The following is a 144179-nucleotide window of genomic DNA, read 5'->3' as shown; positions in this document are numbered from 1 at the left end:
TACCGAGAAGGGCTGGTTAATATACAACAGGCGAAAAGCAAATCGAATCATCAGTAATAATCCATTTCTTTGTTAAAACAGACCCTTGAGGGGCACCTGGGGGGCTCAGCAGTTGAGCATCTGCCTTTGGCTCAGGTCATGATCCTGGGGTCCTGGGATCGAGTCCCACATCAGGCTCCCTACATGGAGCCTGCTTCTCCCTCTGCCTGTGTCTCTGCCTCTCTCTCTCTCTCTCTCTCTCTCTCTCTCTCTCTGTCTCATGAATAAATAAGTAAAATCCTTTAAAAAAAAAAAACAGAGCCTTGGAACTTACAAAGAACAGACGCGATTTGGCGCATCTCACCAGTGTTTTGCATAAACTTGAAGGTGGTGCAGTACGACTGTTTAAAGGAGTGCTGTAACTCAGGCTGCAAGAGCCTCTGGCCTTACCCCAATTAGTCTGAATAATGAGTCTCAGCCATATTTTCACATGCATCTACCTAAAAGATGATGTTCCTCCGGGAACTCATAACTTAGCTCAGACACGCATGCACTTAGGAAAAGTCGAGAACAGTTACCAGCCTGTTCCTAGTTTAGGGACCCACAGCGACCCCAGGCAGAGACACAGGCAGAGGGAGAAGCAGGCTCCATGCAGGGAGCCTGATGAGGGACCCTGGGATCACGCCCTGAGCCGAAGGCTGACACCCAACCCCTGAGCCCCGCAGGCGTCCCTCCAGCTGAAATCTTAAGACCACCGGGCCCTGGAAGGCCAGGGCTGCCTCTCGGACACTGCGCTGTCTCCTCCGGCACTGTCGCCCGAATCCTCCACGGCCACTCCACTGCTGGGGTCCTCCCCCACTCCACCCCCGCCTCTGAGTCTTTGGCCCCAGGCAGTAACTCCTCATAAAACGTCCTGTTCCCCTGGAATTGCGTCCATGCCTATATTTTACTTTCATTCATCATCAGTGCACTTGTCTGCTCTGCAGGCACGTTGCATCACGAGCCAGCCTGGCCTCCCCGGGTCACCTCCCCAGAGAGTTTACTACCACCGGCTCCAGCTCCTCAGCACGGCCCTGGGGCAGAACACTTCACGGGGCTTTTTCTGAGGGAGCCAGAAGGCATGGGATCATTCAGGGAAACAGGGGGCATGTACGAGCTTCCCCCTGAGTATGTGGAGCAGGAGGTATGGGGGCCCCAGATTCCAGAGAGGCCAGCCTGCCCTTCCTGTGTCTCCCCCGCTGGCCCTGCCCTCCTCACCCCCATCTTCATCTGTTCCGGCCACTAAAACTAAGCAGCAGGGTCTGGGTGGTTTATAAAGCATGGATATTTATTTCTCTCCTCCCCCGGAAGGCTGGAAGTCTGAGATCAAGGCACTGCCAAGATGCATGGAGCCTTCTGGCTGTGCCCTCTCATGGCAGGAGAAGCAGAGAGCACTCTGGGGTCTCTCCTCCAAAGATGCCCATCCCATGGCAGTGGGGGGGGCTCCACTCCCATGACCTAATCACCCCCCCAAGCCCCACCTCCACACACAATCACTTGGGGAATTAGGTTTCATTTGGGGGGAAGGGACACAAACATTGCCTAGAGCACCCACCTTACTCCTCTGAAGGGTGTTGGGAGCCCTCCGGGGGCCCCCCTCCCCATGTTCCTTCAGCAGAACCTGCTTGCAGGAAGGCACCCGATTCCATCATTTTCTTCTCAGAACTGAAACCACCTGTCCCCTCTCCCTGGGGACACACAATGGCTTCTCAACTCTCCCTGCAGGGAGAGGATCCAGGCGCCCAGCAGGGGTAGGGAGAGCTCTCACATCCCCTCCCCACCCTGACTTCCCACCTGTCCTCCCAAAACAAGACAAGTGGAAAGCAGGGCAGTGGGACGTCTTTAGCCAAACATGTCTGCATACTAGCCAGACAGCGAGGGGACTGGGTGCCACACAACAGAAGCAGCTTATCAGAGCTGGCGTCTACAGCAAGCAAGGTTTTTGAAAATTACCAAAGGCCAAATGACCCTCTAAAACTAGTGAGAATGGCTAAAATTAATAAGACAGGCAGCAACAAATGTTGGAGAGGATGTGGAGAAGGGGGAACCCTCTTGCCCTGTTGGTAGGAATGTGAACTGTGCAGCCACTCTGGAAAACTGTGTGGAGGTTCCTCAAGAAGGTAAATAGAGCTACCCTATGACCCAGCAATTGCACGACTGGGTATTTGCCACAAAGGTACACCTGCACCCCAATGTTCACAGCAGCAACACCCACGATAGCCAAACTATGGAAGGAGCCTCGGTGTCCATCGAAAGATGAATGGATAAAGAAGATGTGGTCTATGTATACAATGGAATATTACTCAGCCACCAGGAAGGATGAATACCTACCATTTACATCGATGTGGATGGAACTGGAGGGGATTATGCTGAGTGAAGTAAGTCAATCAGAGAAAGACAAATATCATATGGTTTCACTCATATGTGGAATATAAGAAATAGTGAAAGGGAAGGAGGGAAACTGAGTGAGGAAAAATTAGAGAGGGAGACAAACCATGAGAGACTTCTAACTCTGGGAAACAAACACAGCGTTGCAGAAGGGGACGGGGGTGGGGAGACGAGGTAACTGGGTGACGGGCACTGAGGAGGGCACCTGATGGCATGAGCACTGGGTGTTATACTATATGTTAGGATTTAAATAAAAAATAAAACAAAATGTTAAAAAATAAATAAAATACAAAATAAACTTAAAAATCCACCTTTAGATAGGAAAAAATAAAAATAAAAATAAAAATAAAAATAAATAAATAAACAAACAAACCGGCTAAGACAGTGGCATATTCAACATCAGTATATGGTCTCTTGCATGAAATGTAACCCAGTCCCCATCCCCACTGGACCAGGACAGAGCAAGCATCTTCCGTGAGAGCCAGCGGTGCACCAGCCGGTGTGTAGGCTCTGGGCTCTTCCCTCCTGGGGCCTCTCATCAGGCACAGAGGCGGTGGGAAGTCAGACAACCAGCCCCAGCCCAACCAGGTGCATCCAGCTACCTGGAGCCCTCCTCCTGCACAGAAGCAAACCCCTCAGTTCTTGGGGCGCTCCCCCTGCCACCACACCCAGCCCCGGGGGCCATGGGACCCTTCTTCTGCTTCACTCTGCTCTGAACAGCCCTCATCTCAGGGTGGGGATCCCAGCCCCCTGCTCTGGAAACTGCTCACCTGGAATTTACTCTCGCTCTAGCCAACTTGGAAATTAAACTTTAGCATTTGACAGGCCCCCACGTGTGGCATGTCTATATGGCCCTCAGCATTTGAGTCTCATACTGTGTGTGTATGTGTGTGCGTGTGCATGTGTGCATGAGCCCCTCACTCTGCCCTCTGGTCCTCTTTCCTCAGGGTTTTCCTTTCATTTGTCAGGTCTGGTAACACCACGTGTGCCCAGATGGGTACTACCATCTCCCAAGTTCCCTATGCCCTGCTCGGGGTTAGATGCAGGTGAGAAGGTCCTGGCTCTTTCCCACAGACAGTCATGGAGCAGAGGAGGGCCCTCATATGGGAAAGGGGCTCACCCATTCCAGGCTGGAAGCCCCCAGGCACGCCAACATCTGAAGATGCTCCCTGGGAAGCAGGTGCTGCCTGCAAGGTGCTGGCTGGGGACACATACCTGGGCCTGGGATGGAGATCACACAGTTACTACTTGGTTGACGCCACAGAAAAACAGCTTATTTGTTACAGGGGTTGTTTGGGAATTGTAGCAATATATAATTTGCTGCTGTTGGTCCTCGAAAACTCATAGGGGCAATTTATCAATCCAAATCACTTGCCTGTGTGTATTGCTTCCATTAGTCATGGTGTGGACAGCTTTTGAGTTTCTGAGATTTCTCCCACTTACACACATTTGTGATTCTGTAAGCACAGTCCTGGGTGTGGAATGCTTTTCCTCTTGACCACCTCTGAATCTTTGGCAGAGCTCTGGGCACAAAGCAGAATGAAACTACGCACGCTTGGGCTTAACCAAACACTGGCTGCTGGTGGAGCCACGTGCCTCCTGAGAAACGGCCACAACACATTGTCTGGACCTGGCCTTCTGTGGACAAGTTGCTGCCATTGATCATGGACTCACATGGCTCCCACTAGGAGCCCCCAGCCATTGATCAAGGGCAGACGACCAGACGACAGGGGGACACGATTCCTCACCCCCAGAATGCCTGCTCCCGGGAACAGCTGAAGATTCAACATAAGCTGGGCACACAGAGAGTGACTGTCGATAGGGAGGCATGGCCCATGGGCACAGGAAGCCAGTCTCCTCACAGATTGGGGAGCTGAGACCCAGAAGGTGGAATCCAGCAAAGTGCAGGAGCCAGCTGCTGGGTATGCTTTCCAGGGTGCTTTGTGCACTCCAGCTGTCAATGTCTGTGAACATAGGCTTTGATTTAAGGCCCCTGGTGGAAGGCAGGTACCCACCCAGGGATGCCAGGAGGGACTCAGTTCTCCTAAAGCCTGCGAGCATAAAGGCCCCTCTGGTAAACCTTTAGCTGCCCCTCTTCTCAATCTGTGTCAGAAACAAGTCTCCCCATTGGCTCCAAAGCACTAAAACAAGAATTGCAGTACTTCCCACAGCAGGGTGGCATTGGGAAAACATCTCAGACACCAGAAAACCACCCTGAAATTTGGGAATCCACTTGGGGTTTCCATAATTTATGAGCCAGCTATTTGAGGCAGGGGAAATGGACAGCTCTTTGCCTTGCAAGACTCAGGTACTGTCTAAGAGGGAACAGCAAGAGGAAGACCGCCTGGTCCCAAATCATCCAGTGATGAACACCAGGGCATGTACAAGGGACTCAGGAACACACAATGGATTCCTTCACGGGGCTAGTTAGTAGTCAGGCTTCTCCAGAAGAACAGAACCAATAGGAGAGAGACAGAGACAGAGGGAGGGAGAGAGACAGAGACAGAGACAGAGAAGAGGGGAGATGCATTCTGGGAATTGGTTCACACATACAGGAAAGCTGAGAAGTCCCACCATCTGCCATCTGCAAGCCAAGAACCAGGAAAGCCAGTGGTGGGTATGAATCAGTCTGAGTCTGAAGACCCAAGATCCAAGAGTTTCCATGTCCAAGGGCAGAAGAAGATGGATACCACAGCTCAAGAACAGAGAGAGAATTTGCTCTTCCTTTGCCACTTTGCTCCATTTGGTCCCTCAGTGGATCACACATCAGTGAGGACAGATCTCTTAACTCAGTCTACTGAACCCAATGCTAATGTCTTCTGGAAACGCCCTCACAGACGCACCCAGAGATTACATTTTATCAGCTATCTGGGCATCCTTTGACCAAGTCAGGTTGGCACATAAAATTCACCTTATTGGCAATGTCATCTCACAACATATACACGTATCAAATCATCACATTGTGCACCATAAATTTGCACAATCTTATAAGTCAATTTCATCTTAATAAAATTGGGGGCAGGGATTAAACATCACAGCTATGATTCCATTTTCACTTTTCGTGGAAGTCAGAAAAACTCGATCCTGGCTCCAGGCATGGTAATGCCTAACGTGTGGCCTTGGGAAAGTCATTTTACCTCTCTGGGAAGTTCAAGTGTTGGGCTCTCTTAGGAGTCACTGGCTGAATGTCTTCAGGGGCTGGAAAGGAGTAAAGAAGTAAAGTATAAAACAAAAGGGAATGGCGGGACCTGGGGTAAACAGGAGAGCCCATACGAGCATCTAAAAATATTCCCCAAAAATGTTAGTGCAACCCACGAGAAACAATCCTGCAGGTAACAAATCAGCAGCCCCAGAATCACATGATCTCTGAAGTTGGCCGTAAGTAAAATTTCTCCGCTCTAAGATCTGTATGAGGGAGGGCAGATTATTCCCCAAAGATGTGTTTTAATCAAGATATGTTTAGTGGTCTGAAATATAAATCCACACAGCTATCTCCAGAAAAGGAGGATTTATTATAGAGTACTAGGCTTCAGGAATCCCAAGAAAAGCTGAAGAAATAGGTCTGGGGTCACCTCCAGAGACCCCTGGGAAAGGGTTCCATGAATTTGCAGCCTCCTGCCTCATCACTGACAGGACGAGCTACCCTGCAAGTGGTGACTTCTTCTCTCTCCCTCTACCCTCCACTCAGGCTCTAAGTGCCCACTTTCAGATTCCAAAGGGAAGATTCTTTGGACCTCTCCTAGACCTGGTGCTCAGCCTTGGCCAAGCAACCATGGCCAAGGAGGACAAGGTCACATGGCTCAATCATGGCTCTGCAAGCATTGCTCTTTATGAGACCATGGGTGGGAGTAAGCAATAGACCGCCCCAATACAAGGTGGAAATGGAAAGTATTGATCTTCCCAATTACGTTTTCTCCTGAAGGGTTCAGATAGATATTCCCTCTCTAATGGCACCATCCTCCTGCTAGTTCATGGATAAAATCTGTCCCGCCGCCCTCTTGGGAGCTTTGCTTCCCACCAGCATATTGAGGACATCCCCACCCCGGGCCCTCCCTTGCTGGGTGGAAAGGGAGCCCCAGAAGGTGAGCGTGTGGATATGACACCCTCCTTTGACCAGAAGGGAAGAGGTGCAGAGCAGCTTCGCCTCCACGTCATTCATCCTCCGCACATATGAGATGTCATGAGGCTTTATGAGTGCTAAATCAGTTTTATTGGCCATATGATTTGATTGATCTTGTTAGTCTTGACAAGAAATCAATTGGAAAAAAATATATGTACCTTCCCGGAATGGGCTCTCCATCTTAAGGTAAAAGAACAATCTAACAAGCAAAGAGGAAGATCCAGCCTTGGTAAAATATGACCAAGCCCAAGGCCCTGGGAAGACGCTGCTTTCTAGTCTGCAGAGCCAGAAGGAAATGAGGATGGAGATGCATGAAAGGGATCCAGTAAATTCAGGGATGTCACCTCCCAGTGAGCCTCAGAGTTTCAGAGAAGACATGCAGCTGTGTGCTGGCACGTGCCCCGGGCTCCCACCGCAACACCAAGGGGGAAGAGCCATGATGGAGACTCCTGACGTGATGAAAAGGGTAAGACTGTCTTGGGTCCGAATCCTCCCAACTCTGCCATTCTCTAGCAGGGCCACTTTTCCTTCTCTGACTCTAAAGTGCTTATATGTTGAACAAAGATAACAGGACTGACTGCACGAGGCCACTGTAAAGAATGGCATGAGATTTGCATGAGCAGAATGTGTGCCAAGCACCCACACAGCCCTTGGCACCCGTGGGCACAGGTGTGTCCCTTACCTGCGTGCTTGCAGGAACCTCTAGTTCTAAAGGCAGATCAGGTGCTGGTTCAACAAAGGGCTGAGTGACTCAGTGGCTTCCGAAGCCAACAGACCCAGGTTGGAATATTGACTGACAACACACCCAGCTCTGAGGTCTCTGTCTCCTTGTCTATGAAGCGACCCTGCATCAGAATCACTTGTAGTGTGGAATCTGCCTCCCATAAAAATGTGGCTGCCACAGAAATAAATAAATAAATAAATAAATAAATAAATAAATAAATAAACAAACAAACAAACATGAACTAGGTGGCTTAAACGTCAGAAACTGGCTGCTTCTCTGAGAAAACAGCAAATGGCAGATGATGCTGGTGCTGCAGGAGGGCCTGGAGGGCCCAGGCCCTGGAATGGAAGGCTTTGGCAGCAGCACACAGGCTCATGGCCATGGTCATGGCCGAAGCCATAGAGCTTGTGAAGGTAAGACTGAGGATAAGGAGGGGCTCCCCTCACCAAGCTGGGCCGCCTGGTCAGGGACATGAAAACCAAGTCCCTGGAGGAGCTCCAGCTCTTCTCCCTGCCCATCAGGGAATCTGAGGTCCTTGATTCTTTCCTGGGGACATCCCTCAAGGGTGAGGTTTTGAAGACTCTGCTGGTGAAAAAGCAGCCCTGTGCCGGCCAGCGGACCAGGTTCAAGGCATTCACTGCTGTCAGAGACAACAATGGACACGTCGGTCTGGGTGTTCAGTGCTCCAAGGAGGTGGCTGCTGCCATCTGTGGGGTCATCCTGGCCACGCTTTGCACCATCCTGCGTGGAGAGGCTACTGGGGGAACAAGACCAGCAAGCCCCACACCATTCTGTGCCAGGTGACCACTGGGGCTCTGAGCTGGTACGTCTCACCCCTGACCCCAAGGCCCTGGCGTTGTCTCAGCCCCTGTACCCAAGAAGCTACTGATGCTGGTGGGTACTGAAGACTGCTGCCCCTCGCCCAGGAACTGTACCGGTGCATTGGGTGACTTAGCCAAGGCCTCCTCAATGCCATTCCCATGACCCACAGCTATCTCACCTCTGGAGACATCTCTGAAAAGAGACTGCCTATGTTCTGCTCCCTATCAGGAACTCACTGACAACTTGTGAAGACCCACGCCAGAATCTCCAGGCAGAGGATCCAGGCTCCATCTGTGGCCACCACATAGTTTTATAAGAGATACATAAGAGAAATATATAAACATGAATTAAAGCCAGCTTTTACAAAATCAGAAATTGGTTTTCCCATTGTTTTGGAGCCTGGAAGTGCAAGATCAAGGTGGTGGCTAATTTGGTTTCTGGGGAGAGCTGTCCACCTCCTGGTTTATAGACAGCTACCTCCTTGCTGTGTCCTCATGTGGTGGATGGAGAGCCGGTGAGCTCCTGTCTCTTCTTAGAAGGCCACCAATCGTATCAGATCAAATCACCACCTTTTTAACCTCCCTCATCCTTAATTGCTTCTGTATATGCCCTATCTCCAAATAGTCACAACACGGGGGGTTCCAAGGGCTCCAACATACGAATTTGGGAGGAACACAGTTCTGTACACAGCAAGTGCCAATTAAAAATACAGATTGCTGGGCCCCATCCCGAGCCTACTGAATCCGAGCCTCTGGAGATGGGACCCAGGAAGGTGAATTCTTAACAAGTTTTCTCTGCCTGCAGCTGCCTGAGGAGTCACACCTATACATGCCTGGAGGCTCAGTTGATACCTGCAGAGATGGGGCCCCTCCCACGGCCTGAGACTCAGGAGAGCCTGGCCTGCCACAAGCGAGTGGGACCCAGGTCATGTCTCCAGAACAGTGTCCTCACCTGAAACACAGAGATGCCTGGCCAGCCGCTCCCAACAGCACCCTCTCCACCTCTGGCCTCGCTGACCTCCAGCTCCTAGCCAGGTGCAGCAGCGTGCACAGACCTGCACCCTGGAGCAGACACACACACACACACACACACACACTCACACATGCACATGCACATCCCTCTGGGAGTTAAACCTGCCACAGGTGAACACCAAGGAGTCCAGAAGAAGCAAGCTCTTTAAAGAGAAACTCAAAGAAAGCGCCTAGGAAGGGTTTTCCGCTCCCCTACACCCACCTCCCACACAAAGAGTTGCTGGGAGATTAAGGACAGGGGGCAACACAAGCTCAGTTTCTACAGAAAATACAGTCAGACCTGCCCTGCAATGGCAGCCAGCCCCCTCCTGCCCCAGCTCTGCAGCCAGCAAGGAAAGTCACCCCACTTGCAGGGAGGGAGGCTGCCTCCCCCATCGTCCCCAGAGACCCCTGGCCAGGGAGGGGCTCTCGGCTTGCCCTGGCCTCCATGGTCAAGCTGCCCCCCACTGGCGTGACCGGTCCCCCCCAACCCCCCCCCCCCCGCCAGGGCCCCAGGGAGCCAGACCCGCACACAGCCTATTCTGAGCGAGTTTACCAGACCATTTGGTGGATGTGATTCTCCATGTGGTCCGTCATAGAGATATTTTTCACTAAGTGACAACATATTTCAGTCAAGGGGCGGTCACCGATTTAGGATATTAGTGCGATGGATCTAAATCAGTGGCTGTGTGTCTGGGTGAGAGGGCGATATTTCAGGCTCGATAGGTCCACCATCCGGCTCAGTGGGTGAAATATTTGAGTCAGCTTGAGGAATCTGGTTTAGCAGGTGATCTACTTCTATTTCCAGCCAGTAATTATGTTTTAATGTGTGATATATCCTTTTCTGGATGAGGTGTATTAAATCCCTGATAACTGTGTATTTATTTCACCGTGTTATGTATGCACACAGCCATTAATACACATTTCAATGTTTAATGCATCCACCCTGCCAGGCCATATATCCCCGACTCTTTCTGAAGTTTAGAACTGAATGGCACCTCATAAAACGCCACTTCATTAAGAATCAACAGGAATAACCCAACCAGAAAAATTTTTTATTGATGAAGATTGGACAGAGAGATATCAAGTTCACTTATCACTTCTCACAGGGGAACGAGACAATGAAATCTTTATTGGAAAATTCTGTGTGTCAGGAATGCACTTCATCTTGTCAGGGGCAGCACGGCCAGGAAAATATACAGCCTGACGTGAGTAATCACCAAGGGAAGAAGCCGTCACCAAATGCCATCTCAGCAGTTTCCAGGGCCTTTGTGTCAAATGGCTTCTCCTCAGGGGAAAGTCTCTGATCCCAGCCCCTGTGGAAGCCCTAGGGCCCTCGGAGCGCTCCCCAGTCACAGGCCAGCTCCCTGGTCACAGAGGCTGCAGGGGTGGCGGAGCCGGTGGGGGGGACCTATGAGGCATGAACACCTGCACAGCTGAGTACTAGAAGGTTCAGCAGAACTTATGACTCTCTGCACAGGCCGCGCCCAACCCACAGGGCCCTGAATGCCCGCCATCCTGCAGGGTTGGCCCACAGTGGACCTAAAGCTCAGCCTCCATGTCCTGGTCATTGGAGATGGGCCATCCGGGAAGAGGGTGAGCCCTTGCAGCTGAGGCTACTCTGCCACAGGACGAGTCCTGACAGGCCTCCCAGCATCTGGGGCAGCCTGTCCCCTCCCTGAAGGGGACCAGGGTGGCCATCTCCACACCCCCTACAAGGTACACAGAACACACACCACCAGTGCCTCCAAGGAGGCTCTCTCTAGAAAGTTCTCCAGCAATCCCACTTCCTTGACCTTCACAATCTACATAGAACGCTGTGAATAGTCTCCTGAGAGGGGGAGCAGATTTAGGTCAAGGTCAAGCAAACTCCTGGTGAGTGAGGCAGGTGTCAGCATCCCTAACCCCCTTCCTGAGCATTTTCCCATGATGCTATGTAGTTTTAGAATTATAATGTAGAATAGCTGAGCCATGGTAAGCCAGATGAGCTAGATTTTGCTGGAATTACAAACAATTCCAAACAATCTCAATGAGGTTTACCTTGTACTCAGTCAAATTCCACTGCAGGTCTGGAGTCTGTGCAGGCAGCTGTCCCCTATGGACAGCTCATTCATGCGCAGTAGGTCCCCCCCACAGCATGTGATGCCAGGGTCACTGCAGAGCAGGAAAAGCACATGGAGAGCCACACAGTGGCTTTTTCCTGCCCCTCCCCCAAGTGACACATGCCCCTTCTGCTCCCAGGCCAGCGGCAGGAGTCGGTTACTGCTGTGGGGCTGATAAACATTCTCCATGTATCCAGGAAGGGAAGAAGTGTAGGAAGCATCATGAGCCCCAACGGTAGGCAAACTACATTGAGTTTACCAAGTGAACTGTTCACTCTCATTGCTGACCTTTATCCTCAAGAGCCAGACTTCCATGAACCAAACCCCCCCAGTCCCTATAGGAGCTCTCAGTGACTTAAATCATTGGTCTCAAACACGGATGATCATCAGAGGCAGTGGGGGTGAAATTCAACAGGTATTGGGTGGAACCTAGGAATCAGCATCTGTGAAAGGTCCAGGTGATTCTGTTAACCAGCCAGGTTGGAATCTGTGACTTAAGTCACAGGTAATTTTCAAGGCAATGGTGGCTGATGGTCCTGAATTCCAATGATCTGTGACGGGTTCCCAGCTCAGGGCTGTGGGGAATAATTACAAGGGGCCCATAAATCTGTACGAACCAAGCACTGGTTAAACACCGAATCAACAGTACTGATGGTGCACCCAGTCTGGGGTAAATGCGATGATGTTGTGATTGATAAAATAGAGATGCGCTAACTACATTCCCAAAGACTGTTTATTTCTGGTTATGAGTTGCCTCAAGATAGACTGTGTCAGTCAGGGTCCCAGAAGGAAATGAACAGCACGCTCAGAGGGCGTGACTGAAGAGTTTCATGAAAAGACCATTCATTCAGGGAAATCAAGAGTGTAGATTGGAGTTATTTCTTCACTAAACATTTCATAGAATTCAATAGTGGTGCCACCTGGGTCTGCGGCTGTGCTGGAAAGTGCTAACATTAACTTTCACTGCTTTAATAGTAGGTGATGCATTGTTTTCTGTGACTCCTTTGGTCAGTTTTGGTGCATTGTCCTTCATTCCAGGAACTCATATGTGTCACACATCTATCCTCAAGCATGTTGGCATGAAGTTTCTTTCGCTGTTAAGTAGGACATTAGCTGCAGATAGTTTGGACATTCTCTTGGTCAGGTTGTAGAAGTACTTCTATTAATACTCACTGAGAGTTCCTGTCAGAAATAGAAGCTGGATTTTGCCAGATGCTCTTTCTGCACCTATTGAGATCATCATATGGTTTTGTTTTTGTAATGTGTCAATATGGTGAATTATGGCAATTTTTGAACATCAGGTCACCTCCCATTCCTGGGATAAATCCCTTTTGATCATTATGCATTATATACTTATACATACATACACATATGTATGTATAAGTATTTTTTTAAGATTTATTTGAGAAAGAGAGAGTGGAGGAAGGGGCAGAGGGAGAAAATCTTCAAGTAGACTCCCTATTGGACACAGAGCCTGACACGGGGCTCAGTTTCAAGACTCATGAAATTATGACCCAAGCAGAAACTGAGAGTTGGACACTCAACCAACTGAGCCACCCAGGCACCCCAATTTGTATGTATTTTTTTAAGTAGGCTCCACACCCAGTGTAGAGTCCAGCTTGGGGCCTAAACTCAAAACCCCGGGATCAAGACCTGAGCTTAGATCAAGAGTTGAACACCTAACCCATTGAGCCACTCAGGCCCTTCTCTATTTATGGATTTCTAGATGCGAATCGCTAAGATTTTGTTAAGAGTATGTGCATCTAGGCTCATGGTGGATATTGGTCTGTAGTTTCATTTTCTTGTATTCTTTTTCTCTGGCCCAGGTATCAATGTAAGGCTGGCTTTAGAGAATGAACTGGAAAGTATTCTCTCCTCTTTAGTTTTCTGGAAGTTTGTGTAGAACTGGTATTATGTCTTTCTTAGATTTTGGTAGAATTCACCAGTAAAGCTCTAGTTTTCCTTATGAGAAGTTTTTTCATTACAAATTCGTGTTTGTCACTTAGGTGGTACACAAAGCCGATCTGCTCCTCCCTGCATGGGTTTGATTGGTTGTCCTTAAGGAATTTGCTCATTTTATCTAAGTTGTAGAATTTCTTGGCATAAGTTGTTCATAATATTCTCTTATCCCTTTAATGTGTGCTGAGCCTGTTGGATATTTCTGACTCATTCCTGATGTTGGTGTTCAGGGCCTCAGCTCCTCAAATCCTACCCAGTCTTTTTTTTTTTTTTTTTTTAATTTTTTATTTTATTTATTTGTGATAGTCATAGAGAGAGAGAGAGAGAATGAGGCAGAGACACAGGCAGAGGGGGAAGCAGGCTCCATGCACCAGGAGCCTGACGTGGGATTCGATCCCGGGTCTCCAGGATCGCGCCCTGGGCCAAAGGCAGGCGCCAAACCGCTGCGCCACCCAGGGATCCCAATCCTACCCAGTCTTAAAGAGATTTATCAGTTTGGTTGATCTCCAAGAACCAACTTTTGGTGTCATTGATTTTTTTTTTTTCCGTTGTTTATCTGCCATCCATTTCATTGATTTCTGTTCTTATTTTTATTGTCCTCTTTCTTCTGTTTAATTTGAGTTTCATTTGCTCCTTGTTTACTAGTTCTCATGCTAGGGAAAATCACTGATGAAAACGTGATTCTGCATTTTGCTGAAAACATTGCCCTGTTTGCCACTTGCACAGGTCTCCTTCATGTCACCCAATGAGCACTGCAGCAGAACAGAATCAACTCCCCCCAAGGGAACAAAGTCTCCTATGATCAAATGGAACATGCTGTGTGTGTCTGGTCACTACTATTGCATATTCTACCCCAAAAAGCCTACATCTTTAGGGAACTAGTCTTCATTACCCACCTGTAACCTTAAATCTAGATTAACTCCAGATTCCCTTAAATGCCTTCTATAAGAAATAATATGTTAGAATATGTTTGTTACAGAAAACCGTGCTTATTCTCTTAAAGTCATGAACAATGTTTGCCATAGATAGTTGAATTCACTTAGCAACTTGTTAGTAACTTTGGCCTGAGCAATCTCCTATGAGTAAAATTGCCTCTATACAAACTGAATAAATTATCTTGCTAGCTTATAAAATATCTCATAGATCTAGATCTTTCTTCTTGCCAACCAAATCTAACTAAAGTTAAAAATGGAAATTTGAGGGGGCACCTGGGTGGCTCAGTCCCACATCAGACTCCACATCACCATGGAGTCTGCTTGATATTTTCTCTCCTTCTCCCTCTGCCCCTCTTCTCATTCTCGAGTGCTCTCTCTCTCTCTCAAATAAATAAATAAATCTTTAAAAAAAAAAAAAAAAGAAGGAGGAGGAGGAGGAGGAGGGATGTCTGGGTGGCTCAGCAGTTGAGTGTCTGCCTTCGGCTCAGGTCGTGATTCCAGGGTCCAAGGATCGAGTCCCACATCAGGCTTCCTGCAAGAAACCTGCTTCCCTCTCTACCTATGTCTCTGCCTCTGTCTCTGTGTCTCTCATGAATAAATAAAATCTTTTTAAATAAATAAATAAACAAAAAAGAAAGAAGAAAAAGAAACTACATAGGGTATCCTCTTTGCCATTAAATCTAATGTTATCAAGAGCTGTGAGCAGGGGAATTCAGGCAGGCTTTGCAAACCCTAAGAGGGCAAGGGAGTCGCAGGAGGGGGAGACATGCCATCATCTTTGCTCTGGGGGCACATTTGAGCTTCAAGAAGGCACAACACCTCCTCCTTCTTCAACACCATTGTCTCGATGATGTCATTTTGATGTGTCCATGATGTCATGGTGGGCTTTCCCTCCTCTCTCTCCTTCCTTTCTCTGGGCCTTTGTCTTCCCACCCACCCACCACCAGTCACCACCCCATCTTCTCTATCAGGGTCACCTATGTCTTTCCAGCAAAGCTGACAGACCTAGAAAACTAAAGGAAGCTGCACATGTATTTCTTAGTGCCTTTCATTTCATAGGGAACATCTTAAACTAAAAGTCATTGGGCATTTACAATGAGCCAGGCATGTACAACAGGCAAACTCATTTAATTCTCAAACAACATTATGAAGTAGATACTATTCTTATCTGACTTGACAAGCAAAGGAAGAAAGGAATAGAGGAGGTGAAGTAAGTTGCCAAAAATCTCTTGACTAGTAAGAAAAGACCTGGAATCAGATCCTAGTCCTGTTCTGGAATCTGAACTCTTGGCCCCTACCCTGTGGATTCAGTCACTTAGTACATGTGATAATTATACATACTTGTGGAAAATACTATATTGAGGACCATCTTCTTTTACCAAACACAAAAATAAATTCAAAATGCATTGAGGACCTAAATGTGAGATCTGAAACCATAAAAATTCTACAAGAGAGCACAGGCAGTAATTTCTGACATTGGCTATAGCAACATTTTTCTAGATATGTCTCGGGAGGCAAAGGGAACAAAAGTGAAAATAAACTTTTGGGATTACATCAAAACAAAAAACTTCTGTATAATGAAGGAAACAATCAACAAAACTAAAAGGCAATCTACAGAATGGGAGAAGATATTTGCAAAAGATATATCTGGTAAAGGGTTAGTATCCAAAATGTATAAAGAACTTACACCACTCAACACCCAAAAATCAAATGATCCAATTAAAAAATGGGCAGAAGGTATGAACAAACACTTCTCCAAATAAGACATCCAGATGGCCAACAGACACATGAAAAGATGCTCAACATCACTCATCAGGGAAATGTGAATTGAAACCACAATGAGATATCCCCTCACACCTGTGAGAATGGCTAAAAGCAACACACAAGAAACAACAGGTGTCAGTGAGGATGTGGAGAAAAAGGACCCCTCGTGCACTATTGTTGGGAATGCAAACTGGTGCAGCCACTGTGGAAAACAGTATGGAGTTTCCTCAAAAAATTAAAATTAGAACCACCCTACAAGCCATCAATCACACTACTGGGTATTTACCCAAAGAATACAAAAATACTAATTCAAAGGGATACTTGCACCCCTATGTTTATAGTAGCCCAAGTCTTCATCAGTTTATGAACAGATAAAGAAGATGTGGAATATTATATATTTTTTATATTTATATATTTCTATAAATATAAATATATTCATATCCTACTATATATATGATGGAATATATCCATATGTATAGTGGAATATTATTTAGCAATAAAAAATGAGACCTTGCCATTAGCAATGATGTGACTGGAGCTGGAGAGTGTAATGCTAAGTGAAATAAGTCAGTCAGAGAAAGGCAAATACCATATGATTTCACCCACACGTGGAATTTAAGAAACAAAACAAATGAACAAAGGGAAAAAGAGAGAAACCAAGAAACAGACTCTTACCTACAGAGAACACCCTGTTGATCACCAGAGGGGAGGAGGGGTGGAGGGATGGAGGAAACAGGTGGTGGGCATTAAGGAGTGCACCTGTCATGTCGAGCACCAAGTGATGAATGGACGTGCTGAATCACTACATGGTGCACCTGAGCTAATATGATAGATACTGTATGTTAACTATCCTGGAATTAAAACAGAAACTTATAAAAAAAGAAAATACTGTAGTAATAAAAAGATATAGGAAGACACAGCCACACAAGCTGCCTCATCCACCTAGACGGTTCAGGGGAACATCGGATGAAATGTGTGGGTCTCCAGGGCCACATCTGTCACATGAAGCAGGAACTGTCTACGCATTTCAATCCTACCGCCAACCTGCAGGACAGGACCAGCCAGAGGTGGCAGCAACCTCTGGTTTCTTGTTACAGGCCAGGTCGCAGCCACACGGGACCCTCAGAGGAGCCACGCGTTGGCTGGCGTAGCCCACGGTAATTGAAATAAAGGCAGGCTCCCACTCACGCTGATTTACAAAGGTCACCTGCCCTGTTTGTCACAATACCAACCTCCTAAGGTCAGCGCTGTTCACAGCTGTCGGACTGGCTAACTACCTACCTTGTGATGTCCTGGGGTGTCAGGTGACAGGCAGGTGTTGAAGAAAGAGCGGTGGAAAGGAACAGGAGACGGGCAGCCCTGGAGGTGGCGAGCCAGCGTGGGGCCTGAGGCGGGGAAGTCAAAGTTGCCAAGAGGCTCCTCAGCACGTTTTATGTCATTAGTGATGAGCCAGAAACTCACTTTTTGGGGTGTGATTGCTCCCCATCAGCATCCATGAGTTATATTATTGGATGGGGGTCCACTACTCACTTGAGCCAGACCCCCTGGATCATCTGAAGGCAGGCCTCGGAGGGAGGCCCCTGAGGAACCAGCCTGGCTGATGCCCTGACCCCTCGGACTATAGCCTGCAGACCGGTGAGACGATAAATCTCTGCTGCCACCCAGTCTGGCAGATTTTTATGGCAACCCTAGCAAACTAACACCCTGGCATATAGTAGGTCCTCGATAATATCTGAAGACTAAATAAATGACAGTAGCCACTTAGAAGTCCCCCTCCACGAGCAGAAGCCCGCAGACGTCTCTGCCATCCTTTGTCCCTCTCCCAGGAACAAGTCAGAGGTGATCAGTGTTCCTAAGCAAGGTGCCCCCAAAGGCCAAGCACAGGCCTGGAAGACGGGCCCTGCATCCCCCAACGAAGAACACATAACACCAGCTCATCTCCTGATTGCGGCACCTTTGGTAGGAAGCCCCATGCATTCTCTGTGATACCCAGAGATTATAGAGAAAGGATTTCTCCAAAATGGACAATTTCTGCCCTGAGAAAAGTAGCAGACAGAGCAGAAAGGCACATCGTGTCCCGAATGAGCAAAGGGGAGTTGGTCATTGGTTTTCACCTCAAGTGTCTGACTGCGTGAAACAACACAGAAACGGAGGGAAGCCCCATTTGCAATTGCTAGAAGGTGGCTGGGCTGTGAGACAGCCCCCCGCTCCTCCCCCTGTGTCTCTGTGTGCACCCCTGGGGCTCAGCACTGCTTCGGGAACTGTGGGGCCCCCTGCCTGGAGGCAGGCCCAAGAAGCAGACTCAGCCAGGGGCATCCAGGGTGGCCCAAACACCTTAACAAGTTTCTCCAGTCTCATCCTCACCACAATGAAAAGAACCAAAGTGTGATCTTGTGCAGAGAGCAGAGGTGTCCCAGTACAGCACACCCTGTGGCCAGGGGCACCCACATAACCAGTGGGTTTACAGGCCTGCACAAGAGTCCACGGGTCCCCGCAGAGTCATATGACACACACCAAGGGGCCCAGGGGCATGAAGGTATATCTCCGAATTGGCAGAGGGGATGATCTGGGATGCCCAGGGGTCAGTGAATACCTCGTTTTCCTGCCCCCCCACCCCACCCCCTGCCGGTTTCATGCACTGTGCTCACGATAATGGTCTTTCTTATATAAAAACACACTCGTGTTCCTCTGCTGCTGCAGATGCTCCCGCAGCCCCTCCACTGGCTACAGAGTAAAATCCCAACACCTGAGCACGGCAGTCAGGGCTGCACATGTCCAGCCCGGGCTCCCCACACCCCCTCGGGCTGAGCCATCCGCGGCTCTGGCTGCAGGCCCACCTCCCTTTGCACAGTCTCTGGGACTTTGCATCTTCACACAAAGCGATTCGGGAAACTGCTGCGTCCTTAGAGGTCCCTAAACTCTCAAGTCGATGTGCGCCACCCCCCCGCAAAAGACCCTTCCATGCCTGAGAAAATCCCCCCACCCCGGTCCTGGGAGCGCACACCACTGCGCCAGAGCCCCGGCCATCACCCCATGGCAGGTCTGACTCCGCTGTTTTGTCAGGACCGCTCCCGGGAAGCCAACTCTGAGATGGTGATTCGCATACACGGGGTTCTTGGGATTCATACGCGGGAAGGAGGGCACCAAGCCAAGGGAGAAGTTGGGCCGGGGTGCAATCTGAACCGAGACCTCAGCCATCGCTGGGGGAGGGTCTGAGGCAGGGACGAGTCATTGGAGGGGGAGCCAAGGGGCTAGGAGATAAGCATGGTCTTGGGGGGCCCTCTGTGGCACAGGCATTCCTGTGGGGGCTTCAGCCCAGAGCTGTCGGGGCAGGGGGGATGCAGGTGGCACAACCCTGCAGGCATGTTCCCTCATCCACTTGACATTCACAGTAGCAGTAAAAATGGCACCTAACACGTACATTCTCATTGCCTTAAATCAAATATCCTACAAGTGAGGATCTCTTCATCTCTCATTATCTTGAGGAAAATAGAGCTTCCCTCGGCCATGCTGGGTGTCCCCTGTGGCTGGCGATGGGCTCTGAGACCTCTTATCTCCAAATATGAGTGGCAAGGAGCAGTGGGGTTTCGTCAGCTGCCTGTAGCCCCTGGTTCTGGACCTGCTGGTGACAGAGAACACCCAGATTTCTCCAAGTCTGCAAGGGTAGGACTGTGCCACCCGCAGGCATAAATCAAGCCATGCTGCATATATTTAAAAGCTATCGCCCTGTGCCTAAGACATGAGCTTGGCATACAGGCCCCAAAAATGTGTCCCACCAACTGTGCTGGGTTTGTACTTAAAACCTGATGCAGGGGCTTAGTCCATTGGGCGTCTACCTTTGGCTTGGGTCATGATCCCAGGGTCCTGGAATCGAGTCCCACATTGGACTCCCTGCAGGGAGCCTGCTTCTCCCTCTGCCTGTGTCTCTGCCTCTCTCTATTTCTCCTGAATAAATAAAATCTTTAAAAAAAAAAAATGAAAACAACCTGATGCAGGCTGCATGTGCTTTGAGACAGCTTCAGTCAGTGCTCCTGGTCACCCTCAGACTCCTGCAAAGGCAACACAACAGAGACATGGGGGGTCAGAGGGCAATCCTTGGTCATCAGACCCTGCAGAGCGTAAATGCGCACACTGTGGATGCAATAATGGCCTCTGTGGGGTGAGGAGCTGAGCGCGGCCGCTGCTGGACAGACAGAACCTGACCACTGTCACTACTGGACACTCTGCTGTTTCATCTGCCACACCTGGTTTCCGGCGCAGGGTGCCTGTCATGTGGCCCGCAAGCGGTCTCCTCAGAGCCCCCAGCTATTGCCTCTCCAACCTCTGTTCTTGTGTGACACAGGTGTGTGTGTGTGCACGGAAACGCACCCAACAGAGCACACATCCATGAAGAGCCATAGTTCAACTCCTGCCAGGCCGTCAGACCCCTCCTCCGCCGTCTGGAACAACCAGGCTGCCACAAGAGGCTCCCAGGTGGCCCGGCTGCCTCTCCTCCCGGGGAATCTCAGCGGAGGGAGGTCCTGGCGGCGGCAGCGAGGGCCTCCATTGCCACGTGCCCAGAAGTGTGAACGGTCACTGCTGTAGCCACACGCGCACACACACGGCAGCCTTCCCCATGGTGTTACCTCTCCATCCCCATCTCAACACTCACCAACAACCAGAAGGCCTTAGGGAAGTATTTTATAAGCATTACAAGCCCTGAAAGCCTACAAACCACAGAGGACCTTCATGCAACGCTTGTCATTACAAACCAACACAGCAAATTCTCAGGCTTCAGGGTGTCATCAATAAGTAAGATAGTGCGTTAAGTAACACTACCAGATGACTCATTTGGTCTTAGGGTAACCTAATTGCCTTCTTAAATTTACAGCCTTCACGCCTTCCTCCACAGTGAGCACCCAGCGCACTTCCTACTCAGCAGGGGACCGGCCCTGCGCACACCAGCTGCAGGGCCCAGCGGGTTTCTTCCTTCTCTACTGTCCAGGGTCCCCCCGCAGCTGAGGGCAGCCTTCGCTTCCCCTCCGAGGTGCTTGCTGGCCAGGGCTGGGCAGACCGTCAGAGGTGTGCATGAGAAATCGGGTCTGAGAGGGAGCTCAGGGACCTCCGGCCGCCTGCCAGTCCTCTTGGGTTAAGGACCCACTTCCTGGGTGGAGCCCACACAGCTGAGGCCTCAGGTACAGCAGCAGAGAGGAGTGGGGCCCTGGACCCTTTGACCTTGCCTCTGGGCTCTTGATTCCACAGAGCTGAGAGGTCTTCCAGGCACATTCGCTCTGAAGGGCGAGTTTCCTCTGCCACCTAAACCCCGTCTGGTTCATTAGCGCTCCAGGGGACCACACACTTCAAAGTGAAGGTAACCAGTTTTCCACTCAGAGCCGACCTCGACTGATAGTAGGTGCAGTGCCTCTGTCCAGCGTCCAGGGGCACCTGCCCCCCCCCCCCGCCCCGCCCCGCCGCCGCCCAGGGGCACCTGCCGCGCACGACCACCAGCCCCGAGCCTGGACGCGGGCGGCGGTGCGGGGCGCCCTCTGGCGTCCTCCTCTGGGATAGGCGGCCTGCAAATCGCTTCCAGAGCCAGACCCACCAGGAGCGCTGACCCGCCAGAAACCCCGCCCCGGGGCAGGGGCCCCCGCCTCCTGGAACCCAAGGAGAGAGAGAACCGAGGGAGGGACGGAGCGAAGGGCCCATACCCAGCGCTGGCCCAGCCCAGCCCTTCGCATCCCTGCCGCCTTTCCTCTCCCTGCTATCCTGACAGCTCAATACGCATCCTCTGACTGGGAGACCAGGTCAGTGAGGGTCAGAGAGGTGAAAAAATACACCGAGGTTCGCACAATTAATAAATAGGACCCAGGATTAAAACCCTGGCCTCCAGATTCTCAGGTCAGGGCTTCTAAACAGGATTATGAACTAACGAATGGAGGAGAGCAGATGGAAGGTGTGAAGCATTGAACCAAAACCACATTGTGCTGGTTTGGCAGAGCACCCACCGGACTTGCAGGGTGCTACTGAGGCACAGCACCCCCCACCCCCACCCCGAGCACTGCCCAAGGTATTAGATGATGCTGCGTGCAAGGCAGGCATTCTGTTCAGGGGAGTGACTGTTCATATGTCTGCCTTCACTCGTAATTAGGTGCTCTTACTGTTAAATTACAAAGATGAACCTACTCAATCAATCAGTAATTCATGCAATTCCACAACCCCTTACACACATACCACACACATTTGATCCAAGAAATGACCCAAAGCACTAATGAGTACGGTTGCCAAATTTAGCAAATAGAAGCACAGGACATCCAGGTACATTTGAATTTCAGATAAACAATGAATCACTTTTGAGACACCTGGGTGGCTCGGCAGCTGAGCAACTACCTTTGGCTCAGGTAGTGATCCTGGGGTCCTGGGATCAAGTCCTGCATCAGGTTCCCCACAAGGGGCCTGCTTCTCCCTCTGCCTGTGTCTCTGCCTCTCTCTGTGTTTCTCATGAATAAATAAAATCTTTTTTTAAAAATGAATCAATTTTTTAGCATAAGTATGTCCCATGTGATGTTTGGAATGTGCCATAAATATTACATGGGACATACATGTGCTAAAAAAAATATATTTACTATTTATCAGAAAGGTCTGCTTAACTGGGCATCCTGTATTTTATCCGGCAGCCCTATCTGAAAGCCAGCTGGGGCCATATGAGCACCTGTAGTGTGTGGGGATGTGAGGAAGAGATGGGTGTGAGGTGTGCAGAAACAGAGGTAGGAGGAAACATCAATGAACACATACCTCGGGGCCAGCACAGTTCACGGGTGAGACAGCTACATGGACAAATGAGGTTATGCCAGGAACATTAGTACTATGGTGCCCCTTCTGAGCAATAGTCTTTCATATCTGACTACTGTCTATTCAGTGGAGGTGGGAAGAAATTACTTTTCTGTTAATAAATATTTCATACCTCTTCATATTCAAAATAAGACGTTCATTAAGTGCCCTGAATGTAATACGATACTTTACCCTATTTGGAATTGATGGTCATGAATCTTGTATGGATCTACTTCTGCATAAATGGCATTAAAAATGTGCACTTTGTTGATTATGTCAGACGTGGGGAAACTGGTCTTGTGTCTCTGGGTTGTTCAAATATTGTCTAAATACATATTACACATCAGAGCCTCAGGCAGCTTCCTGGCAAACCCGTCTCTTAATCCAGACACGAACAGTATCTCATTCCAGAGACTGTTGCTTACGTCTTTGCTGGAGCAAGATGTTGAAGAACAAGAATATGGTGGACAGTTGGCACTGGCTTCCATCGATATGGCGGCTGGCTGGCACTGGCTTCACTGACTTGTCTCCACCCAGTTTCCTTTCTTTCACCATCCCCAACTTAAAAAACAAAGTGAATTTCCAACTTTCATGCATGGAAGAACATAATCATATGTCCCACTCCCCCACAAAATCATCAAAACACCAACGAGATGCCAATCCTCCCACCAATCGTGGAGATGAGGGCCAGAATTATTTTATTTGAATAGTGTAAAAAACACAACAGAAGCAAACGAAATGCTACTCCTTAGGGATTTTTTGGGTACACAATTAAAATCAACATTGTTTAAGTACCTGCCAGCCAGCAAGTACCAATTCTATGCCTCAGTTTCCAAGTCTAAAAACAGGGCATGACAATAGTAACTCACAGGGTTTTGGGGGAGAATCAGAGGAATTGATTCATGGAAAGCATTTAGAACGATGCCTGGCATTGTGTGCACTTAAACCAGCCAGGGACATCACTACCTGTGCACACGTGTCCAAGGGATGATACCTGTTCTAAGGTTAAGCACAGTTCCGGTCTGTCCCTGTCTTCCAGGCTGGCTGGGCAAAGGCCAAGAACCCTCCACTTCTGGCATCACTGGTCAATCCAGGGAGAAGGGTCACAGGAAGCATTCAGGACGTGGCCGAGCATTTGAAACGGCGCAGGTCACAGGCTGCTGTGGCAAAAGTCAGCGTGTTTGGTTTCAGTTTGGTCTGGCAGGTGCGGAGGTTCTTGAAGATTGCAAGCACGAATGGTGTATTAGGCTGCCAGGGCTGGTCGCTGAGCACCCCCAACGGAGCAGCCTCAAGACACAAATTCAGCATCTCGCAGTTCCAGTGGCTGAAAGAGTTCCAGGTGTGGACAAGGCTGGTCCCCCCTGAGGGCTGGGGGCCCTTCCCGCGCATGCCATCTGCCTTCACCCTCACCTGATGCTCCCCCTGTCCTGTGTGTGTCCCACCCCAGCTCCCTTTTCCTTATAGGGACAAATATTTGGAGTGCGGGGGGCCACCTGGCTCCAGCACAACCTCCCCCTAACTCACCATCTGCTGATTACATGTGGACCCTATTTCCAAACAAGGTCACTTCTGAGGTCCTGGTGGTAAGACCCGCACACACGAACTGGGGGGGGACATGATATAGGCCCTGACAAATGCCTCTATGGAGCATGTTTCTCAGCTCCCCACATCCTCTCTGCCCACACCCCACAGGTATTGGTGTTTGCAGCCCCTGCTATGTACACGGTGCAGGGTGTGGGTGGCTGTGCCTCTGCACACAGTGGGCTTGGGGTATTCAAATCCTCCTCCTCCTTGATGATGTGCCTGTTTCCCCATCTATAAAATGAGAAAAAGAATACCAGGCTCTGGGATGCCTGGGTGGCTCAGCAGTTGAGCGTCTGCCTTTGACTCAGGTTGTGATCCTGGGGTCCTGGGATCGAGTCCCACATTGGGCTTCCTGCAAGGAGCCTGCTTCTCCCTCTGCCTATGTCTCTGCTCTGTGTGTCCCTCATGAATAAATCAACACAATCTTTAAAAAAAAAAAAAAAAAAAAAACGACTTGTGGCAGCCCGGGCGCCTCAGCAGTTTAGCACCGCCTCCAGCCCAGGACCTGATCCTAGAGACCTGGGATTGAGTCCCACGTCGGGCTCCCTGCATGGAGCCTGCTTCTCCCTCTGCCTGTGTCTCTGCGCCTCTCTCTCTCTCTCTCTCTCTCTCTCTCTCATGAATAAATAAATAAATAAATAAATAAATAAATAAATAAATAAATAAAACTGTAGACACTAGCAGCCCACAACACAAAACGGTCCTGCTCTGTGAAGTATGTTGTATCCAAGACCCACCGCTACTCCCTCCAGTTCCCGGACCTGTCCCCATGTCCAGGCTCCTGGGCCGTGTCCAGGCTCCTGGGTCCTTTGCTGCTGGTGCAAGCTGGCAGTGGCCCCAGCGGCCACCACCCAGCCTCCAAGAGCCTGGCGCATCCAGGAGCATCAGGTGGGTGCAGAGCCAGCGTGGTGCCCCGTCAGCCGCAGCCACAGGGTGGGGGACGGGGATCCACTCACTGCGACTGCCTTTTTCTGCACGCTAAGATATTTCAGAGACGATCCATTGGGTTCAAAAAGCGGGCCAGCCAATCCCCATCATGCCTCGATGTGTGGGTCCGAGCCTGCTGACGTACATTTGCTTCAGACATACCTTGGATTCCCTTATCTGCCTTTGGCAATAAGCTGTTCTTGTGAAGTCTTCATTACTTTCAAATTGTCGGGATTTATTTGCTTCATTTTTCTTGTTAGGATACATTTTAAAAAATTAATCTCTGATCTTGGGCTGCTGTTAATTTAAAAGCTCCTCCTCGTTTATTAACAGCATCATTTGTAATTGGAGTCATAGCCCACAACTGCCGTAGCCCCCCACACGGCAGCGTGCACAAGTGCACAGCCGTGATTCCAAGTCTTTCTTCCACTGTCTCTCCTTTCTGGTTAAAAACTCAATTTTCCACCCACCCAGTGACCACTATCTCTGTCCTTTCTTGGTGACTGGACAGGGTTGCTCCACGAATGTTGGCATTAGAAACTGGTGGACTGGGGGGTGAACCCAGGCTGCCCTGGCTCCAAGCCCTCGGGGTGCCTATGACCCCCTCCCACTGCCCCATCGGCGATGCCACCCAGCCGCTGTCAACACCATAAGTGGCAGGGGTCACGGGAACTGGTGAAGTCATCGCTGCCCTGGCCCCTTCCCCAGCTCTGCACACAGGGAGCTCCCAGCCAGGTGTGTGCCAGGAAATGCTCCAAACTTTAGCATCAGAAACCCACAAATGTTAGCTGAAAAATTAATTGGGTGTACTTAATACGAGAACAATCACTGGTTTGATTAGCCAACGGCCACAAAGAGTATCCCCTAAAGTGAGAACAGTACACAGACTCCTCTCTAGTGCCAACTCTGAACAACTGCGTTCATGGACTCTTCCAGAAGATTCTGGGGTTGGGAGGAAAGAGCATGGCAGCAGTTACCTAGAACCGCACTGTCTGGAGCAGGAGGGTTGGTAGATGGGGCGTGTCCAGGCTCTGCAGAGAACAGATCGAATAGGACATACACTTGTACGGGAGGCAGGGGCAGGGAGAGATTTATTTTAAGAAATTGGCTCATACAGGGGTTCCTGGGTGGGGTAAGCATCTGCCTTCAGCTCAGGTTATGATAGGGTGCTCAGCGGGGGGGTGTGCTTCTCCCTCTGCCCCCCCTGCTCATGCTCTATCACTTTCTCTCTCCCTCTCTCTCTCTCAAATAAATAAATAGGGGCAGCTCGGGTGGCCCAGTGGTTTAGCGCCGCCTTCAGCCCAGGGCCTGATCCTGGAGACCCGGGATCGTGTCCCATGTTGGGCTCCCTGTGTGGAGCTTGCTTCTCTCTCTGCCTGTGTGTCTGCCTCTCTCTCTGTGTGTGTCTCTCATGAGTAAATAAATAAAATCTTTAAAAAAAATAAAAATAAAAAAATAAATAAAATCTTTTTTTAAAAAGGAAGAAGATGACAAACTGGCTCCCACAGTTGTAGGACTTGAGAATCCTGAAACTTGAAGCATCAGCCAGCAGTCTGAAAACCCAGGTAAAAGCTGGCCTTGCAGGTTTGAGTCTGAAATATACAGGACCAGATGCAGGCTGAAAACTCGGGCAGGAGCTGCCTCTGCAGTTTTGAGGCAGGATTTATTCTTGAGGAAACCTTAGTCTTTGCTCTTAGAGCCAGCAGCTGACTAGATCTCCCCACCCTCCAAGGCAGCTCAGTGGGTGGAGCATCCAGTTGGGATCTTGGGGTCATGATCTCAGGGTCGTGGGAATGAGCCCTGTGTTGGGCCCACGCTGGGTGTGGAGCCTGCAGCCTGCTTGGGATTCTCTCTCTCCCTGTCCCTCCGCCTCTCCCCACACTCACTCTCTAAAAAAAAAAAAAAGAAAAGGCCACCAGCTGATTAGATGAGGCTCACCCAATTATGGAGGGTAATCTCCTTCACTTGGACTGTACAGACCTATGAATACAGAGAACAAACTGCTGGAGGACAGAGGGGGGAATGAGGGAGGGGAGGGGAGGGGAGGGGAAGGGAGGTTCTGGGCTCCCAGTTACAGAATGGATGAGTCATGGCAATGAAAGGCACAGCACAGGGAATGCAGTCGATGGCACTATGATAGCGCCATACGGGGACAGATGGGAGCTACATGCATGGGGAGCCTAGCATGACGTTGAGAGATGCCAAATCACTGTGTTGCACACCTGAAACCGATGTCACGTCATGTGTTAACTATACTCAAATGTTAAAATCTTAGAAATAGATGAGCAAAAAAATATAAAAACCAAAGTCAACTGATGCTGTAAATGTTGATCACACCTACCAAACACCTTCAAGATAGCATCTAGACTTGTCCTTGACCACGCAACTGGGCACCGCAGCCTAGACAAATGGACATGTAAGATCACCCTGACTCTTCCCCATTTTAGGAAGTGCCCCCTTGGGGCGCCTGGGTGGCACTGAAAAAAAGGGTTGAGCATCTACCTTCGGCTCAGGTCATGATCCTGGGGTCCTGGGATGGAGTCCCACGTCAGGCTCCCTGCTCAGCAGGGCGTCTACTTCTCCCTCTCCTCCTGCTCTCTCTCTCTCACTTGCTGTCAAATAAATAAATAAAATCTTAGAAAAATAAAAAGGTGCCCCCCTCCTGTAACCTATACTGATCCAATACCACCTGCACCCTTGAAATGAGGCACCAGCCGTGCATCCCTGGCACCGCTTCCTCACGGGGACATGGAATTTTAAACCTGATGCTCGATATGGAATTTAGAAACCTCGAGAACTTTGCGATCCAACCACAAAGTTTCCTGAGCACCCGAGGAGGCTCTAGAGAGCACCTGGTTTGCTCCTCTGTCTCCTGCAGGATGGCCGCTGCCATTTCTGAAGTCAGAGTCTCCTTCCCGGTGCCCAGGAAAGGGAAGGGAGAGAGCGGTTTAAAGAAAAAGTGGAGTTAATATCCAATATGCACTAATAGTTTAATAAGCTGAAATAAATTGATTTTCCATTAAAAGCCAAGAGCCAACAGTCAGACTAAATAGGTCTCTTGCTTCGGCCTGTGCTCACGGTAACGAATGGATGCGGGAAGACTCAATTGGTTTCGAGACTCCACTGGAGGGAAAAAAAAAAATCACAGAAACCCAATTGCTGCCACTAATTAGTATTTCAGGAAGCGCCATTGTGGAAACAGATGACCTGTGTCCTCAGTCATTTTCCAATCTTGATCGAATTGATGCGCCCAGCCTTCCAGGCAGCAGGTCATCGCCAGGAGGTCACCCAGAGCCCCCAGGGCTCGTGGTGGGGAGCCCCCGTGGGCAGCTCGGCTTGCTTAGCTCTGTGGCTCCAGCTTACCCAGGCTGCCTGGAGTCCCATCCTCCAGGGGCGCCTGGGGGGCAGCCGGTGAAGCATCCACCAGCCTTCAGCTCAGGTCATGATCCCGTCCCGCTTCGGGCTCCCCTGCACGGTGGGGTGTCTGCTTCTCCCTCTGCCTCTGCTGCTCCCACTGCTCATGATCTCTGTCTCTCTCTCCCTGTGTCTGTGTCTCTCTGAGCAGAGACACATGCAGACACACAGAGGGACCGTGTGGCCCTGCCGCCACCGGCTTTCAGGCCTCTGGCCTCCGGAGCCCCGCAGACCCCCGCCGACGCGGCGTCTGTGACAGCGGCCCGGGCACACACAACGGTGCTTTGTTAAACATGGTCTTGCTTGCCTTACACAGCGGGCGGAGGGAAAGGGGTAAGGAAGGAGGTGGGAACTGTGAGACTGAGGGACCAGAAAAGTAAACTAAGATGAAATCAGAGAGGGGCACAAACCATGAGGCTTTAATAACTCTCGGGAACAGACTGAGGGTCCCCAGAGGGGCGGGCAGGGGTGCCCAGGGACGGGGAACAAGGGAGGGAGCACTGGGGTGAGCGCTGGGGTTTATGCAACTAATACGACACCCATGTTAACTAATTGATTTTAAATAAAAAAAAAAAAGTCTTGGGGGCCATCCTAGAACTCTGCCTACTACAGAAAAGATAAAGATCTTTGGCAAATGTTCAAAAAGAAAAAAAAGGGGGGGCAAGAAAGAAAGAAAAGAAGCTCTGAGGCAGAAATGGACCCTTGCTGGTGCTGCCGCTCTCGGTGGGGCCGCATCAGAAGCACTGTGTTCTCAGGCCTTTGGCTTTTCAGTCTTTCCTCAAGGTCGAAGAAAGGAGCCCAGGGACCCATCAGCGCACCTGCGGGCTGGCGTAGGGGCTCCCCGAGAGGGCAGGGGAGTGGGGCTGGGTGATGCCTCAGGCAGCCACTGGGAGGGAGGCTTAGCACCCCTGACCTTGGCATCCTACAAAATCTAGAAAAACTGAGCCTTCAACTCAGCAAAGGCCAGAGACCCCTCACTCCTGCCAACACCCACTCATCTGTTCCTTGGTAATAAATCGCTGACCCTTAGGTAGGCCCCTGGCCACCTCCCTAAATACACTTACCACCACCCCTTGTGGTCAGCTGTAGCCACATGGCCAAGTTCTCAAAAGTGTGGAATGATGTTTCCCTGAGGCATCCCGAAAAGGGAGAAGCCATGCTCCTTTTGTTGCTTCCTTCACCAGCTGGCTGTAACCCAGGCGTGTCAGCTGGAGCCCCAGCCACCACTTTGGGCTAGGAGGATGGGGCCCTCCTTCTAAGGGCTAGAAGGTGGGAACATTGCAAGGAGCAGTAGTCCCTGAGGTCATTACAGAAACTATGATGGTTGAAAACATCTGCAGCTGCATGAAAACAAACAACAACAAAAAAGTATGTATTGAAACTATTATTAATATGGTTTTCTGTCATGTGCAGTCAAAATAAGTCGATTCTTTTATTTGCAAATAAAAATTCCACTCCTATAAAAAAAAAACTTGGGATCCCTAGGTGGCGCAGTGGTTTGGCGCCTGCCTTTGGCCCAGGGCGTGATCCTGGAGACCAGGGATCGAATCCCACAACGGGCTCCCGGTGCATGGAGCCTGCTTCTCCCTCTGCCTGTGTCTCTGCCTCTCTCTCTCTCTCTCTCTCTCTCTCTCTGACTATCATAAATTAAAAATAAAATAAAATAAAATAAAAATTCCACTCCTATATCAGCCCAATAAATATGTGGAGGGGAAAAAATTTAGGCCAATTAACTAACCTCCTCTGTCTCTGGAAAGCTTGTTTGTAAATAATTAGATTCATGAAATGGGAATATTTTCTCACTTGCCTGGCAGGAATCATTACTCACCCTCGAGGAGAGGTCACAGAGCTTCTATAATAAGAACCATTTAAATTATTTCTTTTTGGTTTGTTAGTGCTCTCATCCTTGGATTCCTCTTATGCTTCAATCTAACAGCAAACTTGGGCCTCGGGCTTTGGCTGACCCGGGTACTCTCTGTTTCTCGTTCATCGTCGTTGGGTAATATTTTGATTTCTAAAGTGTCAAGAATTTGATCCTACAAAAAATACAATCTAACTAAAGTTAGAACTAGTGTCTATCTGTGTGTCCTGCCTGACAAAGGGGACGGGAGGGCAGCCACTTCCTCCCCAACAATCTTTCCTTCTCTCAGGCCTCTTGTCCCATCACAAAAGATTCCCAGGGTCCCTGCCTTCAGCCCCTGGCATCCCTGCCACCCCGGGGAGGAGCTCACAGGCTTTCCCTACTGAACAGACAGGGATGTCAGGTCCCACTGCACAGGAACCAGGACTGTCCTCAAGGAGGATCTGAGGAAGCCCAGGGCCACTGGGCACTTCCATGGCCTTCCTCAAAGGCAATGGAATGAGCCACCTACCCAGGGGGGCCAGCTACCCGGGCGGGGCATCACCTACTCAGGAGGGACCACCAACCTAGGAGGGACAACCTACCCCGGGGGGGACCACCTACCCAGGAGGAACTACCTACCCAGGAGGGCATCACCTACCCAGGAGGGACCACCTACTTGGGGGACCACCTATCCAAGAGGAACCACCTACCCAGGAGGGCATCACCTACCCAGAAGGGACCACCTACCCGGGGGGACCACCTACTCAGGAGGAACCACCTACCCAGAAGGAACCACCTACCCAGAAGGACCACCTACTCAGGAGGACCAAAATATTTTTGGCAATAATAGAGATATATACAGGTGGGAATTTTTATTCCCCAGAATTCCAGGAAACTCCCCAGAAGAGAAAGCTCCCATGGGCACAAGACTGCCCCTGCCAGGCACCTGCAGCAGTGAGGGCCTCTGCTGAACACCCATGGGAATGGAGGGAGGGAGGTGAGGCAGCACGGGGGGTATGGAGACACAGAGGGGAGACTGTGGAGCCAAACTTGTGGAAATCCTTGCACAGGACGCACGCAACTCCCCACCAAGCACATCTGCGTGTGTCCTGCCCAATCAGGACAGGAAAGCGAAGGGCTGTTTCCCCGGTGGCCTTGAGCAGTGTCCTGGGTGAGACGAGGCTCTGTCAGGGCAGAAGTCAGCATAGGCAAGGCCCACACCCAAAAACCTGGTCACACGCAGCACTGGGGGCCAGGGGTAGCCCCAGGTTCTGTTCCAACTTCTGCAACAGGTAATCGGAGAGCTATGTGGGGGAGAGGGCTGGGCCCGGGGGTCTACATGTCTGTTTGGATCCCAGACATTTCTCCTGGCAATTGTGCTCCTGGCTCAGACACACATGTGGTGTCTCCGGCCCTCCCCGGGGATTGCAAAGCCCCCTAACACCTTTTCCTTCAGAAAGCTCACTGGAGCCCCTGATGCTTGGGGAACGTGGCCTGCAGGAGGCTGCGTCTTTTAAGCAAAGCCCTGCCCGTTCCTTCAGGAATTCCGGGCCAAACCTTTCTGCAGCCAGATATCACGTATATTTGAGAGTATCGGGACGCCTGGGTGGCTGAGCTGTTGGGCATCTGCCTTGGGCTCAGGGCGTGATCCTGGGGTCCCTGGATCGAGTCCCGCATCCAGCTCCCCGCAGAAGCCTGCTTCTCCCTCTGTGTCTGAGCCTGTGTCTCTGCCTCCCTCTCTCTCTCTGTCTCTCTCATGAATAAATAAATAAAATCTTCAAAAATAAATAAATTTTAAAGCATCAACAGATTCTACTCTTGCAAGATTCAGGGCAGATATTTCTTAAAACCCCCTTCCAACCTAACTCTGCTGAATGGACCCACTGCGTTTTCAGAGTATTCTTTCCGCAGCCAACCAACGTGCTGTGTCGGCGGCCAGTTAGGGTACTCGGCTCTGAAGGACAGCCCCAACGCGGCCCAGCCCCAACACTTACTAACAGATGGCTCTTTGGGGATCAAAAGACAACCCTGTAAAAGTAAAAGAGTACATAGAGGTTGTTTGAATGGATCAATGCTCATATAAACTCTCGCCTGAAATCTGTGGACACCAGGGTTGAAATCCTGTCCTGGCTTCACTTTATGAAGACAAGCCTCCCTGCGTAAATGATTGCTACGCTCCGTGACCACTCGGGATGCTGCCAATAAAATTTGTATATGTTCATCTTCACATATTTTTAAATTCTGCACCTTCCAACTTCTCTGATACAACCACGGAGTTTCAGCCAGATATCCGATTCGTACAAGACCCAAAGGAAAATGAAATCGAGTGGAGAAATGGGAGTAGGTCCACCGCTTGGGAGTGGCCCTGTGACCGACACTGTCTCTGTGCCATGGTTCAAAGCCACCGGCTTGGTCGATAAACTGCATGGCCTGCCCTCCCCTTCAATCTCCACCCTGGCTGAAAATTAGGATTCTAACAGTGAACTCTGAGAACACACTGCTGCTCACCTGCGGGGAGGTAGAGTGGGGGAGGAATAAGCAGGTGATGAGGATGAAGAGTGCACGTGCTGCAAGGAGCCACAGGTGTCTTAGGGAAGGGTTGAATCACCTGAAGCTAGTAACGCTGCTAGCGAGTTAACAGTAATGCTGTTAACTCATTGGAATTAAGATAAAAAGTTTGTTTTTTTTTTAAGATTTTATTTATTCATGAGAGACACAGAGAGAGAGGCAGAGACATAGGCAAAGGGAGAAGCAGGCTCCATGCAGGGAGCCCAGTATGGGACTTGACCCCAGGACCCCGGGATTATGACCTGAGCCAAAGGCAGACACTCAACCACTGAGCCACCCAGGCGCCCCTAAAAAGTTTTTTAAAATGATTGTGAGGGATCCCTGGGTGGCGCAGCGGTTTAGCGCCTGCCTTTGGCCCAGGGCGTTATCCTGGAGACCCGGGATCGAATCCCACGTCGGGCTCCCAGTGCATGGAGCCTGCTTCTCCTCTGCCTATGTCTCTGCCTCTCTCTCTCTCTCTCTCTCTCTCTCTGGGACTATCGTAAATAAATAAATAAAAATTTAAAATGATTGCGATTCTAGGGGCATCTGAGTGGCTCAGTGGGCTAAGCATCTGCCTTGGTCTCAGGTCAGGATCCTGGGATCAAACCCCAAGTCGGGCTCCCTGCTCATCAGGGAATCGGCTTCTCCCTCTCCCTCTGACAAATCTTTAAAAAAAAATTTTTTTTTTATGATTATGGTTCTAGAGAACAGGGACTATGTACTCTACACCTCTCCAGATGCCATGGGAATTTGTACATCATGAACAAACACTAAATATGTTTTAATAAACGAGTGATTCCAGAAAGAGCCCCACAGGTGGTTATAGTTTTCACCTAAGGAAAAAAGAAAGCTGCAACATGCCTGTGGCCCAGTCAGTACCAAAAGCAAATCGTGGCAGAAGCCAAGTCACTGCTCAGGCTGACGATATGTGTACACACCGAGGCTGAAGCCCAGCTGGGGGCAAAACGTACCCCAGGATGTGCATGAAAAGTCAAGAGACAACTTTTTAACTGGTTCTATTTACATGTAGGAGCTGCTCACAGAGGCAGCAGCTTTATTTCCTTTAAAAGTCAAACTAAGGGGGCACCTCGGTGGCTCAGCAGTTGAGCATCTACCTTTGGCTCAGGTCATAATCCCAGGGTCCTGGGATGGAGCCTGCTTCTCCCTCTGCCTATGTCTCTGCCTCCCTCTGTGTCTCTCATGAATAAATAAATCTTTTTAAAAATGATTTTTAAAAAAGTCAAACTAAGCCCCGAGTTTCCAACACGACCAACATCCAGACTGCTTCCTTTCCCTTGGCCGGGCAGCTCAGAAGCCCACCCAACGGAGGGTGCCAGCCAGTGTCTGCCAGCCTGTGCTGCTGGGCTGGCCCTGGACCCCCCCACAGGGGCCTCCCATGCACCTCGCACCACTGCGGAGCTGGAGACCCACTTCCCAGGCCCACCCCACCGCTCCTCTACTTGTGCTCAGGGACTCGCCCACCTCATTCCAGAAATGTGTGAGATCAGACACCCCAAGGGACAAACTTTGCCAGCGGCGGGGGCAGTGGGGGGGCACAGAAGCAGTGGATAAACGCTTCATCCTCACCTGCCGGGGTGCGGGTGATTCTAAGACATGGCCAAATAGATTCCTGGGAACACCTGGAATTCTGACCCAACCATGCAGTCAACAGCGAGTGCTTACAGGGTTTGGGGTCCCCACGAGTACCCTTGGTTTTGACAGTTCACTGGAAGGACTCACTAAAATCTGTTATGTTCCCACCATGGCTTCACTAGAGCGAACAGACACAGCCTGACAGCAGCCACAGGAGGCCCAGGCAGGTGCAGAGCACGCGGGGGGGCGGGGGGGGCATCCTTTCCCCGGGGGCCATCCCCTCTCTCCTGGGGTGGGGGGGGTCCTCTCTTGGGCATGGGGGGTGGGGAGAGGGAGTCCTCTCCCAAGGGAGCCATGATGAGGAAGCACGGCTAGCTGAGGTCAAAGCACAGCTGACATCCCACAAACAACCCCCACCCAGGGTGGGAAATGTGGGACATTCTTCAGGAGGTTCCAGTTGTCTTAATGCCTTGCTAGAGGGAAAAACAATCTAACTTGACGATGGCAAAGCCTCCAGGATCTTGTAGGTCCTCCTTAGCATATGAAAATCATTTTGAAATCTCTATTTATGCTTGCTTCCCCCAACCCTTGGGTATATAATGAGCCACCCTTATGGGGCAGCCACTCTTCGGCCCACGGTCCTGTCCCTCTGCTTTAATAAAACCACTATTTTGCACCAAAGATGACTCAAGAATTCTTTCTTGGTCGCGGGCTCCGGACCTCACCTATATTCCAGAATTCATCAGGTGTGGACGGCGCTCACCCCTCCCGGCACCCACATGTGGCAGTTGCAGGGTACTGCCAACCCCAGCCGCCCCAAATCCTTGCGCTCAGGGATGCATCCTCAGGGTCCAGCCCCTCTGGAGGTCAAGCTCATGCCATGTGACCCAAGGCCCCCACCCCAAATCCCGCTGTCAGCAGAGACCATCTGGTGTGGCCCCAGGCCCCGGGGGCACAAGGACAGTCCACCCGGCGGGACATTCAGGTGGCTCGGAGACCAGGGCAGAGGCGGGACCTCTCTCTGTGGGGTCAATCCTCTGCAGTGCGAAAGCTCCCCAGGAACTGATACAGGCCCCTAGGCGCTTGGGGCGGGAGGTGCAACTGGGCACCAGCCCCGAACCTGGGGACACCTGAGCAGTGCAGGCAGGAAGAGCCCAGGACGGCTGCTCTCATTTATTATTCAGGTATAAAGTGTACTGGCTCCACTTAAGAAAATGTGTCTTCCAGCACATAATTGTTTCTCTTCTCCTCTGTGTTAGCAGCAGACTCGTGGAGCAATCAATCGTGGCCCGCACACCCCGGGGCATCTCCATGCCCAAGTTGCTCGTCCCTCTGGTGCTCCTCTGAGGGGACGCAGCACCGGTAATAACGGGCAGCATTAAGAACCGAAGGAGGAGATCCCCGGGTGGCTCAGCGGTTTAGTGCTGCCTTCAGCTCAGAGCCTGATCCTGGAGACCTGGGATCGGGTCCCACATCCGGCTCCCTGCATGGAGCCTGCTTCTCCCCCTGCCTGTGTCTCTCCCTCTCTCTCCCTCTCTCATGAATAAATAAATGGAATCTTACCAGAGCATTGAAGCAAAGTCACCTCCATCTGGGGAGGGATTCGCTTTCTGTGGCGGCCCCCCCGCCAGGTGACAGGTCAGGACACAGCACCATGCCTGTCCTTCCTGCAAGCTCTGCGTCCTGGGAGGCCACCAGTACTTTGCATTTTGTTTCTGGGGAATTCTGGCCTTAGGTGAGGGCATCCACGGCTGCATCGTGGGCCGTGCAATAATCACACAGGACCCTACACTGAGGCTCAATGATTGGCTTTCACTGTGTTGAAATTCTGGGGCACCTGGGTGGCTCAGCGGTTGAGCATCTGCCTTAGGCTCAAGTAATGATCCTGGGGTCCCGGGATCGAGTCCCACATCGGGCTCCCTACAGGGAGCCTGCTTCTCCCTCTGCCTGTGTCTCTGCCTCTCTCTGTGTGTTTCTCATGAATAAATAAAATCTTTTAAAAAAAGAAATTCTGAATAATTTCCATACAAGGGGCCCGTGACCGGTCACCAGTTGCCCAGGGGCCTGGCCAAAGGCACTGGTGTTGACTGTGTGCAGACAAGGCTGCGCCTGTAGGGGTGGACCCAGGGGATCCCCTGGAGGAGCAGAAGTGTGGAGAGGCAGCCCCAACACTGGTGCCCGGGGGCCGTAGAGAAGGGACAGAGGCTGCGACGCGGCCTGCACGGAGCCTCCCGTCCGCTGGCTTCAGAGAGGCCAGGACCTAAGGTCTGCACCCTCCAGAGACCAGAGGAGGAGGAAGAAGCAAGCGAGTGTGCCCCAAACCTACACACCCGACCCCAGAGTCAGACACGCGCACCTCCTGCGCCTCCCAGCCCTGCAGCCCAGGAGCTCGGGCTGCGTTCCTAACAGCTGTAGCCACAGAGCCTCTGCACCCCAGACACTGCACCAAGGCCCTCCGTGATCCCCACCCCCACGCGGTGTGCCTCTGGGCCCCCCCGCCCCCATTCACAGGACTGGGTAATGTGGCAAGGCTCATCCCGCTGCAGCCTCAGGCCCTCAGGGAATACGTGGTCACCGTCACCCAAGGAACCCAAAGGGCACTTGTGGTGGGTACTCACTACGAGCGTTCATGGATCCTGTGGGTCGAACTGCCTTCCCTAACACTCCTCGGATGAAGCCCAAACCCCCAGCACCTCTGAACGTGACCGTATTTGGAAACGAGGCCACTGCAGATGTGACCAGTTAGGTGAAGATGGAGTTACACTGGAGGAGGTGGCCCTAATCCAGGGTGACTGGTGTCCTCACAGGGGAGTGCAGATGCCGACAGGTGCAGGTGAGTGCCGTCAGGGAACGGGGCTTCTGCAGCCACGAGCCCAGGGACCACTGAGACCACACCATCCTTCCCTGGCGCCCACAGGCCAGCCGGCCCGGTCACATCTGGATCTGGGACTTCTGGCCCCAGACTGAGAGACCAAGCATTTCCCGTGACTCCGCCCCACGTGGCTTGCTTTGTCCCTACAGTCCCAGAAAACCAAGCCCAGGGCTGTGGCGATCTTCCAGGAAGAGTCACAGGGTGGCCCCCATCGTACCCATCTTAACAGGACTCGAGGAAGGGGTTCCCCAGGACCGTGCTGCGCGCCAGGAGCAGAGGGGGGCCAGAGGTCGGCACCCCGTTTTCTCTGAGGCCCTGTCACCGGCTCTTGAGGCCATGGTCAGGAATCCAAATTCTTTCTGGGGAAAGCGTGTTATAGAGTAGAAACGCCTCAACTGTTTGATTTAAACAAAGCAACAGAGGCCTTACAGCAGACTTGGGACTGGCACAGTCAACGTCTGAGTTTTGAGTGATGACGCATAGAGACTGGACCAACCCTCCTCCCCCCCCTTTTTCCAACGTTTCATCTCTCCAGTTCAGAGCACACACGTAGGAGCCGTCAAGAGCCAGACTGGATGTGACAACAGAGCCACCAGCCAGGAAGCCAGGCCACAGTCCGCAGCCCTCGACCCCAAACGGCCGGACTTGGTCAGTAACTGGCGGCTGCCCTGGCTCTTCCCCAACCTGTCCCCTTCCCCCAGAGCCACGCACACTCCCTGGACCCACCCACCCCATAGGGACCTGCTTCCAGTTGGCACCCCGTGTCCCTGTGCCCACAGCCCCCATCAGGGCACACCTGAGCCCTCCTAACCGGGGGGCCGTCCCAGCCCTGGGCCTGCCTCCGCGTCCCCCCCGCCCCGGGCACCTGCGATGACCGCTGACACCCTCTGAATAAAACAGCCGTGACTGTTCTCATACAGTTCTTCCTTGGTTTCCACCCCACAAAGCTCTGCCTTCTTTACCACAAATGATTTCTCCCAGAATTAAAAGGAGAGCAGTTTTCATTTTAAATTTTCCTCCACGTTCTCCAGATGCTGCCATAAATAAATAAATTTTCCTCCTTAAGAATATTCCCCAAATATTCGACAACTTAATGTAGAGAAAACCAGGGTTCTCACTCAGGGACCAAATATGACTCAGCACAGCATCACGTCATCCTTATCCTGCTCATGAAAGGGGGTTGTTTTCAGCAAAAAATAGAAATTAGACGTCACGGCGATTACCACCTGGCTGATACCATAGGAATCGCTGGCACCTCTAAATCCTGTCCCTTTGGGGCATTTTGTGTGTATTTGAAACAGAATTCCAACACTTCTTCTTTCTCACTCAACCATCCGCCAAGGGCAGGAACACAGCCAGCTCCCCCTCTGAAGGCAGCTGTCCCAGGGGGACCCCAGGGAGACAGGTCTCCCAAACGGTGGCCCCTGGAGCGGGGGTCAGCAGCCATCCCTGGCCTGGCGCGAGGTGACAGACACGAAGGACTGGTGCCCCTCTACGGTGCTCCCGTGCAGGAGGACACGGTGCTTCTCAGCCCAAAGCTCTTGAGCACTTGAGTGTAGAGACACAAGGCTCCATAAACCTGTCTGGCCCTGGCACTACCCCTACCCCTACCCCTGCTGTACCCAGCACACTCGGGTCCCACCACAGCTCGCCAGGAGCAGGGCTGGTTCCCGTGCACCCCAGCAAACCTCGCACCCACGCACCCTGGGTCACAGCACAAGTCCTCAAGGGGACACAGTCTTCGGGAGGGCCGGGGGCGGCGAACAAGCTGGTGTAACGCTCTGTATTTTGTCATCCCACAAACCATTTCATCCCTGATACGGGGGTGAGAACACCCGGCCCATTTCCTGACCACATAGGCCGCGAGCATTGTCCCTGGGTAGGGACTGAGCACACAGAATTCCAGTACTCACAGCCCCAGGCTTTCCAGAGCAATCCATCACAAAGGCCGAGTTTAGGATTTAAGAAGAGAACTAGAAGCTCAAAAATGTGTATCTTTTAGTGTGAATGTATCGATGATTTCTATTTACTTTTTATTTATTTTTTATTTTGTTTTTAGGAAAAGCAAAAAATAAAACCCTGAAAAACTGTCCTAGGCTGTGGCAGTTAAGCCTTATCAAGACTGTTATTCCATATCACGTAGCTCACTTCCTCAGGTGTCACTGTGAGATCGGGCTCCTGCTCATACGGCGTCACGGACAGAGAGACTCCTCAGGGCACTGGCGCTGCAAACTCATCCCACACATCCCCGCGCTTGGTTTGGTGGCCGCACCTCAGCGCACACTCCCGCCTGGAAACAACGCTGTTGATAAAGTCTCTGGGCAGGTGCTGTTGGCTCTTTAAAAGCTGCTCAATTGTCGAAATAAGCCAATCGGAGAAAGACAAATACCAGGTGATTTCACGTGTGGAATTAAAGAAACAAATGGGGGGGGGCAAGCCGGGATCCCTGGGTGGCTCAGCGGTTTGGTGCCTGCCTTCGGCCCAGGGCATGGTCCTGCGGTCCTGGGGTCAAGTTCCACATCGGGCTCCCTGCATGGATGGAGCTTGCTTCTCCCTCTGCCTCTCTCTCTCTCTCATGAATAAATAAAAATAAAAATCTTAAAAAAAAAAAAAAGACAAGCCAAGAAATGGGTCGCAAGGTGGGGGGGAGGTGAGAGCAGGGATTACAGAGCACACTCATCACGATAAGCATTGAGTACTGTGCAGAGTTGTTGAATCACTATATTGTACACCTGAAACTAATACAACCCTGTATGTTAACTACACGGGAATTAAAATTAAGACTTAATTAAAAAGGGGCTCCTGACTGGCTCAGTCTGAAGAGTGTGCAATGCCTGTTCTCGTGGTTGTGAGTTCAAGCCCTACTTTGGGTGTAGAAAAAATATAAAAAAATAATAAAACAATTTTTTGAGATTTTATTTATTCATGAGAGACAAAGAGAGGCAGAGACATAGGCAGAGGAAGAAACCGGCTCCCTGCGGGGAGTCCGATGAGGGACTTGATCCCAGGACCCCCGGATCACGACCTGAGCCAAAGGCAGATCCTCAACTGCTGAGCCACAAGCATCCCACAAAATGATAAAATCTTAAAAAAAAAAAAAAAAAAAAAACCTTAATTTAAAAAAGTTACTCAACAGTCAGCCAGGACATGAGCTGCGTTTTTCTAGAAAGTTTATAATGCTGCTCATCTCCACCATTAGGAGCCATTTAAGTCATGTGTCCTACCGCAATACCATCCTCAACTCTCGGAGACCTGCAATTCTATCATGCAATTATGTTTCGATTACCTATAAAGTTTAATTTACTATGGACATAAGACCTAATGCATAAACGTCAAAATGTACTAATTCAGCTCAAGAAGACAACCACACAATCCAAAACCCAAGTTCATAAACTAGCCCAACTGAGACGAGACCCGTCAACGGAATATCACCAGTCACCTGCACCTTTCTAGCTTATTTCTCTAGCTAGCTTATTTCTTTTTTTTTTTAATATTTTATTTATTTATTCATGAGAGACACAGAGAGAGAGGCAGAGACACGGGCAGAAGGAGAAGCAGGTTCCCTGCAGGGAGCCCGATGCAGGACTCGATCCTGGACCCCGGGATCACACCCTGAGCCAAAGGCAGATGCTCCACCACTGAGCCACCCAGGCATCCCACATCTCTTCTTTCCACCAAACTCCTCTTCTGGGAGCAGGAACCAGAGACCCCTCTGGCCAGGTCACCTTCAGCTCACCAGGTAAGGGGGAGGGTAGATGGAGACAGAAGTGACCTGGTGTCAATGGGACCAAGAGCCTGGGGCTGTGAACTCAGGATTTCAGGCGACCTGTTCTCTGCTCCATCCCCCCAGCAACACTGCACTAGTAACACAGAGCACCCCTCCTGAAACACTTCATCATCAGGGCGCAGGCACAGCTGCCAAGCACAAAGCAGAAGCAGGAAAAAAAGATTATATTTGAGACCAAAGTACACCTGGTGGTAAACTATTCAGCATTTATCTGCTGTAAGTGCTAATGTAGCCAAGGGTAAATTAAGTGGAGCTCTGATCAATTATTACAGCTGATCTGACCCCTTAATATTGAAAACATAGCCAGGGCCTATCATTTAGGTTTTTGACATCATAAACCCTTAGGTTTCTAATTATTAACTTTTTAACAATTTAAAATTATATTCCTTTTTATCAATTAAAAATTCTGAAACTTTTGGTAGCAAATCCTACTAAAGTAATATATATTTGTGCCCATGCACACATAATTAGAAGTCTTCCATAGAAGCCCAAGCTAAAAACCAAAAGGTAAACACCTGAGAAATCAACCAGGGGATAAAGAGCTTACTTTTGAGATGTAACACAGGGTAGAAAGAACTGGCATTTCAACATGAGAAAACTCCTTCCATGATACCAATATCAAGCTATAGTTTCTTCTCTCCTTTTTAAAAAGATTTATTTCCCTCTGACCATGTGAAATTGATGTAATTGCCAATTAGAGACCCCCACAATTATTTTGCCAATCAATTTATATTTCTACTTAACAAGCCTGACAGCAACTTTTAAAAGAAACATCATGAAATATTCTTCAATTAAGTTAAGAATTATTTAACAGATAAATATTCTTAATGGGGCTCTCTTGTGGTTTTAAATAAGCTGTGCACTTGATTAACCTCACAAGCTTGTTTGGCACAACCGTAATTTTTACAAATGAGATAGAATGGAGGGATCATAAAGAACGAATTAATCACAGAATGATCGGTACTTCAGTCACATGAGAGCTCTTTGTTCATATTAGTTAAGTTGGAGAATGAACTGGCTATTGCTACCATAAAATACACCCAGACCTTCCAGATTTCTGCAGGGCGGTTTCTTCCACTGGCTTCTTGGTGACGGCGCTGACAATGACTGCCGTGGAGGGGAGCCTGCACCCCGAGACCTGCTACAGCATCACACGTCCACCTTCTTGCTACACAGAACACCTACCAAAGCTACGTTTTAGACTGAGATTTTATTAGAAGTCTTGAGGTAATGATAGTGTCCCAGACACTCAAAAACCAGCTTTCATATAAAGTTACCCAAACACATAATGCTTCTCAGTAGAGAGTACACACAGCCTGGGAAAACCAGGGAGGGAGTGTCTGTGTGAACAGGAATCCAGTTCAGTATTTACTGTGCACTTACCATGTGCTAGGCAGTGGAAGGTTCCGGGGGCACAAAGGTCAGTCCCCCGATTTCAAGAACCTCAGTCTGGGCAGGGAGGTAGGGCATCTCTGGTGCATGGACAAGGAGAAGCTGGCTTGATAGGAGAGGTCAAAGGCAGCTTCGTCCAGAAGGGATGCTAGGGCCCTCCTGAGAAAGGGAACCCTTCTGGGAGCCAGTGGTTCCAGGACGCTGGCACCATCAGTGGCACCGAATCTCAGTGCATTCAACTAAAGCTCATCTGCAGAACATGCATGACCCAAACCAAAGACATCCTCGTGTTGGTTGTAAAAGGATGGCTCGCAGCACAGAGCTGGGTGGGAAGACAGCTGCTGACAGGCGGCACAGGGAGGCTTTTAGGTGGATAATAAAAGTGATTCAATTACATCAACAATGTGATCTTAAAAGGCCAGGTAATGTTTAGATCCTACGACTCCATACAGAGGGCTTTTTAAGAAATATTTTCGTACTGAAAGTTCTAAAGGCCATTTAGCACAGGAACCTAAAATTCTTTTCTCCCGCCAAAACTATTTTTTAATGCAGTTGTGATGAGTAGGGTTCTCAGGACACAATAATTGCTTTATAACAGAGTAACAATGGCTGAAATTTACTGAATACTTACTATGGGCCCATTGTGGCTCTAAGTGCTCCAACAACTCTTTTTATCTTACTTGCCTTGTGAAATACAACAAAGTCAATGCACATGACCAAACATACATTGGCAAAGCATTATGAACAAAAATGAAAATAACTCAACATCAAATGTCCTTTATGATAGCTTCCTAGAACACATTCCTCACCAAGGGGTTTGGATTAGACGGGGAATATTTGATAGCTCCCCGTGGCCATTTCCAATCTCTTTTTATTCCAGTATCTTATGGGAATCATTCGAGAGACCCATGCCACCGGGTCTGACTGCCCCGCCCCCACCTGGCTGGGGTTATCCTTGCACTTCTACTAGGATGGTTATGAAAGCACTTTAGAACAGATGGAGCAATGACTTCTCTGCTTCCTAGCTGGGCTCATGGGCATGTACTGAATTTTTCAGCCATGGTTTTCTACCTAGAAAATGGGGATCATATAATTCTGATGTCCTAGGCTGTTAAAACTGAATTAGGTCATGTGTAGTCTGCACTTAGCAAAGTCCAACCTCGCACAGCGCTCTTGCTACCATGTGTCACATGCACATGCGTGTCTGAAGGCAGAGAGCAGCCCGAACTCGGTGTGATCAAGACACTGAAGAAACCATGAGAAACCAAGACAGTCCGGTGATCCTGAGAAGCAGCAAAGCTCAGGGGGAAACAGAGAAACAGTTCAGACAAAGTAAGAACCAAGGGGTCTGAGACTCTCCAGTGGGAAGACAGAGAGTCTGGGGTCACTGACCATCAATCAAGAATAAGCAGCAGGGACTGCCAACTGCATGGGAAACTCAGATCTCACCAGGCTGGGCAGAGAATTTACATTATTATTCTCACACTTGTTTCTAAACTTAAATAATAGAACTAAATGTTTCTTTATGAGGGCAAATTTTCAGAGAATAAAACCTACTTCATGACTTGGAAGAAATAGCATAAGTCATAGTTTGTAAAGTAACATCAGTATGACATGAAGAATGGAGCAAAACTAACTCTCAATTTAGCAAAGGATCTTTCAAGCCAGCGACCAACTCGGCAAATGTCGGAACAGCTACTAGCAGCTTAGCAATGACTGTGAATTCCCAGGAAGAGGCACTGGAAATCCGCAGGGGCGCCCATCATGTGGGCATCCGCAGTGCTACCGGGGACACGGTGGTGGCTGAGGATGGGCCGTCCTTGTCACTTTGGGAAACTTCCTTCCCCAAACTTGGTACCTATCACGAGATCCTCCTGTGAGGTGAGGTCATTCTTTAAAAGAAGTAAGGACACAAAAGGGAAAACCAAAAGATGGGCACGGCACAACAGGAAATCTTTATAAAGAGTCTAACCGCTTTTATTACAATGGTGCAAGGCAGCATTTCATCCAACAGTCACCAACAGCAAACTGGCATCTTCTATAAAACAGTTCCAGAAAGTTCAAACAGGAAGATGAAAAGATACATTATCTGTAATGATTCTCATACAACAGTGTTTAGTGTTGAAACTTCATGTCACTCCAATAAAGTATAGTCAGTGTCTAGCAAACATGTGGCAAAAAAAGTTCGCTGTTTTATTTTGTTTGCCTACACACATATCAGAACATGCCTCACAATTAAAAACGTTTTTTTTACGGCACTCCATGACACCAATATCTATTCGTGCTTAGGATCAGCCAGTTGTACCAAATACCAGAAAATACAAAATGATAGGAAATATAAACATCAATTTGTATTTCAAGTTTATAACATTTTATTTACAAAAATAGGCCGGGGGGGGAGGGTCTGCAGCCCCATATTCTCTCCTGGGGGGGGGGGGGGGGCTATTTTGCGTCATCTGAGTTTTTTTATTTCCTTACAATTTTGAAAGTTGAAGGTGAATTCCTTCAGAATTCAATTCACCAACTAGAAGCTGGGGAGGCGGGGAGGCGGGGAGGCGGGGAGGTGGGGAGGGGGGCGGGCAGAGGAGTGGCAGGAGGGGACAGCCGTCGGACAGCGGGCACACGGATGGCGTGCACTGAACTGCCTCATGCACTTGGCGACGCAAGCACGCTTCTCGACATCGACACCAGACGCCATTATTTACAGGAGCTGCGGTCTTGTCCGGGCTCTGACAGAACCTGCTCACCAGCACGACGGGACCGGGTGACCCTGTCGAGGTAATGCTAAGACATGACTCCAAAGACAGGATTGTGACGGCAGATGCTGGGGCCATACTCCTCGTAGTCCTTCTTGGTGTGGCACACCTGAAAGAACTCGGGCTGGGGGGGGGGGGGGAGGGCGCAGTGATTAGCAAATACAGAGGCCTTCCAGGAACAGGTAAAGACTCATAAACCATGCCACAAGCGAGGGACTCTCCTGACCTGACACCCCTGCTCCATGGCCAGAGCACTGCGGGAAGGCTTGTGCCCCTCTGAGGGCCTGGGCTACAGTGCTGGAGTTTATTTCATTTCTTTAAAATATATCCAACTTCCACTTGGGATCAACCACGTGCTCACCCTAATGAGCAATTTACTAGTTATTCACAAATTTGAGGAGAAAAAGGAATAATTGCTTTAAAAAGTCACTGGAATTAATGATTAATGCAAGACATCTGAGGTTATTTCTGGAATTCACTTATCCATATTACCTGTAACCCCTAATTAGCAAGGACGAATCCTGCTGTGCAGTGGGAATCACCACTATGTTTTATGTCTCTTAGAACTACAAGTGCCACGTTGAGAGCCATGCACAATTAGAACACACGCTATTTATTTAACCTTCACAGGACAATATTTATTCAAACTCAACAAAGAACGCAGAAATGAAAATACAGAATAATCTAGAAAAGGACTTACAGTTGAGGCCAGCATTGAGCCTCCAAACCACACTGCATAGCGCTGCATATGATGTGTTATCACCTGAACCTCCACAGGCTTGGGCTAGAAAGTAGAGTAACAAACAGTTACCTGCCAAGGCAGATGACAGGTCCCCTAATAGCCTCTCAGCAGAAAGAGGACGCTGTGCTCAAGTGCTGACCAATGTGAGGCCTCTGCCCAACCCATGGCACGAGGCTCATCCCTTATGTTCAGCCACATGTGGCCTCTGAGGAAGGCTCTGAGCAGCTCCTGCTGTGACTCTGCCCAGCCCCCAGGCCCCCAGCCCACCCCCAACCCTGGCCCCAGCTCCCTACAGCTGCCCAACCCCCAGCCCCCAACCCCCAGCCCAGGTGCTGCAGAGAACATAGCACAAAAGTCAAAGAGGGCTTATCTTTCACCATGCTGAAGGCATTTTAAACAGCAAAAAATCCAAGCCATTAACCTGATTTTTTTTTTACTAAACAAACAAGATATGTTAGCATCACAGCAAATCCCAAATACCATCAAGTGTCCCAAAACTATTGTGAGAAATACCCCTTTGTCAAGAGTGTGTATTTGCTCTCCTGACTCCATACCAAAGCCCAATCCAGCTCACTAAGGGTGATTATCTTAGAGGAACACACATGCTATGGCCCTGCTACTGTCAGTTATCTCTGTTTAATGAGAACATTTCTGAAGCACATCAAAGACCCTCCCTGTAAACTGATCCCCTCTCCCTAGATGCCCCTCATCACACAACAGGCCTGATCCCCTGCAATACAAAGAAACTCTGCAGGCAAGACAGTGGCACACGGGGGTCAGCTTGGCCAGGAGGTGGCTGCAGCCAGCCCAGCAGGTCCACCAGCCTTAGCGCTTACACTCCTGGTAGGCTACACTCCTGGTAGCCGTTCAGGTAACAAATCTCTGACTGTAATTCATAGTGCCGCTGAAAGACTGATGAACCTGTGCCTACTTTAGGCCATAGACAGGGGGCCCTGCTGGTACTCTGTGAGAGAGAGAGCTAGTGGCCTGGGGGGGAAGGAAGGAGGGAGGGAAAGCCTGGGAGGAAGAAGGGAGGCAGGGAGGGCCTGGGAGGGAAGGAAGGAAAGCCTGAGAGGGAGAGGAGGAGGGGTGGTGAGGGGAGGCCCAGGAGGGAAGGAAGGAGGGAGAGAGGGAGGGAGAAGAGCCTGGGAGAGAGGGAGAGAGAGGGAGGGAGGGAGGGAGAAGAGCCTGGGAGAGAGGGGGAGGGAGGGAGGGAGGGAGGGAGGGAGGGAGGGAGGGAGGGAAGGAGGAAGAGTCTGGGAGGCAGGGAGGGTGATCAGGCCCAGGAGAAAAGGAGGCAGGGAGGGAGGAGGGAGGGTGAGCAGGCCTAAGAGGAAGAAAGGGAGGGAGGGCCCTGGGAGAGAGGCCAGTCAGGTCTCAGGCCCCGTCCCCCTCCTACCTTGATTCGGCCCCCGCTCAGCTCCTCACTGAGTCTCAGCCTGGCATCCACCACCCGCTTCAGATCTCTCTGCAGCCGCCGACCAAAGTCCCTGAACATCGTGGAACCTCCTGAAAGAACGACATTCTAAAAGACACAAGCAGAAGGGTTTCCTTTGATGACATCACCCCCACTCTGGCCTGGCACCCGCCCCACTGCTCCCACCTCCACACCGCAACCATGCTAAGGTGGCGGTCAGAGCAAAGCCTAGGCAAGCAGGGTGCAGGTACTCTTGGCACCCATCACCCAGCAGTGGCCTAGGGTGGTTCTCCACACACTCCCTGGACAAGAGCGTCACCAGCACTGGGCCAAACTGTGACTAACACACCGACTTGCTATGATGACCTAAGGCCACATTAGCAGTCTCTTTAGTTATTTTGCCTTAATAATTACTGGGGGGGAGGGTGGGCTTTCATTTACTATATGAACTGGCTTAGAGCCGGGGACAAAAGTGCCTTGGGGGCTGCCCACTGGCCTCCCCCCACAGGCTGCTCAGTGGCCAAACAGTAGCCTGGGCAGGAGGAAAAGGGGGGCTTGTGACATCCCCTATCAGATTTCCAGGACATAAACGTCATGTGCTCTTGGGCTACAGGATATTGTTTAGGACACGAAAGCAAAAGTGAGTATATCTGACAACCTTTTTTTTTTTTTTTTAAACAAAAAACATCACTTGAGAAAGCTGTATACATGGAAAATGAAGCGACCCTTCCTGGAGCCAGGAAGCCCTAGCTGAAGATCCTGCATGCCCACTGAACACAGGAGAGCTGCCCGGCTCCCCCCAAGGTCATGCCCTGAGCACTGGGGTGACAGGCAGACCTCCTCAGGGAGCTCGCCTCCCCAGCTGTCATGGAACAGGAAGGGGGAGCCTCCCCTCCCATCCCTGCTGACCCAGTCACAGGTGACAGGACAACACCGAGCTCCTGAGCCAGTGCTGAGGGGACCAAGACTGCCCCGTGTTGCTGACTCACAAGTGGGCCACCCTAGACCCTGCGGAGGCTCAGGGCTGCGTCTCCTGCCTGGGGGTCTGCGCCACAGAGGTGGCACCATCATGACCCCTCAGCGGCCTGCCCGTCCACCAGCACACGCCCGGCAGTCACCAGGCCAAGGCTGCCAGCCGCCTTAGCTGGGGACAGGCCAGGGAAACTCAAGGAGCAGCCACAAAACTGAACCAACATGTTCTCACACCTTCAAAGCCTCAAGTACGCCTACTTTTAAGAGAGGATCCATGGGCGCCTGGGCAGCTCAGGGGGGTGAGGGTCCAACTCTTGATTTCAGCTCAGGTCAGGGTCTCAGGGTCATGAGATCCAGCTCTGCTTCGGGCTCTGCACTGCGCAGTGGAGTCAGCTCAAGAGTCTCTCTCTCTCTGCCCCACCCCCTGTTCACGTGCCCCCGCGCTCGCTCTCTCTCTCTTTTCTCTGTCAAGTAAATAAATCTTAAGAAGAGAAAGAGAACCTGAGCGTGGCCTTTACGGCCAGGAATGAGGGGTGATTCTGAGCTAAGGTGTGCACGGCCCTCCCCAAGAGCAGCCCAATAGGAGCCCAGGCCCTAAGCAACACCAGGGTGTGGCCCTTGCACCCCCTCCTTCCAACCTCCTACTGAAAGGAAAATGACGCTGCCCTCGGCAGACCCCTGAGCTGGGGGGCCCTCCCCAAAGAACACCCAGTAATAAACACACCACATGAAGCACCAGTAAGGGCTCCTTGCCCCCCAGAATTGTGCGCACACAGCCAGCCTTCACCCGTGCACATTAGTGTGCGTAAACTTGTTTGCTCTCAGAAAACCATGGGCTCCACGCCCAGGGAGCCCAGCCTGCTGCCTCTTCCGTATCGTGAGGGGCACTCGTCCACTGACACCACTGCCACCGCCCCCCACAGACACACAGACTCAGGCACCTGTCTGTTCCCCACAAGTTGCAAACCCTGATGTCTCGAGCAACATCCTGCCCCACGATCCACGTCATGAAGAATCACTGTCACACTCCATCTCCTTGGGGAAAACTGTGTCAGGAACAACAGGAGACTGTCTGGTTCCTGTCAGAGTCCAGGGGCAGCCACCACAGCCGCAGCTATGGATACACAGACTTGGGGTCACCCAGGTGCTGACGCTCATGTCCTACACCCCAAGAGGTGAGGTCCGCAGGACCAAGTCCCTGACAGGGCAATCCCAAATAAAGCAGAATGACGGTCTTCTGACCCTATCTCCTGTCAGAGAGGTGTTGTCACCTGGTGACACAAACCACTTATCTGTTTGCCGTAAACAATCACAACTTGAAAGCACTCTTAATATTTTGGTCATCAGACGCCAGAACAAGCCTCAACTGGCAATGGTCCTGCTTTCTGAACACTGGTCAGTCCGGCTGGCCACCTTCTGGAAGGAAAGCCCTCAGCTGACATCAAGGAAGAATTAAGCAAGAACTGGGGGAGGGGCAGGGACAGCATATGCCCGACAAGTGACAATTCTAAGTGTGCCTTTAGCGATTAGTTTTTTGCTATTGTTTTCCAGTTACTTTTATTTTTAAATCCCACCACAGACAACTCCTCTAAAACCTTTCCAGGCTACGACTCCTACAGGCCTGCTCTGCGGCAGAGAGCTCAAAGCAACCACGAGGCATGCGATGGCCCAAGGGTTCCTGAGGTCGCCCAGGCTGTCTGTGAGCACCCCACCGACCCGCCTCGGTGTGGGCAAGAGGCCACAGTGGCCCCTCTGTGAGTTTATCCAGCCCTTGAATGACTATCAAAGATACGGAACTGCTTTTAACCAAACACCCAATAGTATTGGCCAAGAAGGTTGATATGAGTTGATATCAACCCAATCTCTAAATCAGTGGCTGTTCTTCTAGGGGGAACCTGAAGGACATGTAGGGCCTTCCCACTTCTGTCCGCCCAGACGACTGTCAGTCAGGTTCCCCACCTTCAGAATGGGCCAGGGACAGGGCCTCACATGGACACGGCGCATAAGGTAGTCCGTGAAGGCCTAAGGCAGCTTCTCTTGGGTCTCAGGCTCAGGAAAACTTACTGGCTTTGACCACATGCCTCAGAGGCCCTGTGCTCCAGTGACAGGCCTTCCCTGATGTGTGGACAGAAGCATGCAGTGTCCACTCTGTCCTTGTCCCACCCTGCTGTGCTACTCAGTGAGCCCCATCTTCCCTCACCCTACTGCTCTTCCACTGGATACATCTGCCCTCAAACTCTGCTGGCTGAGGGGTGGGCGGGTGGCAAGCTGCTGGGGGGCAGACAAACACAGAGAAGCTGAAGCACAGAGAATGGGGCAAATAGCCAGACAAGATGAGGTTACAAAAGAATGCCTCATCTTACTTTGAATTCCTTCTTTTCCTCCTCCCTTCCTGGCACAACCAACCTCGACAGCCTGGAGTCGGCTGTAAGCATCAGGGGCCTCCTACGCTCTTCCATGCACACCTACCTGTTCTCACAGGGGCCAACAAGAATACCTTGTGGAGCAGAAACTGTAACTGGGTGGAGGTTCATTCACAAGCTGGAAGAAGGTGTCCGAACCTCTGGAATCTAGAGATTCTCAAAGGGGCCTGAGATCTCAAAAAAGCGAGAAGATGTAAAAGATGAAATTTTAAAATGCAACTTCCTATCACTGTGGAGATTTACATTTTAAAAAGTTAATATTTTACATCTCTTGAAAGCATCTTAAAGTTGTTCATTTCAGATTTTTCTCTGAAACGGAACTGTTTGTTTCTTACATAAGAAACTGCTCTGTGACTGAATCTTTGTTATTGCCTGAGGTGCCCAGGAAGGTCCCCGCAAGGTCAAGCTGTGGATGCACTCAACCGGCAGTGATGTGGCCCCAGGAGCAGGGTCCCTGCACCTAGCAGCACTCCCCCCAAGCACCCGCCCACCACCTCTAACGGGAGCTACATATGTGCACCCACCCAACAGGCCCCTGAAAGAGAGATGAGACATTTTGGGAGCAGGCGTCCATCTCAAGAGGATCCGTAAGGCTAGGTCACACCCAATGACAGGTAAAAGACAAACAAGCCCCTTTTCCACAGCTCTGCTTGTTATCTGGAATTATTTCATCCTCATTTCATAATGGGCTGGAGCTCCATCCACACCATTATTATACTCTGTCACAGTTACTATGGTCAAAGTCAGTGAACTCAGACACCACACAACACAGGGAAACCTGAAGAGAATACCAGCGTGAATGCCGACAAGATCAGGATAGCCCTATCCATCAGGAAGATTCGGGAGAAGCCAGAAAATTCAGAAAATAATGTTATAAGCACAGAAAGTACTCAGCAAATGATAGGAATGTGGAATAGGACACATAGCAAAGGAGCAGAACTAAAAAGACTGAATTAGGGGTGGTCTGAACTCAGGTTGTACTGAGATTTACTTACATAGAACGCTCTGTGTCAATGTATATTTAAAGTTCACCGTACGACCAGAGATGAAGAAAAGCAAGTCCCTAAACTAAGTCAGTTAAGACACTCAAAGGGACAAGTGGTAAGACAAAACACCAATAGGTCCCCCTTGTGGACAGGATGACTCTCACTGACCATGGGAAGTGGGCAGGATGGCTCTCGCTGACCATAAGTGGACAGGATATCTCTTGGTTTTTTTGTTTTTTAAGATTTTAGTTATTTATTCATGAGAGACACAGAGAGAGAGAGGCAGAGACACAGGCAGAGGGAGAAGCAGGCTCCATGCAGAGACCCCGATGTGGGACTCGATCCCAAGGACCCCAGGATCATGACCTGAGACAAAGGCAGACACTCAACACTGAGCCACCCACGTGTCCCCCCAGGGTGGCTCTTGTTGATCAATGGACAAGATGAATCCCACAGATCATGGTAAGTGGACAAGATGGCTCTCATTGACCATGGTAAATGGACAGGATAGCTCTCATTGACTATAGTAAATGGACAGGATGACCCTCACTGACCATGGTAAGTGGACAGGGTGGATCCCACTGACTATAGTAAATGGACAACATGGCTCTCATTGACCATGGTAAATGGACAGGATGGCTCTCAGTGACCAGAGTAAACAGACAAGATGGTTTTCATTGACCAGGACAGGTGGACAATATAGTTCTCATCGACCATTGTAAGTGGACAAGCTGGCTTTCACTGACCACAGTAATGACTGAGGATGGCTCTCATTCACCAGGTCAACTAAGTATCACTTTATGAGACCTTACTGGCTATTGTGATTTCACTCTAAATCTTTCCCCATTTCTGCCCTAGAATAGGTCATCTGTATCTAGCAGATTATAAGGCTTCTTCTGTTGATTTTGTTGTGGCAGAAAATAGATTAAATACAAAATACAGTACTTGGTAAAACACAGCTAGGTTGACATTAAGTCTCAGGAGTGATGCCTGAACTTAACAATGATTCTATCTTCTTGACTAAGGTATACACAGGAATCTGTGCACAGGGCTCTTAATAATTTTAAATCATCACATCAATCAAACTTCATCTAGAATGACCATTTATTTTTCAAGTAAATTTCTACTTACATTTCAAACAAGATAAGCACAGTAAACTAGCTTTAAAAAAAATCACTGTTAATGGTTATTTTAATATATTTGATCCTACTTTTTTGGAAAAGACAAACAAGTTGATATAATGGATTTTTTTTTTTTTTGCTTTTTATTTGAAAAGAAAAAACTTCATTTGGAAATAAATAATTTCAAGGTAGCAAAAGTGGTACACACTCTTTATTCAGATTTACCTGCTACTAATAACACTTTACCACATCTGCTCCATCATTTGTACTCTCTTTTTCTACACACACACACACACACCACACACACTCTTTTTTAATCGTTTGAGAGTAAGTTATATGCATTATGGTCCTTTATTCCTGAATACTTCGGTGTGTATCTATTAAAAATAGGGACATTCTCAGGGAGACTGGGTGGCTCAGTTGGTTAAGTGTCTGCCTTTGGCTCAGGTCACAATCCTAGGGTCCTGGGATGGAGTCTCGTATCACGCTACCGGCTCAGCAAGGAATCTGCTTCTCCCTTTCCCTCTGCCCCTCACCTCTGCTTGTGCTTTTTTCTCTCTTTCTCTCAAATAAGTAAATAAAATCTTTAAAAATAAAAATAAAAATATGAGGCCAGCATCACCTTAATTCCAAAACCAACAAAGACCCCACCAAAAAGGAGAATTACAGACCAATATCCCTGATGAACATGGATGCAAAAATTCTCAACAAGATACTAGCCAATAGGATCCAACAGTACATTAAGAAAATTATTCACCATGACCAAGTAGGATTAATCCCCGGGACACAAGGCTGGTTCAACACTCGTAAAACAATCAGTGTGATTCATCATAACAGCAAGAGAAAAACCAAGAACCATATGATCCTCTCATTAGATGCAGAGAATGCATTTGACAAAATACAGCATCCATTCCTGATCAAACTCTTCAGAGTGTAGGGATAGAGGGAACATTCCTCAACATCTTAAAAGCCATCTACGAAAAACCCACAGCAAACATCATTCTCAATGGGGAAGCACTGGGAGCCTTTCCCCTAAGATCAGGAACAAGAAAGGGATGTCCACTCTCACCACTGCTATTCAACATAGTACTGGAAGTCCTAGCCTCAGCAATCAGACAACAAAAAGACATTAAAGGCATTCAAATTGGCAAAGAAGAAGTCAAACTCTCCCTCTTCGCCGATGACATGATACTCTACATAGAAAACCCAAAAGTCTCCACCCCAAGATTGCTAGAACTCATACAGCAATTCGGTAGCGTGGCAGGATACAAAATCAATGCCCAGAAGTCAGTGGCATTTCTATACACTAACAATGAGGCTGAAGAAAGAGAAATTAAGGAGTCAATCCCATTTACAATTGCACCCAAAAGCATAAGATACCTAGGAATAAACCTAACCAAAGAGGTAAAGGATCTATACCCTAAAAACTATAGAACACTTCTGAAAGAAATTGAGGAAGATGCAAAGAGATGGAAAAATATTCCATGCTCATGGGTTGGCAGAATTAATATTGTGAAAATGTCAATGTTACCCAGGGCAATTTACACGTTTAATGCAATCCCTATCAAAATACCATGGACTTTCTTCAGAGAGTTAGAACACATTATTTTAAGATTTGTGTGGAATCAGAAAAGACCCCGAATAGCCAGGGGAATTTTAAAAAAGAAAACCATAGCTGGGGGCATCACAATGCCAGATTTCAGGTTGTACTACAAAGCTGTGGTCATCAAGACAGTGTGGTACTGGCACAAAAACAGACACATAGATCAATGGAACAGAATACAGAACCCAGAAGTGGACCCTCAACTTTATGGTCAACTAATATTCGATAAAGGAGGAAAGACTATCCACTGGAAGAAAGACAGTCTCTTCAATAAATGGTGCTGGGAAAATTGGACATCCACATGCAGAAGAACGAAACTAGACCACTCTCTTTCACCATACACAAAGATAAACTCAAAATGGATGAAAGATCTAAATGTGAGACAAAAGTCCATCAAAATCCTAGAAGAGAACACAGGCAACACCCTTTTTGAACTCAGCCACAGTAACTTCTTGCAAGATACATCCACGAAGGCAAAAGAAACAAAAGCAAAAATGAACTATTGGGACTTCATCAAGATAAGAAGCTTTTGCACAGCAAAGGATACAGTCAACAAAACTCAAAGACAACCTACAGAATGGGAGAAGATATTTGCAAATGACGTATCAGATAAAGGGCTAGTTTCCAAGATCTATAAAGAACTTAATAAACTCAACAGCAAAGAAACAAACAATCCAATCATGAAATGGGCAAAAGACATGAACAGAAATCTCACAGAGGAAGACATAGACACGGCCAACATGCATATGAGAAAATGCTCTGCATCACTTGCCATCAGGGAAATACAAATCAAAACCACAATGAGATACCACCTCACACCAGTGAGAATGGGGAAAATTAACAAGGCAGGAAACCACAAATGTTGGAGAGGATGCGGAGAAAAGGGAACCCTCTTACATTGTTGGTGGGAATGTGAACTGGTGCAGCCACTCTGGAAAACTGTGTGGAGGTTCCTCAAAGAGTTAAAAATAGACCTGCCCTACGACCCAGCAATTGCACTGTTGGGGATTTACCCCAAAGATACAGATGCAATGAAACACCGGGACACCTGCACCCCGATGCTTCTAGCAGCAATGTCCACAATAGCCAAACTGTGGAAGGAGCCTCAGTGTCCATCGAAAGATGATGGATAAAGAAGATGTGGTCTATGTATACAATGGAATGTTACTCAGCCATTAGAAATGACAAATACCCACCATTTGCTTCAACGTGGATGGACCTGGAGGGTATTATGCTGAGTGAAGTAAGTCAATCGGAGAAGGACAAACAGTGTATGTTCTCATTCATTTGGGGAATATAAATAATAGTGAAAGGGAATATAAGGGAAGGGAGAAGAAATGTGTGGGAAATATCAGAAAGGGAGACAGAACATAAAGACTCCTAACTCTGGGAAACGAACTAGGGGTGGTGGAAGGGGAGGAAGGCAGGGGGTGGGGGTGAGTGGGTGACGGGCACTGAGGGGGACACTTGACGGGATGAGCACTGCGTGTTATTCTGTATGTTGGCAAATTGAACACCAATAAAAAATAAATTTATAAAAAAAAAATAAAAAATAAAGTAAAATAAAATAAAAATAGAGGGACACCTGGGTGGCGCAGCGATTGAACATCTACCTTCAGCTCAGGGTGTGATCCCGGGTCCAGGGATCGAGTCCCACATCGAGCTCCCTGTGAGAAATTTGCTTCTGCCTCTGCCTATGTCTCTGCCTCTATGTGTCTCTCATGAACAAATAAATAAAATCTTAAAAATAAAAACTAAATAAAATAAAAATAGAGACATTCTTACGTTACCACAGCACAACTATTAACTTTGTAAACTTAAATGAACACAAAACTTGTGTCCAATCTATTATCCTTATTCCGGTTTTGTCACTTGACCTAATTAATAGTCTTTATAGCATTTTTATTTCTCCAGTCCAGGATCCGGTCTAGGGTTATTGCAATTATTTGTCATATCTCTGTAATGCAATTATTTGCCATATCTCTGTAACAGATTTTTTTTTTGTAACAGATTTTTTAATTAAGAAATAATTCACCAGAGTATGAACATGGATGTTCATTATGATACTTTAGAAACACTGCAAGATCTTGAGTTGCCTTCAGAGAAAGAATATGTAAGATCTATTTTTCCACTCATGCAATAAAAGTGGTACTGTATACATGCAGCCAAATGATTTTAGACAAAGTTGCCAAAGTACTTCAATAGAGAAGGAACCCTCTTTTTCAACAAATGAGGCTAGAATAACTGATACCCATGGGAGGATGTGAACACTCATTCAACAGGTACTTCATGTACACAATGTAATTCAGAATGGATTAGACTTGAATGAAAAAGCTAGAACTATAGAATCTCTAGAAGAAAGGGTTTTCTAATCTTGATATAGATTAAATGTTAAATGTTAAATATTTTCTACTTTGATGTAGGCAAAAAATTTCCTTGATGGCACATTAAAAAAGCATTAACCATAAAAGATAAAAATAAAGTCTGATAAATCAGACTTCATAAAATGAAAATTTTCTGTTCTTCAAAAGATATCACCACAAAACTGGGGTCCTGACTCGCTCAGTTAGTGGAGTAAGCGATTCCTGATCTCAGGCCATGAGTTCAAGCCCCACGTTGAGGGTAGAGATTACAAGTAAATAAATAAATACACAAACAAATGAACAAAAGATATCACTAAGAAAATGAAGAGACAAGCCAGAGACTAGGAAAAAAATATTTGCAATACACGTATCTGGCAAAGGACTTCTATCCAGAATAAAACAATAACTATCGCGCAGCCCGAGTGGCTCAGTGGTTTAGTGCCATCTTCAGCCCAGGGCGCAATCCTGGAGTCCCGGGATTGAGTCCCACGTCGGGCTCCCTGCATGGAGCCTGCTTCTCCCTCGGCCTGTGCCTCTGCCTCTCTCTCTGTGTCTCTCATGATTAAGTAAATAAAATCTTTTTAAAAATAACTCTTATAACTCAATAAAACAAATAATAAAATAGGCAAAAAGGTTAAACATTTCCTAAAAGAAGGTATACAAATGACCAATAAGGACATGAAAAGACAGTCAACAGACTCTGGAATCAGGATCATACTAATCAAATCCACTACACACCAAGTTCAGGTTAAGATAGGAACAAACAAAACTCTTACACGTTGTCAGTGGAAGCGTAAAGTGCACAGCCACTTGGGGGAAAATCTGCTGGTCTTTACAAAGTTAGACATACACTTACCGTATGACAAAGCAATTGCAGTCCTGGGTATTTGCCCAAGGAAAACAAAACATATATCCACACAGACTTGAACCCAAATGTTCAGAGCAGATTTTTTTGTGGTAGCCAAAAACTGGAAACAAGCCAAATAACATACCAGTGGGGAAGATACATTGTGAGGTATCATACAGCAGGTGCTAAGTGGTATGTTTATGGCCCAAAGCACTGAGTACCAGAAACTGAGGACACCTGTATGATTCTACTGGCATGCAACCCCAGAAAGTCAAATCTGACCTGCAGTGACAAGGAGCAGGTCAGGGCTCTGCAGCACTAGGCTGAGGGTGGGGACGGGGACCTCGTCCAGGTGAATCCAAAGTTGAATTTTTACAAACAGGGCAATGTAATAGAAAGTGATGGAGGAAGGATTGTGGTGAATGGAGGACTCACCCAAGGGGTGAGGCTCCCTGGTCTCCGGCTCCTCCCTGCATTACTATCTGCTATGTGAGGAACGAAGCACATGGTCCAATCCAAGTGTACTAAACACTGACTCCCATGTGCTGCTGTGCACAATGGAAAAACAGGCCTTGGGATCCCTGGGTGGCGCAGTGGTTTAGCGCCTGCCTTTGGCCCAGGGCGTGATCCTGGAGACCCGGGATCGAATCCCACGTCGGGCTCCCGGTGCATGGAGCCTGCTTCTCCCTCTGCCTGTGTCTCTGCCTCTCTCTCTCTCTCTCACTGTGTGCCTATCATAAATAAATAAAAATTAAAAAAAAAAAAAAGAAAAAGAGAAAAAGAAAAAGAAAAAGAAAAAAAGAAAAAAGAAAAACAGGCCTTGTGGCTCAGGCCCACCCAGGAGCAAGCTCCAGGCCTCACCCCAGTTCCAAGCCTTGCTCTGAGCTGAGAAATTCTAACAGGACCCAGTAACCTCAATGGACTTATGGTGAACCAACCCTTGATCCCAGCCCACTCTCCCATAATCGTGGACCCAGCTCGGGTTCCTCCACTCAGCGACTGCTGCTAAATTCTCTCCTTGCCATCATGCTGCACTTCTATCTAAAATGCAGGCTTTCCCTTGGACTTAAGTTCTATTTTGCATAAGAACTCAAGCCTCCAAGCCAGAGAGGTCCCCATGTGGGCACAGACTAGGGTGACCAGTCCCATGGAAGGCTGATAAGAACAGAGCTGCCTGGCAGGAGCATCCCACTGATAAAGGCTTCACTGCCCCTGGGCGGCCAGGGCGCAACACCCACCCACAGCACCCTTCTTGCTGACCCTGAGACAACTGCTTCCCTGGCCCTGCGGCCTGGCAGCGGTTCTCAGGGCACAGGAAGCCCACCACACAGAATGGAGGGGGACAGAGTCTAAAGGAAGATATGCTTACTGTTGATACTGCATACAGCAGAAAGCTAGGCTATGAAATCCTTTTGCCTGAAAGGAATATGTGGCAAGAGCAAGGAAACGACTAGAGAACTGCATTCTACAAAATGAGCAAACACGGATCTGAGTGATGCTGTGTTCCCAACAGGCATTCCAAGCTCTTCCCAGCCTGAACCCCAACCCCTGTCCCACTCCACAAGCGCCAAGAATGACACTCCTGTCTATATGGGGCTCACCCTCTCCTCCACTGGTTCTGAGACCAAAGGGCTCACCTCTCCAGACTTCAATTTCCTCATCTGCAAAATAACATGACCATGTAGCCCACAGGGTTTTTAAGAAAACTGCAGGAGGGATCCCTGGGTGGCGCAGCGGTTTGGCGCCTGCCTTTGGCCCAGGGCGCGATCCTGGAGACCCGGGATCGAATCCCATGTCGGGCTCCCGGTGCATGGAGCCTGCTTCTCCTTCTGCCTATGTCTCTGCCTCTCTCTCTCTCTCTCTCTCTGTGACTATCATAAATAAATAAAAATTAAAAAAAAAAAAAACTGCAGGAGGTGATGTGTGAGCAGCACCTGGCACGGGGCTGGTCCAGAGCAGGGGCACTCATGCCTCCCAACACTGGTGGGACTGTCACCCACCCTGGGCCACACTCAGGACTGAGCAGTACACATCTGTCCAGCCCCCGAGATCCATCTACACTCTCTGCACTCCATCACTCAAAACAGGGCACAGCAGGCAGTCGGTCCTGAACAAAACATTTGTGGGTGAGTGGAGGGGCCCAAGGGTGAGGGGTGTTTGCTTTACTGAACTCTGGAATAAAGTGAGAAAGGGAAGAGAATGGACTCCAGCAAGTAATTCAGGAGCCACAGATAAGAATAACTGATGGTCTCTACTGCGTTGTTGAACCTCAGTAATCTCATGCTCCTCCCCAAGGCACAGGATGAGATTGCCCCCAGGGGGCATTAAGGACTGTCCAGAGACATCTGTGATAGGGCGGAAGCTGCGATGCTCCTGGCACCCAGCAGGTACACACCAGGCAGGCTGTGGACCCTCTCAGCGTAACACAGGGCAGACCACAGGAGAGGATCTGGCCCAAATGTCCAGAGCACCAAGGCTAGGAAACTCTGCTCCGGTGCTAAGCAACAAAACCAAAGAGACCTGCATAGCAGCAAACCCAGGGGGCATCAGGGAAGGGGTGCCCACTCTGCAGCTAATCCCAGCTGAACAACCATCCCCAAAACAGCAGCTGCTGCAAAGAGAGAGCCAAGGAAACTAGGAAAATCCCTGGGAATTTGAAAAATAGAAAAGTCCATTAGCTGGAGCCCTGCATGGACACTGAAGACCCATCCACCTGGCCCGGGTGCAGGGGCATCTGGAACATTGCCGGTGGTCATTCAACAGAACACGGCAACGGTGCTGACGGCCTGGTGCTGGCGAAAGCACTTCCACATCCCAACTCGCACACCTTCCCAACAGCGGCACAAGGTGGGGACCGGCCTGACAGACCTGCTGGTGAGGACACCAAGGCCCGGAGAGGTCAAGCAGTTGCCAAGGTCACCTAACTGAACAAACCCTGAGGCCCAGACCCCAGTGCTCGCGGCGTCCCTCCAATGACAGGGCACGTGGACCTGCTGCACCAGAGGGACCAGGAGCTGAGGCCCGCCTGCCACTGCACTGGGTCTGGCCGCCTACACCACCGCCCACCCCATTCAACCAAACTGCCCTCAGGGCTCCTCACCACCTTCCTTCTCAAGTCCCACAGGACCCTCAACCTCTCTGCAAGAGCAGCTCCACAGAACCGGTCCAAAACCGGATGCCCCCGGCACACGCTATGAAGCCGGGCAGCAAGCCTCCTGCACAGCGCCCCCACCCCCACCCGCGCACAGCACAGCATAGCATAATGGGGCGGGCGCAGCCACAAAAATTACAACTGTAGAGGGGAAAGCAAGTCCGGCCTGGGGCAGCCAAAGCCAACTGACCTACCACCTTCTAAGAGCAAAACGCTCACCGTGGATACACAGCCACCACAGCCGAAGCAGCAGGGATTAGAGGACACAGTAACTCAGGTCCGTCCGGAGGAAAGAGGACGGATGAATTCTCACAATCATCGACCAGCTGGACATTACAAACAGGAAATCAAAAATTGATTTTTTTCCTCTACTAACCAAGAAAAAGCTTTCTCATCTCAACATTCAACTATAAAAATGTACCTTTGCCCCCACCCCAACCAAACTTTGAGTGGAAGAGTTCTTTTCTACAAAGACAAGAAGGCAGACCTCACCTCGCCAGCCAGCCTTTAGGCCAGCCAGCTGTCACCTGTCATCGTGCTGCTCCTGTGCATGATGACGCCAGAAACAAATCACATAAGGAGCCCAAGGAGCCCATCCTGAGCCCCTCGGCCACACTGGCCCCGGGCCACTCCGCAGTGTGAACCGCGTCGTTCTCACCAATGGACCACCCACTCCGCCAAGAAATGGCACGGCTAAGAGTTGGCCCTTCGCGCTTGACACATATCCCGGGGGTTCCTAAGAATGGGACAGACAGGACAGACGGAAGCCTTTCCCAGGAGAAGCAGGCAGCCACAAGGAGGCAGCGCCCTCTGCCTGGATACCCCCAGCACTTCCCACCTGCCACCTGCGGCCTGCGAGCAAACAAGCTGATTTCCTAAGTAGTGCCTCAGGAGCAGTAAAAGATTACCTGAACTTGCTATTTTCAACCCAAGTGAGTGTTCAGAGAGCTATCCCGACATTTCAGTTTTGCTTTTAGGCAGCACCTGTTCAGTTTACTGCCTGTTTCACTTTCAGAGCGAGGCGGGGGGGTAGAGGCAGCAGGAACAGAGAGGAATCGGTGGAAGGACCAATAAACGCATCCTCGCCATCTCACTGCAGAGGCCACAGTGACAGTACTCACAGAGATGGTTCTGTGCTCAGAGTACGAGCAACGCCGCATGGTGTTCCCGATCCATTCCCACACGGAGGAGTAAGTAAACATCCTCCATTCTGTCCACAGGTTACCACAAATAATGAAATTTTCATATTCTCAAATCAACCCCCTTACTTACAGAAAAAAAAAACAGACCCATGAAGGAGACAGAGAGCTCACAGCAAGCACCCAGCACAGAGAAAGCACTTAACATGCCCAACTTATCTAACATCACTTGCAAAGTTACAGGTAAAAAACAGTGTCTATCACTACTTTCACTGTCTGCAAAGCACAGGTCAACATGACCCCTTAAGGTAAGATGTTGAACTCAACGTTTATTTTAACAGCTTAACACATCTTTACTGGGCCTGGTTTTCGAAACATGTTTTTCACCAAGATTCTAGATTTGGTCTTAATTAAGCCCAAACTCCATAGGAGCACATATAAAGCCCCCCCCCTTTTTTTTAAGATTTACTTGAAAGAGAGCACCTGAGCAGATGGGGAGGCGGCAGAGGGAGAGGGAGAAGCCAGCTCCCCATTGAGCAGGAGCCCGACACGGGGCTCGATGCCAGGACATTGGGACCATGACCCTGAGCCCCCCAGGCGCCCCTACAAAGGCCGTCCTGACCTCGCTGGAGTCTAGAGCCCAGCTGTCTCATGGCCATGCCCACCTGGCCTCCGTGGCTGTGCAGCACCTGTCCCAGAAAGCCAGTGCTCATCACCTCTTCAGGACTCACAATACCTCCCTCCCACCTTCTGCCCAAGCAGCAAAGGTGGCCGTCTCTGAGCTCACAAAGCTCTCCGTACTCCATGCATTTGTCCAGCAATACCTACTGAGAGCCTACTGTGCACCAGAAACTGTTGGTCAGGGCTGAAGCTAACAGGTCAAAACGGGGAAGACACCAGAGATAAGGGCTGTGCAGGGCAAGGGAGGGTGAAATAGGTGTAGGAGCAGGGCAGACATGCTACTTTCAACATGGTCAGAAGCCTCGTTAGAAGATGACATTTGAACAAGGAGTGGAAGGTATTGAGGAAGTCAGGTAGATACCTGGAAGAATTTCCCAGACAAAAGGAGCAGCAGGTACAAAGGCCCTGTGGTGGAAGCATGTTTGGTGTGTTTGTGAAACAGCAAGAAGGGAACAGAGGAGTCCAGACAGAGTGAAGTGAGGCAGACAAGAAGAGCATGACGTGGGCTTCTAAATTAACAGACCAGGTCACAGGGAGCTGTGTAGCCCTTACAGGACCAGCCTGGGCTCTGAGAGAGCCAAGAAGGCTCTGGAAGGTCTTTGTCACAGGGCCTGATCTGACTGAGATGTTAACAGTACCTGTCTGGCCCTGCACTGAGGCTGAGTCAGAAGGGAGCCCAGTAAAGGACGCTAATCTAGCTGGCCAGAGATGACAGTGGCTGGCACCGGGGTAGCAGCACACTTGGCAGTGAGAGATGCTTAGTTTGCACATGGCCTGAGAACATAACAGAACCTGATGAGGGGTAATGTGCAGTATGAGAGATAAAAGGAGTCAAGAAGACAATTTCCAAAGTTTCTGGCCTAAAACCTCACTGGAAGGGTGGAGCTACCACTAACCACAGGTGGAAGGGGTTTGAGGGGAAGATGGAGAACTCAGCTCAGGGTCTGCCAGACGCCCGTGGGGGTGGAAGAGACAGCTGGTAGACAAGCTTGCAGTCTAGGCTGCGGGCCCCGAGTCTGGAGTCATCAGAGGACGAACAGTACAGCACAACAAGGGAGTGGACAGAGCCACAAAGAGAAGGGCCCAGGAGCCCCGTGTGGGGAGCAGCAGGGCAGGAAGGTGTGCGGGGGGTGGGGGGTGCTCCCAGGTGCCCTTGCTAACACATGGAGGTCACAGTGCCCATGCAGGAGCAGCGCAGGGAGAGCCATGAGGGTGAAGTCACGTCTGGAATATGCCGAGGAGAGAAATGTGAGGACAAGTGCACAGAAAAGCTTCCCAGGGCTTCTGCTGCAGAAGCGTGGGGGGGGGGGGAGGGGCGGGCAGGTGCAGAGGGGGCGGGCAGGTGCAGAGGGCTAAGACAGCTTCAAGAAGTTATGGCCTATTCCAAGCTGACTGGAAGGAGCCCCAGGGCAAGGGGCGACCACAGGAGTGACGTTCAGGGGGAAGCATCCTCAAGTTTCTAGAGGGGTGGGGCCACAGGTGAGAATGGGAGGGGCTGCTAAGGCAGAAGGTGTGGATCTTCGGGGGCCATAGACCCCTCCCCACAATAATGCTCTTAAATGCATAAAACAAAATATGTAGGATCACCAAGGAAAACAATTATGCTGAAAAACAATTATCAAAAATCAAAAATATCAAGAGAACTTTCTAACGCGTGACTGTGATTTATGCGCTTCTCACTGAGCAACAAGAGCTAGCAGCAGGTTTCCTGAAGACGTGATGTGCTCAAAACAACAGGTGACAGTATTAGCCACCACAGCTGGAATGTGGCATGACACCACAGGCACGACATCTAGCTAGTGATGATGATTCCTTCTGCTTCTCACGCTGCACATCTACTTCTGAAAATCCTGTTGGTTCTAACCCCAAAACAGGACTCAAATCTGACCATTCCACAAGACCTCCATGACTATGTCTTCTGGGCAGTGGGGGTAACCTACCAGCTTGTTTGCGCCTTCAGTCCTGAGCCTACATTCTACTTCCAACATGGCAGCCACGACTGTTGTGTCAGAACATGTCGTATCAGGTCACTGCCATACTTAAACCCCTCCAGGGCCTTCTCAGCTCTCTTGGGGCTTAAGACAAAGCCCTTCCAACAGTTTACAAGACCCATGGGCACTATGCAGATTGTGCACTGCATAATTCCAGGACTGCCATTCACTTAGACCAAGGGTTGGCAACTCCACTCATGAACCCAAACTGGGCCAGTGACTATTCTAGTACAGCTTAGGAGCTCAGAATGGCTTTTGCATTTCTAAAGGGGGGGAGCACAAGAATAATACTTCATGACACATGGAAATTGCAAGTCCATGTCACCCACTACTTGGAGACTAACTTGGCCATGCCCCAAGCCCGCCACCCCCATCCTCTGCTGCTCCAGCTTCCTGAGCACTTCCGTATTTTACACACGTACTGATTTGTGTTGAATGCCCCCACAAGAGTGTAACCATCACAATGGCAGGGATTTTTTTTTCCCTGTTTTGGTCACAGCTGACCCCACAGGACCCAGAACAATGACCAGCACACAGCGGGTTCCCCACAAGTACTGCTCAATGAGTATGTGAACTGAGGGACCATGTAGGGCCCATGCAGCCACCAGGCATCCCCCTGCCGAGGGGTGATCACTCAGAGCCTCCCCTTGCCTCAGCCACCCCTTCTCCCACTGGTGAAAGGCTCTCCTGCCCTGGACTCAATCACTCGGCTTCAGCTGAGGAGAAATCTCTCCCCCTTGTATTTTCTTACTGCATAGTCTTTACTAAGGCCAAGAAGAAAAACTCAAAATGCACTAATCTGCTGAAAGTCCTATCAAGTCTGACTGCTGATTTACTAAGTCACAGAATCCCTCCCTTCCCTCGTAACTCAGTCAATTCAAATAGAAAAATGCATATTTCATACAACTACTTTACTGGAATAAAACAGAACTGCAGCATTTCCTCTGAACTAAACCCACATCAATAACCTGTCATATCCAATTCCCGGTCTGCCCCACTATGAACAGTAATCAACATTCATGCACTCAGCAGAGGGCAGTTACCATGCTACAGCAGGAACTGCCCCATCCAAGCCTCATAACAACATTAAGTACATATCAGTTTATTATTTATTTACCCTTACAGATTAAAGTAGTCAAATAACTGGCCCAAAGCCACACAGCTAGTAAGTTGCACATCTGACTCCAAAGCCCATAGAATAACAGAATATGATAAAATAATAATATTTACTTAGTATTAACTGTAGTATGTACTGTGCTTTATCATCTGTCAGGATTATCTCAGCGCATCCTCATGGTAATTCCATGAGACAGTCACATTAATTATGCCCATCCTACAGCAGAGGAAGCAGAGGCTGGGAGAGCCAGAATAATCGCTGCCCTGTCATGATGCTCCCAAGTGGCTCAAGCAAAATGGTAACACGGCAGTTTGGCTCTGGAGCCTACACTCTTTCTTTTTTTTTTTTAGTATTTTCTTTCTTTATTTGAGAGAAAGATAGAAAGAGCACAAGCTTAGGGAAGGGGCAGAGGGAGAGGGAGAAGCAAGCTTCCTGCTGAGCAGGGAGCTGGATCTGAGGACCCCAGGATCATGACCTGAGCCAAAGGCAGCTGCTTAACAGACTGAGCCACCCAGGCGTCCCTGGAGCCTACACTCTTAAGCATACTTTTCCAGAAATGTCATACAAAAGCCAACATTCGATGTGATTCATTCTAAAGGCAGTTTAATTTAGAAAACAGACCAGGTGATTCTCCATTGCAGAGAAAGCAACAGTCAATTTCCTGGGTGCCAGCAGTCAGGACACTCTAGACAGTCACCTTCCCAATCAGTACCCGACAGTATACCTCCTGCAAGCCCACTGGGATTTTGACTAGAAATCCACCAGTGATCAAAGACCCGCTGACCCAGACAAGCACCTATTGGGCTCCTGTCCACAAATTCTCCCATCAGAACCAGCCAGCTCAGAAAGCATCACTAATAACATGCCGCTGTAAATGTCACATTACATCCTGGAAAGAAAGAGATCTTGACCCAAGCTACAAAATATCAAAACCCTAAAACCCTTAATGTAAGAAAAGAGTTGGATACAGAAACTGACACAGGACAGAGCCTTAGATCCCACTAAAATAATGTTTTTGAAGAATGCTGAGTACTTAAGAAAATGTTCACAACATAGTGCTAAGTTAATATACAGGATACAAAATATACATGTAGCATGATATATCTACCTATTATTCATGTTTCACAAACATGAATAAGGAAGGTAGTCAAAGTAATGATAAGCAATGAGAAGTGATTCTGCTTTCTTTATGGAAGATTTCAGTATTTCTCAAATTTTCTAAATGCATTTTAAGTTGGAAATAATAATCTTTGCTCATCTAAAGAGTCTAAGCTTTCTAGACTAAAGTTGTATCTTACCGTGCAGTCCTCTGACTTGCTAGATGACTCAAATCCTCACACTTCACATGACTGTACCATCTGTTTATTCAGGTCGCTGTGGTGGCTGGATTTTTCAGTAGCCCTCAGCAATCATAATAATACCTTACTTGGCTGCACAAGTGTTTGTTTCATGTCAAATAAAAGTCTCAATTATAAAACACCTCCACATGAGGCACCTGGGTGGCTCAGTCAGTTAAGCATCTGCCTTCAGCTTGAGTTGTGGTCCTGGGGTCCAAGGATGGAGCCTTGCATCATGTTCCCCACTTGGCAGGGAATCTGCTTCTCCCTCTGCCCCTCACCCTGCTTGTTCTCTCTCACTCTCTCTCCCAAATGAATAAATAAAATCCTTAAAAAAATAAAATAACACACCTCCAGAAACAGAAGGGTCCTTCCTCTCTGCTGGTAAAGACCATGGCAGCAGATGCCATTATAAACACTACACATGGGCAGCCCCTGTGGCGTAGTGGTTTGGCGCCGCCTGCAGCCCAGGGCCTGATCCTGGAGACCTGGGATCCAGTCCCGCGTCAGGCTCCCTGCATGGAGCCTGCTTCTCCCTCTGCCTGTGTTTCTGCACCTCTCTCTGTCTCTCTCATGAATGAATAAATAAAATCTTTTTTAAAAAATAAAAAATAAATAAACACTACACATAACCTGCTTGCCACCTGAAGCCTAAGTCAGAAAGACTTGAAATCAAGTATGTATTACCAGGAAATTCATTTAACACCTAATATGGCATTAAAAATGACAAAAACTCACATTCCTGTAATGCTAAGCAGATTCTAGGCTGGAGACTCTTCTTATTTTCACCCAGTTTGACAGACAGACACTGCCACCTACCCACCATGCTGTGTAAGTCTAACCCGCTCGCTGCACTGCAGTGCACAGCAGAATGCTGGCAGAGGAGTGTTCACAGCTGCTCACTGCAGGTGAGGCAGAAGCACCGTCAGGAGCCCCTGGTAACCAACCTGCACTGTATTCTTGAAAGAATGTCCCTCCTTAGGGACAAGAGCTTCTCGACTCTCAGGCGGAACCTGCAATTCCAGCAAAGTCTGAACGAGCCTATTTCCAAACCGTGGGCCACAGGATGCCATCCAGTGTCCTACAGAAAATCCAAGTGAATTTCCAGGGTTGGCTGTGAACAGCCGCCTGACCCGGGGGATGAAACAACTCCAAACAAGGTCTCCCAAGAATGTCTGCACACCTTCTCTCTCCCTTGTGACCCCTTTCCTGCCTGTGACTGCTGTAATCTGACTCCTGCCCAACTCCTTCCAGGCTGCTCGCCTCTCCACCCTCATCTTGCCACACGTGGCTAGTGGCAACTATATTAAACCACACAGACATAGACCGTGTCCACCATCGCAGAAAAGTGCATCAAGAGTGTGTGGGTTCAGATGCCACTCACCAGGAGCTCTCCCTCACCCTCTGTCGGAGTGAGTGAGCATCCCCTTCCGCGCCCTCACAGCTCATCTGGCCTTTTCCAGGTGCTCAGTGCACATCTACTCAGATGTCAGAACAGTGGACACATCACTGATTCCTTCACCACTCGGGTAAAATGAGCTTCCGAAAGTCCTCAGCTTGGCAAGTCAATATCCAGTGGTGGGTTTCACTGCTCCTCCCCAGACACATGAGAACTGTGCAGCTCTGGCCACATCAGCAGGATGTACCACAGAGAGATACGGGGTACACAGGCATAATGCCAGGGCTGAACCAACAGAGCTCTGGAACCTTCTCTGCCCACTTCCTTTCCCCAAACAGAGAAGCTTCCCTCATATCCGTTCACATGTCAGACTTGAATCAGGATCTCATCTATTTTGAGAGGCCTATTTTGAAAAGGGATGGAAAAAATAATACCTTAAAATATATTTTTTTCTCTCTTAAATACTAAAGATATTTGAACTTCTTCAACATTAAGAATGAAAATAATAGGGCAGCCCAGGTGGCTCAGTGGTTTAGCGCAGCCTTCAGCCCAGGGTGTGATCCTGGAGACCCAGGATCCAGTCCTGCGTCGCGTGGAGCCTGCTTCTCCCTCTGCCTGTGTCTCTGCCTCTCTCTCTCTCTCTCTCTCTCTCTTTCTCATGAATAAATAAAATCTTAAAAAAAAAAGAATGAAAATAATAAATATAATTCACTTACTTTGCAACATGCTTCTCTGATTTAAAAGACATTACCATAATTAAAATACATATACCCAATTCAAGGTATTTGTTACAGAAAAATTGTTCCTTGATCTATATCAAGATATATTCACATCTGCTTGACAAACATACTGAATAAGACTTTTTAACAACTCCCAACCCACTGCTAAAGCACATTTACCAGTATTTTATCGCTGGCCTTGCCTTGTTTCTGACTAGATCTGTTTCTGACTACCATCAGTGCCTCCTTAGAATCCACCCAAAACAGGTTTCTGAAACACCTGCCCTGCTTTCCCTCCCACTGCTACCTGTGAAGTTCTGTCTCCTGACTCACCCCCACCACCCCCCAGGCTGAGCCCTCAGACACTGCTCAACTGCCACCTCTGCAGCCTTTCAGGATTCCCTCTAATTAAATGCAATCGGTCCCTTCTCTCAATTACCATAATTTGCATGACTCATTTTAATGACATTTAGCTTGTAGTGGTTCCATTAGAATCATTTCAGTATTATTTGTAGCTTTTTTATAAGCTCTTGAAGACAAGAACCACCTCTCAGACACACTCACATCTTCTAATTTAGCAACAGTAGGGTCTTGTATTGAGTGGTGCACTCAGCTGACAAACAGAGCAGAAATAGAAGACATCCAGTTACACTACAAAGAACTCAAGCTTGGCTTTGCCCTCAAGTAAAGCATAAAAGTCACTAAACGCTGACGAATCCAGGAGTGAACAAGTCACTAACAGTGGTTCTCAATTCAGCTGTACATTAGAATCATCTGGGAAGATTTTAAATTCCCAATGCCCAGGCCCAGCCTAGTTCTATCAGAATCTCCAGGGTGGGACCCGGGCAAGTGGATATGTTAGCACTCCAGGTGCTGGCCACAGGCAGCCAGGGATGAGCACTTCTGGTTTCCAGAAGCACCCGCTCCTTGTAATGACTTGGCCTTTTGGGGAAACCACAGGCCCAAGCAAGCCTGGGCCCTCACGGGAGACCCCACCGCCAGGCCCCCACCTCCATAATATAGCAGCTGAATACAGAATGGGGGGCGTGTGAACACCTATCCTTTTACTCTACAGGCCAGGACGAAAAAAAATTAGATTATGATTACTTTTGTCAAAAAATTATGGGGCTTCTGACTGGCTCAGTCAGTGGAACATGCAACTCTTGATCTGGGGGTTTTGAGTTCAAGCCCCACGTTGGGTGTAGAGATTACTTAAGAATAAAAATATTTTAAAAGGCAAATAAAGGTAAAAATGAAAATCTGTTTTGTTTCTATAGACTCTAAATTTTTACAGCCACCTCTTATTCTGACTCATCCACCACCTCTTTCTTGTCTACGGGCCTGCATGAGGTGCCGATGCAAGGACCAGGAATGTCTCAGGTGTCTCCACAGAGCCTAAAGAAGGCCTCCCCCACTCCCTTCCTCCAAGAAACCCCCTGTGGTCACCAAGACTGCATCTGGTAAACAACAGAAGTCTTGGCCCGGCTGGACTGGACAGCAGCACCAGGACCAAGCTGGCCAAAGGGAAGGCCACTTCCCCTAAAGCCGAGGGCTGGCTCAGTACTCCTTTCTGCTAGGTCTCTAGGGCCCTACTGCCACTGTGTTGGCCACCACAGAGGCCCGAGTGAGGCTGTGGGAACGGTGGGGACGGCGCACAGTGGCTGTGAGGTCAGGAGCCCACACCTACACCTGGGGGGTACCCACCTAGGCAGCTTGTCCCTCAGGGCTCAGCACATGGGATACTTCCTCTTTCCAGTCATGAGCTTCTGTAGGTGAGGACCAGGTCTCCCCAACACCGCTGGAGCTCGTGGCAGGTGCTGAAGCCACTAACAAGGAGGCCCAGCAGGTGGGAAGCAGCAGCGGTGATGGGAAGAGAGTGGCAGAGCAGGAAGACTGAGCTGGAAGGACGCCGCCTCATGGCACTTGAGCAAGGCCACTGCCTGTTCTGCTCCAGTGTCTACAGTGCATCTTCCAACTAACAGTATCTTAGATCTAGTTGTTCAAACCCACAAATGCACACATCTGTGCGTTTCACGAACACAGAAGCTTAGCTGAAAGGCTCCGTGACAAAGCCAAGTCCACACTTAGCAGGAGGGGAGGGAGGAAAGCGGGACCAAAAGAACAGAAGGAGTCAAAACCATGAAGCCCCAGGAGAACCCCTTCATGACACCATGCAGGGGCAGCTCAGGAAACTGAGTCCACTCTGTCCTTTGCAGGTGGGAGACCCGAGTGCCTGGAAGCGAAAGGAGCCTGCTAGGAACTGTTTACGACATCCTTCCTCAGGGTGGCCCACCGAGGCCACACCTGACATCCAGCCTGTGAGACCTCGTCGGGAAGGCGTCCTGATGCTGGGCTTTCAAAAGCAATTCTCTCTCCAACAGGCTGACCATTTCCATCAAGTTCCTGGGAACAGCACCTCCGGCCAGCCGCACATCATCCCAGCAGCCTTAGCAGAGCTGAGTAAACGCAGCAGAATGGATGGTCTGGAAGCTGGAAACCTCTACCATCTGGCCTTTTGCAGGAAAATCACCCTGAGGAGAATGTGCTGTGACAGCCACTACCTGGCAGGTATCTGGAGGCTTCTCTATTAAACTTCGACGCACCCAGCAAGCCCCGTGTTCTGGAAACAAGTCTCTTCTGTGGTGGCCAGGTAGAGCTGGGGTGCCCAGCAGACATTCAGTCACCCCTCCCCACCGCCCAAGCCCAGGGATGCCATGGAGAACAGCCGAAGTGGCCTGCCAGCACTGCGCAGGTGCCCAGTAAGGCGATGCTCTAGGTGGTGCCGCCCCACACGATGTGTCCCTTGAGCAAACACAGAAACCTTCACTGCTGAGCATAGGGATCTCAGGGGCAGGGTTCCCTGTGATGCATTCTAATCTACTCTGGTATCTCATGAAAGCAGCAAAGGGGTGCGGTGCCCTCTGTGTCCCCCTCTCCCCACGGGGCACAGAGCCTGGCCACATGACAAAGGAGAAAAGCACGGTCAGTGCCTCCTGCCCCCAATCAACCCTACTTGAATTCTAGGCCACCTGCAAGGCTGCGATAACCCTGCAGAGGCCACCACAGAAAAACTTGGGTGGCTGAGGGTGCACAAGTCTGACTCAGCACCAACACAATAACTGCAGCCCCTCCCAAGCCACGGGGAGATGGCAGTCCTAAGGGTGGTCAGGGACAGGGCTTCTGTCTTTGGAGACTCATTCCCCTCCCACATTTGACATAATTTTCAGTGTCACGTGGTGAAACACAGATGAGTTTTCAAAGATGTGGGATGCAGCCTGGTCTCAAAATCCAGCTGCACCACTAAGTGGCTACATGACTCTCCTGCACTTAACTCCTCTCAAAGCTCAATCTTCTGATCTGTAAACAAGATCATCGTCCTCAACACGTATGTGAGGAATAAAAGACCAAGTCCCTGCACGTGACAGGCCTCTGGGACACAGCAGGGCTGCCAGGCACAGCGGCCACCTCACAGGAGGAGAAACCACAGCTACCTCACAACAAGGCTGTGAGGAACATGTTTCATCCAGTTCTCAGCTCGTATCACTATTTACCAAATGCAAATGATGTAATTTCTTCAAGAGAAATCTGTTCACAGATGGAGATGCTCAAGGTTGTTTCTGAACAAGGTAAGGGGCACCCAGATACCAATTAGGCACAAAACAAATCTGAAATTTCCAATCATTTAAAAAATTACACTTAGCAGCTCAAGCACTTTCTCCAACTTCCTGAGCACAGCACTGATAGAAATCTGAAACTTTAAATATATGTTGGTATGGGGTCCCTGGGGGGCTCGGTCAGTTAAGCAACCGGCTCTTGGTTTTGGCTCAGGACATGATCTTAGGGTCATGAGATCCAACCCCACAGCCAGCTCCACGCTCAGCATGGTATCTGCTGGAGATTCTCTCTCTGTATGCCCTTCCCTCAACTCATTCGCTCTCTGTAAATAAATACATAAACAAAATCTTAAAAAATAATAATAAATTGAGAAATATTAATAGGGTTAATGTCCTTGCATTAGTGTCACTGCCGGTCCTGACTGTCCCCCAACCACACTGCACAGCGGCCTCTGCATCCCATTGCCCGACCCTCGACACAGGCTCTATGCTCACCACCTCCAGCCCCCAGCCCAGCCATGGGCACAGCCACCAGCACCAAGGGAAGGTCTCCCCACACTTCTCACCCACCTTCACCCCACACCCCCTGGGCGGATGACCATGAAGTGAAGTGACTAGCTGGTATTTCCTCACTTTCACTCCATGAGAGTCACCAGGTCTCACCAGCCTAGGGCTGCTGGTGATACAGCCCAACCTTTCTGTCAGGTGATGACAGGGAGGTCAACTTAGCAATTTAGGAGACAAAATGTAAGCAGGGACTACACATGTGTAGCTTCTGTGGCAGCTATGGGGAAGTCACCTGGAAATGTCTAAAAAGCAAACAGAATTGGAAGCTAGATCCCCTGAGTGGTGAGGAGACAAAGTATCCGGATCTGAACAGCCTCTGCAGAAGACTTTCTCACTCCCAACCCCCAAAACTCCTTTTCCCTCCTCCACTTTATAAGTCATACTCTCTCCCACTTGTAATCCTTCTCTCTGATGACTCTGTTATTAGCACACTGTTGTTAGCAACTTAAAGATTCTGCACCTGGAAACGGCGTCCCAGTGTAATTACTGGTCACAGGAAGCAGCAGGCGCCCCACAAGGAAAGAGACGAGAGGCCGGCCGACTCCTCCAGGTGACCCCAGGGAAAAGGAAAGATGGTCGCGTCTTTTCTAAGCAGCAGAGACTGTCCCACTGCCCAACCTTACAGTCCCAGTCACTGGGGATACCGCACCTGTCCTATGACAGGAGATGGCAAGTGGAGCCAAAGAAAGCCTGAGCACCATCTGCTCCACTTGGCCCACCTCTGGGGCCCGGTCCACACAGTCTCCGAGGCCATCTCTTCTTCAAGAAGCCTAGAAATCCACTGCTCATGAACTAAACTGTCCTGAGAAATGTAACCCCATGAGGAGCAATCCACAGCAACTGGCAGAAGCTGCGCACACTTGCACATGGTGCACACGTGCTCCTCGCCTTCGGGGAGGAGATGGCACAGCCGGCAGCATCTAGTGGGAGTTAAGGAGGGGGATCAGCCTGGGTGATGCTCACAGTAAAAACGGGAAGCCTTAATCCCCTGGTCTGCCTTCAGTTCCCCTTCCTTGCACTTTTCACTGGAGGAGAAAGATGTTAAGAATATGCAACAAATAAAAAAAGAATTATACTTTGTTTTCACCTATAAAAAGTTCTCTACATAGTGAATTTTTTCCAATCATAAAAATACAGCTTGTCTAGCTATAAAATTTCTAATAATTTTAAAATACAAAAGGTAGAAAGTAAAAGCTATCCATTCCTCACCCCCAAAGATCCTGCACAATCATTCAAATCATTTTCTTATGAGCACACACAAACTCTATACCACATGGTAATACCACGTGTAAATTTTGTAACGTGCTTTCTCACTGAACAATACACACTGTAGACATCACTCCATTTGAAGTTAGCCTGATTTACCTCACTCTCCTCAAAAACCACTGTAAACATGAAACAAGAATCACTGAGCCGGATTCTCTGTCCTGTCACATGCCACGCCTGGAGCATGGGTAAGGTAGGCCGGAGCCGGGGCCCCTGGCGGACAGTGGGACACTCTCAGGCAGAAGTCAGTTCACGACAAAAGCCAACAGACCTCCACGTTCTGCTCTCAATATGTGGCTCAGCAATATTTCCTTTTATCCTATAATTACATGGGCTTTTTCTCATTTCAAGTTCCAAAATTCCTTGTAATCAAAGAATTCTGGAACAAATATTACATGAGCATTTTCTCTTTGACTGTTTCATCTCAGGCTCTAACTTCTTCTGGCAACACCACACTTGGCACCAAACCTAAATATGCAAGAAACAGGACCAGTGGATTTCACAGAAAGCATGAGAGGGAAGTATCACTCTTATCTTTCAATTAACACACATGGTCAAGTGTCCAAGGGAAAATACAGCTTGCCAGGTAAGAGTAGAAAATACTAGAATATTTAAATATTTCCAGTTAACTGAGTCATACATCCAAATATTTAGGTCATCCTCACTCTAAGAAAAATATCTTACCTTCACACTGGCCTTTAACAAAGCCTATCAAACAAGAGTGCAATAGGAATGTCTGCATAAATGTCTGATAGTCTTTAATGCTAAAGTGAATCAAAGCACCTTACCCAGGCAGCTTATACCTTATAGAGCGGACGCCGCACATCGATGGGGCAGTTCTGTATTACTTCATCAACGACATCTGAGATGGACTCCATAAAATCTGGGTTGGCAAACTAAATTTTATATAAATACAAAAGAAACATTATACATTTCTCTCAATAGGACAAAAGAAAAATTCTTTGAAAAAGTAACTTTAACAGACACAGAATCTACCATACCCCTAAAAACTTCACACTGGAATGTATAATATGTCAAATGAATTAAATGTGACTGTGTCTAAGGATGAAGACATCCCCTCGAGAGAGGAGATGGGTGGGTTTAGTGAAGGGAAATCATCAAACTGAACAAAGAGACCAGTCCTGCATTAGGAATACATGGTGTATCATGCTGATAAGAGACTATAAAAGCCTGTGCATGGTGTGCATATATAAGGAGAAACACCATGAGTACATAATGAGAATAATGCTTATGAATATACACATTATGAAAAAAAAATTAGGATAGCCCGGGTGGCTCAGTGGTTTAGGGCCGCCTTCAGCCCAGGGTGTGATCCTGGAGACCCGGGATCGAGTCCCGCATTGGGCTCCCTGTATGGAGCCTGCTTCTCCCTCTGCCTGTGTCTCTGCCTCTCTCTCTCTCTCTGTTTCTCACGAATGAATAAATGAATGAATGAATGAATGAATGAATAAATAAATAAATAAATAAATAAATAAATAAATAAATAAAATCTTTAAAAAAAAATTAGCCAAGATATAACAACAACAAAAACAAAAACCACAGTCAACGAAAGATCAGTGTGGTGGGCTAGGAGATCAGAGGAGGGGTGTCATATCTGATGATGGTGGCTTTTTTTTTTAAAAAAAAGCAGGCTCCACACCCAGCTCACGACCTGACCTCAGAACTTATGACCCTGAGATCAAGACCTAAGCTGAGATCAAGAGTTAGACACAACCAACTGAGCCACCCAGGTGCCCCCGACCTGATGACAAAAGCTTTAAAATGAGGCAATGGACATGGTCATAATCAAGCTACTGAGTGAACAGCCTTATACTTAATTCTATAAGCTGAATATGCTAAAGTATAAACAATTCAATTACATTTTAAGCACATGTTAAAAATCAAGAAAAGCTTTAAAGTACTTTAGTCTCAAGGAAGGAAGGTAACATTTAGTTACTCTCTGGCTGTTCACCAGACACCGTCAGTTTTATGTCTGTTTTAAGTCAGTATCACCAAAGGCACGGGTGAACGAGCATGTTATTAGATTACAGTAACTCAGACATTTGTGCCACTTCCACCAGAATACAAATAAAACTTAAAATGTTGCCTCATTACTGCTCCTGCAAAAGTAATCATTCTTCGTGACTAATAGTCAAAATGATGACATCTGTAATTCTTGGAAATAATGTAACTAGTGGAAAGGCTGGTCCTCCTCCGACAGAAGCTCTAACTGCCCTGCAGGACAAACTGTCCTGGGTTAGAAACTGGCATTAGAAAGGATGGTCACAAAAGAGGGAAAGATTCTATGTGACCCCACTTTTTAAGAATGACGCAACTTTCATTTGGTCCCTGAGACCAACTAATTTTCATATTCATGTGAGACTGATTGTAATTCCATTACAATCCCATTACTCTTCCCAACCACCCATGGTATGTATGATGGATCACTATTTAACTATCAGGTGTGTCTGTGCAGATGCAAACTGTAACAGCCAGACAGACAAACCACACGAGGGCGCCATGTTGCTCGCACAGCACCCACGCGCACGCCAGTCTTCCTCAGGACAGGCCTGCACCCAGCGCTGATGTCAACGCACATGAGGTGGCAGTATTGCTCTACGCATGCCTTACTTTGGCAAACTCAAAAGGCAAACCTCTTACCTCTGGGTGAAAGAAAATTTCAGGCCCCAGGAATCTTTCATAGCCAACATCTATAATGAATTTCTTCTGGTTGATCGCATTGATACCCGTGTATTGCTTGATCCACTTCCGGGGATCCACATCATACTTGGCAAATTCCTTGACTATGTCAGGGCAAATATAACAGTATTTCTCCTGCAGCCAGGAACACAAAGACGTCACCAAGGATTAATGAGGCAGAGTGCCTTCCCTCCAACAAATACCCAGTGACCCGAAGCATTAAACACAGCAGAACTCCAGTGTGGACACGTTATCAGGCCTCCCACTCTGTTGTCTTTCACAGCAGACAGGACTGGGCTTTGATTCTGAACATGCAAGTCTGTTTTCTTTGCAACTCAGCTAGAAATCTCAGCCTTCCTCTATTAGATTTTGTTGCCATTTCATCTGAAACAATGTCTAAACATGTCTACCAAGTGTCCTGTCTCCTGTCATCTTTCCTTACTCCTCTGGGGTCCCCCATGGTGCTGACCCAGGCACTCACTGCTGTCCTCCTCTGGACCAGCAGACCCTCACTGAGTGCAGTAGACTAATCCTGATGCCCACCACCATCAATGATGCGGCTGTTAACCTGCCATGCAGTCTGACATGGCACAGCCATGGGCTCTGTGACAAGTATTTACTGGGTGCCTAGGCACACGGGAGGTTCAAAGGGACAAGCATACACACAAATTCCTGACCCCAGGAGCACACACTCTGAGAGCTGAACAATAAGCAACAGCCATAATAAATAAGTAAATGACACAGTATAAGGTGATAGATGCCACTGAAAAAATAGTAAAGTCAGATGTAGCCAGGAGGACTGGGGGTCCTATATGCTGCTGCTGCAAGAGAGAGAGAGAACCTGTGGATAATCTTCATCCTGGCATTAGCGGCCAACCTGAAACGTACACAACATTCCCTCAGCATCTGGTAATGCTCAATTGGGAATCTCCGGGTGTGCCATTTGTCCTCACAGCTAACCTCAGCAAACCAACAGGTGGCACTTGGGTACCAGCTTCTGAAAGTAAGCTTCTTGTGGGCAGAGCCACGTGGGCTGTTCAACACCTGGCACGGTGTCAGGCACACAGCTGGTGCTCATTACACATTTTGGAAGTTCCTCAGGTGTTTTCCTGAGCAGGTGTTTTCCTGATATTAAGTTCAAAGTGTTTTAGAATCCCCGAAACATATTCTAATACCATCCTTAATATACTCTAGCAGAATTAGACGACCAGAAGGCAAGGTGTGTTACCACGTTGGGTTCCCTGATGCTAGAGACGGTGAATCAGTCAATACAACGTTAAATCTACCAAGCTGGAAACAAGGACGTTCAGCTGTCAGAGGCCTGATCGGTTCCTCATGGCATCTCAACTGCTCAACCGATGGCACGAAATGCCGTAGGAAAGCCAGGTGCAGTGTAGCAGTGTGAGTCTTAAATTCTGGACTCATGCTACAAGGATGGTGTGCCATGAGCTCCACGGCCTCAGGCCTGCCCATGAGCATGGGAGATGGCCACAGTAGCCACACGGCACTGGGGTACCATCCTCTTTCCAGGATCTCTTCCTTTACAGGAAGCTGAGAGGCGACAACAAACACTGGGCTAATCCACACAACCGGGCCAGCATAGCACATCTGGAGAGTATGGGAAGACTCCCAGCCTTCACACCTGAGCAGGACACATGGTCATAACCTAAATGGCAATTTCAGAATCACAACTGGACCCCAGACAGCCTGTGAGTAAAGTAAATATTGTCACAGGGACCAGGATGCACAAGTCATTTCACTCAGAAATCTTGACTAAAAATGGAACTCTCATGCTCACCAGACTGGCCCCTGAATGTCAGGGAAAGAAGTCTGATCCTGATTCACATCAGTAATAGATACAGGTGACGAAGGAACATGGGTCAAATATCCAAATCTCTTTCATTGAAGAAAGGCATGGAAAAAGGGAAAATCTTGGGAAATATTTTGGTCTCAAAACAAAGTCTTATAATACTTCTGTTAAACTCTGCCCTCGGGTTTGCTCAGGGCAAACTGTTCTAGCCCTGGAAGTACTCAATCCTGGACACTCCAGTCCCAGGGACACTGGGGCAGCTGGCCACCCTACTAGCAGGAGCCCTGGCCTATCCCAGTGACCTTGTCCTAAAAGTACCACTGTTTTTACCAAGAGTGGCATGCAAAACGTGGGAGTCCTCTCTGGTGACTTTCTTCCAACTTGCCTATTACTGGTACTTCAATGGGAGGGAAGGGGGTTCAGGCTGGCCTCCCCTTAAATTCCACTGTGCTCAGCAAGCATGTCTTCATGACATGGGAGATGCTCATGATCACATGTCACACCTCACAATTACATTTCTCTCTAAAAACAAACAAGACCCTCTCCTCTTCATGCCCATGGTAATTATTCTTGCATTACTAAAAATCTCTTGCATTTTGGCTAAAAAAATAATTTGTCCTTTTTTTGAAACCTAGAAAGAGAAGTTACTTCAAAAAGGGTCCATCAGGGGATACCTGGATGGCATCGGTTAAGCACCTGCCTTTGGCTCAGGTCATGACCTCAGAGTCCTGGAACCAAGCCCCATATCCAGCTCCCTGCTCAGCAAGGAGTCTGCTTCTCCCTCTTACCCCTGCTTGTGCTCTCTCTCTCTCTCAAAAATAAAAATTAAAAAAAAAAAAAAAAAAAGACTAAACTGATGGGTCAAGTCAAATAGACCTTTTAAATAAGAACCAATGAGCCATTTTTCTTCTAATCGTACGGATTTAAATTCTAAAACTTCCTGTAACTTCTCCAGCTGAATAACCAGAGTCTAGGAAATACAGATGGTTTTTGTTTAACAACTTCAGATTTAAGAACAGTATCACTCTCCCCTGTAATTCTCAGGGCACAGAACCTCACACAACAGGTGCTAGACCACAGCCTGGGTACTGCCTGACTCTGCAGAACTCCCAATACTGCTGGTGCTGGCTCCTTAATCCAGACGTGAAGCCCAGAGGGAAGGTGCCCTCCACTACCTGAAGGTTCCATCCAATTAAATGATGCCCTACTCCGTGCACCTGTGCTCAACGCCAGCTACCAAGCTGTCCTCACTTACAGCTGGAACTTCCACAGTGTTTACATTTACAGGAAAAGGCTAAGCTTTGAGGCTTTCAGCCCCTTAACTCAAGTGGTAAACAGAGTACGACCCACATTCTCTGGAGGGAAGGGGAGGGGAGGGAAGGGGAGGGCAGGTGGGAGCAGGGGTGACAGTAGCAAGGGGAAGTGTCCAAACAACATTTCTCTCTCACCCCCAAACAGGCCCATTTCCCATCTGTTTTTACCTTAATGGCTTTTGCGGTCTCCAGTGATTGCTCAGGAGGGATTCCCACCTCCCTCTCCCTTAGCAGCTGCTGAATGAAATACGTAATATCTCTACCTGCAATCGGGATGTGTTTGATGCAGCTTCCAATGACATAACCTTCTGCCTGGGGAGGAAGGAAGGCAGAACAATGGGAATGAGTAACTCCAGCAGGGAAGAGCTCCCAGGGCTCTGGTTCCCGGCCCTCATGGTACAACAAGCATCTACGGAATCCCACTCTGGGCCTCTGGGCAGCAGCGCTCAGGGCCAGAGGTTGTTTCAAATAACTGCCCACACCATTCTGTGAACACAACCTGAGACTCTCCGTAAGGCCTGAAATGGTTACATCAGGAACGAAAAGAGGAAAAACCAGTTCATTTCCAAAAAGTCATGTTGTCAGAGCAGGAGACTTTTATGTTCCTCTAACAAAAAGGAAAAAGCTTTACCTATAAACTATTAAACCAACTATAAACCTACTTCTGTTTAACAGTCAACAATTTGGTTAAGTTCATAGGGATGAGACTCAGACAACCGAGTTCAAATCCTTGTCCCATGACTGAGTGACCACGGACAAGTGGGTCAGCCAGGTCACCCAAGGCCTTCACCACAATATGGGCAAATAGTCCTGCACGTGCTTTACAAGGGGGATGTAATGAAAGAGTAAGGCAGGCACGTAGCACCATCCGGGAGCATGTACTCGGTACTTGCTATGCGGTCCCATTTAGTGCACTCGTGAGACATAACTCTGCTAAGTTACCCTAAGCCCTGTGCTGTCTGAGGCCAGTGTTGGTCAGGGGTTGGGACCCTCTGGCTCGGCTGCACGTCTAGGGTGCCAGCAGGGGAACTGCAGCCAGGAGTTCATGCACAGGCTGCCCCAGCCCAGCCCTCATCAGCCCTGAGGGCACAGCTTGGAAGCCAAGGCTTGGGCCCACACCCTACTCGCTCTCCGGGGGCTGGTAGCCAGAGTGGAGGGCTTCCTCCCACGGGTCCAGCAGAAAGAGGGGACACCCCAGGTTCCACATCACAGCACTGGCTTCTGTGCTGCCAGCTCACCTCACCTCACAGGCAAATCGGAGCTAATGATGCCAGCACTAGACACAACACAGTCAGCAGTTAAGCTGTCAGGACAGGTGCCTGAAATCCTCTCATGTGTTTTCTGATGTACCTGAACTCTAGAAGTAAAAGATTGGGCCTCTCCACAGAGTCCAAGATATTTGTGAAATATTTTAAGATGGAAATAGAAGATATGCACAAATTATTAAAATAAAATGATCAACTTAAACTCACAAGAATACTAGCTAACACAAACTACTCACAATTATTATTTTCTATGCATTACATGTAACAGTTTCTAAAATGAAGCCGACCAGTATTAAGTATTGGTTTCATCACAGCATTAAAAACATTAAAAAAAAAAAAAACAACCCTACACGTCCAACAATAAGAAAACAAATGAGTGAATTACACCCCATACCTATATGATGGGCTATCATGCAATTATTAAATATTTCTTTACAGAATATTTAACCATAAGAAGAAACATTAGGGATAAGTCAATAAGCAAAATATGATTTCAAGATCATATTACACAATTAAGATACAAAAGTAGACTTAGAATATTCCAATTTTGCCTAAAATGTGCATATGTGTGCACCTAAGAAATAGAATCAGGAAAGCTCTCCAAACAAAAGCATAGTATGGTTCTCTGGGCAGGTTTATGGATCATATCATTTTCTTCTCCACATTTCTCTGTTTTATACAAATTTTGTACAACAAATGTAATTTTTATAATCAGAAAAAAACTGATAAAAAGACAACAGATAAAATTTTAGGACCACTTCCTCTGTGGGCCTGTACACGGTGTGAAAACTGTTTTGTTTTCTTCTCCTCATTTAAGACATGGGATGGGCCAAGCAACAGGCCCTCCAGCATGTACCCCCAGGGCTTGGTCTGCACTAAGCTTTGAGGGCACAACCTCAGAGCAAAGGCCGATGCCAGGATTTTCCAGTCAGCATCACACATCAAGTGGCACTAACACTTCACAATGACCCAGAAAAGGAGGAAGTGTGCTGAGAGGGGACTGAAGGTGCTCCCAGCTCAGATTTGCAGATGTCATCGGCTCCTGCCCCTTCTCACCCTAACCCTCTCCCTCAGGGGCCCCAGGAGGGAGCATGGGACAATGTGGTTTTTCTTCTTCCTGACTACAAATGTCTCTTGAAGCCTGAATTAGGAATCACTTCTATAATGTTTTGAAAATTAAAACCAAAAAGTGACACTGCAGAGCATTCTGCAAGTCAAAATGTACAGTCAGTCTCTCCTTCTTCGTTCTTGAATACATTTTTAAAAAAACAAGAAGTAATTCCTCTAAAGCATAAGGTGGTCAAAACCATACATATCCTGTCACAGAACACAGCGAGAATCCTTCACATGATCGTGCATCACACCAACAAGCTTAGATCCGAGATGATGTTGACCCCAGCAGTGCGGCATATAAGCCGGGAAAATTCCACGGGTGACGCTACCCCTGGAGAAGCAAGCAGAGGCCACGGAGTCCAAACCACGGCCGGCATCCTGCCTGCAGACATTTGCCACCACAAATTTAAAACTGCCAATGCCACAGTTAAAGGGCATCTGTCTTTTCTCATCTACCTGGGTTTAAAACTTATCACCTTTTCTGAGTACAGCCATGACATTTAAAGCATTTAATTACAGGAATTTTTTTCTTTAATTTCTTCCCTTACCTCAAAATTAGGTGAGGCCTACCAGAGAGTGAAGCATTGAATATCCTGCTTACCACTGGGATAGCGTGAGTGACCCCATCCCCACTGTCAATGACGATCCCGGTTAATGTACGTTCACCAACTTGTCGAGATGTCCATGATGCAGCCAAGGCCAGCACTGCCTGGATTGAAGACCCAGAAACCATTAGCACACAGAGAAATTTCCCAAGTCTGCTGCTGCTTCTCAGGCTCATCCATAGTTCTTCCTTACTCAGTCCAAGTAACCCTCAACCATCCCAACCCTCCATCTCTGCCCTCCCCAAATTCAAATTCCAAATTGCACAACACACAAATTAGTCTACCGAAACTGGACGGGTCAAGTTTCCAATAAAATAAATCAAATTTTTACAAAGGAAAGCCCATGAAAAAGGAACTTTCACTACAGAGTAAGAAGATTTTAATGTGTAAACCACCAGGAACATTCCCAGTGTGGGTCCACAGATGGGCTGCAGTAAGAAGATCACTTGTGGAATTTATTAAAAAACAAACAAACAAAACAGATTACAAGGCCTCACACCCAGAAACTCTAATTTGGTAGGACTAGGGCAGCGGTTCTCAGCCAGGGGCAATGTCATCCCCCAGGGAATCTTTGGTGATGTCTCGAACCAGTCTGGATTGTCACTTAGGGAAGGGGAGGCTTGTGGTAGTGCTTCTTCTAGGGGGTAGAGGCCAGAAATGTTAAACATCTTGCAACACACAGGACAGCCTCCATCACAGAGAACTGCCCGTTCCGGAAACCCTGGTCTGAGATGAAGCCTGAGAATCCGTACTTATATAAAACACTCTCCAGGCAGCCTTGATGCACTTGGCTGTGGTTCAGTGTTTTCTAAAGTATCTCCCTACTCCTTGCAATGTAAATAACCTAGGGGAAGAGGAGATTTCTGGTTAAATAAATTTGGAAGTGTTGGAATAAACAGATTTCTTCAATGCAGGCATTCTCAGGGCCTTTACTAATGCTACTCACTAAGAATCACCACGTGCAGGCTACCATGCATGGGATCTCCCAAATTATTTTCCTATGCAACTCCTCTTCCTTTTCTTTAAAAGGAATTAGTATGATGCAGAACACATTTTGGGAAGCACCTATCTCATTATTGCCCCAAATTTCGGCCAATTCCTTTATATAGGATCACAGGCAAATAACCACGGCCAAAACCAACAAAAACCCCCACACTGTGAACAAGTAACTTCAAAGGAAGTTCTCTAAGTTCGCGGAACCATAGGAGCCCAAAATCCATTGGGGGGGGGGGACCCCTACAAGTATAAACCCCTAAAGGCATTTATTTTCTTTTTAAATAGACTCCTTAGTATCTTTCCTCTATTATGATCAGGAGTGAAAGAAGCAAAAAAAAAAAAAAAAAAAAAAAACCACACATCTACATCCCATTCTTGTCACCTAAAGGGAAACACATTAGGTTTTAATGCATGTGAAAGCAGCCAGGTAAGTCCTGTATGGACAGTGTAAACATAAAAACATAAACCACAGAACATGTTCTCTACAGCGTTTGAGTTCAAACCCAAATGGGGTGGGGTGTGGGTGGAGGGAGAGGGAGAAGAAGGCACACACAGCCCAACTCTCCCATGGAGAGCCCTTGGAATCACCGTTTGTTTCTTCCACTATAAGACAGCTAAGGTGTGCTGGGAATTGTAAAAATAACGTTGTTTTTACCTGAACCGCAATGTAGAGTCCTGGTACATTAAATGATTCAAACATAATTTCAGCAAGATATTCTCTGTTTTCTGGCGTGTTCAGTGGAGGCTCTGTCTGTAAGAAAACATTTGCTATATTTAGTGTTCACCCAAATTTCCTGTAATTACATCAGAGACATAAAAAAATTAACCTAAAAGCATGTTAATTAGGATGCTGTACAACTCCCTAATTTTACAGATAGAGTACATTTACAGTGATTAATTAAAGAAATCTGGCTGCAGGTCTTAAAAGCTTTAAGATGGCAAAGACCTCTCTAAACATTTCTGCTCTTATTAACCACCCCAAAACAAGAACAAGTCACAGAAAAGGAAATTCCTTCTTCAATAACATAACACCTACGACACCCTGAAATGGAAAAGACCAGCAGTAAGCTGCCAATGGCAGAAAAAAACTCAACCGAGACAAGCGAAGACAGACACTAAAAGGGAACACGAGTGACTCTTGAGTCCCAGGCGAAGAATAGAGCTCTCCACAGAGGAGCAAAAGCAGCCAGCCCTGGCTTGGAACAAGAAGGTCAGTTTGAACAGAAGAGCCTGAGGAGCCTCCCAAACCCCACCTGCCCTCAGGGCAGGAGGCAGGAAAGTGCAGGCAAGGGAGCTTTACCCAGAAGTCTCCCGGTCCCCAAACCAGCCTGAACTCATACACACAGTGAGTCCAGGAAGAATTGTTCCCCTTCAGAGGTGAGGAAAGGGTGCGCAGAAACCAGCCAGACATCGTATGGAAATGCTAAAAGGAAATGAGAGGGGAAAGAGAAAATAGGAAAAACGAACGGCAGACAAAACACACATGCCCAGAAAGACATAAAGACAAAGCAAAGCAGATACAAATCAAGACCAAGAACAGCTCGAAAACTTCAAATATCTATTTTGAAATCATCATCCCCATAATCAAATAGGAGGATTATAGAAAGATAAAAAGAATAAATAAACCTGCTTTTTGTCATTCAGCAATACGGTGTGAACATTTTTCCATGTCAATAAATACGGACATACATCACATACTTAATGCTGCAAAAAGAAAAAAAGAAGAATAAATGAAAATTCTCTGGGCCTTTTGGCAAAAAAGTCCACATTACCCTTTATTATAGACTAAACTGTGTCCCCAAAATTCATATGTTGAAGCCAACCCCCAAAGTGACCATATTTGGAGACATGGCCTCTCAGGAGGTGACCATGGTTTCATGAGGGCGTAAGAGTAGAGCACCAATGCCTTCCTGAGACAAGGAAGAGATACCTGAGAGCTCTGTTTCTGCATATCAACACAGAGGAAAGACCTCATGTGCATAGCAAGAAGGTGGCCACCTGCAAGCCAGGAAGAGAGCCCTCACCAGACACAACCCTGACAACGCTGGGATCTTGGACCTAAAGCCTTCAGAACCGTGAGAACACAAATGCCTGTTAAGACACCCACCCTGTGGTATTTTGTTACAGCAGTCTGCACAGACTTTGATACCTTTCAAATGAGGAAAGTACAGCTGGCCCCAGCTATTGGCATGACTTCATGTAACACTTGGGGTCATACTTACAGTCTTCTGATCCAAGAATTCTACAACTGGCCACACTGCCAATCAAGCACATTACAAAAAGAAAACCATCCGTAAACATACAAGAACTTGGAGAAGCCCTTGGTGATTTAACTCTATTAGATGATAAAGTTCGGCCAAACAAGAAAAATGCACAAACTACAGCCAAAGACTTACAGTGAGCAATTAGTCCATTTAGGATGTAGACCTAAAGACTGCTCTTTTCTGGGATTTATAGAACAGAATGTAAATGTTATAAATTAAAACAGCAGAAATAATATCAAGCTGAAAGGTGTAACAGGAGAGAATATAAAAACAATGATACCCTCTTATCATGGAATCAAACATACTGTTTTAGACTGATTAGGTATCAGAGGCATTAGTACACCTAACATTATAAATGTCGATATCAAAACAAGCTCCAACCAAAAGCAGAAGGTAGAAGAAAGGAATATGGACTATGTACCAAATATGGAAATTTGGCACATTTCCAAAATATGGAAATTCATATTTCCATATGTCCATATTTTGGAAATGTACCAAACTGCTCATTAATCACAGCAGGAATAGTTAATCACCCCTAAACAAATACAGGGTAAGTATATACAATCATAGTTACACTGAAAAATGTTTTAAAAAATACCAAATTATTATAAAGCATACATACTCACTACAAAGCAAAGAGAAAACCAAACCAGAGTTTTAAAAAATTAATACATAAATAAAACACTTTAAACACAGAAAGTATAACATAGTGTATAATAGCTCATCAAAGAGCAAACATGTCTGTCACAGAGCAGCATGCCAGATCTATGGAGTTCAAACAAGAGCTCTGAAGTCCTGGCAGTTAGGTTAAACCCCAGCCCTAGATTTTACTGTTTGGAAAGTGATTTTCTCTTTCTGTGCGAAATTAGCACCTACCTCACAGAGGTGGAAAGATGGAGTCAAAGCAAACTGCTTATATCAACTCCTGGCATGTGGACTGTGCTCAATGAAAGTGAGTTATTATTACTAAAATAAAATCTTCAGCACACACAAGTGAGAAACTCACCTACTAAAAAGAAAAAAAGTCTCTCAGCTAAGACCATGAAACAAAATCAAATTACATTCCGCAGGTAAGAGAGCCACCTAAAGCAAGATGCTCCAGAGAGGTCAAAGGTCAGCACTGTGCATATTAGGGGATGAGAAACAACCTAAATGCCGTTGTGAAGGAAACAATTAAGTAACTTATGCCATGTCCATAATGTAGAACACTGCAGCAATTAGGAAGAATGAGCTCTATCTGCACTGTTACAAAACAATCCATGATAAACTGCTACAGAAAAGACAAAGGCGTCTCCATGTAGTCTACATTCTTAAGTGTTCTTCAGTGTCCGTGATTTTCTAACGAAAACTTCAGAAAACAGAGTTTGGGGAGTGAAACAGGGAATTCCACAGGCTCAGAGGATGCTCTGCAAAAGCAGACAAGGGCCAGAGTTCTGCTTCACAACAATGTGAACAGTTAACACTATCGAAAGACAGGTTTAAAAATGATAGGGGGAGGGGTGCCTGGGTGGCTCAGTCAGTTAAGCATCTGCCTTCCGCTCATGCTGTGATCTCAAGGGATCCCTGGGTGGCTCAGCAGTTTAGCGCCTGCCTTCAGCCCAGGGTATGATCCTGGAGTCCCAGGATCGAATCCCACGTCAGGCTCCCTGCATGGAGCCTGCTTCTTCCTCTGCCTGTGTCTCTGCCCCTCTTTCTCTGTGTCTCTCATGAATAAATAAAATCTAAAAAAAATAAAATAAAAAGGTTGTGACCTCAGGGTTCTGGGATGGAGCACCCCCCCCAATCGGGCTCCCTGCTCAGCCGGGGGTCTGCTTCCCCCTCTGCCCCTCCCCTGTTCATGCTCTCTCTCACTCACTCTCTCTCTCAAATAAATAAAATTAAATGAAAAAAAATCAGGAGAGTAAATTTCACATTAAAAACATTTTTGTCACATATTTATTTTCTTAAATAAATAAAAAAAAAAAAAAAAACCAAGGGACGCCTGGGTGGCTCAGTGATTGAGCGTCTGCCTTTGGCTCAGGGCATGATCCCAGAGTCCCAGGATCGAGTCCCACATCGAGCTCCCAGTATGGAGCCTGCTTCTCCCTCTGCCTATGTCTCTGCCTCTCTCTCTCTCTGTCTCTCATGAATAAATAAATACAAATCTTGGAAGGAAGGAAGGAAGGAAGGAAGGAAGGAAGGAAGGAAGGAAGGAAGGAAGGAAGGAAGGAAGGAAGGAAGGAAGGAGAGAAAGAAAAGAAAAGAAAAGAAAAGAAAAGAAAAGAAAAGAAAAGAAAAGAAAAGAAAAGAAAAGAAAAGAAAGAAAGAAAAAGAAAGAAAAAACAAGGTGTACAAGTTGTATATTTTGTTACCATTCGTATAAAACAAGAGTTTGTGTGTAATCCATATGCGTGCACACAACTACCTCTGGAAAGATAAACAACTGATTAATGGAAAAAGGTGGTTTCCTCTTGGAAGAGGGTCTGGGAACCAGAACAGAGGTGAGACGGGGACATAATTTACACTGGAAATCCTTCTGCATCTTTTGAATTCTATGCTCTATGCATGTATTACCTCATCAAACAAATCTAGCAACCCACCAGCTGCCTGCTCTGGTGTAGACTCCTGCACAGCAACTGGTACAAAGCTCAAACACACTGCCACAAAGAAGTTTTAATCACTGTAATTAGAATCAATGTATTCCCTGGAAGGGAAAGAGAAAGCAATCTTAAAGCACAGGAGAGAAATAATGAAATCATACGCAGAAGCAGGTTGTAAATAAGGAATCTGAAAATCACTCAGCAATCACTTCTGGGCCTTTTGGCTAAGATCAAGTGAAAGTCACTCAACACTGTACTACTTATGTGAAGTACCCACCTCAAAGGGTGGAGAGTAAGTTTGTTAATACCTGTAAAGTATCCAGCACATGGTTAATGCTATAAATGTTAGTGTTTATTGTTAGAGATTTCTTTCATTTAAAGCACATGATCAATGGCAGCAGTCCAACAATATTGGCTACAATATCTCTTGCTTAAGGAACTTCCTATCCACCTGAAAAATGGGCCTAATATGTATCTACCTCAAGGTTGTTGGTGGAATTAAATAAATGAGTTAATATGTGTAAACACTGGAGGGTGAAGCCTGGGCACTCAGCACATACTCAAGAAATTCACCTATAAGTGTCAAAAAATGCTATTCATACTAGCAGAAATAACATACATTGACTAGAGAGATCTATCTTTTTTTCTATACTTTTTTTCTCACCTGGAACAGGAATCTAAGCACTTGTAATAATAAATTGTTTAAAAAAAAGGGGGGGGGTGGCGGCATTTAATGGAAGAGAGACAGCATTGGGAGAGAAAAGGTTTAAAAGGTCTGAAGAGCATGAGCGCAGGTCACATAGGTCAGGGAGTGCTTCCTGCCCACCAGGTAAGAGCTCCCTATGTGGTCTGGAGCAAAAGGTGAGCCTACAGATTAACTCTGGCTCCCAAGATCTTTCCTGGGTTTTAAGTCCAGTGTCAAATCATGTTCCAAATAAACCCCAAATGGATAAAGATTTGTGTTTAATATATGTTAAAGTGATAGATGTTCAAAAAAACATAGCCTACAAAGGCAAGAAAAAAAATCAACTGAGAAAAACACATCTGGTGCTGACAAAACCTTCCTACTATATGCAAGAGCTCAGAGGACAGACAAAACATGCATACAGTGGGATCTTAGTCCTAAAAAGGAAGAATATGCAGATACCAGCTATAACATGGAGGACATCAGGCTGAGAGGCAGAAGCCAGTGACAGAAGGACAAACCCTATGTGATTCCATGTATGTGAGGGCCCTGGAGCGGTCAGATTTCACAGATACGGAGGGTAGCAGGGTGAGGGCCAGGGGCTGGCAGATGGCGACTGGGATGAGTGTTTAATGGGACCGTTTCAGTTTGGGACGATGAGAAGTTCTGGATGAGATGGTAATGATGGTTGCACAACAGTGTGAATGTACTTAATGCCCCAAACTGTACATTACAAATGGTTACAATGATAAAATTTACAGTGTGTACCTTCTATCACAAAAAAAGAATTCTAAGAAAAAAGTTCATTGGAATCAGCTGTGAGAGAAGCAACAGCGATGCTGAAATGCACAAGAGCACAGAACATGAATGGCAACTCATGGGAGGAAATAAAACTAATACATGCATGAAAAAATGTTTATGGTCCAAGTTCTCAAAAAATGCAAATTAAAAACAAATCGAATCTTTATCACATCAAATAATGAAAAATGGTATCAACCAACACTGACAGGTGCGCACAGTGGCCTCTGTACACTGCAGATAGAGCATGAGATGGTAAGCTGAAGACTCATACGGTATTAATACTTCTAGACCCCAAAATCAAACACAGAGTTATAGAAAAAAAATGTTATAAATGTAGAAACTGTATGTGCCAAGATAGTTTCTAGTAAAAATCAAGAAACTGGAAACATAGTAAACATCTACAAAGAGCAGAACCGCTCACCAGACTCAGACAAGAAGCCTCCCCTAAACAGATGGAAGCCCTGCAGGGAGGGGGAGAGATGGGGCATGTGCTGCGTGTGCATCATCTGCACATGGGAGCGCAAGGGTTACATGGAAAGATGGCAGGTGTTAAGAATTCCAAGCAGCGTCCCAGAGAGCACCTCTGAACATTGTCCTGCCCACAAATCTGTAAAGGAAGAAAATCTTGCCACAGCAGGTGAAGCTGGGGGGGGGGGGGGGGGGGGGTGGAGTTTCAGTGAAACTCCCAAGACAACCTCCTGACTGCTGCTAGATCTACACCCGGGAGAGACGCAACAGGGGCAGGACAGCACACCGCACAGGAGGAAGCACACTGTGGCCTGTGGGCTCCCCAGGGCAGGTGGCGCTCTCTGTACAGGCAGCATCCAGCCAAGATTTCAGAAACAGCTAGATTCTTGTTTTGCCACCTTTGCCACCGTGCTCACACCTGTGGTCACGTTTATCTCCATTCTCCCCACCGCCACACTGACGAAACAGCAATCACTCATAGATAGGAGGTGGCCACGAGCCCACAGGAAAAGCATTTCCTACATGTCCTTGTGGACAGGGGCGACCAAGTGAGCAAGTTCAGGCCAATAAGAAGCAATAGCTGATAGTTAGTGCATGGCTTCTAGGAAAGCTCCTTATAAAGTTAGGACTTGAGGAGTAGACTCCTCCTTACCCTTAACCCCTCCTTCTCTCCTGGAATACAGATGTGATGACTGGAGCTGCAGTAGCCAACTTGTGATCAAGAGGCATCCTTAGAATAGAAGCCATATGCTCAAGATACTGAAGCCCAGAGATCTCCAATAATACCAGAGAACTACCATACCAGCACTGGCCTCCCTACTATTTCTATCAAAGAAAAATAAAACCCCTAACTTGTTTAAATGACTGTTTTTTACACTTCTATTACTTGCTGCCAAACAATTCACCACCTGTGAAGAATTTACACTAAAATCTATGTATTTCCATTTAAGGGAATGTTTATGGTATAATTAGGTTCACCTGGTTCTTGAATCAAATTCAGCATTAAGGGCAACATCCTCAAGGGTTCTGAGAAACATAATCACAAATTCATTTCTTCCTCAATCCTCCATTTCTCCTATGCTTCCTACCAGTAGCTGTTCCTTTAAGAGATCAATTTATTTATTTTAAATAGGAACACTTCACGAATTTGCATGTCATCCCTCCACAGGGGCCATGCTAATCTTCTCTGTATCATTACCACATTAGTGTACACTCTGCCAAAGCTAGCACAGATCAATTTAAATACAACTTTCCCAACATTATGTAGAACAAGATCTAAAATACAAGTATTGTTTTTATTATCTTTAAATACTGAAGCATATGATTAAAACATCACACGAATAAATGTTTTTATCCATAACAATGGTAAAATATAATCTGGTATTGATTTAGAAATGAATAATTAATCAGTACCATAAAAATTAACCCATATTTCTAGATAAAGATAGCAAAATAAACACATGTACATAATATTGCTCCACTCCCATATGCCTCTATAACGGCAATAAAGAAACCTTTCTAAAAATATAAATCCTCAAGAAAGGCAGAGTGGGAGAGGAAAATACGCTGGAATCTGGAAAGCACATGGCCAGTGGTGACTAACTCAGCAAACCCAATTAAGTCAAGCTCTGCACTGGCTGGTGGCTACTGTACTGGACGAGCAGGTCCAAATCATCCTGAGAACCAGGAAGGAGACTATTATAACAAGTCAGGAGTACCATGTGTGACCATTACTTTTATGTCTCAACTTCACTGGTCTTAAGGATGCACAGAGAGCTGGTTTAAACAGTATCTCTGGGCGTGCTATGAGGCTGTTTCTGCAGGAGATTAGCATTCAGCCGACTAAGAACTGTCCTCAATAATGTGTATGCAACCAGAATAGAACAAAAAGACAGAAGATGGGTGATTCTCTCTCTCTCCCTCCTCCTTCCCACCTTACCTCTCTCCCCCTGCCTCTCCCTCCCTCTCCCCACCCTCTCAGTTGGGATGTCCATCCTCCCTGCTCTTGGACACTGGAGCTCCTTTTTCTCAGGCTTCTTGAGCAGCATGTGCTGCTTGCTCATTCTTGCTTGATTCATATTCAAAAAGTTTGCAAATCTCTTCTGAAGTTATAACTCAATTTCTACTCAAAAGCACTGCAATTCTTTAAAATACACGATTCTATTTTGAACTCTGGGCAACTCAGTATTGAAAAGAGTACAGTTCCCATTTGCTATCTGCTCATTCCACATGACCAATTTGACTTGAGTCTCTGAAACTTCTTGAAAAATATAAGCTGTAATGAGCTCATCCTCACCCTGTATGTTCAGATGTCTGCTCACTGCAGTCAGAAAGAACAATTCTGTGAGCTACTGAGGGACCTATAATCTATACCTCTGAGACTCCCTAACACCAAAAACCTCTCATCTGATGCAGCGGTTCAGTAAATGTCTTCAATTAACTTCTGTGACTTGGCCATAAATCTCTATTCTTGCTTTACTTCCCTTTAACTGTCCCATTAACTGATGATTAAGGGTATAAACCTGAAAGAAATTTACCATTCTCACCACTTCCTCAAGCACCTCCTGCAACAAATGGACTTGCAGAATTGAAAGCACAATGAACAGAGTATAATATTTTCTTATCTTCAATTTAATAAACTTGATTTTTTTTTAACATTCATTACAGATACTCATTTTTGGCAAAAGTTTGCTTTTCCATATGCAAACACCTCCATTTCCTGTGTTTTTTTTTTTTACCTTACTGGCCTATATCTATGCCAGCTAAATCAGAAAAAAATTTCTTTTAGGAGAAACTTCCTGTGTGGCTACTTCCTGGTGGTACATGTTTGCTCCACAGGCCTGCTCTGCCTAGAGTGAGAAGGATGGCTCCTAGCATAGCAAGCCAGGGCAGACAGAAGGAAGCAGCTGGGCACAATGCCTGGCCCTAAAATCCTATCCAACAGGTAGTTATGTGATGTGCAGGAGAAGGAAAAATGCCAAATATGACAGGTGGGAACCTGTGATTTGTTTTGGCTATAAAGACAAAGCCACTCAGACACTGTCAGTTTCCTGGCTCCAATATCTTACATAAACCACTATATACACAGAATGTAGAAAATGTACAATGGCCTGTAAAACACAGGACCCATAGTTGGCAATTCCCAGTTGTGAAGGTACAACCAGAAAAAAGATCAGAGCACTTTCTACTTTCAAGAACTTGCTTTAAAATAGATATTAAATATATGGATTCCACTAACTACCATAATAGCCTTATAGCTACCACATTTTAAGTCTGATGATTCTAAAGAACACTCCATATTTAACATTAGGAAGAATTACGTAATTGGATCTAGGACCATTTGACGACAATATACTTGCATGGAAAAAATCCAAAGCTAAATTACATATGTTTTAATATGCAGCTTCTGTTACATGCAACTGCTCTTTATATATATTAAAGTATTATGAACATGTAATTAATTTTAACTTAAAAAGAACATTTCATGGGAGGAAACACATAATGTTGAGTAGAACTAGAAAAGATTCTATAACCAAGAGACATTTCTCATTTCTCTGCAATGTTTTATTTGCACAAGACCAATTAAGTACCGTAATCAGGGCCCATAACTCAGCTCAACTTTATTTTATAGTAAGATTTAAACCCTGAGGCACCTGGCTGGTTCAGTCAGAAGAGCATGAGCCTCTTGATCTCAAAAGTCATGAGTTCAAGCTCCACAGAGTGTAGAGATTACTTAAGAATAAACAAATTAAATAAACTAAAAGGGACTCCTAATTCTTACGAAGTGCTTCAACCTCTGAAAGTATATAAACCAAGAGGTGGCACAAAGGGGCTTGGGTGGTCACCCTGGGGGCCTGCAGAAAACCAACACAAGAAGCCCCACTGGAGCCCTAGGGTACCCAGCCTGGGAACCACCCCACTCTGGCCTTCCTGTGCTGAGAGACAATGAGCCCCCTCAGATTTTAGACGCTTCTGTTGAGCCTTCTGTTACTTGCCAAAAAAGCACCCAATTCATACAAATAGATTTAACAAGAATTAAAAACTCTCCAGAGAAGAATATCTTGAGTTTAAAATCTAAGATAGCTCAGTGGTTGAGCGTCTGCCTTTGCCTCAGGTCATGATCCCGGGGTCCTGGGATCCAGTCCTGCATGGGGCTCCCTACTCAACGGGAGCCTGCTTCTCCCTCTGCTCCTCTCCCCTGCTCATGCTCGCTCTCACTATCCTTCTCACTCTCTCAAATAATAAAATCTTTAAAATCTTTAAAAATTTTTAAAATAAATAAGAATAAAAAATACAATCTAAGTAATCTGAAAAAATAAAATCTAAGTAACTTGGAATATTGAGGGATATAGTCCTCTTAGCTGCAGTTACTCACCATTAAAAAGTAATGATCCTCAGGCTCAGCTCGAAGATACTTAAAAATCACTTGTTCCATGAACCTTTCCATAAGATCCCAGTCCTCAATAATTCCATGTCTTATTGGCCACTATGGCAAGAGAGAGCAGAACACATCAAGCTTGAGCTCACAGCAGTAAGAGCAGGAGCCCAACAACGCTGGCCCAGGACAGGCTGGCCTGGTAGGCAGCACGGCCTGGTGCACAGGCACTGATGCTCATTCATGGGAAGAAATAAGAGGCACATTAGCAGAAACATTCACTATACTACAGTTGATACTCTACTGTGCCCACCTCTAAGCATGAAGAACCATCTTTACTGTGGGTAACAGATGGAAAAGTGCACACCATCCACTGCGCACTTCAATCTGGAGCTTTTTTTTTTCTAGAACAAATGTCTACTTAATTTTTGTCCTTTTTTTTCCCCTAAATTAATCAATCTGTAACTTCCCATATCTGACAGGTTAATTAATCAACCTGAAATTTTCCACAGGAGCAGATCTTGTTTTTGCGTGTAACCCAGCACTGCCTGTGTCAGTTCTACCTTCCAGAGTTCTGTAAGTTCACTGGATTCCCTGCATCAAAAATACCCCATTCAAAAACAACAAACCTTCTTTTAAAACATAAGAATAAAAAATATAGGGCAGCCTGGGTGGCTCAGCGGTTTAGCGCTGCCTTCAGCCCAGAGTGTGATCCTGGAGACCTGGGATCAAGTCCCACATCAGGCCCCCTACTTGGAGACTGCTTCTCCCTCTGCCTGTGTCTCTGCCTCTCTCTCTCTCTCTGTGTCTCTCTCATGAATAAATAGTCTTTAAAAAAATAAAAAATAAAAATATGCCCATAGCCCATAAAGTACAATTTCTAAAAAAAAAATAAAATAAATAAAATAAATAAAATAAATAAAAAAAACAATTTCTAGATAATCTGCCATTCTGCACTATTCATTCCACTGCTCTGCTCTTGGCTACACAGTTAAAGAAGTAAATTCCTCTGAGGAGCTCACCTTCGTGGCATACGTGGGCTTATCTATGGCCTCATCCCCTATGAAAAAGTCCAGGTCGTCGACTCCCCTCAACACCCTCCTCTGGGCTTGATCAACTACCTTTGCCGACTCTCTGATGGCAATACCTTAAAAAAAAAAAAAAGCACAAAGACTTCCATCACTATTCACATTAAAGGATAATATAATCCCCATGTATGTACAAGCACATTTTCAATGTTAGGGTTTTATTGGGGGTGGAGGCAGTTCACAGAAAAGACAATATCAATGAGTACATAAAATACAGGAACGAGTTTTATGTTGCAGTGTTATTTTTAAAATGGTACAAAGGAACTTAGCTGATCTGCCTTTAATCAGACAGAAATGACATCACTAAATCTCTTACTTTCACCTAAAGAAATCCTTCAAGATAGTAAATGAAATGCCCATGGACTGTATTATAGGCTCCAAATTTTAAAATACAATACAGAAGTAGACAAAGTTAAAGATATGATAAAAAGAGAAAACTGAAAAATAATACCTATACACTCTAAGTCATTTTACCAAAACTCTGTATCAGACAGATTTAAAATACGTATTTTTAATCTTATTATAGAAAGATAACTGATTACATTAGGAGGAAAATAAAGAGATTGGTGGTGAATATCCACTGTGAAAAGTACAATAATCAAACAGCTGTATTAGGTAAACGTATCAATGCTTTTATGATACATTATTGTAATAAGAGTTTAACCTTGACATTTGGGAATATACTTAGTAAATAAACACACAGGACTCCACTCTAGAATTTAACATCTAATGAAATGTGGAAGCTTCACAAAGATTCAATTCTCCATTTAAATTCCTAACCCCTGGACACCTGGGTGGCTCAATTGGTTAAGCGTCTATTTTCGGCTCAGGTCATGATCCCAGCGTCCTGGGATTGAGCTTCCTGCTCAGCATGGAGTCTGCGTCCCTTTTCCTCTGCCCCTCTCCCTGTTTATGCTCACTCTCACTATCTCAAATAAATAAATTCCTAACCTCTGGTCTAACCGCTGAGCTCCCATTAACTCATCTTCACCAAATTTATTCCAAATTATTTTTAAAGCAGACTATCTGAAATCCCCAATTTATTACAAATGAAGAATCACAATAAAGATATACAAGTGAATTTGAATTCTTTTCCTCAGAAAGGCATTGTTTGCAGTAACAGGTGGAAGAGGTGAAAAGGAAAAGGTCCAGGAAAGAAACCACTCTTCCCACCTCCTTTCCTCACTCCAACTCACTGCCACGTTTGGACTCAAAGCTTCTGAGTTACAAAAGGGGGCACAAATGTAAGGGACAGGATTTCTGCAAGACTGAAGAAGCAGGTGTGGTGTGAAAATGCCAGGGGCAGAGCCTAGTGAGTGTGTTCATGCCAAAGCCGGTAAGCATGTCCAGAGCCCTGAGGCTGGCAACAGGGCAGAAAAGTCTGATGGGCCCTACCTGACTGAGGCGATCTGTAGAAACAAACAAAACGACCTCCAAAAACTGACCACGCCACTCAATGGCACAGGGACAGACCTCACACAGAACCATCTGATGCCCCCCCCCCAAAAAAAGAACCATCTGATGCACACATCATGTATTACAAAGGGCCCCTAGCAAGATGGCTTGAAGCAGACCTCAAAGTCTTCATGCAGTGTGCCAGTACAAGTGACAGATTCTATCCTCTGGGCAAGATCAAACTTAATTATGCATGAATTTAGAATTAAACTGCCAAGTCAAAATAAAAAATTGTGAAGAGACAAGGGCAAAAAGATTCCGCAATTCATGACATCATTCAAATTTACCAAGAATTTGGGGGCAATATATTAACCACAAAAAAAAAATCACCACCTTGAGGGAAAAAATGCCAAACTTTGTGAGGTGACACTACCACACTCAAAAACCTAAATGAAAACAAGGTAAATCTTATCCCTCCGAAAAAGGCAAAGTACTCTGGCCCTTGGGATGCCTAAGTGGCTCAGCAGTTGAGCATCTGCCATCAGCTCAGGTGGTGATCCCAGGGTCCTGGGATTGAGTCCCACACTGGGCTCCCCACGGGGAGCCTGCTTCTCCCTCTGCCTATGTCTCTACCTCTGTGTGTCTCTCATGAATAAATAAATAAAATCTTTAAAAACAACAACAACAACAACAACAAAGTACTCTGGCCCCAAATCATAGCAGATCTATGTTTTAGTGGCCATCAGAAATAAGAAAAATTTTAAAAACCATAAAGTATACTTCTTTTAAACATTATTAACTATTATACATGAAGCAACTGAATCCATGAAACAGAATAAAGGTATATAGAGCTTATATTCAACATCTTTTGTTTATGCCCATGAAAAGCAAGATGTGGTCCAAACAGTCCTTATGAACATGACAGAGAACTGTGTCTAAGAGAGTAGCTATCAAAGACTTATCTATGAGTATTCAGATTGTGTGACTCATTGCAGAGTAAGGCCACGTCACCCCAGCAGCAATCTCCAGCCTTCCGCAACATATGGTAATAGACCCTGACTCAGGTGTGAGTAGGGAAGACTCTGAGATCGGAAGACAATGAATATAACAAATAATGGAGTCAACTGGTTACACATAGGTGGCCTCTCCACACAATGGAATATAATATAGCCATGGAAAAAAATGAAGCAGGTCTTCATATATTTATTTTAAAAGGATCACTAAGGTGTGGTGTTATGTGAAAAAACACAAGGTGCAAAACAGTGGATATGCATGAAAGATGTCTGTGAATACCTGCTGGTATGTGCAGATTATCTCAGGAAGAACACACAAGAAACCAGAAATGACCATTGTTATCTAAGAGGGGAAGTTAGTAGGAGACGTTAATTTTCTGTGTGTATCCTTTATACCATTTAACTTTCATGGTATATGAATATATTATCTACAAAATTAATTAAACTTGGACTTCTGCTTCTGCAAGGATAGAGTTAACATATTTTTCTGCTGCTCTCACTAAATACAGCCGGAATCCCTGGACTTTATGTACAAAAGAAACATAGAGGCTGAAGAGTGAAGAGCAGGCTGACTGGCTGGGGACTGCAGGACCCCAGGACCAACACAGTGGTGAGTTTCCTGGGTCTTTTTTTCATCTCATATGGTCCATACTGGGTGCTGGGGAAGCTGGCAACCCAGGACCACCAATGAGTTCAAAACAAAAAAGGAAAAAAAAAATAAAAATAAAAATAAAAAAAATAAAAATAAACAAAAAAGGTACCTCCAAAAAATCCTGCTATCTCCAGCCAAAGAAGATAAAAGGGGCAATCTAAAAAGATTTAAAAAAATAATAATAATAAACTTCTAAACAATATCTGCTTGACTCTAGTCAAACACCATAGCACAGATGCTCCATAGGGAAGCTGGCCTTCCATCCTACTCAGCAGAATCAACCCATCCCTCTGCTTCCATGCTTGAGTTTCTTCAGAGAAGGCCTAGTAGAAAGTCAAGACTTCCATCACCATGTGCCCCCGTCCCTCCTGGCCAGGATACTACCTGCTGAGGCCGAGTGTGGAGGCTGAGCTCCCATCTTAGTGAGCAGTAACAAGGAGCCCTCTCCCACAGTGTGTCAACAGAGGCCAAGAGAAGATCCTGAGCTTCAACCCCAAACTGGCAACCACATGGGGCATCCCCCTTTCCTTGCTGGAGCAGTATCAGAAATGACCTGCTAAAATGTCAGATTTAAACAAGACCCAGAATCTCAGAATATATCTTAAATGTCCATGTTTCAATAAAAATAATCCTCACCATAGCTAGAACAAGAAACACCTCAGCTGAAATGAAAAAAGACAATCAACAAATACCAACACCAAGATGACACAGATAAAGGAATTATTAAACAAGATTTCAGGAGCCATCTTACAACACCTCAATGAGCAATTACAAACACATTCGAAACAATGGAAATACAAGGAAGTCTCAGCAAAGAAACACAACATGAAAAACAAAGATAGAAGACAGAGACAAAACTGCACAGAAATCTTGGAACTAAAAAAACACAATACCTGTAATAAATATCTCAGTGGATGAATTCAATAGCAGAAAAGGATAGAGGAGGGGATCCCTGGGTGGCTCAGCGGTTTAGCGCCTGCCATTGGCTCAGGGTGTGATCCTGGAGTCCTGGGATCAAGTCCCGCATCAGACTCCCTGCATGGAGCCTGCTTCTTCCTCTGCCTGTGTCTCTGCCTCTCTCTCTCTCTCTCTCTCTCTCTCTGTCTCTCATGAATAAATAAATAAAATCTTTAAAAAAAGAAGAAAAGAAAAGGATAGAGAAAAGAATCACTGATCTCAAAGATATAATAGAAATTATCCAATCTGAACAACAAAGAAAACAGACTAAAAAGCAAATGAACTGGGCCTCAGGAACATGTAAGATATATAATAAAGCATGAGCATTCGTGCATTCCAAGTCCCAAAAGGAGAAGAAAAAGGAGGTGGGGCTGGAAACGTACTCAAAGAAATAATGGCTAAAAATCTGCCAAATTTGACTAAAAAAAGACATAAGCCTACAGATTCAACACTGAACAAACCCCAAACAGAATAAACCCAAAGAAACCCATGCCAAGACATATTACAGCCAAACTTCTAAAAACTGAAGACTGAAGAAAAAATTCTGAAAGCCTCCAACAAATTTCACATCAGAAATTGGGGCACCCAGAAAAAAATGGCGTATTTTTCACTTGCTGAGAGAACTGTCCACTCAGAATTCTATATTCAGCCAAAATATCCCTCAAAAATGCAGGGCAAATCAAGACATTCTCAGATAAACAAAAGCCAACAGAATTTGTCGTCAGCATACCTACTTGGAAAGAATGGCTCAAGAAAGTTCTCTAAACAGAGAGGAAATGAGAATCTTGGAACATCAGGAGGAAAGAAAAATGGAAAGAGCAAAAATAAGCATTACTTTTCTTCTCCTCTCGAGTTTTTCTAAATTATGTTTGGCAGTTAAAGCAAAAATCATAACATTGATGTCCTTCTCAATGTATGAAGAATTATTTGAGACAATTATATTAGAAATATGGGAAGATAAAGGGCCTTTCACTCAGGTAAGGTGTTGACACCAGTAGAATTAGGAAAGTTATGTATAAATAATGTAATAGACCAGCCACTTAAAAAGCTATACAAACAGATGCACTCAAAAAACCAATACATAGGGACGCCTGGGTGGCTCAGCGGTTTAGTGCCCACATTCAGCCCAGGGCATGATCCTGGAGTCCTGGGATTGAATCCCACATCGGGCTCCCTGCATGGAGCTTGCTTCTCCCTCTGCCTATGTCTCTGCTTCTCTCTCTCCGTGTCTTTCATGAATAAATAAATAAAATCTTTTTTAAAAATACATAAATCAAGATAAAATTCTAAAAATGTTCAAATAATCTCCAGAAACTTAGGTAAAACAAAACAAAGAAACAAAAAACAGAAAGAACAAACAGGAAAAGCACTAATCAATAATTACAATAAATGTAAGTGGTCTAACTACATCAATTAAAAGATATTGGCAGAGGTAATTTAAAAAAACCTGACTGTATTTTATGCTGTCTACGAGAAACTCTCTTCAATTGTAAGGCTATATGTAGGATGAAAGTAGAAGGACAGGAAAAGATATTACACAAACGTTAATCAAAGGAAGCATGAGTGGCTATATTGCTTCAGAAAAAGTAAACTTTATAGCAAAGAAAGAGAAGATAGAGAAGAACATTAAAAAAAAAAGGGTCAGTCCATGGGAGAAATTATTTGGAAACCACATATCTGACAAAGGACTTATATCTAGCATATATAAAGAACTCTCAAAACCTCACAGTAAAAATATAAGCAAGCCAGTTAGAAAATGACCAAAAGATATGAAGTGACATTTAATGGAAGAGGATACTCAGATGGAAAATAAGCACATGAGATATTCACCATCACCAGTCATTAGAGAAATGAAGATTAAGACCATGATAATATATCACTACACATTTATGAGAACAGCTAAAATAAAAAACTGTAATAATACCAAATGCTGGCAAGGATGCAGTGAAGCTGGCTCTCATACACAGCTGGCAGAAATGCAAAATGGTATAGCCACTATGGGAAAGACTTTGGCAGTTTCTTAATAATACTAAACATAAACTTGTCATACAATGCAGCAATTACACTACACAGCATTTATCTAGGGAAATGAAAAATTATGTCCACACAAAAACCTGTATACAATATTCTTTTTTTTTAAACGATTTGTATAGCAGCTTTATTTTTAATAGCTGAAAATTGGAAATAACAAGATATCCCTTAGTAGATGGATGTTTAAACATTGTGGTACATTCATACACTGAAGCACTACTCAGATAAAAAAAAAAGTACCATCTACTGATACATACAACAATTTGGATGGATCTCAAGGGCATTATGCCAAGTGAAAAAGTCAGTCTCAAAAGGACACATACTGCATGATTCCAGTTATAAAACATTCTCAAAAAACAAAATTATAGAAAGAAATTAGTAGATGTCAAAGTTTAGGAATGGTGGAGGGGAAGACAAGTGTAATTATGAAGAAATAGCACTATCATGTGATAGTTCTACATCTTGACTGTAGTAGTGATTATAGGAATCTACATGGGATAAAATGACAGAATTGCATACACATTGGATTCATGTCTGGTCCCTGGTGTTAATGCTGTGTTATAGCAGTCGGAAGGAAAAAAAAAAAAATGCTGTACTATAATCATGTAAGATGTAGCCAGGGATGAAACAGGGAGAAGGTACATGAGACCTCTCCAAACTGTTTTTTACACTACCTGTGAGCCTGTAATTATTTCAAAATAACATATCTGAAGACAAATAAAATATAATTTGTAAACTATTTAAAGAAATTAAAAAATAAAACCCCTAGTTAGTGTCATTAGTGTCATGATGAACCAAAACTCATAAAATTAAACTTAATAAAGAAAAATGTAAATGTTATGCAGGTTTTTAAAAATTGTATGAGTACAGAATGAGGGTAACCAGAAGAGATGGATTATTTTCCCAATGCCAAAAAGTCATCTGAGGGTAATTTAAGAAAGATTATCAGAAAAGTGTGTTTAAGGCAGAGTGCATCTAAAGAGATAGATATAAATTCCGTATCTTAGAAACACTTGCTACATAATTACCAGACAACAGTAATTAATATATACAGTACATTTCCGAAAAGAATGTCATATATTTGACTAAGCCTTCAAGGAATAAATAATTCCTATCTTACATAAATTATTCCAAAGAACAGAAAAGAAAGCTGAAAAACTCATTTTTTAAGGCCAGTATAATTTTGATTTTCAAACCAAATCAAAAAAGTACAGGAAAGGAAAATCATACACCAACCTCACTTTTGAACATTGATGCAAAAACCCAAATAAATATTGGCAAATACAATCCAGCATGTAGTGGTATTTCATAACCAAGTAGAACTTATCTCAAGAATGAAATAAAAGACTGTTTAATGTATGAAAATATATTAATGTAATTCATATATATATATTCATATATAATTCATATTAGGAGCTTAAATGTCCAAAACCATATGATCATCTCAATAGATACACAAAAAGCCTTAAATGTTAATATCCATCCACAATTTTTTTTTTAATTTTAACTCTTAGTAAACTAGGAATAGAAAGGGTACTGAAAAGAACATTTCCACAAACCCAAGAGTAATCACTAGTGTCCCACTAATATCATTGCTTTTAGAATCAGAAAGACAGGCATGTGGGTGGTTCAGTCTGCTGAGCATCCAATTCTTGATTTGGGCTCAGGTCATGATCTCAGGGTCATAAGATCCAGCTCCACAATGGGCTCCGCATTCAGCCTAGCAGGGAGTCTGCTTGAGATTCTCTCCTCCTCCCTCTCCCACTCCTAACCCCCTACTTCACACTCGCACACACACATGCACTCTCTCTCTCAAATAAATAAACCTTTGAAAACAAAAGTTTTTTAAAAATTAAAAATTAAATCAGAAAGACAAAAACACCCACTAGAACCTCCAGTTCTAGTCACTATGGCAGAAAAGTTCTAGCCAGTACAAAAGACCAAGAAAAAAAATATGAAATACTAGAATTGAAACAAATAACCATAATTTGCAATTAACAGTCTGCATAGAAAACTTACAAGAATCTGCAAGCTAATAGAATAAGAGAAGTTGTTGGATTGAAACACACACACACACAAAAAACCTCAATAGCATTCTTATATGCTAGCAATAACTAAATAGAAAATGTATTTTTAGAAAATTCACAACAGGAACAAACGCATAAAGGTACCTAAAATTAAATCTAGCAAAAAGTATATGAGTTGGGGCGCCTAGGTGCTCAGTTGGTTAAGCAGCTGACTCTTGGTTTTGGCTCAGGTCATGATCTCAAGGGAATGGGGCTGCCTCACTGGGCTCTCTGCTCAGTGGGGAGTATGAGAATGCCTGGGGATTCTCTCTCTCCCTCTCTGACCCTCCTTCTGCTGGCACACTCTGAAACAAATAAATAAACAAATAAACAAATAAATAAATAAATAAATAAATCTTTTTCAAAAAAAAAAGGTTTAAGCTTTATGAAGATTATAAAACATTACTGAAAAACATGAATAAACAATACAACATATATACCACATTCATAGATAGAAAAACTCAACTTATAAAGATGTCAAAATTTTTCCCAAATTAATCTATGAACTGAATGTGTTTCTAATCAAAACTCCATTACAATTTTTCAGGGAGCTTAAACTGATTTTAAAATCTATTATATAGAGTAAGGGTCTAAGAATAGCCAAGGTTATTCTGAGAAAGAAAAAGAAGAACCACACCTACCAGATATCGAGACACTTGCTAAAATAATAGTATTTAAGATAGCATGAATTTGGAGCAGAGATAAACAAATGTATGCATGAAACAAAATAAAAGACCAGAAATATTCCCAAGCATATACGGTACCTATGATTGAAAAGGAATGACAAATTAAAATTCACTCTTTAATAAATGGTGCTGGGACAAGTGTCCTTCCATTTGGAAAATAAGTAAAATAAGTATCCCACACTATATTCAACAAATAAACTCAAAATTTTATCAGAAGAAAATTTAGAAAATCTTTATGACTTTGGAACAGAAATGTATTTTTAAAATGGAAATTATAAATAGAAAATACTGAATATTTTAACTATATCAAAATTTTAAATTTCTACATTTAAAAAATCATTTAAAAAGATGTCATAAAGTAGGAGACAATATTTGCAACAAATTAATATTCAAAGTATACAAATACGGCCCCATAAAACTCCATAAAAAAGACCGAAAAATGCAACAGAAAAATGGGCAAAGATGTGAACAGGCAATGAAAGGTGTTCAACCTTACTAGTCATTAGAGAAGTGGATATTATAAATGCAAATTTATAAAACCTAGTCATCAGAGAAATGCACATTCATGAGACTGGTGAAAATTTAAGTCTACCAACATCAACTATTGTCAAAGCTGTGCAGAAACAGAAACCTTCTGCCACCGGTGATGGGAGTTTAAATCAACACAACAAGCACAGCCTGGCAACAGCTGAGAAGGCTGAAGAGGTGCACACCCGGACAACATGTGCATTATTTTCTCTTGGGAAACTAGCACATGTGGATAAAGAGAGGTTTATTGCACCATTTTGTATAATAGAGAAAACTAGAAAATGCCCAAGTGAAAAAAAAAAAATTGTTGAGATTCAAATGCTAGAACTCTGATGGAGAACTGAGGATATTAACACTGATAAATCTTAAAAACACATTATTGAGGGATTTCTTTTTAAAGGACAATGCAGAAAGTGGTTTACAGTACGGTATCATTTGTAAATATTTAAACGACAGACCAATGCTATGTACAGCTAAGAAGCTCTGCACCTAGAAGATCAGGGTAGAACATACCGGCCACAGGAAGTACCTGGCAGAGCAGGGATTGAAAGGAAGGGGATGGGCTGGAGGCAGAGGAAGAGGACCACACCCACGCTGATGCGTGTGTTTAATACATATGTACAGGATGAAATCAGGTCAGCATTTGTTCATTCAGGATGATGGGTATATGGGTCTATGCAATATCATCTTCTGCAAAACTTTTTGGCTGAAATAAAAATTTTAAAGAACTCTTTAATTAAAAAAAAAAAAAATGAAAACATCTCTGGGCTTAGTCTCCATCTTTGGTCTAGACCTTCCCCTGAGCATGACACCTTTCACCTGACGCCTATAGTACCTTTACAACTGAACTCTTCAAACACAGAATGTCTAAAATGTACTTACTTTCCCTTGATCCCTCCTTGCACCTCCCACGTGCTCCTTCTATGGATGTGATCACCACATATACTTATCCCTCTGCAGAAAACTTTTCAACGACTCTCAATATACTCCAACAATGTAAAGACAAAAAAAGGTAGGGAAAACCTTTCAAACAATCAAGAAAATCCTGCACACAAGTGCAAACAAATCAGGTACAAGACAAAACGGGGCTCAGTACCTCTCCAGTCCAGGGGCCAGGCCCAGGGGAGCCCCTCAAGGAACAATCTGAAAATTCCCAGAGGCAAAATAAAACTAAAACTCCTTAAGAGAACAAAGTCTTTCATGATCTGGCCCTCCTCCACATTTCCAACCACGTTTCCTGCCACTGTCTGTTCAGAGCTGGGACTTCCAACACCAGCGGAACACTATTCTTCACATGCCCCATGTGTATCGCCTCCAAGTCCAGCAGCATCAGAGAGCCTTACCACACATCCACACAAGCTCCACCTTTACTCTGTGGGTGCCACCTCAGCATGTGTGACTTGAACTTCACCTTGTAAACAGAGCCTGTAGAGCCAGAAACATGATTCAGCTCCCAGAACTAAGGCAAGCGGTGAAGCCAACAGCCTGCAGTAACCAAGCCCTCTACCTAGTCCAACATCTTCACTTCTGCCCAAACATCTTCTCACCTCGCCTCCTGGGGCTTCTCCATCTCTTGCAACAAATGTAGCCAACAATATAACTGTTCTTTTACTCCTACCTCTGACATTTTTATGCTCTTTCTAGCTTCTGCTACTGTGAAGGTTGACAGCACCAATCTGAGAGCTGCCTTGCTGTCTGACAGTGAATGAAATCCTGCTAATAAGTGACTTCAGTTCTCCTCCCTGTTAATGATGACAGGTTAAATGGGCCAGCCAGCTGAATGCTGCTGGCAGTTTTAAATGGCAGCACATTAAAGCAAAAGGTGCAAGGTCAGCCTTTTCGCGCTGTGGCATTTAACAAGGTTAAAATCCAATGTGCTCTGAGAAGTCAGAAAGTCCAATTTATCAATCCAGCATGGAATGATCAAGTTCCAGGGCATTCGTGATAATAAAATTCACAGAAGACCGATCTAGCCTACAAAGTGCCAACTGTGACTTCACTGTATCCCCTCAAACTCCTATGTTGAAGCCCTTACCCTCAGTGTGACTGCATTTGGAGATGGAGACTATAAGATGGAGACTATGGTAATCAAAGCTAACTGAGGTCATAAAGTGGGGCCTTAATCTAAATGAACTGTTGCCTTATAAGAAGAGGAAGAAACAACAGAGATCTCTCTTTGGCTTTTTTTTTTTTTAAAGGCCTTTTAACAATTTTTTTTTTTTTAAGATTTTATTTATTTATTCATGAGAGACACACAGAGAGAGGCAGAGACACAGGCAGAGGGAAGCAGGCTCCATTCAGGGAGCCCAACATGGGACTCGATCCTAGGACCCCAGGATCACACCCTAGACTGAAGGCAGCACTTAACTGCTGAGCCACCAGGGCTGCCCTCTCTTTGGCTTTGATTATGATCACAGTCATCCTATTCGAGTGTGGCTTTTTTAAAAGAAAACACCAACACCTGAACTTGGACAGCACCAGGAAGGCCCAGCTGAAATCAGAGAATCTGCTAACAGAAGAAAATTAGGACCAGCTTCCTCATCTGTTGGGCGAGGACGTCAACAACCAGTCTTTGAACTTCTAGAGACTTCGTGTTGTTCCCCTTTTTTTTTTTTTTAAGATGATCTAGAGTAGAATCTAACAAATTGTGGAATATTATTTTTTAGCCATTCATTGTCCCAAAAGTGGTGGTGTACAGAAAGTAAACTTGGGGAACATATAATATTAAATTAAATTAAACTCTTCTTTTAAAAAAAAAAGGGGGGGGGGAGGCCATGTGAGGACACAGTGAGAAGGTGTCATCTGCCTCACCAGAAGCCAATCCTGACCATACCTTGATCTCAGACTTTAAGCCTCCATTCTGTGATCAAATATATTTCTGTAATGGTATTTTGTAATGGCAGCCCTAGCGAATGATTACACTAAATTATGAATTGTGAATAAAGATACAGCAGACAAATCATGCCTCTTATTGAGGACACCCCATCATGGTACCAAAGTATTCAAACCTAGAAATCAAATTCATGATTAACTTCATCCAGCAAGGAAGGATGTAGAATGAGGTAAATGAAATGTGCTCAAGGAACCCGACAGAGGCTTTAGTCTTCCCTTGAATAAATGCTAAGATCCTTGTCTTCAGCTCTCCAAAGCTTTCCATGGTCCATACTGCTCACAAGAGCCTGTCATTACAACGTCACTGACCCTGTAACAACTCAATTTCTAAGATCACAACTCATCTCACAAGAGTTACATTTAGGAGACAGAGTTTCCCTTCACTCTGGATGGATATACGTTACTCTGGTCAACTGCCTCCAAATAATAATTCGGAATTTAAATAGTTTCAGGAAAAAATTCTGCCCTATAAACAACCTGACCCTGGAAGCTGCCATGGGAAACAAAGAGTGGGTAGGGGGCACTCCTGCCAAAATGTGAGCACATTTCTTCTTTTAAGTTTATCATTCTTTAGCGACTAAAATTTGAACAAAAGCAGACACTCTGAACACAATAAAACAGTCATCAGCCCTCTCATTTCAAAAAAAAAAAAAAAAGATCTTTCAATAAAGTGAATAGTGCAGTACAATGGATATTCAGTCCATGGAGTTGCTAATAAAACTGCACTTAGGGCAGCCCCAGTGGCTCAGCAGTTTAGCGCCATCTTCAGCCCAGGGCGTGATCCTAGAGACCCGGGATTGAGTCCCCCATCAGGCTCCCTACATGGAGCCTACTTCTCCCTCTGCCTCTGGCTCTGTCTCTGTGTGTGAGTGTGTGTCCCTCATGAATAAATAAAATCTTTAAAAAAAAAAAAAAAACTGCACTTACTTAAAATTACAAATTAACCTTAAAGGACTAGATATACCTCTTCAAAGTAGCTCAGACATTTATGGCTGAATGAAAAGTCCCTGCCAACCACCAAAGTGGAAACTCTAATGACAGGGACAAGGGGCTTAACAGAAGACAATCAAAGTGTCAGAAAGTTGGGGGGACGGGGAGGGTAGGGTACAGCTACAGTCCACAGCATATTCAGCAACCAGGTGTCAACATTAATAACCCTCCCCAGTCACCACAACAGTCTTCTAAAAGCAGATGGCAAGTCAGTTAATATGCCTGGAAAAACAATCAGAATGTTGAGAACCCCAATCCTTTAGAAATGCGAGGGTGGAGCTGTACTTACATGAAGGAATAATGAACTGTGGCTCAGTGTTGCCTGCGTAGCCAAGCTTGGTATACCTAAAAGCACAAAGTCATCAACACAGGTTTAGATAATAATACTCTCCCCTGTATCCCATTAGCGTCTTTAATTATAAGCTTTCCAAGTCCTAAAATATCAAGCCTCAGAATATCCAATTGAAATTTAATTAATAAATAAATAAATAAATAAATAAATAAATAAATAAATAAAGCTTATGATGACTGTGAATCACTCATTTCAGACAAGCAAGCTGTTATCAAAACATAAAATGTTATGCTTGTATCTATTGGGAAAAATCTTGCACACATGCATTAACACATGTTATATTGTGTATTCCTAACTTTACAAGTGCTTTTACACTCTTACTTTTTTGACAAAAATCCTGTCAAGAAAGTAAATATTATCCCTATTTTGCAGATGAGAACACTGAGGTACTGGGAAGTTAATTCGGCTGCCAAAAGCCAAGCAGCTGGTGGAAAAAAAAAAAAAAAAAAAGCAATCTAAATATGCAGGCTAAATCCCAGAGTTGGCTCTCAAAGAAGTGTACTTCTCAAACTTCATGAACTTTTGGGGGGAGGGGGGCTTAAAAATGATTATATAATTTTCTTAAAATGTCATGGCATATGTCTAGAAACAGCTACTGCCACCTCCTGAGAATATCTGACAGGAGCATCTCTTATCATCTCATTTCAGAAGGAGCCCATTTTCTGTCAAGATACTCTGTGTGATGGATTCCAAAAGTCTTAACTAAAACAAATGCCAAAATACTACTATCTGTTCCAAAAGCATTTGCTAATCTCTTAAATATATATATATATAAAAAAAAGAAAAAGAAAGAAAAGTAGCAGGGGGAGACCGCCACTGAGAACCATCTGCTGGAAATAAAAAATTGAAAACTGAAAAGACTCATCAGCTCCTCCTTTATTAGGCTACTGTAATGAATAGTAAAGTCTGGACAACTGAGCCATCGTCCTGCAGTAATGCCTGTAATGAAGAAAAACACTGCTCAGCGGTGTGGAAAGTAGCTCTATTAACTCATTCTAGTTTATAAATTCTTTCAAGATGCTCAATACTAAAAATTTTTGATGCAGTATTGCATTCCGAATTTAATAAATCATTTTTATGATTTTTCTATGTATTTTGCCATATGCTAATTTTACTAATTTTGAACACATAGTGAATGAATGAGCTTTGGTGAGCCAAAAATGGCAAGTCAGTTCCATTTAAATTACGCCCTACTGTTCAGTCTCCAAGGATCCGACGTCTTGGTGCCATAAGAATCTAGGCAGGGCAGAGCTCTGAAACCCACTGGACCCTACAAGAAGTTTCTGAGACCCACCTGAGGGCCCCCAAGTCCCACAAGTTACCTAACACACAAACCAAGTGGACCCCACTCCAGGGCTCACCAGACCCAAAGGGAGGTTTCAAAGTTGACCCAGGCCCAGGGACTTTCCAGGAGGAAGGCAATATACACTCAATTTTTTAAAATTCCCAATTCAATCACCATTCTGGAAGTATATTCCAGACAATGTATATAAATAAACTGAACTGCTGACCCAAGGCTAAAGAAACAAGTAGGTCAGAAATCACTAAACTCCTCAAATTGAAGACTGTATTTTGGGAGGTGGGCGGGGGGTGGGGGTGACTGGGTGATGGGCACTGAGGTGGGCACTTGACGGGATGAGCACTGGGTGTTATTCTATATGTTGGCAAATTGAACACCAATAAAAAATAAATTTATAAAAATAACAAAAAAAATTAACTACTCATCAATAAAAATAAATAAATAAATAATAAAGACTGTATTTTTTAAAAAGCCATATCACTCCCCTCTAAAAAATATGCAATTTGGACTTAAAAAAATCTGTCTTCCCACGTTAGATTACAAGTTGTATGATGTACCTCCACCCTTGGCATGGTGCCAGGCACTCCATAAATATCTGCTGAATGAGTTCTTACCAATGTAAGGAAAGATATTTGCTGTCTAACTGCTGGGGAAAGGAATGGACTGGGAGGGGGGATGCTGAAAGTCAGAAACAAGGGGAGGGAACCACAAAAGGCCAGACCCATCATCTAGCACAATCTTTCATTTATAGATGACAAAATATTTGTTTGTGTGATGAGATTATTTCCAAAAAAGAAAAAAAACCTGGAATACAGTAAAATATTAACATTTATTAATATCAGGTACTAAGTATCATTTCTATATTTTTTTTATATTTCTCAAAGTCAAGAATGTATTGTATTGGCTAAGACCAGGCATGCACTCTGGCACCAGACTGCTCGGGTTCAAGTCCAGCTCTGTTATTTACCAAATGTGTGACTTTGGGCAAGTTACTTTACCTATCTGTATCTCAGTTTCTCCATCTGTAAAACGGAGATAATAATACAACCTATTTCACAGGGTGAGTTTGATAAATAGGGAAACAGAGAAAGCACTAGAACAGTGCTATATCTACATAAGTTTTGGTTTTTTACTATTATTACTTTTCTGTACATTTGAAATATTTCCTAATTTAAAATTTTGAAAAGCTCAGAAAACACACACGTAGTATCCTCTGTGGCCACGTTCCATCTTTCTGGTGTACACAACTCTACACACCACAGACACACTACCTTAAGTTGTGGTGGAAATAAAATGCACAAAGGTAAACCCTGCAGATCCCCAGATATCCTTCCCCAACTGTCCCCCGAAATCATGAACTATGGCCCAGAGCAGCAAAGGTCAGACCACAGAAACAGGCTGGTGCACATTTAGACCCACAGCTCCAAAATTCAACTGGATACTGATGTCACCATCACCAGGTGCCACTTGCCAGCAGGTGCTGGAATGTTGAGACCCTGAAGGCACAGTGCTCTCAGACAGCCCTCAAGGGATGCCTCTGTCACAGAGTCACACAGATAACGGAGCATTGACAACAATAAGCAAACAACGATTTTCATGAGTGAGGGAAACTAACATTAAGATATATTAATGTTTTTATGTATAAACAAATTACTATGAAATCCTCCCCTATCGCCCTATCAAAACTGAAACCATTAAAAATAGTGGCAAAAGCATAAGCTATTCGATCACTTATGGTAACTTCATATCTTTAGATTTTTCTGTGCAACTCCTTACAGAGGATCAAATATACTTAAGGTTGTTAGTTTGAATAATCACAATGTAATGAATGTCTAACAAGATTTTTTTTTAAAAGACATTCAAGGGAAGAAAAAAAAAAAAAAAAAAGACATTCAAGGGGATCCCTGGATGGCGCAGCGGTTTGGCGCCTGCCTGCCTTTGGCCCAGGGCGCGATCCTGGAGACCCGGGATCAAGTCCCACATCGGGCTCCCTGTGCATGGAGCCTGCTTCTCCCTCTGCCTGTGTCTCTGCCTCTCTCTCTCTCTGTGACTATCATAAAAAAAATAAAAATAAAAAAATAAAAAAAATAAAAGACATTCAAAATTTTAATAAAATGCTCATCAACCCAGGCTCATACCAAACTTCAATGAGAACACATTAAATATAACACTGTCAATGTAATCTAACAAATGCTCATCCTGGGCAGCCCGGGTGGCTCAGCAGTTTAGCGCCGCCTTTGGCCCAGGGCGTGGTCCTGGAGACCTGGGATCGAGTCCCACGTTGGGCTCACTGCATGGAGCCTGCTTCTCCCTCTGCCTGTGTCCCTCTGCCTCTCTCTCTCTCTGTCTCTCATGAGTGAATGAATAAATAAAATCTTAAAAAAAAAAAAAAAAGTGCTCATCCTAAAATCCTCTCCTAGGAGGACAATCCAATGCTAACTAGCATGCCCCCTTAGAGACAATCTAAGAGGCAATCTTAGAGGCTCAACCATTCAGGGGCAGAACCAAAAAAAAATCAACAAGCAAAACATAATTATTAAATATGGACTGTGTTCAAGACATCATTTATGAAAACGAAGCATTTTTTTAACCCAAGTAGTTTACTAGCTAGAAACAGATAGCAGGCATACTATGTGGATACTAAGAAAGAGGGCCCCAATCCTCAAAGTACTCATCAAAATGTTTACCTATTAGAAAGAGGATTTCAAATTGATTTTTTTTTTTTTTTTATTGCAGTATGGTCTACTTTTTCTGGCAGGCAAGTAAGTTTAAGATCACCTGGGTAGGCTTCCAGAAAAAATGTACCAAACCTGAACAGATCACCAGGGAAACTTCTAAAATACCTATTTCTAGTACCTGTCCTAGAATCACTGATGGGAAATCTCCAGACAAGGAACCTGGGCACTTGCATGTTTTACATCTCTTGTCCCAACCCCATGATTCTGACGGTCAACGTGCTTAGAAATCACTAGATAATATGAATCACAAAGAATAAAAGGAGTCACACTGGGAAGGAGGAGACAAAAATTTATTTGTACATGATCATTGCAGACCTGGACAGTCTGAGGAAATTCAGTAGAATATTTAAAGGAAACAGGAAATCCAGTAAGATGGCCAGTTGCTAAATAAAAGACAAAAATTAACAACTTTCCTGACAAGAAGTGAGAATACACATGGGATAGAAGGATCCCATTCACAATGGCAACAACACGGAATCATGCTACCTTCAAGACTAAACTACACAGACAGAGAGAGATATGGACATGGGTAGAGAGATGTGTGCCAAGAACAATCGATATACGTGTGGGCAAATAAATTGAGACAGGCCTTACTCTCACATAAGAAGAATATTTTTTTAAGAAACATCAAATATCATTAAATTCACCCATAAATTTGGGCCAATACTCAAGATCTGGGCCAATACTCAAGAAGGTGGTAGTAAATTATACGTGGGTGGTAGTAAAAGGCTGAAGAGTCATTTTACAGGGAAGCTTCACATTATCTATGAGAATTTTAAATACATATACCCCATTGTCCAAATGGCACATTTCTGGGACTTTACCCGCAGAAGCACTCTCAGATGTAGGCAAAGATAGGAAGAGAAACCATCCACTGCTGCAGTACAACAGCAAAACAACAACAAAACACTGGAAACACCCAAATGCGTCAACAGAGGACATAGTAGGTAAATGATTATAATTCCATAAAATGCTATATAGCCATCAAAAATGAGGCAGATTGATGGCCATACACAGGCATTCTATACTGCTTGAAATAGCATATATTTATGATATGAGTTTAATGGGGCTTGCAGTGTTGAGTTCAAAACACAGCACTATGTGACTTTAGGAAAGTAAATTAATCCCTCCATACTTCAGTTTCTTCAACCATAAAAGGTTAATCACAATAATCCCTATCTAATATTAAATACTACCATTTCCAGAAAATATTTCAAAATAATTCAAAAAGTAAAAGGATCCATTATTTGATAATTCTCTTTACTGTTAAATGTTTTTTGAGAGGCACCTGGGTTGCTTAGTGGGTTCAGCATCCAACTCTTGATTTCAGTTCAGGTCATGATCTCAGGGTCGTGAGATTGAGCCCCAACACGGGCTCCACAGTCCTGGCAGAGTCTGCTTGAGTTTCTCTCCCTCTGCCCCTCCCCCTGCTCACACATGTGTGCACACACAAACATATTCTCTCTAAATAAATAATTTTTTAAATGTTATTTGAGGTATATGAGCCATCTATATTTTTCCACATACTATCTTTAGATAATTTTCTACTAGGACCTTAGTATCTTACCAATTTGCGCAAACCCTCATGTACCAAGGATACAAATCCTTGCTCTTACACATTACCAATTTTTCCCAGTTACACATTTCCTGGAATATAACTGTTGACAGTTTAGATGATCAAATCTACCAATTATCTTCCCGAATAACTTCCTGTGTAGTTTTCACTGTGAAAGCCTCTTGCTATACTAAAATTTCATATTGTTTCTCTTCCAGTTCTATGTATATCTTTTCATCCAAAAGGGAAGAGCCATGTCAATCAAATTCTCCCAAATGTGTACATAAGGAATCAAAACCAACAATTTTTATGGTAAAAGCCTTTGATTTTTGTTTGTTTGAACACTATCTTCCAAAAGGATAGCCAGCACAGTAAAGGTAGGCAATCATTCTCAAAAACACACATTCTCAAACTCAGTGCCTCTGTGAGACCCTGGCCTGAGACCCTTTCCCACGTGGCAACAGAGTGAATAGCTGCATAAAGCAATACCAAGTTACAATTCTGCCTTTTAAACGAGTATGTTCTCATAGTTCAAACTTCAAAACACCCTAAAAAGGTACCCATTCAGAAGTCCCACTCCCAATCCTATACCGTCCACCCCACTCCTGCCTTACACCACCTCCTATTCTTATGTATCCTTCCAAAGTCTCTTTCTGTAAATAAAATATATCCTCATTTGCCCCAACCGTTTTAAACAGCCCTTGTGCAAAGCTTCTTTCACTCTTCTGTTAAACGCCACTATTTTTCCACAGCAGTAACACACAGACTTTTCAATTCTGCCGTCAAGAGAATTAATCTGACTACTGTCAACTCAACATATTTATATATAGTTAAAATTCCTCCTACAACCATGTGTCTAGAGCAGAAGGTGACAACTTAAGCTCAATTAATCTATGTTTAAAAGTGGAAATGTCACATCCTAGAACAGTGTTTTTCAAACTGTATCCTGTAGGGAGGTTCTTTTGACTGAGACCCCTTATGAAGTCCAGTCTCAAACCCCAAACTTCAGCCAAAACAGCTCTACTCCTTCCTAAGGTTTTCAGTTAAAAAAAGTGACTATAACTGCCTTGAATATGGTTCTGATAAAACTAAAAATATCCCCAGATCTCAATTATAGTTTCTAAAGAACATATACCCTCTCTACACTGTACACTGTAAATTAATATACGATCAAACTCAAAATGATTTTTTTGATATATGAAGCCATAACAATAAGAAGAAAAGAAGAGGAGGCAAAACCAAAGGTATGGTCCTGGAGAGCCAAGGATCAGTGTTAACTGGCTTTGGGAGAAGAAAACAGAGGCAAAAGCTGCAAACCAGCCCAACACATGCACCTGCATCTGAAAAGGCTCCAAAACTGGTAGCTGCACGGCAGCCTGTGGAAGTGAAAATGAAGGGTCCACACACGGGACCCAGTGAGCGTCCCTCCCCTGCTGGGGGCCATGGCTCCTCCCTGACTCCAGCACTCTCTGGATGTTGACTCTCTGGAGAAGGGTCTCTGGACTCAAAATCACTGGGCATGGGTGAAACCATCAGCATCCTGACAACAAAGGTTTTCCCAACTGCATCCATAATAAACAGTGATGGCTCAGACACCCTGTCCCATCTCCTCCTCTCTCCCCCTTTCAGCTCTCAGAACACCAGCACCCAGACCCAGCCCTCCAGGCAAAGGAGCCCAAGTACAGTCTCTGGAGAAATGAGCAGTTCAAAAGAAAAAACTGGAAGACCCTAAAAGCCAGGAGACCCCCGTAAACGACCTGCCTATATCACCCATGGTGAAGCTCAAAATCAGTAAGTCAACCTACACATTCAGAGAGTCCAATGAGCTTTTTTTTTTTTAATTTTTTTTTTTTTTACCAATGAGCTTTTTAATTTTCTGACTTTTCATCATGAGCAGACAGCCAGAAACTACCAACATCTGAGGAAAGCCTCTACCACAAAGTAGATGAAAACACACAAATCAAAAACCAACTTAAAAGGGCAGCCTCGGTGGCGCAGCGGTTTAGCGCCGCCTGCAGCCCAGGGCATGATCCTGGAGACCCTGGATTGAGTCCCACGTCAGGCTTCCGGCATGGAGTCTGCTTCTCCCTCTGCCTGTGTCTCTGCCTCTCTCTCTTTCTCTCTCTCTGTGACTATCATAAATAAATTTTTAAAAAAAAATTTTTTTAAGTGTCTTTAAAAAAAAAAAAAAAAAACTTAAAAGAAAACTTACAGGGATCCCTGGGTGGCGCAGCGGTTTAGCGCCTGCCTTTGGCCCAGGGCGTGATCCTGGAGACCCAGGATCAAATCCCACGTCAGGCTCCCGGTGCATGGAGCCTGCTTCTCCCTCTGCCTGTGTCTCTGCCTCTCTCTCTCTCTCACTGTGTGCCTATCATAAATAAATAAAAATTTAAAAAAAAATTTAAAAAAAAAAAAAAAGAAAACTTACATAGGGAAAGACCTCACCAGCACAACCACCAAAAAAAATCACCATCCTCAAACCTCTAAGATTAGATACCATAACCAAGAAACAAAACAAGAGGATACTAGTAAAAGAACATTTAGAAAACAAAAAGAATTCTTGGAAATTGAAAATAAGAGCATAAATGGAAGAGAAGGGCTAGAAGACAAGGCGAGGCATATCCTAGAAACAAAGAACTGAGACCAGACGATGGAAAATGAGAGAAAAGACAAGAAAATCAGAGAAACAGCCCAAGAATTCAACACGGGAACCAGAGGTTACACAGCATGCCCACAAGCACATGCAGACACACACACTTGGCGGAGGAAGAAATAATCTGGAAGTATTACCCATAATTCAGAGAGGCTAGTCTCCAGACTAGAGGAGCTCACAAAACACCCAGCACAATGAAGACAAACCCACTTCAAGGCACATCGTTGTGAAATTCTAAAAGCTCCCAGAAAGGAGAACGGGATAATCAAAGTCATTTACAAAGTCTTCTAACTTCTCAGCAGCAAAACCAGAAGCAAGAAAACAAAGAATCAGTGTCTTAAAAATTCTGAAGGAAAATTATTTCCAACACTGAATACTACACCCAACAATTCAACCAAGTAAGGGATTAGAGATAAAACATTTCAGAAAAGCAAGACATTTTAAAAATTTACCTCCCACACATCATTTCTCAGAGGATGCTACTGGAGGATGCTCTCTACCAAAATGAAGGAGAAAACCAAAAAAGAAGACCTGGAAGAGAACGCCCAAGAGAGAGGTTTGTGAACGCCTGGAATGATGGTAGAAGATGCCAGGACGACAAATGTGCACCAGTCAGATGGGCAGAGGCAAGACTCAGGACACAGGCACGTCAAAGGCAGCCACCAAGAACCACTGCCCCACTGGGTTACCTTCCCAGCCTCACAAAGTTGGCTACTGAAGGACCACCAGCAGGGACCAAAGCAGACAGCAGGAAGGAATGGACGTGAGAAACAGATTCAATCCAAGAGAAAGGTAAAGGAAAGGCCTACAAGGTTGTAAGCAAAGTCCCAGACTGGCAGCCCTGGGAAGCAACCACCCAAGAGACAAAGACAGAGGGCTGCAAAAGACGGATGTCCGCAAAAACCAACTGGATCTGCAATGTGATTAACCTTATGGAAAACAGCACTGAGACACAGGCTACCTGAAAACGTGGAAAAATAGTGGGCAGTGGATATAAGGAAAATAAAACAAGGAAGGCAATCATTAACTTCCATAAAAACAAAATTGAAGAGAAAAAACACAGTACACTTTCATGAATGAGGACAGGTTTGCATAGGCATAGTAATGTAAACTCTGATCACAAATCAACTGGAAAATGCAATAATACATTTCTACTGGGAGGACAGGGAAGGAGAAACAGAAGGCAAATGCAGGATGAGAGAATTAAACCATCATCTAACAACATTAGATCAACAGATGATGTAAAAATTGATAATCGATAGATTGAAGTGCACTCTATTTAGAAACATGGAAATCCATAAAGGCTGGAAGATACAGAATTAAAAGCTGAAAGCAGCTGTTTCTGGGCAAAGACAGAGAATAGTAGGCAGAACAACACTCCATGTGTTTTCACATTAGCTTCCGAGCACCTTTTGAGTTTCTTAATTAATGTGCATACTATGATAAAATCAAAATTTTATTATGTGAACCCCAAAATAAATAAATGAACTACTTGCTTCATCTAAAACTTTTTACATTGTGTTTATATAATACACCTGCATTCTGTTAGTTTGCGTTTGGTATGTTTTCAACCATCCTTTACAAAGTAGATCTCAGACTTTCAGGGCACTGAGAGACCCCCCCGGAAACAGGATACCACACTAGAGCAACAGCTCAGGGAGACACAAATATTAACACACAGGCACTCAACGAGGCAACAGTCCCTTTCATAAAACAAGGGGAAGTAATAATGGAAGACCTAACACACCCTGCTCAGTCCAACACAGAGGAAGATGGGGAAAAAAAACAGAAGACCTAAATAAAATCATTAATAAGGTAGCTCACGTACATAGATAGACGTCAACCTCTGGACATACTAATACAGAACAGATTTTCACGTAGTGCAGAACATGCACAAAACTGATCAGGCCTTAGCCGCCATGAAGTCCAAAGAATAGAAATAAAGCTAACAGCATTCTCTGAACATAACACAGTAACACTAGAGATTAAAACCAAAATTTAAAAAAGAAAAGAAACAGGCCCTTATACCTGAACATTTTAAAACATGCTACCATAGAAATACTGAGTTATGGGGGAAACTCAAAACAAAAATATAGAAATCTCTTGAAATTTATAATGAAAAAATGTATCTAAATCTAAAGGAAAGATACAGCTTAAGATGTAACAGCCAAAATTCTGTAGTAATAAGTACCTTCAATTAAAGAAAAAATAAAAATTAACATCCAACTCACAAACACAAAGACAAAAACAAAGGAAAGTAGAAAAAAAAGAAATAAAGATAAAAGCAGGATAAATGAGTCAAAAAAACAGAAAAAAAAAAAAACAGAATAAGTAAACCCCAAAGCTCATTCCTTGAAAAAAGATACACAGGACAAATTAGGTAAATCAAGAAAAAGGATGAAACAAAACACATAAATGTGAGTGACAAAAGGGAAAATAAGCATAAATGTAGAGGATATTTTTAGAATCATGAGACTACTATATACAATACACTTGAAAAATCTAGATTTAATGAAAAATTTTTAGACAAATGCAACACAACAAAATTGGTTCCACTAGAGATGGAAAGTCCAACAGACTTCAAAGAAATAGAGTAGAAGTCTCCCCACAAGCAAGCACCAAGTCTAGACAGTTTCATGGGGAAATTCTAGCAAGACCTTAAAAACGTCATCCCAATACTACAACAGACTATTCCAGAGAACAGAAGAGGAAAGGAAACTTCTTAATTTCTTTATAAAGAGAGTGTAACACTGATCTCAAAATCTGACAGGCAGTGAACCAAAAAACTAAATTATAAATCACTCTCACTTCTATTTCATGCAAAAATCTAAATAAAATATTAACAATTTACCTACACACCAAAAAATAATACATCAGGGGATCCCTAGGTGGCTCAGTGGTTTAGCGCCTGCCTTCGGCTCAGGGCATGATCCTGGAGTCCTGAGATCGAGTCCCACATTGGGCTCCCTGCATGGAGCCTGCTTCTCCCTCTGCCTGTGTCTCTACCCCTCTCTCTCTGTGTGTGTCTCTCATGAATAAATAAAATCTTTTTTAAAAATTTTTAAAAATACATCATAATCAAATGAGGATTATGCCAGAATACAGTATTGGTTCACTATGAGGAAATCCATTAACATAACCCATCATCATAACTGGCTTAGGAAAAAAACTACACATTCCATTTATGATAAAGGTTTCTGACAATGTCCAACACCCATACGAACATTCCAAAAAATAGAAACAGACTAACATGATATATATGTGTGTGCATGCAGACATACACACACACTAGCCCAAAAGCCAGCATCTTATTTTTTTTAATTCAATTTAATTAACATATAGCTTACCATCTAGTTTCAGGGGTATAATTCAGTGATTCATCCATTGCATAGAACACCCAGTGCTCATCACATCCCGTGCCTCCTTCATGCCCATCACTCAGTTACCCCATCCATCTCCCCTCCAGGGACCCTGTTTGCTCCCCAGAGTTAAGAGTCTATTCTGGGGATGCCTGGGTGTGGCTCAGTGGTTGAGCCTTTGCCTTTGGTTCAGGGCATGAGTCTCAGGATCGAGTCCCACATCAGGCTCCCCGCATGGAGTCTGCTTCTCCCTCTGCCTATATCTCTACCTCTCTCTCTATCTCTCATGAATAAATAAATAAAATCTTTTTTTTAAAAAAGAGTCTATTCTGGTTTGTCTCCCTCTCTGATTTTGTCTTATTTTTCCTTTCCTTCTCCTATGTTCATCTGTTTTGTTTCTTAACTCCCACATATGAGTAAACTCATATGGTTATTTATCTTTCCCTGATTGACTTATTTCACTGAGCATAATACCCTCTAGTCCCATCTGTCATTGCAAATGGCAAGATTTCATTTTTGATGGCTGGATAATATTCCATTATATATATTTTGTATCCCTTGAATAAATACCTAGAAGTGTAATTGTAGGGTTGTAGGGTAGCTCTATTTTCAACTTTTTGAGGAACCTCCACACTGTCTTCCACAGTGGCTGCACCAATTTACATTCCTACCAAGAGTGTACAAGGGTTCCCCTTACTCTGCATCCTCGCCAACATCTGTCATTTCCTGACTTGTTCATTTTAGCCATTCTGACTGGTGTGAGGTGGTATCTCATTGTGGTTTTGATTTGTATTTCCCTGATGCTGAGTGATGTGGAGGCATTTTTTTCATGTGTCTGTTGGCCATTTGTAGATCTTCTTTGGAGAAATGTCTATTCATGACTTCTAACCATTTCTTGACTGGATTTTTGGGCGCTGAGTTTGATAAATTCTTTGTAGATATTTGCAACATGTCATTTGCAAATATCTTCTCCCATTCCATAGGTCAGTATCTTATTTTAGAAACACCAGAAGCTGCTCCACTAAAATAAACTAACTAACTCCATTCCTATTTAATATTATTTTGGAAGTAATGGTCACTATAGTGTGTCAAAAAAAAAAAAAAAATAGAGTCCCTACCAAGGGGGTAAAACCTTCTCTGTTTGCCAAAGATTTCATATCTGGAAAACCCTAAAGATCAAGGGAAAAATCATACAACCCAACAGTATTTTGTAAAATAGCAGTTTACAAAATTAACACACAAAAAAAACTAAAACCCTTTATTCAAGAAAAACAGAAAACATAATGAAAAAGAAGACATCATTTATGATAGCAAAGCAGAAATCAAATACCTAGGCATAAACTTAACAAGAAATCTACCTGAGGGAAACACAGTATCCTAAAAGACACAAAAGAGACTGATCTAGTGGACAGAGATGCATGTTCTTCCACGGGAGGAGTCACTCATCACAGAGACGATGGCCCTCACTAAATTAAATTAAATAGAATCCAAATAAAAATGCCATCAGGCATTCTCCCTCTGGAACTAGAGAAGCTGACTATAAGCCCATTTGGAGGAACAAGCAAAAATTTACTGGAAAGCCGTAAATAAAGAAAGAGATGTGTAGGAGAGGCCAGCCCCACCAGGTATAAAATCATTCTAAAGCCTCAGTAATTAAAACTCTGTGGTGGTGGTGGCATGTGAATAGATTAATGCAACTCAAAACAAAATCTAGAAATAAACACAACTGCATAGACAAATTTAGTATATAATAAAGGCAGCATCTTCAAGCACAGAGGTTGTTTTTTTTTTTTTTTCATAAATGATGTTGAGATAAATGGGATAGCCAGAAGGAAAAAAAGACAGAAATAGTTCCAACTGGGTCCTTCCCTCCTATCATATCCCAGAAAACATTCCAAATGTATTAAAGATTTAAATACAGAGGGCAAAATGAAACCATTAGAAAAAAACACCATATAGCTTGGGAATGGAGGGGGACAGGACTTTCTTAACTATGACTCAAAATCTAGAACAAAAAGGTAAAATTAAAAAAAAAAAAAAAAAAAAAAAATAGAACAAAAAGGAAAAAACAAATGAATTTGGTTCTTCAAAAAAAAAAAAAAAAAATCCTTGCATGGCAAAAGACAAATAATACACAGAGAAAATGCATTTGTGACTTACATCATAAAGAGCTAATGCCCCAACATGCAGAAAAGAGTTAACAGGCCCAAGACTGCTCTCTTTAGAAAGTCCTGCTTGCAAGCTTGGCCTTCCGACTGGCACCTGGAAACCCCGGTTTCAGGAGGGTTCCTACCATTCCTATCGCTGTGCCTAAACCATGCAAACAATAGTTTAAGTTGAACAACTGCTTTCCTTCTGGGGCTCTAAAATTTTGGTTTGTGCCCGACAGGGGTGCCATGGCCAGCCTGATAACTCGGCACCAGGTCTTCACTGAGCTTCTGTGGTGTGTTGTCAGAACCGAATGCTGATTAAACGCGTCTACGTGGCTCCAGTGCGAGAGGACTCTGGAAGCTTGCTCCTGGTTTCCTCCTTACTCGGCCTCATGCGCCTTTTCCCTTGGCTGATTTTCACTACAGTCCTGGAACCGATCCTAGCAAATCACTGAAGCGGTCTGCGGAATCTCCAACACACCCTAATACATGAAGAGCTTCCAAAATCAAAGCACAAGGCAAAAAACACACAGGAAAATGGGCTAGAGAAATGACGAGACAGAACACAGAAATGTAAATGCCTCTTAACCAAAAGAAAAGATGCCCATCTTTCCACATAAGAAGAAATTCAAATTAAAACTATAGTATCATTTCTTACTCTCTAGATGGATAAAAATAAAAATAAATTTTGACAATATACTGTTAGTCTGTAAGAAGACACAAGTACTTTTCATACATTGCTGGTGAGGATACACACTGCTGAGTGGGATTTCACGGACTAGCAAAATTATATATGCAATTGCTCTTTGACCCAGAAATCCCACTTCTAGAACACATTCCCAGAGACACCCAGCAAAAAATACAAAAAAGTGTACACATGCACAAGACTATCATTGCAGTCTACTAATAATAACAACATGCTCAAAAAATATAGGGACATGCCCAAGGAATGCCAGAAAACAGTTTGAATGGGCTCTTATTGGTCAAATCTCAAACAATTTAAGCATTCAAAACAAATAATGGCAATAACTGATAATAACCCATTGAATATAGTAAGAATGACATAATGGATTATAACCTTTTGAGTAAAGTAATAACCCACACAAATGATAAATAAATAGATGAGAAGAATGTAAAAGTATCCCCTTATAGTAAAACATTAACTAAGAAATGTAGATACATCACTGGAGTTAAATAATCACAATTTGGCAACCATCATGGCAATTATCAATTACAGCAAAAATCACCAATCAATACTAAACTACTGGGTGAAAGTTTACGGAAGAACAGGTATTTTACATAAGCTCAAAACAATTCTCCGTAAATGACATTATTAGGGAAAAACTATGCAGTGGAGAAATCTAATGGCCATCACCCTATCCAAATAATTCAAGTGAACATCAAAAAGGAGGCATGCCATTATTTTAAGCCTTTCAACTAGAGGGATCTCATGTACAGTACAGTGACTACAGTCAATAATACTGTATTATAAACCTTAAAGTTCCTAAGAGAATAGAACTTAGGTGTTCTCACCACAAAAAAGAAATGGCAACTATGCGATGTGAGGGAGGTGTGAGCTAAAGCTATACATTTATATATTTTGCAATATATAAATATATCAAATCAAAATGTATACCTTAAACTCACACAATGTTAGATGTCAATTAAATCTCAGTCATGCTGGGGGTGGGAAGATTCTGGTGGGATGCACTAAGAAATACTGGTGTCACTTCTGTGGTATTCCTGACAAAATGCATACACTGTATCTATCATGAGGAAACACCAGACAAGCTGATACTGAGGGACAATATACATAGCAACTGGCTCCCAATAATGTCAGCATCCTGAAAACTAGAGAAAGGCTAAGGGACCAGTCCAGTCGGATGAGACCTAAAAGACTGGCTGACAACCAAACAAGAGGCAGTGCTGGACAAGGAAGGGGAAGAAGAGTCCACAAGACATAAATGAGACCACTCATGGGAGTCTTAGATAGCATATTAGAGAACACCACCACATAAATGTCACTGGCCTGTGATTGGATAAAAGGAAACCCCTCTTCTCAGTATGCCCTAAAGTATTTTGATACAAAAGGGCACAATACCTGCAACTTATTCTCAAACAGTGCAGAAAAATAATATGCATAGACTATCCAGAGAATGATAAAGCAAATGTTAATAGCTGGTGAAACAGGATGAAGGATATATAGTAGAGGGGGGGCCTGGGTGGCTCAGTTGGGTAAGCATTCGACTCTTGATTTCAGCTCACTTCATGATCTCAGGGGTGTGAGATCCAGCCCCACGTCAGGCTCCACACTCAGTGTGGAACCTATTTAAGATTCTCTCTCTGCCCATCCTACTGCACCTGCCTCTCTCTCTCCACTCCCCAACCCCCCCAAAAAGAAAAAATATATATACATATATAGTAGGTTTTTTGGTACTGTTCTTGAAGTTTTTCAGTAGATCTGAAATTTTTTCAAAATAAGTTTAAAAATGCAAGAAAAGGGGCACCTGGCCAGCTTAGTCAGTGGAGCATTCAGCTCTTGATGTCAGGATTATGGGTTCAAGCCCTGTAATGGATGTAGAGATTGCGTAAAAAAATAAAAAAATAAAAAATAAATCTTTTTTAAAAAAATGCAAAAAAAAGACAAGAGAAGTGAAACTAGAATTTGTGGAAAATTCTCTGAAAACTATGCAGCCCATAGTAATCCTTTTAAATAAACAAAGCTTTATCTTTGGATCAAACAGGTACCTTGGTCCACACTATCCTGGCCCCTGGCACACTTGCAGTCACTGAATTGGTTTCAGCGACTATCAGAGGAGTATGCATGGTTACAAGGATGAAATAAATTTATTTACTATTAAAAAAATACCATTTGGTACATGGTCTACTAAATAACTACTTATAGTTCCACGTGAATTTTCTGTTAGAATTTAGTGCTAGACAAAAAGCCTTTTCACCCAAGAAGGCTATTTCTCTTTCTCCTTGATGACAAGAACTGCATAACCGACAATGACGCCAACAATTTTGTCAGACAGGCATACAAAGGCCAAATGTGAGACCCATCTACAGCAACCAGTGGTCTACAGTTTAGGATGACTACCTAGATCTGTTTCTTGGTCCTAGTTATTTTTACATCTATTTTACCCTTTTTGAATCCTATTTTGACATAAAAGTTAATCCAAAAACAATTTCCACTGTCTGAGAAATATAAGAACTAAGAAGTATTGATATGGCCTCCCAGGCTGCTCCTTCTGACCAAATATTGGACCCTGGATATTCATGGTAAATCACAGTCGCTTCCACAACAGAACACATCCGCGTGAAACATAGTGGGAAGATTCCCTGCCACTGTCTACCAGACTGCCAAAGCCCACACCAGACAAAAAAAAAAAAAAAAAAAAACTGCATTGATTTGGGGGTCATAAAACATTGATATAATGAAGTTGTATCTCCACGTAAGCCAAGTTACATTCCCACTTACCTCAAAAGGTCAAAACAGCACCACATTTTAGAGCAAGAACAAGGAGTGAAGCCTCCAGCTTACTAATATTAAAGGTACTGACAAACTCTGCGGGCATTACCTAGTGCTACTACCAAAAATGCTTTAGATTTCAATAGGTTTACAAGACTGAAAATACAAAAGCAAAAATTTCACATGCACATGTGGAAAAAACAGGTTCACCTGCTGCCTTCACTGTAGATACAACCAGACATCAGGAGGGCATGGGATGAAGACCCCTACCAGGGGATGAGGGAATGCATAAGGAGCCAAAAACTCAGGGGGCAGGGGGCAGGTTCCCACATCAATTTTGATTTTGGCTTGTGTTCTCTGCAGCAAAACAACTTCTAAAATAAAGAGCCACAAAACTTCTGATACAACACTTATCTCAAAAAACATTAGCACAAGCCAAGAGGCAGCTTTTTCCAGCCTGGAACCAATAGTACAGGCTTCAGCAGCAAAAGGAAAGCATGATCAGTAGGAGATGGACTGTAACAAATTAAAGACACCCCCACAAGGTTGTCAAGGAAACCAAACCAAGTGCATTTTTCTACAGAAAAGAATCAAGGCTAAGGTGAACATGCCATGGAAGATTTTCTGACAAAAATTTGTAAAAATCCCGTGTAGGAAAATCTTCAGGAGACTAAATCTGCTTCTGGGTTATTTCATTGAGTACTTAACCTACAAAGCAAGGAGGCATGCCTGAATTTCCCAACTACCAGCTAGACGGATTCACGTTCCTACAATCAGCTGAGCTTGGACCACTGAACCGGAGATTTCCTAAGGTAGCTAGAGCTAGCTCTTCTGCACGTTGTAACATCAAAAGACACCATCTCAACCAAAAAGTAAAGAAGAAAAAGAAAAAAAAATTACACCACAAAGAGGCTTTCCCAAATTTAGCCTTTGTTTTTCAAAATGGAGCCTTTTTAACGTGTTTTTTAAGCGAGAAGGCAAGTGCACGCAAACTGAAGCAAGAGCTCAGCCGAGCGAGGCATTCAACACTCGGAGGCAGCAAAGCATGCTGCACACGAGGTGTCAAGTCGGGAGAGCGACGTGAAAACCTCCACAAGTGGTCAAGAAGGACGAGCAAGAAAGGCCATGCACTGGGGGACACAGGTCGGGGCACGGCCGGGCAGGTGGAAGGTCCGCCTGGGCCCGCGCGCGGGAGCAAGGCCAGGCCAGGTGCGCGCGCCGATGCCGAGCGCCGCGCCCAGCCAGGTGAGCGGCGGCGGCGCGCGGCCGGGGCCCGAGAGGAGGGGGCGGGGCGCACAGGTGGCCAGCGCAGAGCCCGGCCGGGTCCGGCCCCGCCAGGGGCGCTCTGCGGTAAATCCCCGCCAGGTGAGCCGGGGCGGGCCGCGGAGCAGGTGCTCGGCGCCGGGGCGGGGGCGGGCCGCGCGGAAGCGGGGCGGGCGCCGGCGGCTCTTACCCGGTGCCGCAGTCGACCACGCAGGGAGGCAGGGAGCCCGCCATGCTCGGCACGCGTGCCGCTTGGCCCACGCGGGCGGCCCGGGAGGCGCCGCCGCCGTCCGCTCGCCGCGCCGCCCGCTCCCGGGAGCCTCCGCAGCGCCGCCGCCGGGAGCCCGGATGCTCGGCGGCCGCCCACGTGACGCTGCCCGGCCGGCCAATCAGGCCGCGGGCACGCCCCGCCCCGCCCCGCCGCCCGCCCGCCATCTTTACTGCTGGCGGCGACGCCGCCTAGCGCGGTCGTCCAATAAGGCTGCCGGAGCGGTAGGGGGCTATTTTTAACTGCCTTAGGGTAAACTTGACACCGTTTCCGGGGCCTGGCGCCTTCTCATCCTTTAAATCTCGGCTAGAACGTCACCTTCTCCGGAAGTCGTCCCTAACCACCCCAACTGGGTCCCCTCCCTGCACCTTTCTCTATCTTGCTCTCATTGACAGCGCTTGGAATAGATTTTAATACTAATTGGCGCACCTGGGTGGCTCCGCGGTTGAGCGTCTGCCTTTGGCTCAAGTCGTGATCCTGGAGACCCGGGATCGAGTCCCACATCGGGCTCCCTGCATGGAGCCTGCTTCTCCCTCTGCCTGTGTCTCTCTGCCTCTCTCTGTGTGTGTCTTTCATGAATAAATAAATAAAATATTTTTTAAATTATTATCTCCAGAGTAAAGAAGGTTAAAATCAGGTGTTGGCAACCCTGTACCCTCTCTGAAGACTCTAGGGGAGAATCTGTTCCATGCATTTCTCTGTTTCTGGTGTTGCCAGAAATCCTTGGTGTTCCTTGGCTTATTAGATGCATCACTCCAATCTCTGCCTCTACCTTTCACATAGTGTTCTCCCCCTGTGTCTGCATCATCACATGGCACTCTCCTCTTCTTAGAAGGATACCAGTCATATTGGATTAAGGCCCACTATTGACATCATCTTAACTTGATGACATCTACCAAGGCCCTCTTCCCAAATAAGATCACATTCACAGGTACTAGGAGTTAGGACTCCAGCATGTCTTTTTAGGGACACAGTTCAACTCATAACAGCAGCCTACACTGAAAGCAGATCATCCGTAAGGGGAACTGATGTACTGCAATGGGCTTACACTGTTAAAGGGACCTTGCATCTCTGAAGCTTGTGGCTGCCAATACCTAGCTGGAATTGGGTTTGAACAACAAGAAGGGGAATGGCAATCAATAATTGCTGCCTTGCTCATAATTTTCCCAGTTAAACCATATATTCTCAACTCATTCTATGCCTTTTCACCCTCTAGCCTCTGCTTGGAACTGTCACTGAAACAAGTTATCTGTGTTGACCAAGCTCAAGCTGTGCCACCTCCGTGAAGCTTTCCCTCTGCTCATCGCTCTCTTCTCTGTGCTCCCAAAGAGCCTAGTGTACCCTTCCACCTTTGCCTTATTTGGTGGCATCGTGATGTGATAGCTACACTTCCATCACTCCCATACGCTGGAGCTCCCTGGTAGTTGATGTCTTTTATATACTTCTTTTTTTTAATAAATTTATTTTTTATTGGTGTTCAATTTACCAACATACAGAATAACACCTAGTGCTCATCCCGTCAAGTGCCCCCCTCAGTGCGTGTCACCCATTCACCCCCATCCCCCACCCCCCTCCCCTTCCATCACCCCTAGTTCGTTTCCCAGAGTTGGGAGTCTTTATGTTCTGTTTCCTTTTCTGATATTTCCCACACATTTCTTCTCCCTTCCCTTATATTCCCTTTCACTATTATTTATATTCCCCAAATGAATGAGAACATATAATGTTTGTCCTTCTCCGATTGACTTACTTCACTCAGCATAATACCCTCCAGTTCCATCCACGTTGAAGCAAATGGTGGGTATTTGTCATTTCTAATGGCTGAGGAATATTCCATTGTATACATAGACCACATCTTCTTTATCCATTCATCTTTCGATGGACACCGAGGCTCCTTCCACAGTTTGGCTATTGTGGACATTGCTGCTAGAAACATCGGGGTGCAGGTGTCCCGGCGTTTCATTGCATCTGTATCTTTGGGGTAAATCCCCAACAGTGCAATTGCTGGGTCGTAGGGCAGGTCTATTTTTAACTCTTTGAGGAACCTCCACACAGTTTTCCAGAGTGGCTGCACCAGTTCACATTCCCACCAACAGTGTAAGAGGGTTCCCTTTTCTCCGCATCCTCTCAACATTTGTGGTTTCCTGCCTTGTTAATTTTCCCGATTCTCACTGGTGTGAGGTGGTATCTCATTGTGGTTTTGATTTGTATTTCCCTGATGGCAAGTGATGCAAAGCATTTTCTCATGTGCATGTTGGCCATGTCTATATACTTCTATCTCCAATTCGTTAGACACTACCTAGCATCCTATAGCCACTATCAATGAATGATTATTGAATAAATAAAAGCCATCAGGAAATGTTTAAAGCTCAATTACACATTATATTTGCTTTTATTTACTTTTTTGTTGTCATCAAAAGCAACAGGGACATCTGGGTGACTTAGCAGTTGAGCGTCTTCCTTTGGCTCAGGGCGTGATCCTGGCGTTCCGGGATTGAGTCCCACGTCAGGCTTCCTACATGGAGCTTGCTTCTCCCTCTGCCTATGTCTCTGCCTCTCTCTGTGTGTGTCTTTCATAAATAAATAATTTTTTTTTAAAAAGGCAACATTGATTAAAAATGAAAGCAAACATTAGACGTAATTTCTATGTTTGTACTTTTGCTGTTTTCCCCATATATTATAACATGTCCTTCTGTGTTATTCTTCTTAGGCTATAAACTATACATCAGAGACCAATAGCATCACTTTTGACAGTGGTAGGACAAAATACCCACAGAGAAACAAACCTCATGTTCTGCAAGGAATGCTTCGAGTACAATATCTACTAATTATATTGCTAAAGAGGTTTATTCCTTCCAACATACTTTGCAAAATTATACTCATTCTATTTGTAGTTGGCTTTCTTAAGCAGAAAGAGACATCTCTTTCTCCCCAACGAGGGCTCCTGCTCCACTTTCTCCCAACAGGCAGAAATGGGGAAGCCAGGACGCTTCCTGTATAGAGTTCAGCATCTCTTTCACGGCACATAATGTGACTATTTTTACAACTGCTACTCTGAATCCTGAATAACTCAGGACTACTTTCTTTTTTTTTTTTTAAGTGTATTCATTTGAGAGAGAGAGAGAGAGCACGAGCAGGAGCAGCAGGGGGAGAGGGAAAAAGAATCATAAGCAGCAAACTCCACGCAGAGCGCAGAGTCCAATGTGGGGGTTGATCTTAGGATCCTGAGATCACGACCTGAGCCAAAACCAAGAGTTGGTGGCTCAACTGACTGTGTCACACAGGCGCCCCAGGACTACTTTCAAAAGAATTTTTAACAAACACCTTTTGAGGCTAGGAATGATGCATATTTATGCACATGAAGATGACTTTAAAACAAAATAATCAGGGCTTAAAGATTGTCGATCTAATGCAGTTTAATCAGTGAGCAACCAGACAATGTGATCTTAATTTCCTGTATTCAACTAGTTGTGCTGGGCCAAGAAGGAAAAAGAAAACAAAAACCAAAGGCTGTCTTCAAAAACTGCCCACCCAACTGCTCTGTGAATCTTAAATCGCAGAGCTCTAAGCAGGAGTGATCTGTGTGTTCTCTGTTGCCATGAGATCACAAAAAGAGAAGAGTACCAAAAAATCAGTACCCATTCCTTTGAAAGTAGCTGGCATTCTCCTTTAAGAGGAAGGGCCTGTCACTGCACTCAATGGGCTTCCTGGAGGTCTTGGCAACAGCTGGAGAAAATGGGCCAAACCAGAGCTGACTGGCCACAGCATGCGTTGAGTGTGTCAGAGAGTTGATAACAGACCCCAGCCATGGGACGGGTAAGGAAATCACCTAGAACGTGGGTGTATTCGGACCAACTCTGCTGTGTTCCCACCTCCAGACTGGAAGTCCTCCTCTGCTTCTGTTTTTTTTTTTTTTTTTCAAACTATTCTTGCTTAGAATTCATCTTGCAGCACTATTCAGTGGCTTCCCATGAGCCACCCTGTCTCCATGCTTTGCCTGTCCAAGACATCTCTTGGGCAAGTTATTTTGACATGAGAGGCATCATGGCAAAATACAGAAGACTTGTACATTTCTCCACAGCCTTCGGTGAATCCCTATGAATTACCAGGGAATTTGACACAAATCCTGACTGTGGCATTCAAGGTCCTCCACCATCTGCTCCTGGGTTACCTTTCTAATTTCATCTCAGATTATGCCCTTAACACATTAGGGCACACCAGATCACACACCAAACACTCTGTATCATCAGGTCCATCTAGAACATTCTTCTTCCCCTACCTAGCCTCTTCATCTGCCAAGACTCCATTTAAAGTTCACCCATCCTTCAATTTCAATTAGAAACTACTTCATTTGTCAAATAGGGCAAGTACGTCTTTACGTCTCTAATCAGATCAATCACTAGTTCTATGATGCCAGTCAGACTCTAGAAACCATCTATAGAGGTGCATATTAATAAGGCCCTCTGTTCTACCAAATACTATTATAATTTCATTTGTGACAATGTCATATTCAACTCCTATGGTGAACTGAATAACGATAATATATTGGTTTACAAAGCATTTTCAGTACAACATCCCATGAATACCTCTTTTAATCAAATAAGAAAACTGAGGCTCATACTTTTCAAATTAGGATATATCAAAGATTCAGTTTTGTTCTGGGCACCTTCTTTCGGCCTTCTTGAGAAAAAAGGGAAATGCTAACACGTCACAATGCCAGCATCTGGGAAGCACAGAGAGAATATGTGTATGGGAGCCAGGAAGGATCCCAACAGCCTGCCCTTCAGACTGACCTGGTCCTTTGAACATTCCAAACACATTTTGAAAATTTTGAGCTCTTCACCTTGAATATTTTCTATTTCCAATAACAATTGCCCACGGGTTTCCATTAGGCAATCACTATATGTTTAAAGACTGAGTAGCATCCAATAAAAACCTAATTCTTTTACCAATAGGAATAAAACTGCTGAGCAGTGTAATTGGACACCAAGCACTCTGGACAGAGCGTACCGCCAACAGCAAAGTCCAAATGTCTCTTGCAGTTGTGCAACCTCGCAAGCAACAGGTTTTGGAGGAGTCGGTTGCCCAGGGGCCTCTCTTCTTATTGATGCTCATTCTAGAACATTGTTTTAGAAGCAACACAGCAGGGTCTCTTATGTGACTAGAGTGAACGAAGCAAGACTGTGCCACTTCAAAATATCTTCACCACAGGTTAACTTGGTCCTTTTGGGCCGGAGATGTTGTGCAGGAAAACTCAAAGAGGTCATAGTGAATGATGTGGAGCACCGAGCAGTGGCAGGTGGGAGAGTAGGGAGTGAGACCCCGGCGAGCTAAGTCTTTCCATCAGCCAAAATTCTGGTTACAACAATGCATATCTGAATTCTGTCTTATCTTACTATTCCTTGTGCTGGCCTTAGGTGCAAGATGAATTCTAAGCAAGAACAGTTTGCAAAAAAAGAGTCACCGTGTTCCTGGTACATGTAACTGATAACAAATAGCCATCAGTTAACATAAAAATCATGCTGTATTCTTAATCCAGACATTTTCAGTTATATTACTTTATAACAATAAAAAATGTATAAAATTAGCTTTAACTTCTTAGAGTATGGACAGAGCCCAGATTTTGAAGTCTTTGTGGGTGTGTTCAAATGCCATCTCAGAAACTTAAATATGTTTTCTGCATGAGTTATTTACTATCTCCGAGCTTTAGTTTCCTTATTGGTAAGGAAGGGTTTTTCTGAGCCACATGGTGAGTTTACAAAAATGCCAAGCACCATTACACTGTCGTCACTGTCCTGGTTCCCCTCTGATCAGTGATTCTCATATTCTTAGATTTATGTGCCCACAATCTATGGCCTCTATTCTGGCTATTTGGATGATAACTAAGGTATTAAAAATCATTGAAATGAACTGATCCTCACTATTAAGATTTGGGACATTTTGCCATTCATAAGACATGAGCTGTGTTGAGTCATTTGTGTCCTCTCACTAGCTCTCCCTATGACCGAGGTCATCTAATTCTCATGATGCTAAAGCTTGTCTAATTCAGAGCTAAATAGTTTATAATGGTAAAAGGTATAGGCTCTGAAGTCAAATGGCCTGAGTTTGAATTTCAGCACTGATTTTACAAATCTGTGACCTTAGGCAAGTTATTTCATCTCTCTGTGCCTCAATTTCCATCTTGGTAAAATTAAGGAAATAATATCACCTGCTTCCTGAGGGCTGGTGCGAAGAATAAAGAGATAATTTATGTAAAACACTTACAATGGTGCCTGGTACCTGACAGGTATTAAATAAATGATAATTATTATCATTATAATGCTATAATTACTATTGCTATATGGGAATCAAGTATTTCAGGTTGACCTCATTAGTATTTGGAGTTTTTTGTTGTTGTTTTTGTTTAAGATTTTATTTATTCATTCATGAGAGACAGAGAGAGAGAGAGAGGCAGAGACACAGGCAGAGGGAGAAGCAGGCTCCATGCAGGGAGGCCTATGCAAGACTCGATTCCAAGGCCTGGGGATCACAACCTGAACCGAAAACAGATGCTCAATCACTGAGCCACCCAGGTGCCCCTGGGTTTGTTTTTGAGAATGTGCACACGCATGCAGGCACAGGGGTGGGGGTGGGGAGCTGGAGATGGAGAGGGAGAGAGAGGATATTAAGCAGCCTATGTGCCAAGGATGGAGCATGTTTCAAGAGGCTGGATCTCACAACCCTGAGATCATGACTTGAACCAGAATCAAGAGTTGGACACTTAACCAACTGAACCACCCAGGCGCCCCAGTACTTAGTTTTCAACCCATCCAGTGGAAAATTTCTCAGTCATTCCAAGCTGAATACCTCATCTCTGCTTTGAAAAGGAAAGTAAGCTCTACTTAAAAGCACTTAGCACCCATGGAAAGCTGTGTGTTGCTCTACACTCGTAACATGCAAAAGGCTGTGGGGCTTACTTGTGCTCACCTAGGAAGCAGTCCCGTCCAGAGGAGCCTTGGTCAGGCATCTAAATCACTTAGAGCCTAAAGCAAGTGGCAACCTCCTAAGCAAACAGGAAAGAGGGGGATGGGCGTGAGTGCCTCCAGGACCCCACCCTGCAGACTGGCCCAAAGCCCCTCCCACCAGCTCATTCTCAGTCTGCCACCCCACAGCTCCAGTCCAGCCCACACAGACCTACCACTACTCATTTCTCCCATCAGTAAATTTGTCCTTGCAAAATTCACCCATCTAGTTCTTGAGTTTTGTCTTTTCTCCCTAAAACAAATAATAAAATGGCAATAAATACATATCTATCAATAACTTTGAACTTAAATGGACTAAATGCTCCATCAAAAGCCATAGGGTGACAGCATTGATTTAAAAAAAAAAAAAAAAACAGGGATCCCTGGGTGGCACAGCGGTTTGGCGCCTGCCTTTGGCCCGGGGCGTGATCCTGGAGACCCGGGATCCCACGTTGGGCTCCTGGTGCATGGAGCCTGCTTCTCCCTCTGCCTGTGTCTCTGCCTCTCTCTCTGTGTGTGACTATCATAAAAAAATACAAATTAAAAAACAAAAAACAAAAAAACAAAACAAGACCCATCTATATGGTACCTGCAAAAGACTCATTTTAGACCTAAAGACACCTGCAGATTGAAAGTGAGAGGATGGAGAAATATTTATCATGTCTGTCAAAAGAAAGCTGGAGTCGCCATACTTATATCAGACAAAATAGTTTTAACTCTTTTTGTTATTAGTAGGCCCTAAGCCCAACGTGGGCCTTGAATTCAAGACCCTGTGATCAAGAGTTGGATGCTCTACCAGCTGAGCCAGCTGGGCACCCCACATAAAATTAACTTTAGAACAGAGACTGTAGTAAGTTTCATCTTTTCCGTTCCCGTCTGTAGGTCTTGCTTCCAGAAGAAAATGGTTATTAACAGCAGTAGCTCAGACTAGTCTTAGCTGAAATCCTCCCCAACACTCTCCTTATTGGGCAAAGAGGAGGTTGCTCATGTTCTCTCTCTCCCACAGTTCATATATAAATATGAATATTGATGCCATCATGATACAGATTTCTCTATCAGGAGTTAGTACAACTGCAGTTTTACACTTTTGAAGTGTCTGGATATTCAAGTTCACAAAATCAGATCGTGGTTCCCACAAACCTGCCTACCACAGGAGCTGGTCACCTCTGGTCTATTAACAGTGAACCCTGTCACCCGTGTAGGGACATCCATCTCACAGCTGAATACACAGCTCCATTCAGCACTCAGTCAACTAACAGAACTGCTGCCAATCAAATTCTTGCTGGCCAGTTTTGGAAGATGTCATCTTCAGTCAAGTATCAAAACTTTCTCCCCTTCCTCACACCCCTCCCCACGCGCTCCCTTCTCCTGACCCAGCTTTGGTGCATAGAAATCAGAAGACAGTGTCTTCCCCTATATGAAATGATAAAAAACTGGAAGGATGACAACAGAAGGCCCTGTGGAGATGTGATTCTGCAAATAACCAAGGGATCAGGACACTTACTGTAAGAAAAAAGACAATGGGCCTTTTGTGGGTGGTTAGTGTGGATGGAAGCTGAGGAGGGTTTCAGCTACCTTCTTCTCCCCCTCCTTTTGTTACAGCCTCTCTCTTGCCTCCCCACTCCCTTTTGCCCCTGGGGTCACTGGGCAGGAACACAGTGCACAGCAGGGCTGGCTGTGTTGGCCACCCTCTGAAGGGCCCCATGCTCTTAAGCAGCAGTTTAAGACTCCACTTCTGCAACTGTCCCAAAATTCTTTTTTTTTTTTTAAGATTTTATTTATTTATTCATAGAGACACACAGAGAGAAAGAAAGAGGCAGAGACACAGGCAGAGGGAGAAGCAGGCTCCATGCAGGGAGCCCTATGTGGGACTTGATCCAGGGTCCCCAGGATCATGCCCTGGGCTGCAGGCAGCGCCAAACCGCTGCACCACCGGGGCTGCCCCCAACCCAAAATTCTTTTTTTTTTTTTTTTTTAAAGACTTCATTTATTTATTTATTTTATTTTTTATTATTTTTTTTTTTTATTTATTTATTTTTTAAATTTATTTTTTATTGGTGTTCAATTTACTAACATACAGAATAACACCCAGTGCCCGTCACCCATTCACTCCCACCCCCCGCCCTCCTCCCCTTCTACCACCCCTAGTTCGTTTCCCAGAGTTAGCAGTCTTTACGTTCTGTCTCCCTTTCGGATATTTCCCACACATTTCTTCTTAATAATCTTTTTAACAAAGGGCCTGGCTCTTCCATTCTGCTGGCTGGTCCTAGCACCTGGTGTCACAGTGGTGACCTTCCAGGACAGTCACCCTGATTTCCATCCCTAGCTGGCATGGTAGAAATGGAGGTCAGGCTGCTGGACACAGGGATCCTACCCTGCCTGGCTCTGAATCAATCCCCAGCACCCAGCAGAGCCCTGGCACATGATGCAAACCAACAACTCTTTGTGGAGGGAAGGAGGTGGGGGAGTGGGAGAGAATAGAAGGAAAGGACTATAGGATTCACTCAAGCACCAATTTTTTTTTTTTTTTTTTTTTTTTTTTTTTTAATGATAGTCACAGAGAGAGAGAGAGGCAGAGACACAGGCAGAGGGAGAAGCAGGCTCCATGCACCGGGAGCCCGACGTGGGATTCGATCCTGGGTCTCCAGGATTGCGCCCTGGGCCAAAGGCAGGCGCCAAACCGCTGCACCACCCAGGGATCCCAGATTTTATTTATTTAGTTAGCTTAGAGAGAGCTTGAGCAGAGGGAGAGGGACGGGAGAGCAGAGGGGGAGAGAGGGGGGAGGGGAAAAGAATCCCAAGTAGACTCCGCACTGTGCTCAGAGCTTGATCCCACATCATGATCTGAGCCAAAACTGAGATCACACACTTAAGTGACTGAGCCACCCAGCCACCCTTCACTCAAGCACCATTTTCATTAAACACTCCCCAAAAGAAAAATAACTCACTTTTTGTTACATGAAGTAAAGGAGGGGCAGGGGTCTTCTGCCTGAGAACCATAACCAAACCTGACAGTGTCTACTCAAATGAGAGTCACCTCCTCATGGATACAGAGTGAATTTCCCCTTAACAAGCCCATTTAACTGGCCAGTATTTGGCCACTTCATGGATTTGTGTACCGACTGGCCTGAAGGCAGCCACCCACTTGGAGAACAGATGCACCCCGCACCCCCTTCTACCATGCACCATCCGCAAAGATCCGACATACTCGGCCCAATAGGACATACTCTCTCCCACTACAGACGGTTTCCTGAGCTTCTGCTTCAAGAGTCCCTCCCCAGTTTCCACCTTCAAGACTCACTTGGCAAAGCTTCCAGGCTGGACTCCCCGCAGCTCACCTTTGTGGTTGCTGCTTGACTTGCCTGAGCCTCCCTGAGAACCACCACTCTGTCCCTCACCTCTCTTGCCCCTGAACTCACCCTTATCTCTCCCCTCCCAAATGCAGACCATCTGGTCCTCTAGCCTGGCCATAGCGCTCCAGCGTCACCATTCTTTGCAGGTTTTAGTCAAGAAATGAGTTCTCCAAGAGCCCACCATGGCAATGCGGTTATCTTGAGATCAACCTATTATCCATAATTGCTGAGTAGGAATCAGCACGAAGTGAATCATCTTTGAGAGACAATGGTCAGAACACAGTGAAGGGCAAGTGAGAGGACATGGGGCCCACACTGGGGAGTTTGGAGCCCCAAGGAGCTGCCCCCCAACCAGGCATTAAAAAGGGCCACATGGCTAGAAGGGAGGATTGTACCCTGAGGCAGGAAGTAAGGGACAAGAGAACCGTGTATGTCAATATTTGTTTGCCCGGCTGGAAGTGTAGGGGAGAGAAAAAAATGGTTCCTCCACCCTCTTAGGTTTGTGACTGAGACACATGAATTAAATGGACAGAAGACGATGAACAGGAGAAAGGTTTGTTTCATATACACACAAGGAGCCTCACCAAAAAAAGAAGTGAAAACCCTAAAAACCAATTAGGTCTGAGAGCTTATATACCATGTTAACAGAAGGCAATAAATGGGGGAAAGTGACAAGATGAATAAAAGAGGTTTGGGCCTCTCTGGGCAGTCAATTATGGGAAGGTAAATATACCGAGAAACTAATGGAAAACAAGGATTATTTAGTAAGGTTTGTTTAGGCAGACTCATCTCAGTGCTGACTTTCTGTCTCCTGGGATTGGGTTGCTCCATTCCTCTTGACTCAGGAGAGGGGTGGGGGGCAGGCAGGGGGGACACCTGCACAGAAGGAAATTTATGTCCTGCTTTTAAGCAGAAAGGGAGATAGCAAAGAGTTCCTCCTGCAGCTGCTGCTACCTAATCACCTTCAGCTCAAAATAATTGTAAGCCAACGTGGCATATTTTGGGGGTGGCAGATTCTGGCCCAAACTTCACAGATATGAAAGAAGGTGTCCCCAAGATGCAGTTGTTCTCTGCCAAAGTAAAAGATTTTCAACACATTTTATAGACATTTATTAAGTCCCTTTTAAATGCTGGGATTGGGGTCTAAAGATGAACAGCCACAAGGGTGCATAGAGGATGATGTGTGCACAAGTGGGTCTGTTAACATGAGAGAACAGAGGGGGGACATTTTAGGGAGCAACAGGGACAGAACAATTCTTTTTTTAAAAAAGATTTATTTATTCACAAGAGACACACAGAGAGAGGAAGAGACACAGGTAAAGGGAGAAACAGGCTCTCTGCAGGGAGCCCAGTGCAGGACTTGATCCCAGACCCTGGGACGATGCCCTGAGCTCAAGGGAGACATGTGCTCAACCACTGAGCCACCCAGGTGCCCTGAGAACAGTTAATACTGCTTAGAAGAACTAGGATGAGCTCCACTGAGGGAGAAATAATTAAAAATAAAATAACGAAACTGGGAAGAGAAGAGTAGCATTTGCAGAGGCAGAGAAGCTTATTTCAGGAAATGGCTAGTAGTCCAGGGTGAGGGATCACAGGATGCATTGACTGAGATGAAATTGGAAAGAAGGTTTGAAACCATGTTGGGAAAAATCTTCGATGCTATCCTGTGACACATGTACTTTATTCTAGACAATGAACAGGCAAAGGTTTTTTAGGAGGGAGGGATATGTGTGTGGCTCAAAGAGGTGGGGAAAAGAGGAAATTATTTATGAAACCACGGAGGGGGATGCCTGGGAGGCTCAGTTGGTTAAGCATCTGCCTTCAGCTCAAGTCATGATCTTAGGGTCCTGGGATTGAGCCCCATGTCCAGCTCCCTGCTCAGTAGGGAGCCTGCTTATCCCTCTCTTCCTCACTTGTGCTCTCACTATCTCTTTCTCTCTCTCTCTCTCAAATAAATAAATAAATAAATCTTTAAAAAAAAGAAAAAAAGGAAACCACCAAGGTAGTCTCAATAGAGGATCTTTATGGCACTAGGGGATAAATGAGATATTTCTGAGGTAGAAACAAAAGGTCTCAGGGAATAATAATTAGGTTAAAAATAATATAATAATAATAAGTGAGGAGGAGGAAGATGAAATTCATTGCTATTTTTAGCTCAGATGGCTCTGCGCACGGTGAAGCCATGACCTGAACCCAGAGAAGGATGAGCAGGATCATGTTGAGGCACTTCTAGGACGTCCGGGGAAACATGCTCAAGAAGCAGTTAGAAAGATTGGCCAGGAGCTAATCAGAGAGGACCACGAACCAGTCACAGCTCCACCACCATTAAAAAGACGAACTAGGGATCCCTGGGTGGCGCAGCGGTTTGGCGCCTGCCTTTGGCCCAGGGCGCGATCCTGGAGACCTGGAATCGAGTCCCGCGTCGGGCTCCCGGTGCATGGAGCCTGCTTCTCCCTCTGCCTGTGTCTCTGCCTCTCTCTCTCCCTCTCTTTGTGTGACTATCATAAATAAATAAAAATTAAAAAAAAAAAAAGACGAACTAATTCTCTGTTATGTTTGGAAGGGGCACGAGGCACGACTGGGTCGCCCATCCCTGTGTCTGTCTAGACGTGGGATCAGAAATGTCAGAGTCCTGCCCACTGCGCTGCCACCCGCCCTTGCCAGCCATCGCCCAGCTCTTTCAGCTGCCATCTCTTTGGCCCGTATCCCAGTTTCAATGATTCGGCCCCATTGTCCCCGTAAATTTATTTGTTCTTGTCAGATTGCGTGTCCCAATTCGGGGCTTAGACAATACAAGTACCCAAGTCATCAGTTATCCATAACCCACACATTCTGTCACTGGCTTGAATGTATTCCTGTGTCCCACAGATAATGGGCAATCCCGGGCTCAGCCACTGACGATGCACAGACCCCGTCAAGGGTCCCAGGGTCTGCCAGAGTCTTTCTACCTTGCAGCAATCTGAAAAACTGCAGGGGCTCTGGGAAAACTGCTTTGAGGAATAGGAGAGGGGCACCTGGGTGGCTCAGCGGCTGAGCATCTGCCTTCAGGTCAGGGTGTGATCCCAGGGTCCTGGGTTCGAGTCCCACATCGGGGTCCCCGCAAGGACCCTACTTCTCCCTCTGCTGCGTCTTTGCCTCTCTCTGAGTATGTCTCTCATGGATAAATAAATAAATAAATAAATAAATAAATAAATATCTTTTTTAAAAAAGGGGGGGGTAATGGGAGAAAGAAAGAGGTGAAGAGGACAGTGAGGCCTGCTCAGGGGAGAGGATCCCCAGGGGCCAGCTGGTCAGCTTCCAGGTACCATCGGCCAAGGTGTTATGAAGGAAACGGAGGTGAGGATCAAGTTGATCCTGTCAGAGGGGCCACAAAACAATGTTGTAGGAAGGGCATGCTAAGTGTCCCAGTGACACAGATTCTGGGCTCGCTCTCTGTGTCACCACCTGAAATTCTAGATTCCATTTCTTTAAAAATATCAACAACTTTGGGAAGGGGAAGGGATTGGGGGCATTCACCTATCACCATAAATTAGTGGTTGCCTCCCTAGGCCAGCTACCAAGGAAATGGGATCCCCACCCATGGGGAGCAGAGGGGAAAGGTGATGGGAAGGAGAGGGGTGTTTATTTTTTAAGGTCTGGCCAACTGCCAGAGGCCCTGAATATTTCATTACCCCGGCAGGAAGGAAATCATATTGAGGCAGAAAACCTGCAGGAGAGCAGGAGCTGGAGGCGGCGTGAGGGCTCTTGCACTCAGTACCCTGAGGAGGACATCCCTGGGGTACGTACCTTCCCACGCTGCAGCAGCCCCACCCACCCCCTCCCCCTCTTCTGGATGCAAATCCAGGCTGATGCTCCATCAGCCACACTAGGTAGTATTCATGGGTCATCACATCAAATGCTCAATATTCTTTACGTGGGCAAATACATTCTGAGTTCAAAGAGCTGAATGGAAAATGAGCCTTTGGAGCTCAATCCATGTGTCAGTTGGCAGCTGTCTAATAATAAAAACAGCGAACGCTTTTAAACACGTCACTGCACTAAATGCTTTCCGTGGGTGATTCCATTCCATCCCCACCGCGGCTCTGTGAGATCGATGCTTCATTGTGATGTTCACTTTATAGACGCGGAAGCTGTGGTGGATCTGAGGTTCAAATAAAGTGATCAGACTCCAAACAGCACGCTCCCTCGGCAGGATACTTGTATTCACTTGTTTCCATTCCTGGATGGAGAGGAGATGGTCAATCCACAAGGCATTTCTGGGTGCTGTCTTCACAGGTGGTGGTATGAGGCATGATTAAGGATAGGGGTGTGGGTTTGAGTTCTGACTCTGCCACTTACAATCTAAGTTACCCTGGGCAAGCTTCTCGTTGTCTCTGAAATGTAATACCTTCACCTGTAAAATGGGGAAATAATGGGAAGTCAGGGCACCTGGGTGGCTCAGCAGTTGAGCATCTGCCTTCGGCTCAGGTCGTGATCCCAGGGTCCTGGGATAGAGTTCCACATCGGGCTCCCCGCAGGGAACCTGCTTCTCCTTCTGCCTGTGTCTCTGCCTCTCTTTCTGTGTCTCTCATGAATAAATAAATAACATCCTTTTTAAAAAATGGGAAGTTAAGGAGAACATACG

The 144179-nt window shown here is 45.6% G+C and overlaps 1 protein-coding gene and 1 non-coding gene across 7 annotated transcripts; both read right to left on the bottom strand.

Annotated features, from left to right (window-relative positions):
• Nucleotides 1-44564: 44564 nt before the first annotated feature.
• ACTR3B (actin related protein 3B) lies at nt 44565-129277 on the bottom strand. Of its 6 annotated transcripts, XM_025451995.3 has the most exons (12): nt 129127-129277; nt 110384-110439; nt 96819-96943; nt 95797-95907; nt 85280-85375; nt 83625-83732; nt 80814-80957; nt 77484-77657; nt 75626-75718; nt 47509-47634; nt 46068-46151; nt 44565-45491 (listed from the first exon to the last, which is right to left on the bottom strand). In XM_025451995.3, exons 1-12 carry the CDS (start codon nt 129168-129170, stop codon nt 45396-45398), a joined length of 1257 nt encoding a protein of 418 aa, XP_025307780.1. In that variant the 5' UTR covers nt 129171-129277; the 3' UTR covers nt 44565-45395. The 6 variants fall into 6 exon arrangements, with proteins under 6 accessions (XP_025307780.1, XP_025307844.1, XP_048950672.1 ...); XM_025452059.3 differs by lacking the exon at nt 110384-110439 and having other exon boundaries at nt 129127-129265; XM_049094715.1 differs by lacking the exons at nt 96819-96943; nt 110384-110439; nt 129127-129277 and adding an exon at nt 86251-86328 and having other exon boundaries at nt 85280-85371; nt 95797-95844.
• LOC112664667 (U6 spliceosomal RNA) lies at nt 92545-92649 on the bottom strand. The gene has a single exon (XR_003139875.1). It is a non-coding gene; the product is annotated as a U6 spliceosomal RNA (small nuclear RNA).
• Nucleotides 129278-144179: the final 14902 nt, after the last annotated feature.

The sequence above is a fragment of the Canis lupus genome, chromosome 16 (assembly GCF_003254725.2).
Source record: "Canis lupus dingo isolate Sandy chromosome 16, ASM325472v2, whole genome shotgun sequence".
NCBI lineage: Eukaryota > Metazoa > Chordata > Mammalia > Carnivora > Canidae > Canis > Canis lupus.
The sequence above is the reverse complement of the archived record's forward strand: the minus strand, read 5'-3'. Positions and strand labels throughout refer to the sequence as shown.

Coding starts and splice junctions, on each gene's coding strand:
- ACTR3B (XM_025451995.3), bottom strand. CDS start 129,170: ATGGCGGGCTCCCTGCCTCCCTGCGTGGTCGACTGCGGCACCGG. Junction 85,376..95,796: donor AGGATCATTACTTTTTAATG/GTGAGTAACTGC, acceptor GTTTTCTTACAG/ACAGAGCCTCCACTGAACAC. Junction 83,733..85,279: donor GACTCTACATTGCGGTTCAG/GTAAAAACAACG, acceptor TCTTCAATCCAG/GCAGTGCTGGCCTTGGCTGC.